This window comes from Pelobates fuscus, chromosome 2, assembly GCF_036172605.1.
Source record: "Pelobates fuscus isolate aPelFus1 chromosome 2, aPelFus1.pri, whole genome shotgun sequence".
Lineage (NCBI taxonomy): Eukaryota > Metazoa > Chordata > Amphibia > Anura > Pelobatidae > Pelobates > Pelobates fuscus.
In genome coordinates, this window is record NC_086318.1 from 10,942,015 (window position 1) to 11,086,193 (window position 144,179).

A 144,179-nucleotide genomic window follows, 5' to 3' on the forward strand; every position below is an offset into this window, starting at 1 on the left:
CATACCATACACTGTCTGCAATATACAGATACACATACCATACACTGTCTGCAATATACAGGTACCCATTCCATACACTGTCAGCAATATACAGGTAGACAAACCATACACTGTCTGCAATATACAGGTACACATACCATACACTGTCTGCAATATACAGGTACACATACCATACACTGTCTGCAATATACAGATACACATACCATACACTGTCTGCAATATACAGGTACACATACCATACACTGTCTGCAATATACAGGTACCCATTTCATACACTGTCTGCAATATACAGATACACCTACCATACACTGTCTGCAATATACAGATACACATACCATACACTGTCTGCAATATACAGGTACCCATTTCATACACTGTCTGCAATATAGAGATACACCTACCATACACTGTCTGCAATATACAGATACACATACCATACACTGTCTGCAATATACAGGTACCCATTTCATACACTGTCTGCAATATACAGGTACCCATTCCATACACTGTCTGCAATATAAAGATACACATACCATATACTGTCAGCAATATACAGGTACATATACCATACACTGTCTGCAATATACAGGTACACCAATCATATACTGTCTGCAATATACAGGTACACAAATCATATACTGTCAGCAATATACAGGTACACATACCATATACTGTCTGTAATATACAGGTACACATACCATATACTGTCTGTAATATACAGATACACATTCCATACACTGTCTGCAATATACAGGTACCCATTCCATACACTGTCTGCAATATACAGGTACACATACCATATACTGTCTGCAATATACAGGTACCCATTCCATACACTGTCTGCAATATACAGATACACATACCATACACTGTCTGCAATATACAGGTACCCATTCCATACACTGTCTGCAATATACAGGTACACATACCATATACTGTCAGCAATATACAGGTACACAAACCATATACTGTCAGCAATATACAGGTACACATACCATACACTGTCTGCAATATACAGGTACACATACCATACACTGTCTGCAATATACAGGTACACATACCATATACTGTCTGTAATATACATATATATGCCTGACACAGGACACTAGGAACAGATATTGATACCACTCTCTGCATGGCCCTGGGGCCAGTCTAATATTAGGCCCCCATGGGCCAGACACTCTCTGTCCGGTGTTTTATAATTCATCCACTTTAGAGATGGAATCCACACATTAATATCAATCCCACACCTGTCCTGAATAGTTAATCACAGCTGTACTCACATTGAGATCCATCCCCTCAGCCTGTAAAGAGAAGATAGCTGTAACCAGGAGAAGCCATTGCAGCATGGTAACTGGCCAGTCCATTACTGGAACCTCACAGCTCAGACAATCAATAACTAACCTGCAGCTCAGGCTGGCCTCCAACCAGGTGTGCTGAGATGCAAATTCACCCTCCAAACCTTCACCTCATCCTCATCACCAGCGAGAGTGCCTACCCTCTGATACATCTATTCAGACCCCTTCATTTATTTCATTATTTTTTATAATACAAATCAATCTACAATCAATACCCATGAAGGACAATGGGAAAAAAAATTGTTTTGAAAACTTTGCAAATTTATTTAAAAATATTTAAATACAAATTCTTCTTTCAAACCAAGAAGGGTGTGTGTTGTGTGTATTAGTCCGTCTAATTCTAGTTGTGACACTAGCTTCCTCTTGGCAATGTCTAAACATCGTGTAACTAGCTCTTTTGGTGTTAGGGTAGACCAAGGTCACCCATTCATAGCTTCCACTTCCAAATTGGTTTCATAGAGCCCATCTCATTGGGTTTACTGGTGTAGTAGCAATCAAACAGGTCTAGGTTCTCACTCATTGTTTTATTATTCACTTTGATCGATGTATTTCACAATATTCCACGTATTACTTTAGGATTGACTTAATCTGTGTGTATCAATATGCATCTTGTGTCATATGGTGTTAGCTTGACAAAGACCTTTGAGTATGTCGAAACATTGCTCTGTTGCATTTTATGATCTAATAATTATGCTCTTTTGAACTGTGCGAGTGCCTGAAGGACCCTTTTCTAGAATCTCACTCTGTGTCCAGGAATGGCTAGTTTCAGTAGCCCACTTGTTGTCAGATTGCCCTGGTAGATTCGGCCACAGACCTTTTTAATCCAGGCAGCGTCTGAGCCAACATGACTCACTTGGCTCGTGTTATTCTAATATTATTGAGATGGGCGGGGTATATATCATTAGGTATCTTGTCCAAGGACACTTACTGGTGACACTATCTGCTGGTGTGAGACCCTTCCCACAGGGTCTAGTACCAGCAGATAGTGGATTTGGCTCACAGGACTGAAATAAAACAATGAGGCACTAAACCGAGCAGCTCAGGAACAGGCACTCCACAACAAATCAATAGAAGCTGAGGTCGACCACACCAGGCAAGAACCAAGGTGCAGACTGTGCAAATAGGCCTCTGAGATGATCCAGCACACAAAGCAGGGTGCTAGATGTTAGCAGGGACAGCATACACTAAGAGGCACAACCAAGTTTATGGGATTGTGTACTGAAATATCTGCACAAAATATGGGCTGGACCTAAATCCAGATGGGAGATACCACAAAGGGTAGTTGATAATGACAGGGCTAAGATCCTGTGGGACTTCAAGATCCAGACAGACAAGCAAATAGTGGCCAGCCAACCCGACATTATGGTGGTAGACAAGGAACGGAAGACTGCAGTGGTGGTGGATGTGGCAATACTCAGTGAACATAACATCAGGTAGAAGGGGCATGAGAAGGGGAATAAATATCAAGGACTAGAAGCGGAGCTATAAAGGATGTGGAACGTAAAGGAAGTAGTAGTCCCAGGTGTGATAGGAGCAATAAGGGATGTGTCAGGATTACAGTATGATCCAGCACGTAGAACTGTGTAACACAGGAGACTAATAGGTAACGTATACCGGGCCTTAGAATGGCCTTAAAAAACTAACATACCAAAGAATAGTCAGGAATAGCCGAGGTCAGGGGACACAGAAAGGGACACGACGATGAAGGAAAGCCAGAGGTCAGGGGTACCAGAAAACAGGGAAGTCAATAACTAAGTTAAATAATCAGAATAACCAGAATAAGGAACGCACTCTCGGACAACCACTAGGGAAACCACGACAGGGCAATGAGGAAAGGTATTCTTAGGCTTAAATACCTGCTCTCCTATTCTGATTGGCTGAAATGTCTCTTTGACCCCAAAACGTGCTCGCGCGGCGTGTGCGTGATGTCACGTGCACGCCGACGTAGTCAATCACATGAGCGGACATGGGGGGTAAGTTTGCTGTGGATCCGCAGAGGCTGGTGTCCATTAACATGCCGTAAGTGTCAGTCATACGCACGGCCGCTGGGGGCAGAGACCGCAAGGTGAGGAAGACTGTGTTACTGGATGTGACCCAATTGTTATTGGCACCCTTGGTAAATATTATCAAAGGAGGCTGTGGAAAAATTTACTTATTGTTTTATTTTTCTCTCATGAATATCAAACAATTGCAAACCCAACACAGGTTTATAAAAAAAATAAAATATAAAAAAACTAGGAACAGGAAATTCAACCATGACTACCTGTTTCACAGGATTACAAATATGAGATAACACGTGGTCCAAATTCCCTTAGTTATTGATCACAATGGGTAAACACCCAGGAATAAAGCTGTGATGTGCGGCAAACGGGTGTGGACCTTCGCAAAATGGCAAGTGTCTATAAATAAATAGCAAGTGCATTGAAAATGCATATTTCCACCATCTGAGCAATAATTAAGATGTTCCAGTCAACTGGAAATATTATGAATCAAGCTGGAAAAGGACGTGTGTCCATATTGTTTCAGTGCGCTGTTAGTTGGATAGTTTGAGTGGACAAAAACATTTCCAAAGATCACGGCTGGAGAATTGCAGAAGTTAGTTGCACCTTACGGCAGTGGCGTACACACAACCCATGGGGCCCCGGTGCGAAAACTGATCCGTTGGCCCCCCCCCCCGCGCGTGCACTTACTCGCGACCCCTGCGACCGCGGTATGTATGCCAGTGCATGCATAAACACATACACTTAAAGGACCACTACAGACACCCAGATCACTTCAGCTCAATGAAGTGGTCTGGGTGCCAGGTCTCTCTAGTTTTAACTGCTATGTTTCACTGAGGGTTAATCCAACCTTTATTCACTTTCTCCCTGACAGTCACTAGAGGAGCTTCTGCGATTCTCACTGTGAAAATCACAGCGAGAAGACGCTGAACGTCGATAGAAAAGCATTGAGTAATGCTTTCCTATGGGCGGTTTGAATGCGCGCGTGGCTCTTGCCACGCATGCGCATTCGGAGCTGAGAGGCGGATCGGGGCGGAGAGATCCCCAGCGCCAAGGGAGTCCGGCGCTGGAGAAAGGTAAGTGCTTAAGACACACACACACAAACTCTCATGAATAGACGCACACATTTACTGACAGACACACACTCAGTGACAGACATACATACACACTCACTGACAGACAGACAGGCACACTCACTTACTTACAAAACACACACTCACTAACAGACGCACACAAACACACTCAGTAACACACTCACTGACACACTAACACACACACACACACACACTCTCTAACACTAACACTAACACACACACTCTCTAACACTAACACACACACTCTCTAACACTAACACACACTCACACACTCTCTAACACACACTCACACACACATTTTTTTTTTAAACAGTAGGACGATATATATTATAATTTATAGAAGTCTTAGTAGTCACTACATAAGCTTTGTTTTACAATTTAAAGAAAATTTACAAATTAATAGAGGTGAAATGTGAATGCTTTTTTGATGGAATACCTTTTCTAACGACACAGGACTAGGATTGCGTTTTCCTCAGGGCAAAAGGGACAGGTTCTCCGTATCTGGTGAAGATACACACTCACACTAATCGGGAAGTAACACACACTCACACACATTAACACACACACACTCACACACACACACACACACTAACACACACTTTAACACACACATTAACACACACACACTAACACACTCACACACTAGCACACACACACTAACACACTAACACACATTAACACACACTAGCACACACATTAACACACACTCACACACATTAACACACACACGCACACACACTAACACACTAGCACACACACACTAACACACACACACACACTAACACACACATTAACACACACTCACAGACATTAACACACACACACGCACACACACTAACACACACACTCACACACATTAACACACACACACACTAACACGTTTTTTTTTTTACATTTAATCCCCCCAGCCTCCTTACCTGTGGGAGAGCTGAGGGGATTCCCTGGGGTCCAGTGGTGTCACACGGCAGGCTGGCGGGCGCGCGAGGGAGTGCATCCTCTTCAGCTCCCTCACGCGCCGCGTACTGATACCGGAGCCGGAAGATGACGGGGGGGCCTGAGGTGGCCGGCTCTTGGGTTCCCCAGGAGAAGAGGCTGGCCTAGTGGGTACATACCTGGGTCGCAGGGCGGCCGGGCCCCCTAGTGGGCCGGGCCCGGTCGCAGCCATGACCCCTGCGTCCCCGGTATGTACGCCACTGCCTTACGGTCAGAAAGTCTCCAAAACTACAATCGGATGTCACCTACATTACCACGAGTTGTTTGGAAAGGTTTTAAGAAAAAAGCCTCTACTCTCGTCCAAAATAAAAACTCAAGCGTCTTCAGTTTGCCAGACACTACTGGACCTTAAAATGAGATCAGGTTTATGGTCAGATGAAACCAAAATAGAGCTTTCTGGAAAAAAACATCAGAGGTGGGTTTGATGCACACAGAGTGTTAGCTATATGGAAATGTACCTGTTGAACACCATATTGCAAAAGGGATCAATAAATATACCTTGTGCAGGGGCGGGCTAAAAAGGGGGGCAGGGAGGCAATTGCCCCCCAGGCCGCCCTAAACCCAGGGCCGCCCACACCCAGCAAAAAAAGGAAAATCTGAATCCCCTGCCTCTGGCTCCGGCCCTGCCTCTGGCTGAGGACTCAGATTTTTCAATTTACCTCACTCTTCCAGCAGTCTGCAGTCAGTGGAGTCGGCCGGCCTCTGCTGATGATGTCAGGAGGAGGGGGCGTGACTTCCACTGCTCTTCTCACAGGACCGCTGGGGAGTCTGGGAGAAGAGCAGAGGAAGCCACGCCTCCTCCTCCTGATATTGTCAGGAGAGGCCGGCCGACTCCACTGACTGCAGGCTCCAGACTTCACTGACTGTTGCTGTATGCTGGCTGCTGCCCACCCCTCCCTGGCCTAAGGTAAGACTCAGGGAGGGGGAAATACACTTTAGGTTTTTTTTTTATTCCCCTCCTCAGCCCTACCTCCCCCCTCCTCAGCCCTGCCCCCCCTTCCCCCCTCCTCAGCCCTACCTCCCCCCTCCTCAGCCCTGCCCCCCCTTCCCCCCTCCTCAGCCCTACCTCCCCCCTCCTCAGCCCTGCCCCCCCTTCCCCCCTCCTCAGCCCTACCTCCCCCCTCCTCAGCCCTGCCCCCCCTTCCCCCCTCCTCAGCCCTACCTCCCCCTCCTCAGCCCTGCCCCCCCTTCCCCCCTCCTCAGCCCTGCCTCCCCCCTCCTCAGCCCTGCCCCCCTTCCCCCCTCCTCAGCCCTACCTCCCCCCTCCTCAGCCCTGCCCCCCCTTCCCCCCTCCTCAGCCCTACCTCCCCCCTCCTCAGCCCTGCCCCCCCTTCCCCCCTCCTCAGCCCTACCTCCCCCCTCCTCAGCCCTGCCCCCCCTTCCCCCCTCCTCAGCCCTACCTCCCCCCTCCTCAGCCCTGCCCCCCCTTCCCCCCTCCTCAGCCCTACCTCCCCCTCCTCAGCCCTGCCCCCCCTTCCCCCCTCCTCAGCCCTACCTCCCCCCTCCTCAGCCCTGCCCCCCTTCCCCCCTCCTCAGCCCTACCTCCCCCCTCCTCAGCCCTGCCCCCCCTTCCCCCCTCCTCAGCCCTACCTCCCCCCTCCTCAGCCCTGCCCCCCCTTCCCCCCTCCTCAGCCCTACCTCCCCCCTCCTCAGCCCTGCCCCCCCTTCCCCCCTCCTCAGCCCTACCTCCCCCCTCCTCAGCCCTGCCCCCCCTTCCCCCCTCCTCAGCCCTACCTCCCCCCTCCTCAGCCCTGCCCCCCCTTCCCCCCTCCTCAGCCCTACCTCCCCCCTCCTCAGCCCTGCCCCCCCTTCCCCCCTCCTCAGCCCTACCTCCCCCCTCCTCAGCCCTGCCCCCCCTTCCCCCCTCCTCAGCCCTACCTCCCCCCTCCTCAGCCCTGCCCCCCCTTCCCCCCTCCTCAGCCCTACCTCCCCCCTCCTCAGCCCTGCCCCCCCTTCCCCCTCCTCAGCCCTACCTCCCCCCTCCTCAGCCCTGCCCCCCCTTCCCCCCTCCTCAGCCCTACCTCCCCCTCCTCAGCCCTGCCCCCCCTTCCCCCCTCCTCAGCCCTACCTCCCCCCTCCTCAGCCCTGCCCCCCCTTCCCCCCTCCTCAGCCCTACCTCCCCCTCCTCAGCCCTGCCCCCCCTTCCCCCCTCCTCAGCCCTACCTCCCCCCTCCTCAGCCCTGCCCCCCCTTCCCCCCTCCTCAGCCCTACCTCCCCCCTCCTCAGCCCCTGCCCCCTCCTCAGCCCTGCCCTCTCTCTTCCCCCCTCCTCAGCCCTGCCCCCCCTTCCCCCCTCCTCAGCCCTGCCCCCCCTTCCCCCCTCCTCAGCCCTACCTCCCCCTCCTCAGCCCCTGCCCCCTCCTCAGCCCTGCACCCCTCCTCAGCCCCTGCCCCCCCTCCTCAGCCCCTTCCCCCCCTCCTCAATCCCTGTCCCCCTCCTCAGCCCTGCCCCCCCTCCTCAGCCCCTTCCCCCCCTCCTCAATCCCTGTCCCCCTCCTCAGCCATCCCCTGTCCCTTAGTCAGGCTCTGGTCCCTTAGTAAGGCTCTGTCCCACCCTTTCCCTGCTCCTTTTCCCCCTATCAGCTCCTGCCCCCTTTCTCAGCCCCATGCCTCCCACTACAGCCCCATAACAACCCCACTACAGCTCCTCTTCCCCCAATTGCAACCCATATCACCCACACCACAACCCCTTTCCCAAATTGTAGCCATCAACCTACTTAAGCCCCTATCCCCCCTACATTTCCTAAACCCCCCAATTACAGTTTATACCCTCCACTACAGCCCCTGTCCCCCCACTACAGCCCTGTCCCTTTACTCAGCCACTGTCTACTTTTTTTTAAAAGTGTAAAGTTTGGGTGTATGTGTGTTTCAGTATGTCTGTGTGTGTGTGTGCGCCAGTATGTCTGTGTGTGCGTGCAAGTATGTCTCTGTGTGTGCCAGTTTGTGTGTGTGTGTGTATGTCAGCCAGTATGCCTGTGTGTGTGTGTGTGTGTCAGTATGCCTGTAACAGTGTGTCTTTCTGTGTGTGTCTGTGTGCCTGTCAGTGAGTGTGTGCGTGTGCCTGTCAGTGAGTTTGTGTTTTTTAGTGGGCGCCAAATCAGCAAGTGTGTGTGTGCTTGTCATTGAGTGTCTGTTTAGGTGACTACTCCCCCCGCCCCCCCTTTCAATCTCATGGGAAAGGTGTTTTTACTCTCCTCTTGGTGCAATGGGCCACTTGACTGGATTTGCCCCCCAGGCCAAAGGTTGCCAGCCCTCCCCTGCCTTGTGAAGTAACATAGAGTGAGTGTACATTAGAAATCAGTAAACACAGCTTGTGAAAGTACAGAATTGTTCAATAAATTACACTTGGCAAGATCTGAAAATCAGGTTTATCAAATTCACACTTCCCAGCTGTTGCTGGACTACAACTCCCATTATTTGATACAGTTATTTTGTACTATGACAGTCAAAGAAGTTTAATTTAATTCTCAACAGCTGGAGATCTAAGATTGGCACCACTGCTCTAAGGATTGCAGGATTCGAGAGATAATCCTTGTACGGATGAGTTTTCTTGGAGCCTTTGAAGGTGTAGAGGTTGGGGGAGAGTCTATTGGGGGGTTATATTTAAGCTGATTGGATGTCATCGTGGACTAATGATAAGCCGGGGTCACCGAAAGCTTGAAACCCCACTTATGTAACAGATTGTGCTGTAAGTACTGATGGTTGCCAGCATCTAACTATAAATAAATAATGTGCAACACATTTCTCACATTCCTGTGAGTGGGACCACACAGACAACTGGCTATTTCCCCAGGATGAGGCAATTAATGTTATTAAATTATAGACAAGGCATTTTACTTTCAAAAAAATTACTGTTTTTAGAGTAACCAGAGCAAAAAACAAAGAATATTTATAAGGTTTTTCACTCATCATCTATTTGATTACAGAAATACTTCTTCCTATCCTTCCAGGCTATTGTGGTATATCAGATAATGGGAAATATTCAAAAAGTATATTAAAAAAAAAAAAAAAAAATTCTACTCTGGGACTTAAAGGGCAGTTATCACTGTGGAAACCAATGGAATGTCTGATTGATTGCAACACTCTAGCTCCACCAGAAATACTCTTCTTTAACCTTTCTATTGTGTTTATTGTTTATTTTTCTACACTCTACACTGAACAGCCATTGTCATCAGGGAACACCATAGTCATGAATGTGGGTATGTGGTCTGCAACAATCTCTAGTTGGTGGACAGGGGTCATCATGGGCACTCTAACCAGTCTGTGGCTATGAAACCCCAAACACAGCAAACTGTGATGCACTGTGTGTTCTGACACCAGCATTAAGTTTTTCAGAGATTTCAGCTACAGTAGCTCTTCTGTGTGATTGGACCAGACTAGCTAGCCTTCGTTCCCTATGAGCATCAATTAGCCTTGGGCGCCCATAGCACTGACATCAGTTTACTGTTTGTCCTTCCTCGCACCACTTTTGGTATGTACTAACCACTGCATACCGGAAAGACCACACAAGACTTGTCACTCTGGAGATGCTCTGACCCAGTTGTTTAGCCATCCCTATTTGGCCCGCGTCACTCAGTCACTCAGATCTTTTCACTTGTCCATTTGTTTTCTGCTTCCAACACATGCAATTCACAAACTGACTGTTCACTTGCTGCCTAATATATCCCACCCCTTTACAGGTGTCAATGTAACAATATAATCCATGCTATTCACTTTACCTGTCAGTGATTATAATGTTCTGGTTGATCAGCTCTTCTTTATAATTAGATAATGGAATCATCGGAAGAGGAAAGTTCAATCTTTTACAACAACCGCAAAACCTGTAAACTGACTGTGACTGGAGAAAAAGCTTTCACAGAATTCAGAGTAAATCAGTGAATAAAAGAGTCAGGAAAAGACTCAATCAAATTGTAAAAAGAGGAGGGAGAAAGAAGGCTGGGATAGTGTAATACTCCGGTTATTCATAGAGATGTGGTGACCCTCGGGAAATAATCAAACAACGGGATGCTACTTGTATCAACCTGTCTGTAATTCTACCTGTGAGAGACGAGATAAGGGAGGAGAGGGGAAAAATTGAATGCAGAATGTGTAGGAATATACCATAGACCTTGTTCACTTTTTATCTTTTTTTTAGATGATTTTCCATTTATGTTGTTGTATGTTTCAATACCTTATCAAGCAGACAGTCCCAGGACAGAAATAATGCTGTGATATGCAGATCTTCCAAATAATCACATTTTTGCCTCATTTCTTCACAAAAGCATTGTGCGTGACATAATTGAACATTTATCAAACACACAAAACAAACAGACGGTGTCAGGGCTCTCAGACTATGTACCTTTCAAATAAAGTGGCGGTGCTCTCTGCATACAGCGGGCTAGTCATTTCCATTAAGCACACACGGCAAACTGTGCACACTTTAACCATTTAAATAAATAACCAAATCAGGCCGTTTGGCCTTTTCACATAAACAACAGGGATACTGAGAGGGGACGCCATGTGAGTATCTTATAATGACGCTCTGTTTACAGGAGAATTACTATAGAGTCTGATTCATACACACTGTATTAGTGATATCAGAGATACTGAGAGGGGACGCCATGTGAGTATCTTATAATGACGATCTGTTTACAGGAGAATTACTATAGAGTCTGATTCATACACACTGTATTAGTGATATCAGGGATACTGAGAGGGGACGCAATGTGAGTATCTTATAATGACGATCTGTTTACAGGAGAATTACTATAGAGTCTGATTCATACACACTGTATTAGTGATATCAGAGAGCCCAATAGGTAGATCCCCAGAGGTTGTACTACAACACCCATTATGCTTTGCATTCCTTTAGAATGCTTTAGAAAGACAAAGCGTCAAAGAAACTTTAGTTTTAATTTGGGCACCCCTGAGTTATAGCAACCAATTATTAATGAGCCTATCTTATTAACGGCCCGATCTTATAGCAACCAATTATTAATAACCCAATCTTTAGCAACCAATTATTAATGGCCCGATCTTATAGCAACCAATAATTAATGGCCCGATCTTATAGCAACCAATAATTAATGGCCTGATCTTATAGTAACCAATAATTAATAACCCAATCTTATAGCAACCAATTATTAATGGCCCAGTCTAATAGTAACCAATTATTAATGGCCCGATCTTATAATAAACAATTATTAATAACTCAATCTCTAGCAACCAATAATTAATGGCCTGATCTTATAGCAACCAATTATAAATAACCCAATCTTCTAGCAACCAATTATTAATGGACCTATCTAATAGTAACCAATTATTAATGGACCAATCTTATAGCAGTTAATTACCTAATCTAATAGTAACCAATTGTTAATGGACCTATATTATAGTAACCTATTATTAATAGCCTGATCTTATAGCAACAAGTATTAATGGCCCAATCTTATAGTAACCAATTGTTAATGACCCAATCTAATAAAAAAACTATTGTTAATGGGCCAATCTAATTGTAGCCAGTTATTAGTAGCCTAATCTCATATTGACCAATAATAATGGCTTAATCTCATAGTAAACAATTATTAATTACCTAATTTTATATCAAACATTTATTAATGACCCAATCTCCTATTAGCCCAGTTTTAATTACCTAATTTCCTATGAACTCATTCTGTGCAGATAAATTGCTGGTTTCTCATTGTAACTTTGTATCCACTATAGATTTTCATAGAAATTGACACTTTTACAAATGAACCTGCCTTGCAAACACCTCTCATTGAGCTGCATTGGGAAGTCTGTGATTGGACAGTCACAAAAAGTCTGGGCGGGGTTAGAAGAGGAGGGCTTGTAAAGGCTGCAGACAAGAGAACTGCGTCTTTTGCAAACTGCGTTTAGATACAACTCCAATGAAAAAAATGCAGGATTAAATGCAGACATGTTATCAATGGGGTATATCTACTTAATAGTGATTTATTTTGTATTTGGGAAGTGGAGTGCGATTTAATCTCCAAGCTAAACATAGCTGTTGTATTGCAAAGTAAAGCTATGTTTGCAGATTAATTAGCAATCTCTGTTACAGTAGCAGATTCCTTACAGCATTCCCTGTCTGTAACCTAATATTTACTCTCTAGTTAATGGCATTACCTGCTATTCATTAAAGGGACACTATAGTCACCTGAACAACTTTAGCTTAATGAAGCAGTTTTGGTGTATAGAACATGCCCCTGCAGCCTCACTGCTCAATCCTCTGCCAGTTAGGAGTTAAATCCCTTTGTTTATGAGCCCTAGTCACACCTCCCTGCATGTGACTTGCACAGCCTTCCATAAACACTTCCTGTAAAGAGAGCCCTATTTAGGCTTTCTTTATTGCAAGTTCTGTTTAATTAAGATTTTCTTATCCCCTGTTATGTTAATAGCTTGCTAGACCCTGCAAGAGCCTCCTGTATGTGATTAAAGTTCAATTTAGAGATTGAGATACAATTATTTAAGGTAAATTACATCTGTTTGAAAGTGAAACCAGTTTTCTTTTCATGCAGGCTCTGTCAATCATAGCCAGGGGAGGTGTGGCTAGGGCTGCATAAACAGAAACAAAGTGATTTAACTCCTAATGAAATGAAAGTGAATTGAGCAGTAAAATTGCAGGGGAATGATCTATACACTAAAACTGCTTTATTTAGCTAAAGTCATTTAGGTGACTATAGTGTTCCTTTAAGACAGTGGAACCCCAGCCTGAAATAGACTGAGTCTCTCTAAATCACTTGCTGTATGTCGGCCTCTTAAAGATCTTTGGCAATTCTAGTGTTATATCAACAGAAAGAATAGATATCGTTGCTTTAAGGCTCTAATGATAAATACATAGAAAGCATTAGTTACACAATAAACATTAATCTGCTTTACATTTTATAGATCTTTAAAAGATACTTGTAAACTATGGAGGAACTATTACTATCATTTATAACCTGCCGAGCCTTCTGTTTGCCTGATTTAACCTCTTCAATGCCCAAAATGTGTGTACTCATAGATTCGGGAAGGGAGATTCTGTCTGTTTGTTACCGATAGCTGAAGGACCATTTGTATCAGTGGATTCTAGGCCTTATTGTCTCTTTACCCATAAGACCCAAGAGAATAATGATATTAGTATAAATGGCTATTTTTGTCTCTTGTTTTTATTCATTCTGTGTGATTGCGTTCTCGACCTTGAAGAAGTCAACGTTTCCTTTTGATTTAAGACCCGGAAGTCTGTTTCAAACAGATTTGGCAACAGATGATTCAGTCTGGAAGTTGTGTGTTGTGAGATATCTGCAATTCGTGGCTATAAAACGAGGAAAGGAAATGTTTGTGGTTAGAAAAGTAGTTAATGTGCCTTTTATGTAGTAATTTATTATATCGTAATTGTGTTTACGACAGGAGAGATACAAATCATCATTCAGTTTTTACATATATGAATCGTATTGATGAGCGTTATGTAACATCCAAAGATGTATTTATTCTAGGGGACAATGGACAATGATCACCCCAAGCCAGCTGACCCCTAAGCTTTACTATAGTATGAGTACCGTCACCAGAGCTTCATTTACAGCAAAGCATTTACAGTAGATTTTGAACATTGAACATTATACGAAAAGCAACCCAATGACTTTCAATTGTCTCATTTCACCTTTTTTAACTCAATGTAACCCGTTCGGCTATTTCTATTTCAAATTTGCGCTTTCATTCGGTGGTGGTTCAAATATCTGCCTACCCCAAGTCACCGTAATATACTCAGGACTGTAAATATCTCTAGATATTTTCTGTATCTCTAGATATGCAGACCGGACACTTGCCTATACGCACATGTGACAAAAGGGCACTTGCCAATGACACAAGTTTTAGGAACACGAACGTAAATTCCTGACACTATTGTTCTAAAATCATCTCCGGTGAGAAAGATATTTTACTCACCATTATTACAGCACCGCGTGAGGCTCCTCGTATCTGGCCTCGTCTCTGATCTGCCTCCTTGGGTTATCAGAATTGATGATGTCAGCAAAGCAGGCTGAGATTGCCAATTCTGATGATCTGAGCCAAGGAGGCAGGGCGGCGATGCAACCAAACAGCACCCTGGCCAATTAGTATCTCCTCATAGAGATGCACTGAATGAATGCATGTCTATGGGGAATGATGCCAATGGAACAGCAGGGCTAAGGGGAATGGACCATTACATAGCTAGGAGACAGGCATAGCATATTAAAGAAGAAAGTTGGCAGGGTTTGTGTAATTAATATAAAAAACTGACATGTTGGGTGATAAGCCATTTTAATTAATTCTCACCTACCTGTTGCTGTCTTCAGGGTGGTGTGGATTTCTTTCTTTTGTTTTCCAGATGGAAACATCTCAGTCCAAGTGAGGCTCAGGAGATGAAGCGGAGGAGCCCTTCTGTGTATGGAGTGGTGGGCGCAGTGGTTGGCAGCGGAGAGCAGGTCTGGATTTCAGGAGACTGAGGTGTGCGGCCTGGACTTTGAGACGCTGCACCTTATGGCGGACAGCAGGAGGACATGGATTTCAGCAGTGTTAGGCCCACTTAATGCTGGGGGTGCTGCTGCGACTCTGGAACAGCAGCTGGAACAGGAACTTCTTTCCCAGGGGAGTCGGCCCCCAGGGTTTTTCAAAATTCATGCAGTGGTCAAGGTGATTTAAATGTTGGAGACCCCGTTTTGTTGCCAGGTGATCTTAGGGGTACTGCAGCCAGAAGAGGCTGAGACAACAGGGGTACTGCAGCCAGAAAAGGCTTGGGCCGCAGGAACAGAGTTGCACCCTTGGTATCATTAGGGGCTGGAAGAGAGGTGCTTCATGCAACCCTAGAAGAACTTCAGGTCCATTGGGGTTCCCCAGTGTCCTCTTCCAGGGCTTGGCAAAGCACAGGGCATGGAGACAAGATGAGAGGAAGCAGTGGCGTACACACAAACCATGGGGCCCCGGTGTGAAAATGATCCGTGGGCCCCCCCACTCCCTATTCCCCCCCGACAGACACACACAAACACACATACATAGAGACACACATGCACACATAGACACATACACACAGACACATACATACAAACAGACCGCACACATATATACATACAGACACACACACACAGACACATACATACAGACCGACACACAGACAGGCACACAGACACATACATACAAACAGACAGGCAAACATACATACAGACACACACACACACATACATACAGAGACACACATACAGACAGACACACACACACAAGACACATACATAAAAAAACAGGCACACATACACAGGGGCAGACACATACACACAGACAGACATACACACATACAGACAGACACACATACATACAAACAGACACACACACACACACAAGACGTACATACAAACAGACAAGCACACACACAGACATACATACATACATACACAGACAGGCACGCACACACACATACATACAAAGACATACATACAAACAGGCAGACACACATACATACAGACAGACAGGCACACATACATACAAACACACACACACAAAATATTTTAGTCACCCTTCTGTTTCCTACCTTTTAGGTGCAGGAGGGTGACTTTCCCTGGGGTCCAGTGGTGGCTCAGGTGGATGGGAGTTAGAGTTCCCACTCTGACTCCCTCTGCTTCCTCCTGCGCGGCTCTCAGTGTTAGCTGGGAGGAGTGATGTGCGGTCACTTTCTCCCAGCTCTGTGTGATGTCATCACAGGGGGGGCGGTCACGCTGTTAAAGCGCCCAGCGCTGACCGGGCCCCCTTACAATCCGGGGCCGCCGTCCAAGGGGTCCATCAGGTGGCCCATGCTGTCAGGGCCACCCAATGGATATGGATTGTGGCGGCGGATACCCGGTCACAGGGGTCCGTGGAGCAGCTGCGACCCCTGCGTCCCCTGCAACCGTGGCCTCTCCTCCAAGAGAGTATTGCTGTGAAGCTCTTACTAGAGCTAGTGATATAGCTGTATAGGAGGTTCCCTACAATCACGAGACCAGGCTACGTGTTGAGAGTTAAGCAGGAATGAATTTTTCATGGTGCCACACTGGCCTTTTATGACAATCCCCATGCAAGGGGTACGCCCACATAGACCTTGTTGATGACAGGGACACAAACTGACAAACCAATAAGAACAGTGATTAAATGCGTTTCAATATTGTAAAGCGCTACGGAATCTGTTGGCGCTATATAAATGGCAATAATAATAATAATAACTCTGTATGAGTTTTCATCAGAGAATACGGAGTTGAAACGTGTCTGCATGCACTACAGCTTGTGTGTCACCACTTAGGGACTTGCACAGCTTAATTTTGTCATTGGAGTTTATTTGATATTTTATCAAAATAAATTTGTTATTGTACATCATTACTGCTGCATCTCCTGATCCTTGTGGGAATTGGTACAACCACCCAGGATCTTCAACTTAGCCTGTTAAGCACCCTTGGGCGTTATATCTGTAATCTGTGAGTGTATCCATATATTTAATAATCATTAATTGGATACCACAGTATACACTATGTATTGTTTTTCTTTGTCATTTTGTCATTTATGTATATGGAATATTATCCACATATGCATAAGTATTTTTTCTGTTATATAACACTTGTGCTGTCTTTACACGGGTAGTGGTGGGTATACTTAGCACCTATTGTTATCTAGGTATTGATATTGGTTATCTTGTTTTAGGGTGTTGGGGAACACCTTTTTCACACCTATAACCGTGTTAATACTGTGAAAGCGCCATTCACTTATAGATTTTTCACATACAATACAATAAGCCTTCTCCTTTACTTAGGAGATAATTGAATCAAGTACTATACTAAACTCAATTATCTCCAAACACAATTTTTTTACAAAACCCCCAAAATACCTTAAAACACTTAAAATTTCCATTAAAAAATACATCCCCGGATAGCCCTGATCTGGGTGACCAACATATCCAAACATCATCCAGATCAGTTCAGGGTTTAAGAAATTTTATGGAAGTCATAGTTTTTATCGACTGGAGGCATGGTCCCATAGCCGGTAATAGTTCCATAGAATCACGGCTAAGTGCCGCTGGAGGACCGACCGGAAACCGCAAAGTTTTCATGCTGAAAATAGTTCCAGGGCATTCGCGGCTAAGTCCCCCTGAAGTCTATTCGCGGTTTTCATCCATGCAAACAAGATAGCCGCCACCTCGTGGTCATCCATAGGAATTGCGGCCACCCAGACGAACACTTAGACCACTGCGGTGGAAATTGCAACAATGTATCAATTAAGCTTAAAGGGACACTATAGTCACCTGAACAACTTTAGCTTAATGAAGCAGTTTTGGTGTATAGAACATGCCCCTGCAGCCTCACTGCTCAATCCTCTGCCATTTAGGAGTTATATCAATTTGTTTATGAACCCTAGTCACACCTCCCTGCATGTGACTTGCACAGCCTTCCATAAACACTTCCTGTATAGAGAGCCCTATTTAGGCTTTCTTTATTGCAAGTTCTGTTTAATTAAGATTTTCTTATCCCCTGCTATGTTTATAGCTTGCTAGACCCTGCAAGAGCCTCCTGTATGTGATTAAAGTTCAATTTAGAGATTGAGATACAATTATTTAAGTTAAATTACATCTGTTTGAAAGTGAAACCAGTTATTGTTTTCATGCAGGCTCTGTCAATCATAGCCAGGGGAGGTGTGGCTAGGGCTGCATAAACAGAAACAAAGTGATTTAACTCCTAAATGACAGTTAATTGAGCAGTGCAATTGCAGGGGAATGATCTATACACTAAAACTGCTTTATTTAGCTAAAGTAATTTAGGTGACTATAGTGTTCCTTTAACAAGCTCCAGAGTGGTCTCCGGTTTGTGCGGCTGTTTGGTAAACAAACCATATAGTCCCAATTGCATGAACAGAGCCTGTTATAAGTCCAAGAGGCACAATCAGAGTCTTTAACACAAAGTTCCTTACAGGGGCCATAGTCACAGGGCAAGAGGCTGGCAAGTATGCCCCTCCAAGAACCCGTGACAAGGTCCAGTTTGTCACACCAAGAAAGCTGGGTTTTCTGTGGACTGCCTACCCCTAGTGTCCTCTTTTTCCAGATCATGGATCAATCTACAATGGACTGGAGGAGGCCACGGGATGCAGGATCAAGAATAAGTAAGGCTTCGCTAGGGATCTCAGATGACGGAGCCCAGGGTTTTTGGCAGCAGAGAGTTCTGGTATGGGTTCCAGGGTCTGAAGAGATAGTTTCAGGTACACAGGGGATGCCAGTAGTGGAAGAGAATAGTGCAGGTGATGCGATGGAGGTAGTTAATGAAAGGGTTCTACTGTCAGGGGACATTCCTGATGCTGCACTGCAAAATTTCCACATTTCCTTTACGGGATCTTTGGGCTGTCACTTGAAGTCTGTGGTCAAGGAAAAGATCTGGAAAGTGGAGTTCCTTCAACTCTTTTCTCTTCTCCCATTGGAGGAGTATTTTGGCCTGAAAGATGAAGACAAAAAAGTTTTGAAGAAGGAAGAAAAGCAATGGTGTTATAGAAAGATTCTGAAAACTTTTGGTAACTGGCTGCGGGCATTTTGTATATTGGAGAGCGTGTTAGGGGAAATATCTTTTGACTGGTGTTTGCAATTGTTTTGTTACCTGGACGGGGTTTGGGAGTCATCGCACATATGGAGGACTAGAATGGTGGCTGTATGACGTACAGTTTAGCCAGTATTTATCAGCCAATCCCAATCCCAGCCAATCTCAGTAAGCAGCCCCCTAGCAGTTCGGGGCCAGGGTGGGTTTTTCTTCTGCCTCGTTCGCTGCCCATAAGAAGTGATATTGCTGGCTCTACAATGAGGGCCTATGTAAGTGGTGCTTGGCTTGCCTCTTCAACCATGAACATTCGAGTTATGGGGCAGCACATGGTTTAAATCGGTGTTTCAAGCGGGGAAAACCTGCTTCTTCTGGAAGTACGGTGACATCCTTGGAAAAATGTAGTATCTTTCTGGAGTGGGTAGGCAAGGTGGAGGCAGGTACCAAGTTTGCTGTCCACTACCTGGATGACTTCTTGTGTGTCAGGCCTTTTGGTTCTGGAATGGGTAGCTCATGTGTTTGGGGTACCTTTGGTGGGTGACAAGATGGTGGGACCTACAAATGTGGAAGTTTCATGGGTAGATATATGCTTGGGACAAACGAAGGGAAATCAATGATTGGTTGGGATATGTTATAAACCACCTAATGTAAATATTAATTAAGAAGAACAGCTGATAGAGCAAATTGGGAAAGCTGCAAATCGGGGTAACATGTTAATTATTGGAGATTTTAATTACCCGGAAATAAATTGGGATAGAGGGTCTAGTACTTCAGCAAGGGGAATCAGTTTTTGAATGTGTTAAATAACACGTTTATGTCACAACTGGTACAAGCACCAACTAAAAACGATGCTTGTCTGGATCTCGTTATAACAAACAATGTTAATCTTTTAACCAACATTCAAGTAGGGGAGCATTTGCGAAATAGTGATCACAATATGGTAATTTTTAAAATAAACTCAAAAAAGCAAAAGCACGTGGGGAACACTAAAACGTATAACTTTTAAAAAGCCAATTTCAATAAGATTAGGGCAGCTCTACAACATATCGACTGGCATAAACTCCTTAGTGAAAAAAACACTGAGGAAAAATGGAAACTATTCAAACAAATATTAGAAAGGTACATTTCTTAGTATGTACCATTGGGTAATAAATATAAAAGAAACAAATTAAAACCAATGTGGCTTAGTAGAGGAACAAAACAAGATATTAAAAATAAGAAAAGGGCATTTAAAGCATTTGAATCGGACAAATCAGAGGCATCCTATATAAGATATAGAGAGCCAATAATGCTTGCAAAAAAGCAATTAAAGTTACTAAACTAGAAAATTAGAAATTGATAGCAAAAGAATGCAAAACCAACCACCAAATTTTTTTTCAAGTACATCAATTCTAAAAAAACAAAAAATGAAAGTGTAGGTACACTGGAAACAGAGATGGGTCTGTTAGTTAATGAAGACCAGGAAAAGGCAGAAGAAATGTTAAATAACTATTTTTCTTCATTATATTTAGTGAGGATCCTGTGGCAAGAGATATGCAAATGATTGCTGCAAAAAATTTGCAGATAACATGTGATTGGATAACTCGAGATAAGGTGCTACAGCTGTTAAAGAAAATTGATGTAAATAAAGCTCCGGGGCCTGACGGTATACACCCACGAGTACTTAAGGAGCTAAGTGGGGAAATGAGTGAACCTCTGTATTTAATTATAGAAATTATAGACCTGTGAGCTTAACTTCCGTGACTAGGAAAATATTTAAAGGGTTATTAAGGGATAATATTCACAAATTCATTGGGAAGAACTTTGTTATTAGCAATAATTAGCATGCTTTTATGAAACATAGTCAAACTAACCTAATTGCATTCTACGAAGAAGCAAGTAGAAGTATAGATCAGGGTGTTGCAGTGGATGCGATCTACTTGGATTCTGCCAGGGCATTTGATACGGTTCCTCACAATAGGTTAGTCGTCAAACTAAAAATTGGTCTAGATGATTATTCTTGTTCTTGGGTAGAACATTGGCTTAAGCATATAGTACAACGAGTTGTCATTAATGGTAAATTTTCATTCTGGACAAAAGTGGTAAGTGGTGTCCCTCAGGGTTCTGTTTTGGGATCGCCATGTTTCAGTGTTTGCAGATGACACAAAACTTTGTAAAGTAATAAAATGTGAGCAGGATATTGCTTTGCTGCAGAGGGATTTGGATAGATTGGGGGACTGGACACTAAAATGACAGATGAAATTTAACGTAGAGAAATGCAAAGTTATGCACTTCGTGGTCAAGAATGCATAAGCAACTTACACCCTAAATGATAGTGAATTAGGGATAACCACACACGAGAAGAATTGGGGAATTGTTAAAGACAACCAATTAGGCTGCAACATGCAATGTCAAACTGCAGTTGCTAACGGCAGTAAGGTTTTGTCATGTATAAATAGGGGCATAAATTCTCAGGATTAAAATATAATTTTGCCTCTTAATAAAGCGCTGGTAAGACCACACCTTGAATATGCTGTGCAATTTTGCGCACCTGTTCTAAAGAAGGATATTATGGCACTAGAAAAAGTGCAGAGACGAGATACAAAACAAAAGGAATGGCGCATTTTAATTATGAAGAAAGGTTAAAAAATTTAAATCTCTTTAGTTTGGAAGAATGGCATCAAAGAACGGATATGATAACATTATACAAATATATTCGGGGCCATTATCATCATCAAACCATTATCTGAAAATCTATTCATAAACAGGGCTAAACATAGGACACGAGGTCATACATTTAGGCTGGAAAAAAGGAGATTTCATCTAAGGCAAAGAAAAGTTTTTTGTTTTTTTTACTGTGAGAGCAATAAGGAACCCTCTGCTTGAAGAGGTGGTTTTGTCAGTCTATACAGATGTTTAAACTGCAAATACTTGCAAAAACATAACATACAGGGATATAATTTCTAATTAGTGGGGTAATAGCTGCTTGATCCAAGGAGACATCTGACTGCTATTTTGGGGTCAAGAAGGATTTTTTTCCTAGTTTGTTGCATAATTGGAAGCGCTTCAGACTAGGTATTTTTTTTGCCTTCTTTTGGATCAACAGCAAAAACATATGTGAGGAAGGCTGAACTTGAGGGACGCAAGTCTCTTTTCAGCTATATAACTATGTAACTATGTGTCTTAGCTTTTTGGGACTTGAGATCAATACAGTGAATGGTGAGGCTGGTTGCCTCAGGGCAAGTTATCTTCTCTCCGTCAAGTCGTTGCTGATGTTCGCAAGTTGCGGAAGGTGACTTTGAGTGACTTTGCAGTTTTGACTTTGCAGTCCTTAATCGGTTGTTTGAATTTTGCTTGTCGGCTGATTCTGGTTGGGAGTATATTTAACAGCTTTCTAGCCAAAGCTACCTGTGGGGTAAGTTCTCCTCAGGACTTTATTAGGACTACAGCCCCCATGAAAGATGATTTGGACATGTGGAAGGTTTTCCTTTGGGATTATATTGTGCAGGTTTTCTTTTGGGAAATGGCGGTCTGTTAACTCTTAGTACACATTATATATGGTAAGATTCCTTTATTTATTTATTTTTGCAATTTCAAACTGGTTTCCCACTATTATTTTCAATTGGGTCTGCTGACTGCTTGGTATGTACTTCACTTTAAAGACCCATTATGGTTTATTCTCTGGGTCTCTCTAAGTTACACTTGCATTTTGGCTCCCCCCTACTGTATTTGATTACTTCCCTTCAAAACAGACTACTCGTCAATGCAAGTGTTTTATTTAATAACTTATTATCTGTTACTTTTGTCAGTACTTCGTTCTGACTTATTACATTGTCACACAATGTTCTCTGTAACCTCGCAGCTTTGCAGCATGTCCCTCTTCTCGTTCCGTACTCATTCCACGCTAGTACGGACGCGATACTAACCCGCCCACCGCTCACGATTGGTCTAAACCACCGGAGGCTCGATCTGTCAATCTCCGGACTTCCCGCAATCTCATTGGCGGGTTCCCAAAGAGGGGCAGGCTTAGTTCCCCTTTTTAAGCGGGCTAGTTTGTATTTGCCAATTGCTCTTGACAAAGGCGTTTTCAACACACCGAAACGCGCGTCGAGCTGTATTTAGCCGACGCTATGATTTTTCACTAACTTTACTCCGTTTATTATTTTTTACTTTCGTGCTTGGGCTGTTTGGACGCTATTCATGCGTCCTATTTCTTTAGTCTGGAGGGATTTGGACAGGCTGCCTTGAAGCAGCAGTTAGCTATGGCTTTATTTAGATAGTTTATGTAGGGTGATTCAGGTTCTGGCATCCATTTGACGCAGTGCTACCTTTTTTCACTCCTTTATTGGTTCCAGTTATTAATTACAAGGGATTTGGTTTCCTTCTTACTTTCAACTCCCTTTTGGAGTGAATGTTACACTATAGGCTAGCCTCTACTTTGCCTGCTTAGGTTGAAGTTTACCAACACCTAGCCCTGTGATTCATTGCCTTATTCACCTCTGAAACTATCACCACAGCCATCTATGTATATTTTTCCCTTCAGGTTCTATTTTTGAGACCTCATTTTTTTGGTCACCTATGTATATATTTGTATTATACACCTTAAGGGATGCCATTCAGTGACTACTTCTAATTATATTCTAATTATATTCTAAACGCTACTATCCTATGTGCTCCCACTGTATATAATATATTTAAGGTGACCTCGAGGCTCTGCCCAAGCTTTTTATTAGGTGTTAGTTTTCATCTGTTTTACACAATATTCTGGTGTTCAATTATATATATATATTTTTTCTAATAAAGGTTTTTTTACCCGAGTTTATGTGACAATATACCTAGGAGGTATTTGTCCAGTGGTAGTGATTTCCCACTAGCTATATGCTAGGGGATTTTCTCTTTCCACTTCTTCTTTCCTACCTGTGGGGTAAGTTCTCCTCAGGACTTTATTAGGACTACAGCCCCCATGATAGATGATTTGGACATGTGGAAGGTTTTCCTTTGGGATTATATTGGGCAGGTTTTCTTTTGGGAAATGGCGGTCTGTTAACGGACGCGTCATGGAGTGCTGGTTTTGGGGCATATTGTGAAGGTCAGTAGTGCACGGAACAGTGGCCAGAAACGTGTACATCAAGCTTGCTTATCTACAGATTAGATTTCTGGATTTGTTTCTACTAGTTGTAGCATTGTCATTGTGGGGGAGTTAATAATTTCTGGAGAAGAAGGTGGTATTCTTTACGGACTACAAGTCAGTAGTGGATGCTGCTATTTGTCCGTTTCTTCTGTTCCTGTAGTTCAGCTTCTTTGTTATTTTGTATTGTGTTGTATGTCATTTAATATTCTTTTTCAGGCGCATCATGTTCCTTTTTTTAACATAGCTGGTAATTCACTTTCTCATTTCCAGTGGGCGAGATTTTTTATAAAGCAGCTCTAGACGCCCTGTCCGGACAAAATGTGGAGGCTTGGGATATTATGCTTGGAGGACTGATCCAGAGTTCTTTGGCTCCAGGCACTTGGGCAGCTTATAGTTAAGTTTGGGATGATGGTCTGCTCCGGAGAAAGTACATTTGGTTCCTTTGTCAGTGGTTTGCCTCTGGAGCTTCTCCGTCTGTTGTAGAACATAACATTGTATAAAATAGGTTGATGGGTTTAATAAGATGTTAAATGTTTGACAATTACCTTTTTTAATTTCTGGTTTGTAATTTAAAAAAATAAAAAAAAATAAAAGCTAAGATATTTTAAATCAAAAATGTTTCTGTATCTTTGTTTTTATGGGGTTATGGGGTAGTATGGGAATATGCCATAATGACTACGATGCGCATGTCAAGTTCAGCGTCTTTGTGCAAAGCTTGGAGACGCTGTGCATTGGCCCAGGAAGCACCTCACGTGGCTGTCTGAGGAGTGGACACGAAAGGTGTTCCGAGACTGTAATGTAAACACTGCCTTTACTCTGAAAAATAATGCAGGGAATGATTATACTCACCATAACAACTACATTAAACTTTTTTTAATTAACTACATTAAGCATTTTCTTTTAATTTTGTAAATTGTTTGAGGCACTATCTGTATTCTATATAAAACATAAAGTTGGAACTTTTTTTCCCCGCATATTACCAACTCAGAAATGTTGCTATAACCATCAAAAACTGTTTATATTGTTACTTTGCTGTTCCTTTAACTATAGAACAAGCACAGAAGATCTTCAATATATTAAACGGGCACTGACACTGCATCCTTGTAGATTATTGTGTATATTTTTGCATAGCAGAAACGGACATCTTGCACTTTTTGGAAAGTTTTTAGCAAGAAGCCAAAGTAGGATGGTTACCTAGATAAAACCGCAAGTCCAAATATTCCCTCATTACACGTCTGAAGCAGATAAGGAGTTATTTCATGCTGGGCCTTCTCATTATCCACACAGTTTGGGGGATGTAACTCTTCAGAGAAAGACCATAAATTATTCCCGAGGAATCCCCAGTTCCTTCCAACAAACTTTATTTTAATGAGACTCAAGAAATATTTGTTGTTATTTTTTTTTAATACTCTAAGTCAGTTAAAATAAACGCAATGAGAGAAAGAAGAATCTTCACTCGTAACCGATCGACTGCTGAGAAGCAACATGGAATGTAGATGGACTGATGGAGAAGAACTTCAGGGATGGCCCAACGTTGAGTATCTACCAACCACTCCTACCAAGGACGGAGATGACAAACTGAATGAGGGGCGAAAGCACCAGACATCCAGCTGGAAGATAAAGAGACAGAAAGTGATCAAAAACCAGACTGTAAGTAAAACAAATCCAAGAATGATACACAGGATGGAGTCATGGACAGAGGGACAAATTAGAAGAAAGGGAGAAAGTCTAAATAGAATATATCTGCTTTTACAGATGGGGTAGTGGATTTATAAATTAAACTTTCTTCCGGCGTGATTGGCCAGTCAGACACGCCTTTTCTGAAACTTTAATTTGTCCATGGATGGAAGTGGAAGCAATGGTTACAAAAATAGGACTATTTTAATTACCATATACAATTTGTATACTTTTGATAATTGAGATGTGCACATTTTATCCCATAATAGCTGAATTGGTAAATTATCCAGATAGCACTTTTTCCAAAATTACATATACAGGTCATATCAGATTAATGAATAATCTTGTCTATGATACGTCATGAATGGGCGCGTTACCAAATCGGCATTCAAGGTTCCTTCTTTAAGGAGAATGCTATCAATTAACACTCGTTTGGTATTTCACTAAAGTGTGAATTTAAGTAGAAAAAGTAAGCTATGTTTTAATTTGGCTATTTAGCCCTAAAAATATAAAATTCACTTTGAATTCCCAAAGTGTCTATATATATACACTCACACATCTGCACATATTTAAAGGAATTCAGCAGAAGCCAGTTCCATCCCACACCCCACCTCTTTGCCAATCATTACATTGTATTCCTGTAGCCTTCAGGATCCGATTCAAACTGCTAACTAACCTATAAAGCTCCTCAATAACTCCACTCCTCACTGCTCGTTTCCTCTTTACTCAATAAATTCACCCCTTTTCATTCCCTTCACTCTGTAAACAACCTTCTCCTGATATCTGCTGGTTCCCGCATTGCTAACTCTAATCTGCAGTATTTTTTTTTACGGGGCTGCCCCATTCATTTGGAATTTGCTAACCCCGTGCAATAAGACTCTCCCCGGCCTCCAGTCCTTTAAGAATTGACTAAAAACACAGCTGTTTAGGAAATCCTTCTCCTTGGGTGACGTTTCTCTCATCAGATCCCTCGCCTCTAAAACCTACTCCCTCCACTGGCTGCTTGTTCTACACATCAGGTTAACTGGCACAGGATCTAACCCATCAATCCCTATCCCTCTGACATGCTGGCATTTGTCTTGTCTGTCTTTACCCTTCCTCATAGACTGTTAGATTGTTGGAGAAGAGCCTTCTTCACCTCTTGTGTCTGTTATATTCCATATATAAATTACTTGACAAAGATCCCCATTCTATAGTTGTAAAGCGCTGTGTAATATGTTGGCTCTATACGAATAATAATAATACAGATAACTTGCAGTCAGCCACAAAATACAAATTAAGGAAGAGCTCATCCACCCCCCTCATGGGATGCCTGTCTTTATGTCAAGATATATCCATTATTCAGACAGAGATGGAGCTGAGTCCAAATAATGTAATGTAATTTAAAGTAATTATGAATGGTGCTAAATGTGAAAAAATGTTTGAAACTCTGCAATCCATAGAAAACACAATTGCAAAATTGTAGATGAAGTGTGTGGTGACACTGTGTGGGGCTATGCTCATACTATAGATGAAGTATGTGTTGGTGGTAGTGTGAGGCCATGCTGATACTCTAGGTATAGTAGTTGGTGGTAGTGTGGGGCTATGCTCATACTATAGATTAAGTATGTGTTGGTGTAGTGTAGGGCTCCATGCTGGTACTCTAGGTATAGTATGTGGTTGTAGTGTGGGGCCATGCTCATACGTTAGTTGAAGTATGTGTTGGTGGTAGTGTAGGGGTCCATGCTGATACTCTAGGTATAGTATGTGGTAGTAGTGTGGGGCCATGCTCATACTATAGATGAAGTATGTGTTGGTGGTAGTGTGGGGCTATGCTTATACTATAGATGAAGTATGTGTTGGTGGTAGTGTAGGGGTCCATGCTGATACTCTAGGTATAGTATGTGGTGGTAGTGTGGGGCCATGCTCATACTATAGATGAAGTATGTGTTGGTGGTAGTGTGGGGCCATGCACTTACTATAGATGAAGTATGTGTTGGTGGTAGTGTGGGGCCATGCTGTTACTATAGGTATAGTATGTGGTGACAGTATGTGGGGCTATGCTCATACTATAGATGAAGTATGTGTTGGTGGTAGTGTAGGGGTCCATGCTGATACTCTAGGTATAGTATGTGGTGGTAGTGTGGGGCCATGCTCATACTATAGATGAAGTATGTGTTGGTGGTAGTGTGGGGCCATGCACTTACTATAGATGAAGTATGTGTTGGTGGTAGTGTGGGGCCATGCTGTTACTCTAGGTATAGTCTGTGGTGGTAGTGTGGGGCCATGCTGATACTATAGATGTAGTGTGTGTTGGTGGTAGTTTGAAGCCATGCTCATACTATAGATGAAGTATGTGTTGGTGGTAGTGTGGGGCCATGCACTTACTATAGATGAAGTATGTGTTGGTGGTAGTGTGGGTCCATGCTGATACTCTAGGTATAGTATGTGGTGGTAGTGTGGGGCCATGCTCATACTATAGATGAAGTATGTGTTGGTGGTAGTGTGGGGCCATGCTGATACTCTAGGTATAGTATGTGGTGGTAGTGTGGGGCCATGCTCATACTATAGATGAAGTATGTGTTGGTGGTAGTGTGGGGCCATGCTCATACTATAGATGAAGTATGTGTTGGTGGTAGTGTGGGGCCATGCTGATACTCTAGGTATAGTCTGTGGTGGTAGTGTGGGGCCATGCTGATACTATAGATGTAGTGTGTGTTGGTGGTAGTTTGAAGCCATGCTGAAACTCTAGATGAAGTATGTGTTGGTGGTAGTGTGGGTCCATGCTGATACTCTAGGTATAGTATGTGGTGGTAGTGTGGGGCCATGCTCATACTATAGATGAAGTATGTGTTGGTGGTAGTGTGGGGCCATGCTGATACTCTAGGTATAGTATGTGGTGGTAGTGTGGGGCCATGCTCATACTATAGATGAAGTATGTGTTGGTGGTAGTGTGGGGCCATGCTCATACTATAGATGAAGTATGTGTTGGTGGTAGTGTGGGGCCATGCTCATACTATAGATGAAGTATGTGTTGGTGGTAGTGTGGGGCCATGCTGTTACTCTAGGTATAGTATGTGGTGACAGTATGTGGGGTTATGCTCATACTATAGATGAAGTAGGTGTTGGTGGTAGTGTAGGGGTCCATGCTGTTACTCTAGGTATAGTATGTGGTGACAGTATGTGGGGTTATGCTCATACTATAGATGAAGTATGTGTTGGTGGTAGTGTAGGGGTCCATGCTGATACTCTAGGTATAGTATGTGGTGGTAGTGTGGGGCCATGATCATACTATAGATGAAGTATGTGTTGGTGGTAATGTGGGGCAATGCACTTACTATAGATGAAGTATGTGTTGGTGGTAGTGTGGGGCCATGCTGTTACTCTAGGTATAGTATGTGGTGACAGTATGTGGGGCTATGCTCATACTATAGATGAAGTATGTGTTGGTGGTAGTGTAGGGGTCCATGCTGATACTCTAGGTATAGTATGTGGTGGTAGTGTGGGGCTATGCTCATACTATTGATGAAGTATGTGTTGGTGGTAGTGTAGGGGTCCATGCTGATACTCTAGGTATAGTATGTGGTGGTAGTGTGGGGCTATGCTCATACTATTAATGAAGTATGTGTTGGTGGTAGTGTAGGGGTCCATGCTGATACTCTAGGTATAGTATGTGGTGGTGGTAGTGTGGGGCCATGCTGATACTATAGATGTAGTGTGTGTTGGTGGTAGTGTGAAGCCATGCTGATACTCTAGATGTAGTGTGTGTTGGTGGTAGTGTAGGGTTTCTTCCTGATACTCTAGATATAGTGTGATGTGGCAGTGTTTGGGGCCACGCTGATACTCTATATGTAATGTGTGGTGGTTAGTAGGTATAGTATGTGGTGGTAGTGTGGGGCCATGCTCATACTATAGATGAAGTATGCTGTGGTGGTAGTGTGGGGCCATGCTCATACTATAGATGAAGTATGTGTTGGTGGTAGTGTGGGGCCATGCTCATACTATAGATAAAGTATGTGTTGGTGGTAGTGTGGGGCCATGCTGTTACTCTAGGTATAGTATGTGGTGACAGTATGTGGGGTTATGCTCATACTATAGATGAAGTATGTGTTGGTGGTAGTGTGGGTCCATGCTGATACTCTAGGTATAGTATGTGGTGGTGGTAGTGTGGGGCCATGCTGATACTATAGATGTAGTGTGTGTTGGTGGTAGTGTGAAGCCATGCTGATACTCTAGATGTAGTGTGTGTTGGTGGTAGTGTAGGGTTTCTTCCTGATACTCTAGATATAGTGTGATGTGGCAGTGTTTGGGGCCATGCTGATACTCTATATGTAATGTGTGGTGGTTAGTAGGTATAGTATGTGGTGGTAGTGTGGGGCCATGCTCATACTATAGATGACGTATGTGTTGGTGGTAGTGTGGGGCCATGCTGATACTCTAGGTATAGTATGTGGTGGTAGTGTGGGGCCATGCTCATACTATAGATGAAGTATGTGTTGGTGGTAGTGTGGGGCCATGCTCATACTATAGATGAAGTATGTGTTGGTGGTAGTGTGGGGCCATGCTGTTACTCTAGGTATAGTATGTGGTGACAGTATGTGGGGTTATGCTCATACTATAGATGAAGTATGTGTTGGTGGTAGTGTAGGGGTCCATGCTGATACTCTAGGTATAGTATGTGGTGGTAGTGTGGGGCTATGCTCATACTATTGATGAAGTATGTGTTGGTGGTAGTGTAGGGGTCCATGCTGATACTCTAGGTATAGTATGTGGTGGTGGTAGTGTGGGGCCATGCTGATACTATAGATGTAGTGTGTGTTGGTGGTAGTGTGAAGCCATGCTGATACTCTAGATGTAGTGTGTGTTGGTGGTAGTGTAGGGTTTCTTCCTGATACTCTAGATATAGTGTGATGTGGCAGTGTTTGGGGCCATGCTGATACTCTATATGTAATGTGTGGTGGTTAGTAGGTATAGTATGTGGTGGTAGTGTGGGGCCATGCTCATACTATAGATGACGTATGTGTTGGTGGTAGTGTGGGGCCATGCTGATACTCTAGGTATAGTATGTGGTGGTAGTGTGGGGCCATGCTCATACTATAGATGAAGTATGCTGTGGTGGTAGTGTGGGGCCATGCTCATACTATAGATGAAGTATGTGTTGGTGGTAGTGTGGGTCCATGCTGATACTCTAGGTATAGTATGTGGTGGTGGTAGTGTGGGGCCATGCTGATACTATAGATGTAGTGTGTGTTGGTGGTAGTGTGAAGCCATGCTGATACTCTAGATGTAGTGTGTGTTGGTGGTAGTGTAGGGTTTCTTCCTGATACTCTAGATATAGTGTGATGTGGCAGTGTTTGGGGCCATGCATATACTCTATATGTAATGTGTGGTGGTTAGTAGGTATAGTATGTGGTGGTAGTGTGGGGTCATGCTCATATTATAGATGACGTATGTGTTGGTGGTAGTGTGGGGCCATGCTGATACTCTAGGTATAGTATGTGGTGGTAGTGTGGGGCCATGCTCATACTATAGATAAAGTATGTGTTGGTGGTAGTGTGGGGCCATGCTCATACTATAGATGAAGTATGTGTTGGTGGTAGTGTGGGGCCATGCTCATACTATAGATGAAGTATGTGTTGGTGGTAGTGTGGGGCCATGCTGTTACTCTAGGTATAGTATGTGGTGACAGTATGTGGGGTTATGCTCATACTATAGATGAAGTATGTGTTGGTGGTAGTGTAGGGGTCCATGCTGATACTCTATGTATAGTATGTGGTGGTAGTGTGGGGCTATGCTCATACTATTGATGAAGTATGTGTTGGTGGTAGTGTAGGGGTCCATGCTGATACTCTAGGTATAGTATGTGGTGATGGTAGTGTGGGGCCATGCTGATACTATAGATGTAGTGTGTGTTGGTGGTAGTGTGAAGCCATGCTGATACTCTAGATGTAGTGTGTGTTGGTGGTAGTGTAGGGTTTCTTCCTGATACTCTAGATATAGTGTGATGTGGCAGTGTTTGGGGCCATGCTGATACTCTATAAGTAATGTGTGGTGGTAATGTGGGGCAATGCTAATACTACAGATGTAGTGTGTGGTGGTGGTAGTGTTGGTCCATGCTGATACTATAGATGTAGTGTGTGGTGGTAGTGTTGGGCCATGCTGATACTGCAGATGTAGTTAGTGTTTGATAGTAGTGTGGGGGCAATGCTGATACTATAGATGTAGTCTGTGGTGGTAGTGTGGGGCCATGCTGATACTATAGATGTAGTCTGTGGTGGTAGTGTGGGGCCATGCTGATACTATAGATGTAGTGTGGGGCCATGCTGAACTACAGATGTATTGTGTGGTGGTGGTAGTGTTGGGACATGCTGATACAGCAGATGTAGTTAGTGTTTGATAGTAGTGTGGGGCCAGGCTAATGCTACATATGTAGTGGGTGGTGGTAGTGTGGGGCCATGCTGACACTACATATGTAGTGGGTGGTGGTGGTAGTGTTGGGCTATGCTGATACAGCAGATGTAGTTAGTTTTTGATAGTAGTGTGGGGCCAGTCTGATATTATAGATGTAGTGTGTGGTGGTAGTGTGGGGCCATGCTGATACTGCAGATGTAGGTAGTGTTTGATAGTGGTGTTGGGCCAGGCTGATACTATAGATGTAGTGTGTGGTGGTTGCAGTGTGTAAAGCTATGCTTATACTCCTGATGTAGTGTGTGGTGGTGGTAGTGTTGGGTCATGCTGATACAGCAGATGCAGTTAGTTTTTGATAGTAGTGTGGGGCCAGGCTGATACTATAGATGTAGTGTGTGGTGGTTGCAGTGTGTAAAGCTATGCTGTTACTCCAGATGTAGTGTGTGGTGGTAGAGTGTTTACTGTTTGTAAAATGAAAAAGAGGACATACTCTTCACACATGAAGCAAGCTAAACTGTTTTAGGTGTTTGGAGTGTTACTTTAAATAAGTAGAAGAACATCCCGAAGGTACATCAGTGATTATTTCATTTATTGTCCATAGGGATTCTTCAAAATGGCTGTAGCGTGTTTCCTACAATGCCCCATAGCTTACTAAACTATTTTGCTATTAATTCTTCGTAAACTATCTGGAAACCAATCAGGTCAATCTGTCTGTGTTTGTTTGCAGGTTTTATCTGGCTCTGAGGCCAACAAATTAAACCAAATGAAGCATTACCCCGAAAATGCAGCCAGAGAGAGAACCCGAGTCCGCACCCTTCGGCAGGCATTTCTGTCCCTCCAGGCCGCACTTCCATCTGTCCCACCTGACACCAAACTGTCTAAACTGGATGTGTTGATCTTGGCCACCAGTTATATTGCCCACCTCACACATACCTTGGACAAGGATGGAAACCTACCTGGCAGTTCAACCACTTACCCCCAGTTCCGCAGGGGCCCTGGATTTCTACACCCTATGAAGGTAAAGATGTGATATAGAAACCAGTTATCGATTTATACACATTGTCTGTTGGGATGGTGAAATTCTCCTCTTCCTTGCTGAAGTCAGAAGAAAAATTCAGCTTAATTTAGATTAAATAATACCCATATGCCCTCACTGCATATGCCCTCATTGCAAGTAATACCTGACACAACCTGTAAAAAGGATACCCCTCAATAAAATAATGATAGAAAACAACAGAGAAGGCAGGTCCACTTTTTGGCTTAACTGGATCACAGAAGATTTACTCCATGCTTCAAAGATATAGAAGCCCAATGCCAACGGCTGGGCTGTTTCAGCCATTGACATTATGTTTTCAGCCACCACATTGGTTTAAATACCCCATGTTACAAAAACTTGAAATCATGGTGTATTGTGATTCAACCAAACATTACATTAATGCAATGGGACTGATCCCCAAATATCATATGAGTGCAAGGTACGTATGGCATTGCCTGGGTGGAATCTAATATTGATTATCCCATGGCACTGTGTATCCCATTAAATCATATGTGGGATAATGTTTAGGTAAGTAGTAGGTGAACATAGGCAAGACCATAATTGTATTACTCTAATCCTCACTGCAGCTCGTACTGGTTGTGAGAGGCTAAGGCATGACAGCTGTAGCCTTGACTACCAGGCTGTATCTACCATAAATCAAACCACATGGCACAGACATAGTGGGTAGAAAAGGCTACAGCCATTTTATTTATTTATTTTAATTAGTATGCAACATTTGGTCATTGCCCCCATAACATTACATATACATTGAACCTTTAATAACCTAGGGAACCACCACATGGTTAACATAACCATGAATAACTTGCATACCATAATTAACATAATTAACATAACAATTTAACCTTTTCCAGCACCCAGCTTGCTCCCAGGGATCCCCCATGTTGGAACCGCTCAAACTGCAGGGACAGAACCGCCTGCCCGGCCCCCAATTAGGCTGCGAGCCCCTCTTCTGGCTCACCACCTCTCACTAAGCCACTAAGGCTATCACCAAATCCTCATTGTGAGGCCATCTACCATCCCCAGGAACAAGCTACCGCCAAGGCTGCGACAATTATTTCTTCTGGAACTGCCATCTTTGCGACCAGCTGCCTCTGGAAAAGAAAGAAAAAAGCGGCAGAACTCGGAAGTAGTATCCAAACATTAAATCACCAACTAGGGAGGGAGGGCGGGCAAAAGAGATGGAATGACAGATTTACCCATAAAATGGCTGCCGTGTAATGGTCCCCAGCCCCTACATACCCTTCATCCTCCTAATGCCCCACCCCCTCACCCTCTCTACCAATCCCTACTGCCTTGCTCAGTACAAGCGGTCAAGGCCCTCCTCCGCCTATGCCTCTACATGGGGCTACAATAATTGGTTTATAGAGGACTAACCTTTTAACCACTGCACATGGGTGAGGGGATAGAGCTCCAATGTAAAGTTCATTTCAGGTGAAGGTGTACTCTCATTTCACTCTCTATATTAATCCCATCACCCCTGCCACATGAATGAGGGTTTTGGGGTGCCAGATCACTCATACAGTCTGGTCCATAAATATTGGGATATCGACACAATTCTAATCTTGACACAATGGGTTTGAAATGAAACAAACAAGATGTGCTTTAACTGCAGACTTTCAGCTTTAATTTGAGGGTATTTACATCCAAATCAGGTGAACGGTGCAGACATTGCTTTGTTTTAGACTGAACTTAAGCAGGTGAGAACCCCGGAGGAGGGATCCCCGATAACAGTAATGCAGAGCACAACCTTCTTATTTCTGTGCCGATTGGCACAGAAATAAACTAATTGACAGGAGGGGAATAGGGCTGTTTTTAACGTTTGATTTTAGAGAAATATAAACATTTGCTAGCAATTCTGGTAGCAGATTGTATAGATTAAGTCTGATTCTCTCTATCATTTATGATTAATTTGTATTTGTCACAAAAGGTACCCTTTAAATGTTTACTCCAAGCACCATGACAACTTAATTGTTTTGATGTGGTCATGGTGCCTGCAGTCTGTATGTGCAGCAAACCACTATGAAACAATGCAATACAGAGATTGACCCCTATGATGCCGGAGGTGCACCTCCACCTCCGGCAGCGTCCTTGGGATTAATTCGCCAGAGAGAGTTCCTGGGTGGATAATGTAAATTCTGTGCAAAATTGCCAAATGAAGCCCAGACAGCAAATTGGGGCATCTCCTTTATGCTGTCCTCCCCTCAGCACTGCCACTCACTCTGTTTAAATATTTCTTTTTTTGTGGGCTTGGGGGAGGCAGGCCACCACAGAAAGGGTTACTCTAACCCAAACCAGTGTTTTATGAAAAGATTAGTTTTTGTTTGGACTATCCATTTAATACCCTCTATTTTTTATTTTTAGTGAATAATCACAAGAGAATTCAGGCAGCAGATACAAATAGCAAAAGTATCATATTCTGACCAAGTTTAATAATTCGGAATTAGAATTTGTACGACTGTTACCAAACCTTCCACATTAACTATGAATTATATTCCTTCAGAAGTGGCCAATGAGAGCTCGTCTGTATGGTGGTGCTTTGGAAGCCGAGGTGTCTGCCAGATGTGCCTCAGACAAGGACTAAGGTGGATGGAAATGTTAATATTGGAATTAGAGGGATGTTAGAGGCTCCAGCATCTTCTACTATCTTCTCCAGTCCGTCGGATGTATTGTTGAAGCTCTGTATGATTCTCCCACACCTAAGATGCCGTTTTATTCTTTCTACAATGGAAAAGACGCAGTCCCAAGCCTGTCCACCCATACCCCTACATATTTAGTAGAAGGACAGTTCCTCTAAGTCTCTACCATGAGTATAGATGACTCAAGTACCATCAACACATGCTGATGTTCTAGATAATGTCATTAACACAATAGAAGCTTTCCTTTTCATGATATCATGATGGTTGTGAGCTGAACTTGTTAATTGGGTCAAGGCCAGTCTGTGATTTCTAGTCCATCGATAGCTGGCAGAGAATTATGGGAAATGTAACTGTAACTAATTTGCAAGAGGAAACGCGTTGGGCCACTCTTGTTAGTCCTCTACAGCTGATTGACTCCAAGGAGCTGTGAGAATTAAAGAAGAATATATGGGAAATACAGCCAGTGTGAGATAAATATAAACTATATTAATACAAGTGCTGTATATATTTTGTTCCTAATATAAAATGTGTTGGAGGATTTAAATCCCCTCCCCAGTTCACGTGGACTTTATACTTTATTACATGCTAAAGTGTGGAATAGAAAAAGATCTGGGTCTATGGTGCTTTATCCTTATAATTTCCATTCTGGTTAAATTTTTTGTTAAGTTCATTCAATCAAGTTAAAATGGAAGAGAAAGGGGGCCAGTGTGAGAGTGCATCATGGGAAGGCTTGGATAATACTGGGAGACATTTATCAAAGTGTTCTGAAGAGTGGCAGTTAAATTACATTATTACTTTGTGTTTATTAAAGTGTAAGATTTCTGGTAGTTGTTGTTTTTTTAAGGATAAAGCTGGTAACTAAACATTCCCAGAAACACCTTTTCTAAACAGAACTGAGGCTGTGCAAGAAGAACTTCTGTTATTCAGCTCTCCCCACACAATGTGTAGATCAGTAAGCAGTTTGACAGATTTATAGGTGTATAGGCAGAGGTCTAGCTAGAAACCACCAGGCCCTGGTGCAAAAATGGCCGTGCCCCGCAAGTATCTCATTCTCCTGCCAGCTCCTCCAAGTGTCTTATCCTTATCCCCTAGCCCCCCATGTGTCTCATCCTCCCCAACAGATTTATAGGTGTATAGGCAGAGGTCTAGCTAGAGACCACTAGGCCCTGGTGCGAAAATTGCCCTTCCCTAGCAAGTGTCTCATTCACCCCCTCTAGCTCCTCCAAGTGTCTCATCCTTATCCCCTAGCTCCTCCCCAACAGATTTAAAGGTGTGTAGGCAGAAATCACCGGGGCCTGGTGCGAAAATAGCCCTGCCCCCCCCAAATGTCTCATTCCCCCCAGCCCTCACATCCGTCTCATTCTCTCCCCAGCCCCTTCATGTGTGTCATACTCTCCCCAGCCCCCCATGTGTCTCATCCTCCCCCAGCCCTCACTTGTGTCTGATTCTCTCCCCAGGCCCTTCGTGTGTGTCATTCCCCCCCTGCCCCTCCATGTGTCTCGTCCTCCATGCCCAGCCACCCCATGTGTCTCATTATGCTCCCCCAGCCGCCCCATGTGTCTCATCGTGCACCCCCAGTCCTCCTATGTGTTTATTTACTCCTCAGCCCCCCGTGTGTCTCATTATGCACCCCCAGCCCTTCCATGTGTCTCATCCTCCCCCCAGTCCTCACGTGTCTCATTCTTTCCACAGCCCCTCCATTTGTCTCATTCTCTCCCCAGCCCCTTCATGTGTTTCATTCCCCCTACCCCAGCCTCTCCATGTGTCTCGTTCTCTCCTCCCATGTGTCTTATTCTCCCAGCCCTTCCACATGTCTCACATGCACCAGCCCTGAAGAAGTTATGCTGGCACATCGGTTGCAGGGGTTGACAGGGCGGCTTGGCCCCCTGGAGTGATGGGCCCATTGGTATCGGATGGTGATTGTCACATTTTAAATCTCTGCAAGGAGAGTTAATAAATAAAAGTTCATACATTTCACTAGCCATTTTTTACTGTGTTTTAATGATGTGAGAAAGCTCCAAATTTAAAGTAAGAACTCTATTAGGGGCTTGATTTTCTAAGCAGATAACCATCCTTTATCTCAAAGTACACAGTGTTTTAGGGATCACATGCTTTTACCGGCATGTGATGCATTAAACAGAAATTAAGAGCTGGGAAAGTAGAGCTAGAATTACCGTAACAAGATATTGAAGCCAAATGTCTCAGATCAGAACGAGACGAACTAAATAAAGGGATTTATTTAACCCAAAGGGACATAAACCTTTTCATGTAGGATTAACCTGTGCATTGATCGTGGTCAGAGCAGAGACAGCTGAAGACCTAATATTCTGCTATTAACGTGACGAGAAGGGGAATCATTAAAGTAGAGCCAGGTTCAAGCAATTGCCGTCTGATTTCACTTACTAACGAGGACAAAAAAAAACAATAGACTATTTAATCCATCAAAGCATATATTAGTCATTTCCAACTGAGCACAAAATATTATATTTATAAATCCAAGCACACTGTGAACAGAGTGGATCTATATGTGGTTTAAAATGTGTGAGCTTTCCTGTCTATTGAGGAGTTTAAAAAAATAGACCAAACGAGCTGCAATTTTTGGAAATATTCTCCGAATCAAGACACAGCTTGGTTACTTTAGTATGAAATTAGTCATTTGATTTTCAGTTCAGTTTTAGTGTTTGACTTTTGTTTGGTCAGTACTTATTCTGCAGATACAAAGTATTGAGAGAGATCAGATACATCGAGAGAGAGAAGCAAGCACTGGCGTACATACCGGGGTCGCAGCTGCGACCGGGCCCGACCCATCAGGGGGCCCGGCCACCCTGCGACACGGGTATGTATGCCAGTCTGACAGCCTATTCTCCCCTGAGCGCTCTCTGCCCAGCTCCCTCACGCGCACTGCATTGATGCCGGAGTCGAAATATGCCGTCACTCCGGCTCCGGCATCAGTACAGGAGGATCAGTGCTCCCTCGCCGCCTGCAGTGACCGGCCGCCCAGCAGCCACACTGGACCCCAGGGAAATCTGGAATCCCCTCAGCACTCCCAAAGGCTGGGGGATTAAATTTAAAAAAAAAATGTGCGTGTGCCAGTGTGTGTGTGTGTGTGTCTGTTACTGAGTGTGTTAGTTTGTGCGTGTCTGTTATTGAGTGTGTGTCTGCTAGTGGTTGTCAGTGAGTGTGTTAGTTTTTGTGAGTGTGTTACTGTGTGTATGTGCCTGTTACTGTGTGTGTTAGTTGTGTGTTAGTTTGTGTGTGTGTTATTGAGTGTGTGTCTGCTAGTGTCAGTGTGTGTGTGTTAGTTTGTGTGTCAGTGAGTGTGTGTGTCAGTGAGTGTGCTACTATGTGCAGGGCCGGCCTTAGGGCGCCCTGTGCGAAAAATCTTCACAGCGCCCCTCCCCCTTCCCGCCTTCCCCCCTTCCCACACACCCTGTCACACACACACGCAGGCAGTCACACACAAACAGCCACACACACACACAGACATAGAAACATAGAATGTGACGGCAGATAAGAACCATTCGGCCCATCTAGTCTGCCCAGACAGTCACACATAGGCAGTCACACACACAGGCAGACAGCCACACACACACACACACACAAGCAGGCAGTCACACACACACACAAACACACAGGCAGACACACAGGCAGACAGCAGACACACAGGCAGACACACAGGCAGACAGCCACACACACAGGCAGACATAGAAACATAGAATGTGACGGCAGATAAGAACCATTCGGCCCATCTAGTCTCCCCAGACAGTCACATAGGCAGTCACACACACACACAGGCAGACAGTCACACACACACACACACAGATAGTCTCACACACAGGCAGACAGTCATACACACAGACACACACACAGGCAGACATTCAAACACACAGACAGTCTCACACACATACACATACACAGGCAGACAGTCACACACAAAAGGGCAGACAGTCTCACACACACACACACAAACGGGCAGTCACACACACAGGCAGACAACCACACACACACACACACGCAGACATAGAAACATAGAATGTGACGGCAGATAAGAACCCTTCGGCCCATCTAGTCTGCCCAGGCAATCTCACACACACAGACAGTCATACACACAGACACAGTCAGACACACACACAGGCAGACATTCAAACACACAGTCACACACACACACACACACACACACAAAAGAGCAGACAGTCACACACACAGGCAGACAACCACACACACACACACACGCAGACATAGAAACATAGAATGTGACGGCAGATAAGAACCATTCGGCCCATCTAGTCTGCCCAGGCAATCTCACACACACACACACACACACACAGACAGTCATACACACAGACACAGTCAGACACACACACAGGCAGACATTCAAACACACAGTCACACACACACACACACACACACACACAAAAGAGCAGACAGTCACACACACAGGCAGACAACCACACACACACACACACGCAGACATAGAAACATAGAATGTGACGGCAGATAAGAACCATTCGGCCCATCTAGTCTGCCCAGGCAATCTCACACACACACACACACACAGACAGTCATACACACAGACACAGTCAGACACACACACAGGCAGACATTCAAACACACAGTCACACACACACACACACACACACACACACAAAAGAGCAGACAGTCACACACACAGGCAGACAGCCACACACACACACACACAGGGCCGGCGCGTCCATAAGGCGGCACAGGCGGCCGCCTTAGGGCGCCAGAGGAGGGGGGCGCAAAAATCCGAATCTCCTGCCTCTGGCTGGAGACTCGGATTTGTAATCTCCCCTCTCTCCCTGCAGCCAGCACACAGCAGGAGCCTGGCAGTGAAGTCAGCCGTCCTCCTCTGATGATGTCAGAAGGGGGCGGGACTTCTACTGCTCCCAGACTCCCCAGCGGTCCTGACTGCAGCTCCAGCCTCCAGTGCAGCCCGTCCCAGCCGACCACCAGGGGTAAGGTTCTCCCTCCCTGGCCCAAGGTAAGCTTCTGGGAGGGGAAGGGGGTGGGGAAGAAGCATTTTTTTTTTTTTTTTTAAATCAAAACGTTTTTTTTTCAGCCCCTTTCTACAGCCCCTGCCCCCACTATACTCCCCCCTGCCCCCACTATACGGCCCCTACCCCCACCATACTCCCCCTGCCCCCACCATACTCCCCCTGCCCCCACTATACTCCCCCCTGCCCCCACTATACGGCCCCTACCCCCACCATACTCCCCCTGCCCCCACCATACGGCCCCTGCCCCCACCATACGGCCCCTGCCCCCACCATACGGCCCCTGCCCCCACCATACTCCCCCTGCCCCCACCATACTCCCCCTGCCCCCACCATACTCCCCCTGCCCCCACCATACGGCCCCTGCCCCCACCATACGGCCCCTGCCCCCACCATACGGCCCCTGCCCCCACCATACTCCCCCTGCCCCCACCATACTCCCCCTGCCCCCACCATACTCCCCCTGCCCCCACCATACTCCCCCTGCCCCCACCATACTATCCCTGCCCCCACTATACTATCCCTGCCCCCACTATACTATCCCTGCCCCACCATACAGCCCCTGCCCCCACCATACTCCCCTTGCCCCCACCATACTCCCCCTGCCCCCACCATACTCCCCCTGCCCCCCACTATACTCCCCCTGCCCCCACCATACTACCCCTGCCCCCACCATACTCCCCCTGCCCCACCATACTCCCCCTGCCCCCCACTATACTCCCCCTGCCCCCACCATACTACCCCTGCCACCTCTATAGCCCCTGCCCCCACCATACTGCCCCTGCCCCCTCTACAGCCCCTGCCCCTCCAAACTTCCCCACCTTACTACCCCTGCCCCCTTTACAGCCCCTCTTTAGCCCCTGCCCCACCATACTGCCCCCTTTACAGCCCCTCTATAGCCCCCACCCCTCTATGTCCCTCTATAGCCCCTGCCCCACCATACTGCCCCTGCCCCCGCCCCTCTACAGCCCCTCTATGCCCCTGCCCCACTATACTGCCCCTGCCCCCTCTATAGCCCCTGCCCCACCATACTACCCCTGCCCCCTCTATACCCCCTGCCCCACCATACTACCCCTGCCACCTCTATAGCCCCTGCCCCCACCATACTGCCCCTGTCCCCTCTACAGCCCCTGCTCCTCCAAACTTCCCCACCATACTACCCCTGCCCCCTTTACAGCCCCTCTTTAGCCCCTGCCCCACCATACTGCCCCCTTTACAGCCCCTCTATAGCCCCCACCCCTCTATGTCCCTCTATAGCCCCTGCCCCACCATCCTGCCCCCGCCCCCTCTACAGCCCCTCTATACTGCCCCTGCCCCCTCTATAGCTCCTGCCCCACCATACTACCCCTGACCCTTAACAGCCCCTCTATAGCCCCTGCCCCACCATACTACCCCTGCCCCTTAACAGCCCCTCTATAGCCTCTGTCCCCACTCTACTGCCCCATGTGCCCCTCTCCAGCACTTCTATTTCCCTCTATAGACCCTGCCCCACCATACTGCCCATGTCCCCTCTACGTCCCTCTATAGCCCCTGCCCCACCATACTGCCCCATGTGCCCCTCTACAGCACCTCTATAGCCCCTGCCCCCACCATACTGACCCTGTCCTCCTCTACTGCCCCCTGTGCCACTCTACAGCACCTCTATTTCCCTCCATAACCCCGGCCCCACCATACTGCCCCTCTACAGCTCCTCTATTTCCCTCTACAGCCCCTCTTTCCCTCTAAAGCCTCTGCCCCACCATACTGCCCATGTGCCCCCTATACAGCCCATGCCCTCCTCTACAGCCCCTGTCCCCACTATATTGCCCATGCCCCCCTCTATTGCTTTTGTGCCCCCTCTTTATCCCGTGTGCCTCCTCTATTTCCCTCTACAGCCCCTCCCTCTGCCCCCCTTTCACACGCCTCTACTGCCCCTGTCTCCCCCCTCTACTTCCTCTACCCGCCTCAACAGCCCCTGTCCCCCCCTCTACTTCCCATTTACCCCCTACCATACTGTCCCTGTGACACCACTTTATTGCCTCAGTGTCCCTCGTTACAGCCTGTGCCCACACCATACTGCCCGTGTCCCCCTCTACTGCCCCTGTTTCCCACCATACTGCCCGTTTCCAACCACATTGCCCCTTTGCTCCTTTGCTCCCACCACAGCCCCTATACTCCCTTCTACAGCCTCTAACTCCCTTACTTCACATCCCTTCCACTCCCTTTTACACCCCATAACTCCAGTACAGCCCCTATTCCCTTACTACAGTCCTTACCCCCACTACAGCCCCTCTCCCCCAATTGCTGCCCATATCCCCCACACTACAGCCCCTGTTCCCACTTGCAGCCATCAACCTACTTCAGTCCCTAACCCCCTACTACAGCCCCAATTCCCCACTACATTTCCTAAGCCCCCAATTACAGCCCCTGTCCCCCTACTACAGCCCCTAACTCCTCAATTAGAGCCCCTATTACCCCACTGAAACTCACTACCCCCCCAAGATTAGGTTCTGGATCTGCCCCTGCTCTGTATACCTGTCTGCATGTCTCTGTATGACTATGTCTGTCTGTGTCTGTATGTCTCTATGCCTGTGTCTGTATGTCTCTGTATGACCGTATCCATATGTCTCTGTATGCCTTGTTCTGTATATCTTTGTGTGACTGTCTGTGTATATATGTCCCTGCATGCCTGTGTAAGTATGTATCTGCATGCCTGTATGTATCTGTATGCCTTGTTCTGTATGTCTCTGTATGCCTGCATCTTCATGTCTCTGTATGTCTGTGTTTGTATAAATGTGTCTTTATTTATCTATATGCCAGTGTCTGCATGTCTCTGTGTGTGTCTGTATGACTGTATGTCTGTGTACCTGTATTGTCACGTTTAAACATTTGTTATGAAGGAACACAACTGCAGATTTCGTATAGTTGAATATTTATTAAAGAAAGTAAAAGGTAAAAACTTTAATTCCAAATTACAGGCACTGTAGCTTAAGTAGTAAATGATAACTGAAGTCCACAGTTACAGGCACTGTAGCTTTAAGGAGTAAACGATAGAAAATTGCAGACACTGAATCAATAAAGAGTCTCTTAATAGAGTTAACGGTTTAGGTGAGAAGTAATTACAATAGCTGTTCCATACTTTAACTTAAGCAAGCCAGATGCAGATAACTGATATGAAGTATGAGTTGAAGTTAGCTGTAACAGGATTGTTTTTACCGAAGGACTTTTGGAGACAGGTAATAACAGCTTTTAGATGCAACTCTTATCACATTGGTTTTACTTAGCTTCCTGCACATAGAACACTGGTTCCCGAGATATCCTCAGAGGCGTATGAAGAGTGTTTAATCTTTAGTCTTGGATGAGGAGAGGTGAAGGGAACTTTGCAGAGTCTTTCAGTCCGGTCTGGTAGCAGAGGCTTTCACAACGAAGTTGTAGCCTGGTTGTGAGTAAGGAACGTAGTTCAATAATCCAGCCCTGATCAGCTGGTGCAGTCAGATTAAATAGGCAGACCGTGTCATAAAGGGGTGTGGCTAGACTCCGTGGAACCAGGAAGTAAGAGGATACCGTAGTTAAGGCATTACAGTACCCCCTCTCTAATGAGCAACCTCAGGGTGCTATTGACTTGGCTTAGAAGGGTAACGCTTGTGAAATTTGGAAATTAATTTGTCAGCATGAACGACAGACGAGTTTTCCCATGTATCTTCATCAATTCCATATCCTTTCCATCTGATGAGGTATTGTAAGGAGCCACGATGGATCCTTGAATCCAGTATACTTTGAATTTCGTATTCTTCTTCACCCTGGACCAATATGGGATCAGGAGAAGTAGTGACATTTCTTTGGAAAGGATCAGGATGATGAGGCTTCAACAAGGACACATGAAAAACAGGATGTAGCTTTAAAGTTGGTGGAAGTTTCAATTTAACGACATTACGGTTGATAACCGATATTATTGGAAAAGGACCAAGGAAAAGAGAACTTAACTTCTTTGATGGACGATTTGTAGAGATGTTCTTTGAGGAAAGCCAGACAAGATCACCAATTTTATAAGAAGGTGAAGGTTGTCTTTTTGTATCAAAAAACTTCTTTTGATTGGAGGAGGCCAATTCTAGATTCTCATGCAATTTCTTGAATAAAGAGGACATATGAGAGATTTGATTCGAATCGGAGAGATTAGATGAAGAAACTGTCTGAGCAGGAAATGAGGAAGGATGGAATCCATAATTGGATAGAAATGGAGTCATTTTACTGCTGGTATGAAAAGAGTTATTGTATGCGAATTCTGCCATGGGTAACCATGTTATCCAATCGTCTTGTAAGTGAGAGCAATAACATCGTAGATATTGTTCTAGGCATTGGTTGACTCTTTCAGTTTGTCCATCTGTTTGAGGATGATATGCAGATGATAGTTTACGTTGGATATGAAGAGTGGCGCACAATGCATTCCAGAATTTGGAGGTAAATTGAGTTCCTCGGTCTGAAATGATTTCGTCTGGCAGTCCGTGAAGTTTAACTATGTTATCAAGAAATATTTTCGAAAGTTCAGAGGATGTGGGTAACTTCTTTAAAGGAATGAAATGAGACATTTTCGTGAAGCGGTCTACCACCACTAAAATGGTGGTATGATGATGAGAAGGAGGTAATTCTACCAGAAAGTCCATAGAAATGGATTGCCAAGGTCGTTCAGGAATTGGTAAATTCAATAATTGACCAAATGGTTGATGATGGGCATGTTTTGATCTTTGGCATACAGAACAAGATTTGACATAAGATTCAATAGTTTGGTCTTGACGAGGCCACCAATAGTATCTTTTAGACAATTCAAGGGTCTTTTTTATACCTGGATGACCTGCCAGAGGAGAATCATGAATAAATTCGAGTACTTTAATTCTGAAAGAGGGAGGTACGTAAATCCGGTCTTTGAAGTAGTAGAGACCGTTTTTCTTGGATAATTGAATTGATTTAGGAAGTTCGAGAGCATCTTCACTGAGATCTTTAATGTCATCAATAAGAGAAGATAAGATTCCAATGACTTTAGGCGAAGGAGGTTCAATTTGAGTGTCTTTATGGATCCTGGAAAGGGCATCAGCCTTTTTGTTTCTAGACCCAGGTCTAAAGACGATTTGGAAGTTGAACCGGGAAAAAAAGAGATTCCATCTCACTTGTCGAGCAGACAGTGTTTTATTGGAGTGAAGATATTCGAGATTTTTATGGTCAGTATATATGATTAAAGAGTTCTGAGCACCTTCAAGAAGGTGTCTCCAGGTTTCTAAAGCCGCTTTGATACTTAATAATTCTTTTTCTCCTGTAGGATAATTCTTTTCGGCAGGAGATAATGATCGTGAGAAGAAGGCAACAGGATGAAGAGGTTCTTGAGGAGTTTTGTGTTGAGAAAGGACAGCTCCAATTGCAAATTCCGAAGCATCCGTTTCAAGGACATAAAGACATGAAGGATTTGGAAGTTGAAGAATAGGAGCTGTTGTAAATTTTCTCTTTAATTCAGTGAAGGCAGTTTGAGCCTTCTCGTTCCAATTGAAGGGATGTTTTTTACTGTTAAGTTGATTGAGTGGGTGAGCTATTTCAGAGTAGTTTTTAATAAATTTTCTGTAGAAGTTGGCGAACCCTAGAAATCGCTGTAATTCTTTTACTGTAGAGGGAACAGGCCAGTTGATGATACAATCGACTTTTGAATTATCCATACCTATTGAATGAGGGGAGATGACATAACCTAAGAAGGTTATTTCTTTGACGTGAAAAACACATTTTTCGGGTTTAGCGAATAATTTGTGAGTTCTGAGTCTTGATAACACCCATCTGACATGTTTTCTATGTTCCTCAGGAGTGTTGGAGTATATGAGAATATCATCTAAATAAATGATGACACAGACGTCCAATAGGTCTCTAAAGATATCATTTATGAAATGTTGAAAAGTTGCAGGGGCGTTGCAGAGGCCAAAAGGCATCACCAGATATTCGAAGAGGCCATATCTTGTTCGGAAAGCAGTTTTCCATTCATCATTAGCCTTTATCCTGATGAGATTATATGCCCCGCGAAGGTCAAGCTTAGTGTAGATGGTAGCAGTTTTTAATCGTTCAACCAGTTCATTGATGAGGGGAAGAGGATAACGATTTTTAACTGTTATTTTGTTTAAGGCTCTGTAATCAATGATAGGACGTATAGTCTGGTCTTTGTTTCTTACGAAAAACATACTTGAGGCAGCAGGTGAACTAGAGGGTCTAATGAACCCTTTCCGTAGGTTTTCATCTAGATATTCTTTGAGAATTTGTAATTCAGCCTCAGAGAGAGGGTAGATGTGCCCAAAAGGTACTGGGGCACCAGGTATGAGGTCTATAGGACAATCGTAGGAACGATGAGGCGGGAGCGTTTCAGCTTCTTTTTTACTGAAGACATCTGAAAAGTCTGAATAACAAGAAGGTATGGTTGGTTCTTTGGAGATTTGAAAAATAGGAATTTGCTGTAAACATGTTTCTTTACAATAATGTGAGTTAAAGGTGATAGAGAAAGGAGACCATGAAATTTGAGGGTTGTGGTTCCTTAACCAATTGATCCCTATTATAACGGGATAGAGAGGTGATGGAATAACATCAAATACTAGAAATTCAGTATGAATATGATTGGTGGTTACCTTTAGAGGGATGGTTTCATGAAGAATCGGTCCCGAGGAGATAAAGGAGCCGTCAATCACTTTAACAGGAACAGAAATGGCTTTTTGAACACAAGGAATTTTATTCTTTGTTACAAAGGTTGAATCGATGAATACTCCATGTGCACCAGAATCGATGAGAGCTTCAGTCACAATTCTCACCTTATCCCACTGTATTACAAGGGATACAGGTGTGAACGGAGTGGTCGATGTTGAGGGGGGTGCACTGAAGATCGCAGAGGTATAGGCTTGTCTACCGGCCTTTGTCCGTTTTAGTAAGGGACAATCAGAGACCAGATGATCTTGAGAGGCACAATACATGCATAGGTTTAATTGACGTCTTCGGTTCTTTTCTGCAGGAGTGAGAGGACTTCTTATTACCCCTAATTCCATGGGTTCACTTGGTAAAGAAGTTTTTTCTGGAGCTTTTGAGGGAGTAAAAGATTTTCGGTCTTTAGAATGAAAAGGGGCTTTTTCTGCCTTTCTTTCTCTTAATCTTCTGTCAATGCTGATTGATAAGTGAATTAGAGCGTTCAAAGTAGTAGGGAGTTCTGTTCTGATTGTTCATCTTTTACAGCTTCAGATAAACCAATTCGAAACTGGTTGCGCAATGTGATGTCATTCCATTGCGTTTCAACAGCCCATCTTTTGAATTCAGCAATATAATCTTCAACGGGTCTATTTCTTTGCTGTAGTGTTCTGATTGTTAAATCAGCTGTAGCTTGTTTATTAGGATCTTCATAGAGAAGAGACATGGCTTCAAAAAATTCATCCAGTGAGCCTAAGATGGGGTCATCATTGTCCAAAAAGGTATGGGCCCAGAACATAGGTTCACCTCTTAGAAAGGAAATAACTGAAAAAACCTTAGATCTTTCTGTGGGATAAGCTCTAGGTTTTAAAGCAATCAATAGTTTGCAGGAATAAAAAAACTCCTTATATTTGGAACGATCACCATAGAATTTTTCAGGGTTACATACAGCAGGATCACTAGCCGAGAGCAGAGTAGTATGAGGAGTACGAGTTTGTAAATCTCTGACATAAGTGAGAAGTCTTTCGTTAGTGACTTGCAGGTCTTGCACATCTTGGGTTAGTGTATCAACTCTTTGATTCAGCGTAGTTATAGTAGAATCGAAATCTGCTGGATCCATTACAATGGCTGGATTATTCTGTCACGTTTAAACATTTGTTATGAAGGAACACAACTGCAGATTTCGTATAGTTGAATATTTATTAAAGAAAGTAAAAGGTAAAAACTTTAATTCCAAATTACAGGCACTGTAGCTTAAGTAGTAAATGATAACTGAAGTCCACAGTTACAGGCACTGTAGCTTTAAGGAGTAAACGATAGAAAATTGCAGACACTGAATCAATAAAGAGTCTCTTAATAGAGTTAACGGTTTAGGTGAGAAGTAATTACAATAGCTGTTCCATACTTTAACTTAAGCAAGCCAGATGCAGATAACTGATATGAAGTATGAGTTGAAGTTAGCTGTAACGGGATTGTTTTTACCGAAGGACTTTTGGAGACAGGTAATAACAGCTTTTAGATGCAACTCTTATCACATTGGTTTTACTTAGCTTCCGGCACATAGAACACTGGTTTCCCGAGATCTCCTCAGAGGCGTATGAAGAGTGTTTAAGCTTTAGTCGTGGATGAGGAGAGGTGAAGGGAACTTTGCAGAGTCTTTCAGTCCGGTCTGGTAGCAGAGGCTTTCACAACGAAGTTGTAGCCTGGTTGTGAGTAAGGAACGTAGTTCAATAATCCAGCCCTGATCAGCTGGTGCAGTCAGATTAAATAGGCAGACCGTGTCATAAAGGGGTGTGGCTAGACTCCGTGGAACCAGGAAGTAAGAGGATACCGTAGTTAAGGCATTACATGTATGTGTTGATTGTATGACTGTATGGCTGTGTTTGTTTGATTGTGTGCCTGCATATTTCTGTGACTATGTGCCTGTATGTGTGTGTAGCTATATATCTATGTCTATATGGCTTGGGAGGGAAAAGTTACACAAAAGGAGCCTGAGGGGAAGAGGGACACACAAAAAACAGGCTGAGGGGAGAGACCCACAGAAAAGGGCTGTGGGAAAGAAAGACACACAAAGGAGCTGGGGGGGAAAGGAGATACACATGGGGGTTGTAAGAGACATACAAGGGGGTGTAAGACACACTAAAGGGGGGTACTATACACTACATGGGGATTTCAAAAGGCTGGATATGAGACACCGCTAAAGATACATATTATTCGTGTGTGGGGGGGGGGCGGCAAAATTCATCTTCGCCTGTGTAGCCAAAAATCCTTGCACCGGCCCTGCACACACACACACAGGCAGACAGTCAAACACACAGATAGTCACACACACAGGCAGACACTCAAACACACATTCACACACAGGCAAACAGTCAAACACACAGACAGTCACAGACACACAGGCAGACAGTCACACACACACACACACACAGGCAGACCATCACACATAGTTACCTCTGTTCCTTGTGGAGGCAGACAGGCAGTGCAGCTCCTGAATTCTGGTTGTTGGGGGAAGCAGGGACTCGTTCCTGCTTCCCCTGCAGCAGTTACACGGCACTTTTAGCTCAACCCCCGCCGCACGGTAAGCCCTGCCCCTGCTGCGATTTATTTTTTTCATTTTTATTCTGGCCGGCCAAGTGTGAGCTGTGTTGGCTACAGGGCGCCCCCTGTGCAGCCGCACACCTTGCACACCCCTAAGGCTGGCCCAGACTGTGTGTGTCTGTTACTGAGTGTGTTCGTTTGTATATGTCTGTTAGTGTGTGTCTGTTAGTGAGTCTGTTTGGTGTCTGTTAGTGAGTGTGTGTTTGTCAGTGAGAGTGTATGTTTTGTAAGTGAATGTGTATGTGTGTCTGTCTGTCAGTGAGTGTGCGTCTGTCACTGAGTTTGTTTCGGTCAGTAAATGTGTATGCGTCTGTTCATGAGTGTGAGTTTAAAACCCCTTCAGCACTTACCTTTTCCAGCGCCTGGCTCTCTTGGCGCTGGGGATCTCTCCGCCCCAATCCGCCTCTACTACTCAATGCTTTCCTATGGACGACCAGCATCTTCTCACTGTGATTTTCGCAGTGAGAATCGCGGAAGCGCCTCTAGCGGCTGTCAGTTTCTCTGAAACTGCTATGTTTTCAGCTGCAGGGTTAAAGCTAGATGGACCTGGCACCCAGACCACTTCATTGAGCTGAAGTGATCGAAGTGCCTATAGTGGTCCTTTAAGTGTATGTGTATATGCATGCACTGGCGTACATACCAGGTATCTGCATGCACTGGCCCGCCGCCATGTGTTGTGGCCCCGGCCCGCGCAGAGTAAGCGTGCAGGGGGGGGGAAGGGGGCACGGATCAATTTTCGCACCGGGGCCCCATGGATCGTGTGTACGCCACTGAAAGCAAGCGATATGAAACTACCTGAGAAGAGAGAACATTCTATACACCAGACACGGATTGGGGTATAGTTCATGTTGTGTGTAGGACTGAGCCTAAAAATGAAGTCAAGAGGAAAATGGCTGTATTCCAGGAGGCCATATCGCAATTACGCACTTTAATAAACACACAGATAATTTGAGGTTTGTTAAGCTGTTCTTTATTGTATAATATAATGAGTTCAGGCACCTGGTAACTAAAATTATATATACATATTTGTTGACAGGAACAACAGCTGAAAAGGAAATATAATAACATAGATTATAAATCGAATAAAGGGGTCTATAGTTATGAGTTCAAGGTGACACCACAAATACCCAAAGGAAAGGTCGTCGTGGTGTGCCAAAACCAATGTGTGGGTGAGCCTGTAAAAAGAGTGTAGAAATATGTATTAATACCTAGACCCTATCTCACAATCGTCAAGACAATAACACCACCTCGAGATGGGCTCAGACCCCTTTAGATCCCAGAATGTATGAGACAGGATGGATCCATTCCCTTCGTTCAGGTACCTTGTTGTAAGTTTCTTGTTTCCCACCATGTTTCTTTCTTCCACGAGGAAGGTTCAAAGACAGGCCTGTCAGTCTCCCACACATGGATTTTGTACCATTCTATTTAGCTTTGGAATACTGGACCATTGACTGTGTCCAGGTTAAACCTTCTCCCCCCAATTCTGGTAGGCTTAGGGGGGGCGGAGCCTAGCTTCCAGGCTGAACAGACGTGCAGAAAACAAGCTCCTGACCAAAACTGCCATTTGGGCACAAAAAGAACCAAATCTCGAGCACGTCTTCGATCTGGAGGAAATCAAACATAGAGGGGACACCCGGGGGAACATTTTGACACCCGAATCAAGTTTGTCACTAACCGGGAACCCTGAAATCCTGCCGAGGCCTACCTGGGACCGAAACGGGGAGAGGCGGCCGCTCTCCTCGCTAGAGAACAGGCCTGCAAACTGCTCTCACCTCCCAACTCCTACCCCCCCCCTCTGGACCGGTGGGGGTCATCCCGGTCCAAACAGGGCGACTGGACCACAAGCTACTAAACTAGAGCCAAGAGGCCAGACCGGGAAAACCTGGTGAGCCACGCGGCACCTCAAGATGGCCGCCGTGACACAATCCCAGTGCATCCCTGCAAGCCAGACAGACCAGAGCTGGAAGGAGGCCTTTGAGGCTCGCTTCAACGCTATTTCCCAAGCCTTCTGGGACCGCATTGCCCAGTGTGAATCCCTGACTACACCGTCCGAGATGGAACCCACCTGCCAGGTAGCAGCGGACTCCTGTCCATTTTCTGGGCTGGGAGCCCAACTGGAGAAACCTCCAGGCCGCAGTCCAACCACCCGCGGGGCAGACCACGAGTCGGAAACCCCGGGGACCCACGATCCAACCTCACGTCGAAGGCGGATCCACGGACAGAGGGCGCTAGCTCCCATAACAGCCCGGAGCCGTAAGGACGGGGACCCGTTCCGGTACACACAGCATCTGTACTACGAGCAGGGCAACCCACACTCCAGCATACCGGAGAAAGGCATCGATATGGCCGACCGGGAACCAGATCCTCCACGGTGGCATGCACAGGGCATTGGCTGAGGACGGCTAATTATATACTTAATGGCCCATCTACTAAAGCCTAACACTGGTCTGGACTCTGACAAACCTAATGTGGACACTGTTAACCTATGTAAAGTATGGCTTACACACGCTCACCCACACAATAGGCGGCGAGGATAACCTCCCACCATAGCTTTAGCTTTGTTATTATTACTGTTTAAGCTGACGCCCAAACCAGCTTGCTCTTAAAGCCTGAGAACACTACCTTACCTTACCTTACATGACACTAAGCTGCATACAACGTGAATAATCTTATACACATTTAAATGTAAAAAATCGTGCTAACCCCTCAAATGATGCAAAGTAATATCTTTTTTTTTTTTCAAATTTCACTACTACTCCACATGTATCATTAAATGTACTGCAACCCTCGCATTCGCTGTTGTGGCGATGCGAGATCCACTGTAACTTTATGCACGAGCAAAAATAAAGAATTTAAAAAAAAAAATTCTGGTAGGCTTAATAATTTGTTGGGAAAAGAAAATTGAAGGGCATCAAGTTATAATGACAGTATACTCCCTCTTGATTACTATGTGGGTGAATGTCTCCCAATGACTGTTGTGAGGTCTGATGGTAAATAATGGGCCTAGTTCTAGATAACTTCCAATCGTTAATGCAAGCATTATAGACTATATAAGGTCTATAGCCCTTCTCCAAAAATATATTGACCAGCTCGAATGATTCCAGGTCAACATTGAATTTGGGGGGGAGGGAACAAAGACAGACAAAGGTATTTGTAACTAGGTTTAATATAATTTATAATGAGATCATCAATAGATATTGGCCTATACTTATTCCAGATCCCTGGTTAGAATGTTCAGAAAAAAGTCCAAGGGTCGCTTTTACTAAGGCCATCCATTTGAAAAATAATTCAGCCCCCAAAATGTAAAATATAAGAAATACATACAAGTAGCCATCGAATTGGATAATAGGTGTAACTCCACTTGATGCCTTACCTGTGCATAATGGTGAATGGTGAAAAAATAAACTTACCTCATTACGTCTCACTTCACTTGTAATACCTTGTCTGTAATTTATTTATTACATATGGCCTACACAGGCTTAACAAACTTAGGGGATGATTTAGGGAACATTGTCATTCAATAATTAACCCTAAACCCAATACTTATATAGCTAAACATTTTAGGCTTTACCGTAACTCTAAACCATCACATTTAAAGGGGAACTAAAGTGCCACTAGAGCTGGAGTTAACACTGTGATGTAATGATTGCAGTTTATTAAAACTGCAATAATTATCACTGCAGTGTTAAGGGACCTAGGACACTGCACCTAGACTGCTTTAATGACCTGAAGTGATCTGGGCGTCCATAGTGTCCCTTTAACTGAAAATTGTATATAAAGTGTCCCTTTACATTTATCCTGGGCAAACAATCCTTTTGAGAGAAGCAACTAAAAGGATTTACTTGATAAATACTCTACATTCAAAGGGGCTAAATGAAGAACTAGATGGTAAAGTGCTGGAGATTTTTTGTAAATAATATTATTTGCAGTTTCATTTTACTCTGTAGATTCATTATATGTACTTTGTTTAACATTGATGCGCTTCTCCTTACCTCTCGCCCCACCACTTGCCCGCTTGATCCTGTCCCATCTCACGTGATCAGATCTCTCTCCCCCTGTCTTGTGCCTTACTTAACACACATCTTCAACTGCTCTCTCTTCTGGCATTGTCCCTGCTGACCTTAAACATGCCACTGTAGTACCTATCCTGAAAAAAAAAACATCTCTCGACCCGTCCTCCCCTTCTAACTATCGTCCCATATCCCTGCTCCCTTTTTCCTCAAAGCTTGTATTTACCCGTATGTCTCACTTCCTCAATTCCAACTCTGTCCATGACCCTCTTCAATATGACTTCCACCCCCTCCACTCTACGGAGACGGCTCTTATCAAAGTTACTAACAACCTAATAGCAGCTAAATCCAAAGGCCACTACTCCATACTAATACTTCTTGACTTCTCTGCTGCCTTTGACACAGTTGATCATGCTCTCTGTCTCCAAACTCTTCAAACATAGAAACATAGAATGTGACGGCAGATAAGAACCATTCGGCCCATCTAGTCTGCCCAATTTTCTAAATACTTTCATTAGTCCCTGGCATTATCTTATAGTTAGGATAGCCTTATGCCTATCCCACGCATGCTTAAACTCCTTCACTGTGTTAACCTCTACCACTTCAGCTGGAAGGCTATTCCATGCATCCACTACCCTCTCAGTAAAGTAATACTTCCTGATATTATTTTTAAACCTTTGTCCCTCTAATTTAAGACTATGTCCTCTTGTTGTGGTAGTTTTTCTTCTTTTAAATATAGTCTCCTCATTTACTGTGTTGATTCCCTTTATGTATTTAAATGTTTCTATCATATGGCCCCTGTCTCGTCTTTCCTCCAAGCTATACATGTTAAGATCCTTTAACCTTTCCTTGTTTTTATCCTTAAGTTTTATCCTGTTTTTTATCCTATTTTCTAATTTACTTAAATGATTTGGCTTATTCCTCCTGGAACATCAACCCTGTTGCAAATTTTAGTTTCATCAGCTTTTTTAGTCCTCTCATGGTTTTCCTCCTATCTCTCCCAAGGCTCATTCAGTGTCTCTTTTTCTAATGATACCACCTCCCTTTGTCCTGTCTCGGTTGGAGTTGCCCAAGGCTCTGTCCTTGGTCCCCTTCTATTTTCTTTTTATACTGCCTCTCTTGGCAAACTTATTTAATTTGGATTCCACTACCACCTGTACACTGATGACACCCAGATATATCTTTCCTCCCCGGATCTTTCCCATGCCACGTGTCACTGCTTGCTTTTCTTCCATCTGTGACCGGATGTTCTCCCGCTTTCTGAAACTCAATCTCTCTAAAACTGGCCTGGTCTTTCCTCCTCTTTCGCTCTTGCTTCAAGTTAGTGGTATCCACATAAGTCCATCCTTGCAAGCGCACGATCTTGGTGTCATACTTGATTCTGGCCTCACCTTTGAGCCTCACATTCATTATGTTACCAAATCCTGTAGATTCCATCTTAAAAACATAGCCTGCATCCGCCCCTTTCTTACGCAAGATGCTAAGGAGCTGGTCCATGCTCTAATAATTTCTCGCATGGATTATTGTAACCCTCTCCTAATTTGTCTTCCCAGAAACCGTATTGTCCTGCTACAGTCTAATGAATGCTGCCGACAGACTGATTTTCCTCTCTAGTCGGTCCTCTCACACCTCACCCCTCTGTCAGTCCTTACATTGGCTTCCTGTATACTATAGGAGTCAATTCAAAGTACTAACCCATACCTACAAAGCATTGAATAATTCTCTTATATCTCTTCACAGATCCATAGGTATGCCCCTTCTCGTTCTCTCTGCTCTGCCCATGACCTTCTCCTGTCCGCTGCTCACACCCGTATGGCCAACTCACACTAGCAGGACTTCTTGCGGGTGGCTCCCTTCCTATGGAATAGCCTGCCCACCATCAGATTCTCCCCTAGTCAATCAAGCCATTGTTTAAGAAGTGCCTTAAAACACATCTCTTTAGGAAAGCTTATGGCCTCCCAGACTAACCTCTACTTCACATACCTGTTTCTTTTTCTCTTCTCCAGCTCTGCTTCACTCCCCCTTATTTGATTGCTATCTACTGTCCTATTTTATACCCCACCTCCTATAGATTGTAAGCTTTTTTTTTAGCAGGGTCCTCTTCAACCCATCATTCCTGTAAGTTTTCTTGTAAATGTCCTATTTATAGTTAAATCCCACCTCTCACAATACTGTAAAGGGCTACAGAATCTGTTGAGGCTATATAAATGGCAATAATAATGTTGTCCAGTAGACATACTTTATTTTAAATGTATAATTGATTGATCATCTCCTCCTAGCTTCTCCTGTTCTAAGCATCTTAGAACATGCCAGCCTAGGATATCTTGAGAAAGGTCATGTGAGGAACAAAACATGTTGATGTAATACTGGCCATGGCCAGCCAAGGCTTTGTCCCTCTCCCCCTACTATTCTTGGAAATTTCAGCTATCCACCTGTGAACATTATGCTAAGTGCCCACCTTTCCAACCCAGCTGACCTGCAACATCTCCGGCTCCACAACACCCGGAACCTCCTCTCTAGTTCGGACACTTACCACCTTACAGCTCTGTACACAATAATTGTGAAAAAAATTTTACCACCAGATACTTGGGTCTCTTTCCTTCTGGGAGTGCTCCACATATATATATAGGCTTAACATTGGCAAGCGTATGTGCACATTTAAATTTTTTTTTAAAATATAAGCAAGATCAACATAACAGGCTTAACAATGGTGAAGTGTTACTGCAATGTAGGTTAGCATGTGTGTGAATTAGGTTTCCTTGCTGTATACTACTGCAGTATTTTGAGTGCTGGAACAAACAAGTCTGCTTGAAAAACTAGGCTGGTGCTTCAATCATAAGGATCAGCAGACCTGAAGAGTATCAGTGAAGTAGATTAGGTAAATAAGGGAGTATGCTGGCTGTGCTATACAGTTAGAACGTCAGCGTGAAAAATAAAAGTAAATAAAACCATTAATGTTTAACAACGCTATTCTAGCTATACCCGTATTGTTATGCTGTCACAGGCTAAACATGCAGTTTCTATCATGCTAGTCAGGGATGTCTAGGTTGTGTGAACTTGTAGCAGGTTCATGAGTAGTTCTAAACAGAGGTATTAGAAGAATAACATAAAATAATAATTAGTATTGCATAACATGCCTGTTCTGGTGCATATGCTGTCACTGAGCGTTAAGAAAAGGCTTATACTAAACACACTATTCTAAGGACTCACTGCTGCATGTCGATCAATAGTTGTACGAGAAGTTGTAGGTCACCGTTTATGATATATCATATAGTAGTTGAACAGTTGTTAATCAAGATTAAGTAGCAGGAGCCTGGCTTGGCATCTGGGCAGTGCGGTTGAGCTACCAAGTGTCTTGTCAGACTTGTGTGCTTGCCGCAAGGCGAGTGTTTGCGCTATAGGGTGTTGCTAGCGGTAGCCCTGTCCCATGAGGTGCGTGAGGCAGCGGCTAGAGTCCAGCACTGTGTGCCTGTAGGGATTCCCCTTTCAGCCTATACCCACCGGTATGGTGGTGTCCCCCAGAGCGGCGCTGTGTGGGTCTTCCTGCCAAGGTGAGAGTTGGCCATTCGGTGGTAGGTTGAGGCCTATGGGTATACCGTTTAGGCCTGCGGGGTGTCGCGGTACATTATCCCGTGTGTTCTCTTGGCTCGTCGCTGCTGTTTGGGAGCGTGGAGCTGAGCTGCGTTGGGCTCGAGTGTGCGGGTCAGGTGGGTTGCTTGTTTGTGATATTGGCTTGGCGGGCGCTCTCTCATATGCGTGAGGGACAGTGTGTGTACCCGGGTGGCATGGGTCTCTGGGCCCCAGCCCTGTTATGCGGCATTACCTCCTGCGTGCCGCTGCGACTCTGGTGTGTCGCTTGGAGTCTTGCTGGTTCTGTGTTTTATGCCCGGCTGTCTTGCACGTCTGTGGATAAGAGCGGGTATGTGGACCCGGGTCATGTGGCTTTGTTGCTTGTATCGCCGACTTTCGGTGTCTGCGTGGTCGGGCGGCCGCCTGGAAAGCCCGGGATGGGAGATCGTAGTAGCGTCGGCGGGTTATAGGTCGAAGCCATGTGGCTACCAGTTGGGCCGCTTGCTGATAGGGTACCCCCTTGCCCCGCAGTGTCATGCAGAGGCTCAGGCACAGCCGGTCTAGGGCTTCCAGGGGGTGGGAGGGCATATAGCCGCCCACGTGCTTTGTCTTTCTCCCTTGCTGGGAGTCCATCTTTAAGTATGCCTCACGTGTCCCGTGTGCTTGCGGGTTGTGTAATCCAAGAAGCTGGTTTGTGGTTATGCTGTTCCTGTCAGGCAGGAGACCGGGATATCCCCCACCGGTCTGGAGGGGGGGGGGGGGAGATAGGAAGTCTGCAACATTTTCCGGGGGATCTGGTGCCGTAGAGAGCGGCCGTTTCTCCACGCTTCCCACTCCAGCAGGCCTCAGTCAGTGTTTACTTTGTGTACCTCCGACAGGCTCCTGACGGGTATCACCCAATACCGGAGTGCACCCTCGACGTGGGTAGTGCTCCCTGGGAGGTTTTTGAGCATTGTAATAATAATGCCTTATTTGTTGCTCGCCTAGCCAGAGCTCCTTTCCCCTGCGTCCGTGCAGCTTGGCGGTCAGACTCCGCCCCTAGAGCATATATAAATTTAAAACACTAAAAATAAAACAAATACAGCACTCACAAATTACTGATGCTTAGAAAACAGGTTTAATTTCCCAGCAGAAAAAATAAAAATCTATTAGATAAAAAAAAAAAAATAAAATATTACCCTTGCCAACAAACTATAGTCAATACATTTCAATCATGCAGATTAGAAAGGATTGGCTTAATCTCATGAAATGGCTTACAAAAAGTATGGAACATATGCAAGACCACATACTGTATACTCCGCAACAGGTGAAAGCATTAATTACTGGTTGTCCACTCCCATAAGGCCTCTTGTAATATGGAATAATATACTTATTCAATAAGTGGCAATAGGTATTTTATTACCAAATGGGTATATCCAAAAATACTCTTAAAAGGGCAAAAAAAGATAAAAAAAAAAAAGGAAAACGAAAATAAATACTAATAAGGTATATACACCCCCCCCCCAAAAAAATAAGTCCTAAACTATATACATACAGTGTTTATTGGGTGGATCTACCCATTGTACAGCGCTACGGAATCTGATGGCGCTATATGAATAATCTCGCCAGTGGCAGACGTACAAGTATACCGGAATCCAGTGCCTGTGAAAGTTCAAGGTGGTTGATACTTCACCGATTTTACTGCTCTTTTGTGGTTGTGTGGATGAATATATTCAATCTTGATCTGGTAGAGCGCGAAGACCTAATTCAGACAGGGCCACGTACGCTGAAACCCATCTTCCCTTCGATGCCCCTCTTTTTGGATATACATAAAATGGTAATGAAATGCCCAGTACTACTTTTATATTAATCAATATTACAAGAGGACTTCTGGGAGTGGACTTCCATTCAGTAAATTTAGGCTTTTCCACCTGTTGGAGTATATTTGATCTTACATGTGCTACATGTCCTTATGTTGCATACTTTTTGCAAGCTATGGTGATGAGGCAATCCTTTCTAAACTGGTGTATATTACATGATTGAAATTTATTGACGCTAGTTTGTCTGCAAGCGTGATTTTATTGCTTTACACTTTATATAAAAAAAAATATTTTTTCCCAATTGAGAAATGAAACCACATTTTGTCTAAGCATCTATTATTTGTGAGTGATGTATTATTGGTGTATATAATTTGGGGATTTTTTGGAGTGTGAGCCCCCAATACCAGCACCCCCATAGTTTTTATTTAGTTTATATAGAATTTAATAGCCATTGCTGTTACCTTGCTCTGCCACTGGATTTGGACCTTATTATAAAAGCATACACCATTTTACACCCTATTCAAATGATTTCATATGGTTTTAGATTACAGGTCCTTTGAAAACAAGTTTTAGAAATGTGTGTATTTATAAATGCACAACACGGCAATGCAGGGGCACTCCTGAAGATGTAGCACATCCATGGCTCAACTGGGACCAGTTACTAGAGTGTGAACTTCCTTTGAAGACTTCCCAACAGTCTCATGCCATCGAATATAGCAGTCATTTCTTCCCAAGTCCTTTTTTGTTTTACATAGACCAATATTCCGCATCTGCAGATATATAGGACTACTCCTAGAATCCGTATAAGACTATATATCGATCACCTCTTTCGACTCCTATCCCCTCTCACCCCGATTAGTCAGGTCTGCGGATATTGACAAGGAGTCTTTCAGTTCATTATTGTTGTACTCCTATCTCTTCACTATAAAATGTTGGCTCCTACATTTGCAACTGCCTTTTAATAGCTTTACCACGTGTTCAATACCCAGTAATATTTGTGAGCAAAGTCTTTTGTAACGTACTGAAACATATTCCTAAAAAAACCAAAAAACACAAAAGTTCAATACTGAACATCGATAGATCCATACAGAAAATTCAGTCAAGCCAACATTTGCATAATTTTAAATTTATTGCATTTGTTTTACATTTACAGAATGAAGGAATGGCAAAATATAAAAGGAGAATTTCACACCATTACACAAAAATGTAATTTTAATTTCCTGCACCCCCCCAAAAAAACAAAAACAAAAATACATTTGGCAAAACATTCAGTGCAATTAATCCCAGAAAGGACTCGTATTATTTCACTTTGGCTTGATTGGTACCTATCCTACAGCTACAAAGTACTGAGAGAATGCACAAGATGAGATGAGATACATCGAGAGAAAAGGACAAACCTTACACAAGAACAAAAAGCAAATAGTTTATACCAGGGATCCTTCTGGGGAGATTTCAACATGGACCAACTTCTTATAATACGAAGGACACATCCTTAGAATTATGGGCTTTCAATTAATATTTTTGGTTAAACTTTTCAAATTATCACAATCGATTAGAATTTTTTTTTTTTTTTTTTTTAAATGATTTATCTACAAAACTTCCCACAGGCGTTAATGCGGACATCTGTAGAAAAATAATTTGAAAGTTCTTCTGACAGATTGAATGATGATCTGAAAAGGATTATCCAAAGAATTAAATCGAGGCCGTAGTAGATTCGAAAATAGCTCCACTCAGTGGCATTTAAACACACAAAGTTTTATGGACAACTCAAGCAGAAGTATTAAAAAGTTCTTTGGATGTTGCGTTTTTACGTTTACAAGTAACCAGTACAATGAAATCGAGCATGGCTCAATTCAGAAATGACAAAACAAAGAATGACTTTGCACAACTGTAGCAGTCCTGCCAGTGATTTCATGTACACAGAACAGATAGAAAATGCAGTATTTTGTTAAAACGATTGCTTTCTTCACTGCCATGATTAGGACTATGAATATTTCAGAAGAAGAAAAAAAAGTTAATATAGAGATAGGCCTCCCAAAGTAGTCAACACCAGTGATAACGACAACATCTACAGATGTTCTAGCTGACCCAGATCTTTGATCAGATTGACATATTAACAGACATTGGGTTGAAGAACGTATATGGGTTTAGGTCTTATCGATCTGTAATCTGAAAGACACCAACCACCCAGATACAAAAAACAAACACTGTTTAGCAGTATCAGTAATGGGCATCTTGGCTGAACTGGGACTCAAATGAAAAGGCATAACCAGGTAATTGACTGCAAGCCAAGTTGTTTTCCCAGATTGTTTGGGGTATTCTAGAGGAGACAAGTCCTACTTTAATACGAAAATGGAGAACAAAAGCACACATTTTCACACACTATTCATAAACAAGTTATTTTTATTAATTCCATTTTACATAAGGGATGGATTGCTAGCTCCTGGGGTTCATGTGGCCAAGTATTAGTCTACAGAATGTAGAACAGGATTTGACAAACTCCTAACTGTCTTGCACAAGTCTTCTAATACTACCACCGTTATTTTGCTCAAACTCCCCCCCCCCCCCCCCCCCAAAAAAAAAACACACGATTTCAAAATCAGGTCATCGTTTATCTTCAAACGTGACGCCATTCAGATAATATTCAGACATTCAAATGGAAATGCCAGTCAAACCAGTCACGGTCACTTTATTTTAAACATGAGCTGAACGCATGGTTATAAAGTCTGATTGCAAAAACGTTGGTCTGAATAGGAACGGGTTCCATCCTCGCATGAAACATATTATATAAAAATACGTACTTGGACCAGGTTTCTGAAAGGAATCCAAAGTTCTAAATAACTGCCCTGTTCAGACTTTTACTGCAATAAAGAACTAGTCCTGAGCAAAGGCACATACATGGAACATGATTAAAGTCTGTATAGAACATCACGGTTTGGAGCCATTCCAATTAAAGATAACTACATCCCATGGATTTAAATGGAAACAAAAAAAGGACATAAGGTCTACTTTGGAGGTTTATATACAAATATTAAATGATGCAGTCTATTCATTTGCTGCACGCTAATAATTTATTCAGATCGAGACAACATTTTACAATAGAATCAGTCACAAAAATCACATAGAAAAGGGAGGTCCGGCCATAAAAAGATATTCAATAAATATTTAAACCAGTCAAAAACGTTCCTGTATCTGTCCACAATGCTGGAAATCCATTGTATCCAGCTAGGTGTGTGGGTTTAAAAGTATCTGTTAATGTAGTTAGTAAAGATGTACTATGAGGAGAGAGGGAAGAGATCTGGAGAAAAAGCAGGCGACAATTTGTTGTTTTTATGAGAATTACAATGGGACAGTTGGACGGGGCATTCTACGAGGAGCTGTTTATTAAGGAAAGCTGGAGGCCAGAGGGTTAACACCATATATACAGAATAAGCATAAATAAAAAATAAAAAGCGGATCTTTACTTTTCTGAATAGTTTTAAACCAGTTTTCCATGATAAATGGCTCTAACAATGTTAGCAAGAGACTTCTGTATTTTCAGAAAAATTCTATGGATAAAGTAAAAAAAAAAAAAAAAAAAAAATCAAATACAAACTCTGCAAAACTAGCAGAAAGTTATTGTGTAGCAGCTTGCAAGCATTATACCCGTAGGCGATCACGTGAATTCTCTGCTCCGTAATAAATAAAATATTGTATTTGGTCTCCTTTGTAGTGCTTGCACTTTACCCAGGCAGTAATTACTATATTACTGGTAAATAAATATATATCTACGCTATACAGTGGGGCAATCTACCGTGCGAGGACCTTGAAAAGGTGGACTGGCAGGACGTGATCCCTCAAACAGGCACGTTTTTCTTACAAAGCACAGTGACGGTCACAGCTGCTCCATTTAAAAACATATCCACAACTGAGAAACTGTCTGCAGCATGTTCTACTCATTCCCAATTATTACAGTGTAAAATAAAAAAACAAACAAAAAAAAAAAATGTTGCCTACAAGAATGATCTAAGAACGGCTATCATCTTCGATGACTGTGCTCTGGTTTCAGCGTCCATTGACATGGTGACCACATAGGCTGCTGATGGCACAGGCTGGGATAATCACATATATGAACATTAGAACAAACACTGCGATGCTCGACTTAGACAATGTAAATGTCTGTGGACTTAATTTCGTGCATCAGGACTGTGCATCATGGGAAATGTGGCTGAAATGTCTAAAAACCTATAAATTGTATGGCAGAAAAGAACAATCCAGCACTATACTTCGGGTGACAGACAGAATTAACAAGATATTATTTTTTCCAACTGGAGGAAGCCAAGACTGAAAAAAAAAAAAAAAAAAAAAAAAATAAGATTTAACTGTATGAAACAATTCTAGTATAAGCTAACAGATTAAACAAAAAAATAAAAAATCTGTTTCGAGGCTTTGATTGTTAAGTACACAAATAGTACACAGTACTTAAACCGAAAACAGCACGGGTGTTAACGGGGGCATGGTATACAATTACCAACTTTCCCCCACATTGTACCTGAATGATGAGAAGAACAGTGTTTGGTAACCCTTTAACAGTTTTTAAAAGAATGAATTTGAAAGAACCAGATGCGCCTCCATGGCAAATCAATGGAGAGAATCTATTTACGCAAGAAAGAAAAATCTGAATTTTTATAAAGGCATCTTTATGAGGCAGAGGTCAGGAACAGAATGGGGTATGATTTTTCTATATGGTCTCTGCAGAGTTCTGCACAAAAGATTCTTCTTCATTCAGAAGATCTTGAGCCCAGCTCAAGTCTAAACCTAATGTAGGTAATTTTACCATTCTGGTGAAATATTCTACAAAAAACAAAAACAAATTACAAGGAAGACTGTGGCTAGTCCAATTACGCGGAAGTTTCCCAACTTCTATCAACTGGTAGAAAGATTTCAAAGAGGCCGTTTGGCTGCTCAATGACAACATCCCCCGAGTAAGTGATGGAACACCAGAATCATTAGAGCACAAGACAATACCTGTAAATGGATATTAACATAATAGGTCACATTTTATCTTCTCACTGCAACATTAACATTTTCCACCAAACAAGTTCAGAAAACACTGCACAAATGGACATTCTGAAAGGTTATTTGATTGGTATCTGACTGTACTTGAATCTTCGGATCCACTTAGTGCTTGTGGTTCTTCTGTGAGCAGTTACTCACTCTTACTAGGTGGTCGACTAAGTACATCTTTTAATCTTGTGCGTTAGACAAACATACCACTGAATATAAAAAACAAAAACACAACAAAAATACCACTTTTAGGCCGCTGGAGGGCAGAGAGATTACTTTTACAGAACGTCAAGAGTTAGATGACCAAGTGTTGGAACTGTCAGCCAAACAACTTAAAGACCTAGCAGCGATATCTCAGTCCCTCATCTTCTCAGAATCAGTAGAAGGTCCATAAATTACATGTCATGGTGTTCGGGTGATATTGGCCATAACGTTTCTGAAAGTCTGAATTTTTTTTTTGTTCTCAAAATATCTAAAGGGAGGTCTCTTGAACAACGTAAGAGTGTCCACCCTCTGAACGAAAAAAGCCACCGTAGCTTTCGTCCATCTCCTCTTTTCCCAGGATTTGGGTGTCTCCATTTAAAAAACCATTGCAAGGTTTTTCTGCAATTGCCGCTTTTGGACAGTCCTGTAAAAAATAAAAATACAAGCTCAACTCAGAAGGTGAATTTTTCTTATAATCTGATCAAAATGTGTCTCAGTGGTCAATTGGGACCTCTACATCAATAAAGCTGGTGGACAAGTGAACCCTATTTAGGCTTTAATACTGCTAAACAGATTGACACATTACACACCACAAGCACATCCATCATATTAACTATGTACATTAACACAAGTGAAAGCAGTGGAATGAGTCAGGAGAGTTCAGCATCTTGCTTTGTACTACACTGCATTTAAATCCAAATGTATATTGTGTCATTCACGTTTCAAACATTCTAGCAGCTATTTAATAGATTAACTCCCATCTGTTGTAGACCATATTATGCCAGGCTGGTTACTTAAAGTACACCCAGTCCTTAACATTTTTTTAATTAAAAAGATCGACTATTCAGTCGATTAGGGAGAGCAGTAAGGGGGAATGGGAAGTTTTTTAACAGAGCATTATTTAATGACTGATGGATAATGCTTAGTAGCAAGATTTTGGATTTGAATTTTATTTTTAGTAAGAATAGGGTTGGGGACTATAGGAAGGTTTTAGATCAGGGTTAGGAATAAAGATTAGGGTTATATGCGGAGGGTAAGGATAATGTTTTGAGTTAAGTATTGAAGACATAGAATTATGGTTTTGAATTATAGCCCACGGCTAAGATTGCATTAGGCCAGGGCATGGCAAACAAAGGAGCTGAAGCGATCAGCTGTGAGATAAACCTGAATGAAGGGCACCTCTTTTGTTCTGGTTAGAGTAACCTTTTCTGGCATGGTTACCTCACCCCTCCTTGCTTTGCTGGCATGGTGGTGGAGGAGAAGAGAAAAGATGATAAACTAACCTTCAATCTAGTGTAGAGACCTATAAAACCAGCCATCTGATCCTCTTCTAGTGACATCATTGCCTTCACTGGAGGGGTAAGGATGTCCAGGAGGACTAGCCAAGTGTAAGACTTGGGCAGCACTGGTGGAAGGGAGGGGGGTTGATCACTGTCATTGGTAATCTGTCGCCAGCATGCTATAAAATACTAGTGCTGTGCCCTACAAATCTGCTACAGGTAGCTTCAGGACCCTCAGATATATATTTAGGAATGATACATAGCCAGAACGTGACCCAGTGTACCTGTAGAAGTCTGATGGAGCGATGTTCTCCTACCTCTGCAATGTGTGGCACCCCAAAACGGAGCTTCTCCTTGTATCTCTCCGGTAAGAAAAACAAAAGCTTTGGAAGAACGAGGTAGACCGTGCGTGGGTCAATGTCTGCTCCTTTCATTGGACCTAAGCCAAAAAAAAAAAAAAAACACGATATTGGAAAATTGGATTTATACTTTAGCACTGAAAATATTAATTTACTTTAATAAAACAAGGATATCTGTGTGCCCAAGAGCCATGGTCTTATTGGCAAACTAAATATTAATACTGTATACAGTCAGAATAATTATATAAAAAACAGATAGCCGCTGGATACCTGGACCGCCATCATCTTAAACGGTCACACCAAGAACCAGAATAACTTGGGATAATTGCCAAGGTAAAGGTGTAAAGACACTCGCATGTCCGATCTCCTATACATCCAGGGTGTGTGGGCAGCGTGCATGCATCGCGCACACCAAATTGCATACACACAGTCAGAGGCTCGGGAGAACACAAAGCTTCACAAACAAAAACAAACAGGGCTGTGTACAATTTTTAGCAGATGCTATGATTGATAGCGATTAGTAACTGCAGCTAGGAGTAAACCCTACTAGGCACAATATATGGGTTGAGAAAAAAAAATCCCTGTAAAGACCAGAATGATCCTTGCATTCAGTGAAAATCACGTGCATTGAAAAATCTATAGTTTGGGCAGTGTTAAAAAGTTCATATATTACCATCAGAGAAGATCTAAAACAAATATGCAAAAATAGAAAAAAAAAAAAAATTAAAAAAGTCACTACATTGAATTAGTATATGAGAGTTGTTCTGAAAGTAATGCCCATTTGAGATTTCCCCCGAAAAGGTGGTGAAACTGGTATTGAAGACAAAACACATAGTGGAAGGCCATCAACAGCCGTCCCAGATAAATACAAAAACATGGTGGGCGAATTGGGTTGGGCAGTTCAACAGTTCTGAACACACGTGGAAAGCCAACAAGAAAAAAAACGTTTGCACTTGCTCAGTCAAATAAAGGAAAGTATTCTAGGGCAGAGCTTTCATGATACAGGTGAAGTGAAGTACCCCATCAGATGCTGGTAACGAAGTGTCACAGAGACTTTTATTCAAAGTTTGGCTTGGACAAGTGGGTTCAGCAATGGCACAGATTTATCGCCACTAGATGAGAATAACTTGCATAGTACCATGTTGTAGATAAAGAGTTACTCTAGTTCCAAACGTCTTGTGTTGTTAATAAAGGAATTATGTCCTGACAGTCATTACTTTCAGTACAACCCTAGCACATTGGAAATCTAATCCAATTGAGAAAAAAAAAAAAATATATAAAAAGTAATCACCAGTATTTTACCTACAAAACCATTTCTCCTGGTACAGAACAGCAATAGTGCTACAGGTTTGTGGACAACACAGAGATTGGAAAAAGTTGTCCAGAAAGAAAACATATACTCAGTGCCACAGACAATCGATATCCCAGAGAAAACTTAACAAAAATAATGTTACTACAAACCAAACTCCTGCTCCTTACCTGTAAGCAGACTCACAAGGATTCCCACTATCACCACCGTGGTGGAGTTGTGAGCGCTGTACCACATGTAGGACAGAGAGTAGAACTTGGCCAGGCCGGTGACACTGTAACGAAGACAGGGATTGTAAACTCACAATAAAGACGAATAAAAAAAAAAAATAAAAAACCTGCACTAGTTTTCGCATAAATCAAGCCGTGCTAGTTTCAGGGGTCAAAGTCCAGCAACTTTAACCCCTTAACGACCAAACTTCTGGAATAAAAGGGAATCATGACATGTCACACATGTCATGTGTCCTTAAGGGGTTAAAGCCAAGTGCAGGAGAGTCCAGAATTTTATTTATTTTTTTTAAGAAGAACGGTCTGTGAATATCTACTGATCATGAGAACTTGTCCCTTGCCTTTAGAATCTTTATACTCTACAGAAAACACTATAAATGCAGAATTTTGACAATGTCACGCATTGCAGGCTCCGCACAGAGCCTGAAAACCCTCATTAATCTGCTTTATCTCACAGTAAATGCAGATTATTGAAAACATCCCCAAAAGATCTTGAGTTACCTCTTTTGAGCAGTGTTAGTGGTCAACAGGGTTGTCATCACGGCTGTGGTGAGATTGCCAGCCTCAGGTATACTGGTGACATTTAGTATAGGCGAAGAGACCATGGACATTCTCGATACAAAGCTTCCAATTCCAATCCAAAAGGCCATTGCGAGTCCCGCCACTAAACCACTAATCGCACCCTAAATGTAGAACGGGAAGTCAGTGAACTCTGAACCACTAACAGACTTGCATGGGACCGCTAGATTAATAAATGGCTATATCATTTAACGTGCTTACACCCCTTTTCACGTGTGTCATCCATCACAAAAACTACTGAATAGTTCTTAAAGCAGCACGGTCATGCCGAACTTATTTTTCCCCAATCGCTTCCTCTTCTCTCCCCCTCAGGATCTGTTCTCCGTTTCTTTCCATCTAAACTAATTTTCTTTAAAACATAAGACAAAGTAGTCCTTACTTTGTCTTATGTATTTTTCTTATGCTTGACCCGCTCTGACCCACTTCCTGTAGGTCAGAAATTTTTCTTCCACAATACTCACCCTTTCCTCCGTGATCTCACGAGGCCTGCTTTCATTATTCACGAACGTCCTGTCATTTAGGCAGGACGTTGGCGAAACTACTGAATTTCGTCCAAACAGAATGAGAACAGCTTATCCATTCGTGTTCGGACGACATTCAGTACTTTTTTCGGTCGGCACGAAATTCCGATCTGATCCGTGCTGCGGCTGCATCTTACAGCCGCTTAGTAGATGGCTCCTTAATTCCCATGGTATCAGGGAGCCATCTACTAAAAGGCTTACAGTAGAAGGTTGGTCTTTCAGCCAACTTTACCAATACAAAGTAAAAATTGCCAAGTATTCGTAATCTGCCCCTACTTGCTATACCGCGAGTAGGTGCATGTATACTAAACAGTGAGCAGCCTGTGGCTGCTCGCGGTTGAAAAAAAATAAAAAAAAATAGATAAAGCACCCTGCCCTCCTTCCCAATAAATGTCCCCATGGTGGCATCTATTAAACTAGCGGGGGGGGGGGGGGGGGAGTGAGAGACATAGTCCGAGCCTCCACTATTGCCCCGCGAGAAGGGGTTATTCATAGGGGAGTCCCCATTTGCCCCCACCCATGGGCCACAGGTGGAGGCCTTAAATGGCAATGGAGGGACCTATTGTCCTCCACTCATGGGCCACGGGTGGCAGTGACAATGGGGCGGGGGAGGTGGGAGACCTATTGTCCTCCCCCCACCTATGGGCGACGGGTGGGATCTAAATGTAAAAATACCCCCCCCTCCCCCCCAGTGACTAGGGGTCCAATGCTTCTCTATATCAGATTGCCACAACATAAGCGGTGTTTCCTCAGTGGTACTCTATGAGAAGCACCTTATTGGACAAATAAATCAGACTTTATGACAGCACAGGAATAGGAGGAGATTTGGACAGAAGTGAACTGAGTTTTTATGGCGTATTTTGAAGATTTTCAAAACCATACAAAGGGATCCAGTATTTTAAAAAGAATATAAAACATTTAATAAACCATAATAAATGTGAGTTTCTTTAAATATCCCACTACATTGTAGTGTCATACAATGTATACACACAGATACAGAATATCCCCCCCCCCCCCCCCCATGAAATAAAATATACACACACACACACAGATACAGAATATCCCCCACCATGAAATAAAATATACACACCGATACAGAATATCAATTCATGGGTTACAGACTCACAATGGAATTGGTGAAAGGGAAGAATATTCCAAGGCAGAAGAGACCGAGGAGGGGTCCTCCAATCATTCCAAAAATACTAAGAGCAGCCTGTGAAGGTAGATTGGGAAGAAAACATTGATGAAATCATACGATTACTGAAAGGTTCTGAAATTCTGCAGACAGTGTTTACATTGAATGAACCCAGAGAGACACCCAAGATCAGCAAGAGTTGCTCTCTGTCCATGTTCTACCATATGATCCGGGGCAAAGCAACCGCATGGTGATAGAATAGCCAGAATGAAGATAATCTGATCCATGGATTCAATCACTCAGCAGTGTCAGAGTTTGAACATGTGGGCCAGGTATTCCCATGAACACCATGTTAAATGTCTTACATGGTTTAGGAAGCATGAATTATGTGCTAAATTGGAGCGGAAAGGAGTTAAAAGGGGTCGGCCAACTCCCCCCTTCCACAATGAGCATTTCATAAAGACAAACCTCATGAAACACTCACAATGACCGTGCTGGAATTTCAATGAACTATATACTGAGACATGGTAGAAAACCGTTTGTCTCAGTATTTTTCTTACGCTTGACAAAACGAGGAGCCACCACGGTCAATGTTTGTCATTTCCCTTAGCCATCCCTAATGGGCCTCGCGGGACCCTCCATAGACCTCAAGGTTCTACTCTCCTGCATTGTGAGAGCACGGCGACATGGACTCCTGGCAGATCAAGTACCAGGAGCTGGAGAGGGGCAAAATGCTGCACATACAGACACCGGGCACCAGAACCATTGGTCATGTACAAAAGGTAACATTTTAGGAAGATTTCATTAGCAGGCATCAAAACTTGTGTCCCAATAATTGGAAGTGGCAAAAAAAAAAATAAAAAAAAAAATAGATTAGTTTTGATGCAGCTACATATGAAGGGGTACTTTCTCTTTCCTAGATTTATGAGTTTTTTCTATCCCCAATATTTAACAAATGTTAAAATCCACACCACTGGATTTACCCCTATTCCTGGAACCGAGTCAGTCTACTTTACCTGCCAGTCAATCATTGTCATAAGCGCTGTCCTTTATACCTGCAGCATAACAGACAGACGCAGCCCTATAATCACAGGTTTAGTTCTACTGCAATACTGGAGATACACAGAGCCTTTCCAGTTAGTTTAATAGTAAATAGGTCTCACCTGCAGCACTGAGCCCATCAGAGAGGAAATATAGGCCATGCCAAGGCACAGGAGACCATATCCCAGAGCTGAAATAGACAAAATGATATCAAACCAAGTGCCACTGTTGCCATTACAACCAGAAAATAATAAAAATGAAAAAAAAAGTGTGCCTCCTCAGAAGTTGTAAGACATTCTTTGCTTGCTTTTAGAATGGTTATTTTTATATAACTCTAAATGTTATAGCTCGACATCGGGGGGAGCTACATTTTACCCCCTCCCAGGACTAGATTGACCATCTAGTAAGGATATAGATCATCATTACCAGACGATCCCGGGACATTGTAGTAACCTCTAGCAAAATGCCCCGGGGATTGTCTGGCAATGATAGAGGTTACTACAATGCCCCGAGGATAATCTGGTAACGATACAGATTACTAAAATGCCCCCAAGGGATTGATCAACTGGTAGTTTTAGTAACAATACCCACCAAGAACCTTTGACAGCATAGTAGCCCGTGACTCCGACAGATGTGGGAAGTGCGGTTTAATGAAATCCTCCATAGTTACCGTTGCTAAGGAATTAAATGCAGAGGAGATGGTACTGGGAATATAATAGGTAAAGAATTACTCGTGCAGTTAGATATTATAATACCAATTCATATAATTTATAGTTATATATAGTTACACACCACTGTAACAGAAGATTACCTGAGCGCTCCACTGAAAAGACAAGCAACGAACAGCCCAGGCAGACCAGGGAGATCCTTCAGAATGTCCATCACAAAGTAAAGGACCATCTAGAGCAGGACGAAGAGCGAGTATGAGAACGACTGAAACGGGAATTCTTAAGGAAGGATACAGAGTGAGCACACGAAAATGACAAACCCAACAGAGAAAGAATGGTGATCACATGGGTAAATAATGCAGATGGTTTGAATCTCACAGCTCCTCACCTGATCCGGCGTGGAGATAATTTCTGGGTTGAGGATTTCATTTTTTTGGTAATAGGCGAACATGACGAGCCCCGTAATACAGCCGAAGCAGAGCACCAGCTGCTGGCACGGAAACACGGCATAGCAGGACCTGGTAAAGGAGAATAAACAGATTGCATGGCCAAGGACGAACGAGTATCTCCTTTACATGGAACCAGGGATGGAAAGCCCACACCATATTGGTTTATGTTCCCATATTTGCTATAGAGTCTCAGGTTTTGGAGCTTGGTGGGGAATTCTGCCCTGAACAGAAAATGACTCCGTCTGCTTGCTAACTTAGCCCTGCTGAGAGATCGAGCGCTATGGACACCCGATTTTGGGAATATTAGATTAAGTCTGTTTTATGTATGTAGAAAGCCTGAACTAAACCTCTCACAGATCCAGGTATTGTGATCACGTATAGCAGGGATTTTATAGTAACGCAGGTCGGGAGTAAAGGATGACATCGTGGGCTTATGGAGCAAAACAAATGCATTTATGAATATTCATTTTTGGCTAAGAATAAAAATGCCACTGTAGTAATTATGGTGCTCAGAATGGCCCTTTAAAGGAACGTCCTCCCCCAATTTTGTAAAATAACTATTTAGTAGATATGCCCCAATGAAAACATGCATTTCATTCTGTATTTATACGAAGGTGAGTAGGGGGGGGGGGGGGATCTAAAAAGCTCACGAAGGCTGCATATCTCGCATTCCTCCATTCTATCCCCAGCACAGACCTTCAGTGCACCAAATATAGGTGGGAGTCGGAGATGTCCTTTCAGGAATATTAACTCACCCTGTCTAACAGTAACCCAACCTGGGGTGTGTCTTTACTCCACCAATGACTGGTCTGTACGAGGTGGCAAATTACAGCATATAATGCGATGACTCAGTAGAGAGCAGTCTGCTGGTCTGCTTTAACCCCTTAAGGACATATGACATGTGTGACATGTCATGATTCCCTTTTATTCCAGAAGTTTGGTCCTTAAGGGGTTAAACCACCAATTAACAATCAATGGTTTATTGATTAATGATAGCCTGGGAGAAAGGAGGGGACAACAATCCAGGATGGAGAGGCTGAAGGTGTTCAACTGGGCCAGTCATTCACTACATATGGATGGAAAGCTTGGCAAATTTATAGAAGGTCACGTCATTCAGCGCTCTCAGTATTGGGCTTCCCGACTAAAAACTCATACTGGAAAGTAAGTCCTCACACCATAACTACTTCAATCCGATTAAGTTGTTATTGTGCCTGGAATAGTCCTTTAAGACTGTTCCTTTAAACTAAAAATGTTAACTGGAATAAACATCCCCTGCAAATAAGACCCTAGAAAATATTTTTTGTGGGTTTCTAAGTAAGATTTTTTTTGATGGGGGACAGGATATGATTAAGTTGAGAATTTCCAGGTGTACAGTCGATAGAAGTCATTGTAATCATCCATCACTCACAATTTGGCCTCCCTCTCTGTGCGGGAGCTGAGGTATCGCTGCACCTGGGCCTGATTCACCCCGTACAGAGACAGCATCATGAAGATTCCTCCAATACCGAGAGACCAAATAGAATGGCGTGTAAATGGGTCCGGGTTCCAGCTACAAAACAAACAGTGGAGGGAGACAATGAAATACATGCCAATAGCAGTCCCCTAAACCACAGTTTACCAGTGAGCTTGTTTGTGGGGTTCAGAAAAACCTAAAATATATTATTTCTTTCCTTCAAAAACACAATAAAGCATACTCTATTTTAAAGTTGCTCGTGCCTTTCGGGGGTCTTTGCATGGTGCAGTGGAAGGTAGGTTTACTTACCTGAAGCTGTCCATCATGGCCCCTGCCATCTTTTTCCTGAAAGCCTTGTTCAGTTCCCTGTGCTGTACTCTCGCGCATGAGGTACACTTGCAAGAGTACAGCACTGAGGTCTATGAAGGATCCCGCAAGACCTTCCATAGAGAACATCTCGCGATGAGAGACTATGCCTATATCCCACGGCTGCTCCGATTGGACAACATTTGACAGACACTCTGGCTTTTGTCAAACGCAGACTTTACAATAGGACAAAGTGGTCCCAGCTTTGTTGTATAAATCTTTGGATTTTTGCTGGAATTTCAATTAAATCCCAATGCCCCGATTATATTGATGTATATTAAAGCCGCTGCCTCTCTGTCTGCGTGCGCAGTGTTACACAACTCAAGCTTACATAGAGTCTGCAAGGTTCACTGGTGAGCTTGACAGTCACAGGTTGCTACTGGGACTGTGACCCTGCTCAAATGCCCTCTTTTATTCACCAAAACATTAAATTGACAGTTGGAGAAACTTGAGAAAAAAAAAATTATAATTATATATATCTATCTCTCTCTCTCTCAACAACCCATCAATGAAATGTTCTTTCAACCATTAAGTACATTTAACTCCAAGGAACACAAGCATGTATATTTTTCCTGCAGGTCATTGGTGGTGGAGGCCAATCAGAGGCCTTTCGCTAAGTTGTCGTACAGGGAAGGCAGGTGCCCAGCGTGCCAGTCACACCACAGAGCTGCCTGAGCGACGGTCAGTGTCGGAGTGACTGCTGGTGTCTCAGACAGCCAGAAAGGGGTTTCTTGCCCAGTTATAAAAGAGTGCTTATTTCTATTGAAATCTGCACTTTTATAAACGGTCACGAGTAGGACAAACCCCAGACACAAAGCACTTCAACAAGCTACAACAGAGGTAGAGGACATTTGGTATGATTACAGAATGTTTCACATCAACAGATTTTCTGAATGTTTGTTAACATAACATAGCAGAGGTGGAAAACATATTTAAAAAGGGACAATAAAGAAAAAAAAATAAAAAAAATAAAATAAACTAAAATTGAATTCAGTAAAAGTTCCAGAGATAACGTATTGTCCCGGCAAGCAGCCCAGGACAGCTTACGGAGACTTGAATTAGCAAGGCAAGTAAATTCACAGCGGATTGCCAACACTCACTTTATGCCAGAGATCTTGCCATTTTCAGTGGCGATTTGCCACACTTCGCTGATGCTGCCCACTTTCATGGTACCAACTATAATCACAGCGAGCTGTCCGGCAAACATCACCATGGTCTGGATAACATCTGTCCAGATGACGGCTTTCAGACCCCCCTGGTGGGAGAAGAGAGGATCGTCAGATTACTGCCAGCCAGACCAACTGGTTCTGCAGAAACAGGTCTGAAAACTAGATATACCAGGAACACAGACTGTCCATTCCATGGTTAGTGTTCAGACAGAATGTGCACCAAGATCCTTGTTTTTTGTATTTTTTAACATATTAGAACAAAGTCCAAGTTTCCACACTTCATCCTATAATGAATGCGCTCATTCGTAAAAAATCCAGTAAGTACCTGAGTAGCACACTCACTGCAGCTCCCCACACCTCCTATAACCCACACTACCTGAGCAGCATGCTCACTGCAGCTCCCCACACCTCCTATAACCCACACTACCTGAGCAGCATGCTCACTGCAGCTCCCCACACCTCCTATAACACACACTACCTGAGCAGCATGCTCACTGCAGCTCCCCACACCTCCTATAACCCACACTACCTGAGCAGCATGCTCACTGCAGCTCCCCACACCTCCTATAACACACACTACCTGAGCAGCATGCTCACTGCAGCTCCCCACACCTCCTATAACACACACTACCTGAGCAGCACACTCACTGCAGCTCCCCACACCTCCTATAACCCACAGTACCTGAGCAGCACGCTAACTGCAGCTCCTCACACCTCCTATAACCCACACTACCTGAGCAACACACTCACTGCAGCTCCAAAACACCTCCTATAACACACACTACCTGAGCAACACGCGTACTGCAGCTCCCCACACCTCCTATAACCCACACTACCTGAGCAGCACACTCACAGCAGCTCCCCACACCTCCTATAACACACACTCCCTGAGCAGCACATTCACTGCAGCTCCCCATATCTCCTATAACACACATTACCTGAGCAGCACACTCACTGCAGCTCCCCACACCTCCTATAACACACACTGCCTGAGCAGCACACTCACTGCAGCTCCCCACACCTCCTATAACTCACACTACCTGAGCAGCACGCTAACTGCAGCTCCCCTCACCACCTATAACCCACACTACCAGAGCAGCACACTCACTGCAGCTCCCCACACCTCCTATAACACACACTACCAGAGCAGCACTGACTGCAGCTTCCCACACCTCCTATAACCCACACTACCCGAGCAGCACACTCACTGCAGCTCCTCACACCTCCTATAACCCACACTACAGCTCCCCACACCTCCTATAACCCACACTACATGAACAGCACACTCCCTTCAGCTCCCCACACCTCCTATAACACACACTACCTGAGCAGCACGCCCACTGCAGCTCCCCACACCTCCTATAACGCACACTACCTGAGCAGCACGCTCACTGTAGCCCCCCACACCTCCTATAACCCACACTACAGCTCCCCACACCTCCTATGACCCACACTACATGAACAACACGCTCCCTTCAGCTCCCCACACCTCCTATAACGCACACTACCTGAGCAGCACGCTCACTGCAGCTCCCCACACCTCCTATAACACACACTACCTGAGCAGCACGCCCACTGCAGCTCCCCACACCTCCTATAACACACACTACCTGAGCAGCACGCCCACTGCAGCTCCCCACACCTCCTATAACACACACTACCTGAGCAGCACACTCACTGCAGTTCCTTGGATCTTCTTTAACGGACAGTTAAAAATGCTTATTTCAGGCCCCCAGAAAGTTTCCATGAGCATGAGTCAATTACACAAAATGAATAAAAGCTCACCAATGTAGTGTATAGTGTACAGACCAATCCCATTGTTAACACTGTCCCCCAGAGGCTAAATCCAGTAACTGCAAAAAACATAAGGGGAATCATTGTATCAATGTAACAAATAGTCAAACACTATATTTAATTCATTACAATAACACAGTTAAATAGATACAATCAATGGCATGATAAAGGCGACCCCCACAATGGCAGATCCACATCCATAGAAACAGCTTAACGAAACATGAGGATAATAATGTAACCTGTATCATTAAATTTGTCGCCTCTCAATTGCAATAAATGAGTGAATTCTCCTGTAACTATACAATTTGCTTTTCACAAAATTCCAAGGTTATCCAATCAACTGAAATTAAGAGGAAATTTCCAAAAATCGAATTTAGTTTTAAGAGACACTATGGACAGCTACACAGCTCGGCTGCATTTGATTTCATTTTGGCCTTTGTAGAGATTTCATACTGTAATTGTGAGCTGAGCTGCGAGGAGGCAGCGTTCAGAAGGGGACAGCCAGGTAGCGGGCAGTGGAGGGTCCCTTTAAGTCAGCCCCAGAGAACATTTAAACCATTAGGTAGGTTCCAGCTCACATGTTAACAAAGAGTGCAGAGTTTGGCTTTTGGGGCTGACAATCAATGCATTTAGTATTCACTCATAGCTTCCTTTCCCTGGTGCATTTAATAGAAGAGCTTCCTGCCATAGTTACCTTGTTCCCTTTCAAGAGGAAACCTGGGTGCAATCCAACCCCTGCTCTCTGTATTACACTGGTTTGTCACCCAGTGCTACGTGCTTGGTGTGGAGTGTGAATAGGCTACACAAAGGGACAGTCTCCTGCACAGAAATACCCTTGCGATATAATCCTAACGCAGTCCCCCACTCCCCCCCAATTACCAGATTAGTAAAAAAAACTAATTGAGGGGCTGTTCGCCTGTAAATTATATTATCCTTGTACCTATATAATGATCCCAGCAGTATTGTGTGTAATAACCAGATCTCCGCTATACGGGGGGCTGCCACACCTTCTGATTAAAATCCCCCTGTCCTGTAGGATGTAATGCTATAGCCATTACCAACTACAATAGCGATGTGAGTACCTGCATTGAAAGCCAGTGCCGGCGCATACAGGACCACACCCATGTAAATCACCTGCAGGAAACAGAAAGGGGGTTAACAAAGGGTTCACAATGTGCGCTTAATATTTAACCCCATCGTGACTGATGGCACAGCCATGCAAGCAAGCACGGAGATAACAGAATGAACGCCGAACAAATATCTAAAACATCCGCTGTGAATGGATGGACACAGGGAACAGAAAAATAAATGAAGGAAATTTTTTTTTTTACTTTTTAAAGAGAGTTATTCTGCTTTCAGTTTGTAAAGATCCTAAAGGAACGCTCCCATGAGGGTTTCATTCAGTTCCCCTATGTTACTCTGAAGAAAGCTACATTGAAGCCACAGCGAGAACATTGGGAGGTTTTATTTCTCCCATTGCTTTTGATGAGAGACCAATTAATACATGTTCCCTGATCATAGCAGGCAGACCATCATAAGGCAGTAAGTGGGAATAATGACGTGTGCAGGTAAAATGGTATCAATCAGCACCTGCCATTTACATTCACCTCGTCTGTTATATTCCATATACCAACTACAAGTCAATTATTCCCATTTTAGAAGCTCTACGGAACATGTTCTAATAAGAACACGTGACTGCTCTTCATTACCCCCTCCCCCGGTATATCATGGGGGGGGGGGGGGGGGGGGGGGGGAGGACAGATCTAATTTTCCATACTAGCTTGTCCTGCTCTTCCTGTTGGACAAGGAGTGAAAGTGAAGACACAAGGGATCTCTGCAGTCCCACGTATAAATATAAAAATCAGATTATCATGCTAAAGCACGGATTTTCACCCTCCGTGTGACCCAAGCGTTTAAAGCACAGTTAAAATGAAGGTGAAAATTGTAAATGGTAGCACAATCAGCCATCACGCTGTTCTACGCTTTTAACCGTAATAAAAACAGATGTTTGCCATCAGCTCATTTTAAAAACAGGTTTAGCTCTGCTAGATGGCTTGAATCCTATCCCAGGTTTAAAGGAACATTATTAGAATACATTATTTAACCAGGAAGGTGCCATCTCCGCTGTCCAAATACGTCCAGCGGCTGATTAAATAACGTTCGCAGCAAGGCAAAGGTTTCATTGTCTGTCCCCATCACAGCGAGATTGTAGAGTAATAGGGAAAACATCAATGTAGCAGTAAAACAAAGTTATCAAAAAGGAATGATTGTAGGGTCCCTTATTTACCGAGCAGTACATTAACGTAAGAAGATTAAAATCTAGCGACACTGCAACATTTATACATCTAGATTGAGGAAATTCAAGTAATGGGTAATTGCTTTATACAAATTTATTTTATATATCTTCATATCCTCCAATCCATAACTCACCATCTGGAATATAAAGGTCGCTGTTCCACAGATCCGCACGGCTTTACCGAATCTCAGTTGGAGGTACTGCAAGACAGAGGGGTGCAGGAGGATTTGTTTGTGGTAGTTGTAGTTAAACAATTGGAAAAATAAAATCAGAATTCATCCTAAGTTAGTAAATCGCATCGCTTTCAAGAAACATGAAAAGAAAGCCTAGGGTGATATGTACTAAGGTCTGATAAGCTAGACTGCTTTTGGTTAATGTAAGGGAGCGTGGGGGGGGATGGGGTGGTGCTGGGTGTAGGAGAATAAACAAACAGACATGGGAAAAGATGGCTGCAGGCAACGCGGCAGAATCTGGACCAATGGCGAGGTCGGATTGTGACACTAAATATAATCACCATCATCCACCACACTGAAACACTTGCTGAAGAAAGAAGAAAAAAAAATAAAAAAAATTGAGGAGCGATTGTTGGTGTTGGGCATTAAGAAAGGAGAGAGAAAAAAAAAGCAATTCAAACATTTTCAGTGTATTAATGTTTATATTAAAGGGACACTCCTGACACCATAACAACTGCTGCAGTCTAAGGCTTGAATAACGAAGCAGTAATTCCCCATTCACAGACCAGAGTGAGGTAAATGTGCGTTTCTCACTGAATTTTGTGAATGGGGAGCTACGGATAGGAGTCAGTGGATACGCTCGTCGGCTCCCAGTCTGAGGCTTCCTGATTCAAGCCTCGCTCTACAACCGGTGCTCCTGGGAAGAGCTAATGAGCAGTTAACGGTAAGCTGGCGCCTCAAAAGGTTGGGGCAATGAAGTTGTTACGGTGCTTATAGTGGACCTTCAATATTTTCTACATTTTTAAACACTTAATAGAATGGATGCTCCTTATTTAAAACTAATAAACTATGACATCGTTTATGGAGTATTCAAATAATGCACACAATTCTAAGCCAGCTTTACTGTAGCAATATGAGAGTTCGATCTGGTACAGGACCCAAAGCTGGGTTCCCATGCCAGCTGCAATGGCTCCCATTTGGTTGGAACAGACATCAGATCTATTGATTACTGGAGCAGCTTCGCTTCCCCCAACACAAGGAGACCCCCTGATGCTCAGAAGATACAGTGCAATGGGACGCTTTGCAGAATTTATTTCAGTAAATGTTAGAACACAAATTAAAATATATGGCACTGAACAAATTATACAACTGAAAGATGGGCAGCAAATCTACAATCATGTACACAGATCAAAAGAAAAGAAAAAAAAAAAAACTTAAGTCAATAAAATGACAATTAAAAAAAACACAGCCAGATAGAAAAAGCATACCATATGAATTTATACGGGAACCTGTGGGTAGGTTAATATTGCACACCTGATGATTTTAGCTGCAGTGGCACATTTAATCTGCCCTGATTTACTCAGAACTGCTTTGAGACAATGTACAGTGAAACCAGCCAGTTTGTGCTACCTACCTCTTTCACAAACGGTTAGAACGAAAGCATGCATAGAGGCCAAGTAGAAGACCGGCTCCTTACCTCGTAGGTGCTGGTTAACCGTAGACGGTAGAAGATCGGTATGAAGATGTGAGCAGGGATCAAAAGACCGATGATGTAGGAACAACCTAGGAACCAGTACTCTGTACCAAATCGGTACATCTCTGAAGGTACTCCCAGGATTGCCACTGCTGACTGGAACGTGGCCAAGAGAGAAAGGGCTACTGGAAGGAAGCCCATGCTGCGATTGGCCAGCAGAAACTCCTGTGTGGTGCGCTGCTTCCCACCGCTCAGGGCATAATAAAGTCCGATGCCCGAGGAAAGGACCAGAAGCAGAGCAAAGATGATGTAATCTACGGTAGAGAACCTCATGATTACAGGTTGTGTACCAGGCAGATACAAACTGTTCAGTCCACTCTGACTCCTAGTGTTGGTTTACCAACTGTGGTCGTAGTCCAGACTGGAGCGGGACCAGTCTGCTGATCATCCTTTATGGCTGTATGCGGAGCATAATGAGCAGTTACAGCGCAAATTGCTCTATTAAGCTGCTTAGCAGATGTCACTTTCATTACAGTAGACGTCTATTTCAAATTGCCTCAGTTCCAAGCATAGTATGGTTCTTTTATGGTTCCTGGATCTCTGAAACCCTTTGCCCCATTGTTCTGTTTTAGTGAGGACAGAAAGGATCTGCAAGGCTCCCGGAAGGCAGAAGATTGGAGCTGTGGGGCTGCACGCTTCCTTCAATGTGACGAGTCCTGGATTGTAGATTAATCACTTCTGTCAATAGAAAGAGGAGTCAGAGTTCTCTTACTGATTATACTGTAATTTAGTGTTAGAAATTAGGTAGTTAATATCTTACTACCAGCAAGAGGTTACAGATTAAAGTACAATGGAAGGAGCAGCTTCTATTCTCTCCCAGATTAAGGAATAGTGAACTATGCATGGAATAATTCTACAGGATACAGAGACTGAAACATGTGATCAAACAGCACATCACGGGACTCCCAGGAGATGATCCAATTATTTGATTAAAAAATAAAAACATTTAATGAAATGCAGGGAGGGGACTCACAAGGATTTGACATGTCCTGACCAGAATGCTAGAACGCCAATCATTTGGGGTTTGTGTTGAAAAGTAGCAAAGCACTGCGTTCTGCAGTTAAAGCGATAAAGGAAAAAAAAAACTTTTTAAATTGTTTTTAGAACTAAACATGCAGTTAACTCCGACTAACAAAAACCACGAGATTTAAAGGTTTGCATAAACGTAGTGATTGGGTTAATGGTTAGTGTTCGTGCAATGAAGGGGATATTGCTTAGCATTGGTGTTAAGTCAGTTTAAGAGTTAAGGCAGAACTGGGATATGTACATGCCCCAGTGCTGCCTTAGATTACTGGAGGTTGAAGTCCCTCAGTGGCACCATCATTAAAAAATAAAAATGTTTAACCCCTTAAGGACACATGACATGTGTGACATGTCATGATTCCCTTTTATTCCAGAAGTTTGGTCCTTAAGGGGTTAAAGCCAATTTGTAAAAGGGTAGCCTGCACAACTGGCCCAGAATTAGACATGTGTCCGGGATCAAAATTCTAAATGTTTAAAGCAGTAAGGGACTTTTTTTGCGTGGGTCTATTGGAACCAGAATTAGTGGGTTCTATAATAGAATACATCAGGGTTATTCACAGCAATTAAATAAATAGTGTCTCCACAGAAAGTGATGGAAATTCCTAGATACATACATCACTACTATAAAAAAAAAAAAAATACATTATATATATTTTCTGACTTGTATATCTAATATGGTTTGAGTACCACGGACTGACAAACATGACAATCCAGACATCATAAAAGGTACACATACATAAAAAATAAATTTAAACACAAATACAACCCCCCCACCCCAGCCCTCTTACATTTTCTTTAAATATGTCCAGAACATCCTGTGACTTTGTGGGTATGACTGCATAACCCATACCATTTGTATAGCCTCAGACAGATTTAAGGCATGTTTAGCGTTGATAAATGTGGGCTGTTCATCTACATAGAACTCATTTCACCATAACCACTTTCCAATAAGACGGACATGGATGGACCGCAGGACATGGCTGGGTAGGATCTCTAATGGCCAGTGACACAAAGAATAGTTGATATAGAATATATATATATATATATATATATATATATATATATATATATATATATATATATATATATACACACACACACACACACACAGCCATATGATCGTGCCAGAACACAATTAGTATTTTTTATGACGGACCATCAAATAAGAGTATTTTCCAAATTTCTCATTAGCTCGGTAAACCCACTGTCCCGTGCTGGTTCACTTCAAATCCTGAGCCCAAAGTAATGAGGCAGAGTCGCAGGAATGTTAAAGAACATTGAAAGCTGCGGATTATCCATACAAAGAACTCCCCAACCTCAGGATATATATTCACAGCATGTAATAAACGGGTATTAACCATTCACACTTCAAAAGACAAAGTAAAAACGCTGATAAAGGTTTTACTGCAACCATAACCTTGTGAACTGTGATCACCTCAACACCCTCTCACCTACCTACAGGATTGCCCTATGAAAACAATGAAAAAGCTGAATCTGCTTCTCTATGGGGGAATTTAATGTACAGATCTGGATCACAACGTGCAGAGTACGGACCAATACCATGCCCAGCAATTCTGGGAAAAGGTGGCCAATTCATTCAATGCAGTATAGGTTCATTGAATACATAGCCCAACTGGCTAAGGATGGGAGATGGAGGGGGGAGAGGAGTGAATGGAACTACTTGGCAAGTGAAAGGAACACCAACATTAAAAATAAATATATAGAGGACAATAGTAGGAGAACCAGGATCAGGGATTCCCTGACACATATCGAACCCTGGAAAATGGAACCCCAAAACCTCCACTTCAGGTAAGGGATTAGTCAATAACTCATTGGGGTACGTATATGGGTACGCAGTGAACACCAGCCAGTAGATTCAAAAACGCATTTGACCAATGATTTAAAATAGTGTTTTAATGTTTGGATATATGGACCCCAATTCTGGCAGTCCTCACGATTATGTGGAACATGTTAGGGGGTGCATGCCTTCAAAAGCCTGTGAACTGTAACTTCAACCCGTTTCAGACAGGTTTCCCAAACATCGGTTTATATGAGCAAACAGGTATCTCTGGTTTAATGCATTCAATCTAGGATGTGCTCAGGTAAATCCAGTTCACATAATGTTTAAAGGAGGTAGCAGAGTTCACGGGTCTCATACAGTAACTTATAAACCATCTGGGTATGGGATTATGGTTATATTGGAGTCAATATATAGCTGGCACAGTTATTCAGAAATAAATGGCAAATCCCTGATAATTATTAACACAGGCGGTATTAAAAGTCCCTGCAAGGTGACAGTTTTACGGATGTGGTTAACGCTTGCAACGCCGCAGTGCTGCACAGACAGCCCTGGCAATCAAACGGTTAAGTACTGCAGAGAGAAAGCGGTCAAATCCATCAGCTTCTTGTCAAATGCTCCACAGGTGGCTGGCACGGCTTGGGGTGTAATACACTGTGTGCGCCAGCAACTGATGGCAAGTCTTACGAGTGACTGCATTCCATTAGAGGAAAATGATAGCATTAGGAATACAAACATGTATTCCCTCTCACCGTTTAGATCCAGGTTTTACCAGCCCTTTTTCCAGTACTGCAGCTCACTCCATCTACCCATTTCCATTTTCTCGTCCAATATAGCTCATGAAGCATTTGGGACAAGAAATGCAATCATCCAATCAAACGCTTCTCATGGAGACCAATGCTGTCCTATGACCAGCATTTCATGATGTTAAACGTTGAATGTCACATGACAGTCAAACTTGGTCATTGCAGTGAAAGCTCCCGCTAGTGGTTGTTTGGAAAACGTACCAATAGACATATCTACTAAACAGCAATGTTACATTGCAGGACGAATGCTACCAGGCCACTGCACCCAGACCGCTTTATTGAAATGAAGGGACGTGGGTGGCTTTAGTGGTCACTGCGTAAGGATGGGCACATGCTTGAGGCAGTTTAAAAAAATAAAAAAATTGATTAACATCACAACAGACCATTCAGGAAATATAAATTATCCAGGCAGGCAGTCACAGCAGAATAGACTTTTGAAAACACAGAGCAGCTGGAAATTCACAGATAGGATAGCATGGGAAGGAGACATCCCCAGTAACATGCTTCAAATAAATATACAGACTGCCTCCCATTTCCTCAGCAGTCATACTGAAGGGTATAATTGAGCATAGAGAACGTGCGTACCAGTGACGTGCGTGGGCAAAACACAGACGCTGCAGAAATCAGGATTTAACCCTTCACACAATCAAAACTGCGGATTTTCAGCAATGCTACCTGGTCTCCTGAAACTAAAAAAAACCATTAACGTATCACAGGCCAGGGATTAAACGTGACAGAAAATGGAGTGTGCACTGATAATTAATGGGTAATAATGCACAGATTGCTTCCATACAGTCAGGCTGAACCGGGATATACATATAGAACAGTCTGCCCAAGATTAGTGGGAGTTAGACACAATCAGATTAATGGCTGGTAAAGACTATATGTTAACATCTCTTTAATTCAAGATCTTCTAAAATGTGATCTAAGAGGAAAAAAAACCAAACAAAATGAAACCAAGGTAAATACACATTAATGTGTCAGACCCAAACGTGAAAAGACGACTATAGAGCACTCCCTGATCAGTCAGACTCCCTAAAAACCTCCGTGAAATGCAGAGAACGAGTAGCTACAATGTAACCGGTTACCTGCACACATTGTAACAAAGTATGGTACGTCAGGGAGTAAGCCTGCATACAAATTAATAGAACAGGAAACAAAGTGAGCTGCTAGCCTCAATCAGTTGGGGTACTACACTGCCTCGCACATGTTTCAGGCCAGGGATAGGCAACCTGCAGCACACTAAATTACGGACTACATGTTCTATAATGCTTTTACAGTCAAAATGCTGGCAAAGCATCATGGGAGATGCAGTTCCAAAAGGTGTGAGCGAGAGACGACGGCTTCTACTGAGCAATTAACTAGTAGGCCTCCATGACATGCAAAAGGTTTACGAGCTGGACGGGGCCTGACTGCCGAGCGGACGCCTATTGATACAGCGCCTGCTCTTCCCTGCAAATATTGTGGAAAAACAGAAAAAAAATGCTACCTATGCACTACACATAAGGGCTACCAAACTACAGGTGACACCAAGGTGCATATACGGGTACCAAGTAAGCAGCCTTTCAAGCGGGATTCGCCTGAGCACTGAATGTGGCCTGCAAGCCTGGCGGCCACTCCTCCGATGCCACACACAGCTGAAATCTTGATTTTGGGCCCTCTTTCCCCCTCTGGACCAGTTGGGGTTATCCCGGTCCCAGGAGAACGTTCCTATGCTCCGCGGCAGCACAATCAACTTACCGCACCAAAAATGGCGGAGGTCACAGAAGGACCCTCTCAAGTGACGGAGCCTCGTTCAACTCTCCAACGGCTGGATGAGATTTTTTCGCAGCCTTCTGGCTCCGCATTGCAGATCCCACAATATGCCTCGCCTACTGTGAAGAGTGAAGGAGACTTTGCCGGGCTGACGCGCCAAGCAGCCAGGACCTCAAGCCTCAGATTCCGGCTATCAAGCACGGCACCCCACCTACTGGGCCGAAGATCGCTATAGAGGACTACCAAACTGGAGATTAGACACGTGATCTATACTCATTTCTCTGTCCTGCCTGGCACGGCAAGTTCCTGCAGCCGACAGAAACCCAGCGTGAAACCATAGAACCTGCATTACTGGACACTGTACTGATTCAAACCTCAACGATCTTGCGTATCCAGTTCCAGCGGTTGGCAGATCTGGCATCAGCTGATCCCAAGGTCCTATGTCATGGGGATGGCTCCTTTACTTCCACAGCGTAACGGTTTGCTATAAGCAAATTCTAATCCAACCCCGCTCGTTCGGGAGAGGGAGAACATTACGAGTGTCCAAATCAACAGTTTGGTACACTCTAAGGCAGGGTTTCCCCAATTAATTTTTTCCCGTGGAACCCTTTGACATGGTATAGCAACACTTTGGAACCCCAAATTTTTAAAAACAAAAAATTGGCACTGCAGTGCAAACCATGATGTTCTCTTCTGCTGGCAAATTCCTTTCATATCTGGTTTAAATTGTTGACAATTGTATTCACATGTCTGCATTTGTGTCGTCGATTTTGATACTTTGTTTTTTGTTTTGTTTTTTGCAACAAAAACCCCACACACCACACGAGAATCCAGTTTCACATAAGTACATGCTGGTGAATGGCAACAGAACTTTGATTGCCCACCTGCACAGTTCTGGTAATTCTTTGCGTAAATCACCCCAAAAAGCAATAAGAGAAACTGCTTGGCTTAGTTGACTGTCAGAAGTTATAGCGATCAGAAAAATTGTCTGGCTCGTCTTTTCTGAATGGATTTCAAACCCAGTCATTGTTTTCATTTAAGAACGGAAAATACTGATTAATAGATGTGATTAAATGGCAAAAATGATCTACAATTTCATTGCGAATGTCATCTTCAAGAAAATCCTTGAGTGTTGGCGAAGAATTCAAATTATTTTGCTCAACAGATGAGGTCCGAAACTGCAGCTTACGAGACAGTGAAAATATTTTATCTGTTGCATTAAAAATATTAGTGGTTTTCCTTGGAGTGATACACATACGTCATTTAATTTTGTGAATAGGTCTGCAAGATATGCCAATTTGGATAACCACAGAGCTGGTTTAAAAAAATACAAAATAAATAATAAGCGATCAGATCCAAATTTATGATCCTGGAAATATGCAAACAACTCTTGACGCAATTCAAACTTCTAACAAGGGCTTTACCTCCTGATAGCCAACTGACTTCTGAATGCAAAAGCAGAGCAGAGCGGGGACTACCCATATATTCACATATTATTTCATATAGTTGTGACTGTAATGGTCGACTTTTTTATAAAATGAATAATCTGGACTGATTCGTCCAGCACAGTTTTAAGGGAGATTGAAATATTTTTAGCTACCAGTGCATGTCTGAAGAACACGGTGAGAACTGGTGCTGTTTTTTGCTACCTTTCCTATTCGTGTTACAGCGCCTGCCACTTTCCCAACCATTGCTTTGGCACCGTCACATCTGTCCCAATGTATACACGGTGTGTGTTCATGAACGTCTGGATACAGTTAAAGATGTACTCACCACTGGTATGAGGTTTTAAAATTTCACACAGAAGCAAGTCTGTTTGTCAAAATTATATCTAACAAAACCCAAGAAAACTGAAAGCCCTGCCACATCTGTGGACCCGTCTAATTGCAGCGAGTACCCATCACATTGATGCAGTCGAGAAATTCGTTCAGGATGGATGCCATCAGCAAGATCATGAATACGGCGCAAAACTGTGTTGTTGGAAAGTGGCACAGCTTCAATTTTTTTTATGCAACTTCTCACTTAAAATACATGACACGATTTATTTTGCACATGGTTTTATTAGGGATTCCCCAATTGTGTGTGCTTCTCCTGCAAGTGCTATGCGGTAACTCACTCTGTATTAGCATTTTGACATATTGTACTCATAAATTGTTTACCCTTTTGATACTCCTTTGGCCTTCGCAAAAAAAAAAAATAAAAAAATAAAGTAAATGTCTTTATCTTTGTACTCTGCGTGGTTTTGCTCAAAGTGACGACGTCATTTAGCAGGTGATAATGAACGGTTTGGATACGTTTTATTGCAAAGTACGCATTGTGCTTCAGGACAATCTTTATTTCTGGCACTTGTGAATCCAAATGACAAGTAGCTATCATCAGATTTTCTATTCTTTGTTGAAGATTGGCTAGCATTGTGTGCTTTTCTTTGAGTTGTCACTTATCTCCGCTGGTTGAGGAACAGTAGGTACAAACCATCTCAGGCATGTTTTCTGGATTTTTAGTTGTATCTCCTTTCTCAGTTTCTATAAGGGCCGAACAGGTAGAAGCAGTAATTTTTCTCTGAAGAGTTCCCTGCTTTAACCAGCTTTCCAAATTCATGGAGTTTTATTGGTTTTAAAAAACAAAACAAAAAAAAACAAAAAAAACGACACTTTGAAAAATACAGATCTCACAACCTACAGAATACAGTACACGATATGCGGTATATAACTGCTATAAACCACCGAAGTGGGAACCCCTTATACCACTCTAAATAATACAAAACAAGTACATACAATAGGTGGAACACATCTGTTTCTGCAAAAGAAAGCAGAATAAAGGGCAATATTGCAAAAATAAATGGAGTAAATATCTATGGATCTTAGATACTCACAAACATGGAGCCAAATAGATTCATATGGCTCTCATGATCTCATGAGTAGCGCTGAGGGACTCTTACAAGGATGTCCCCAGTCCTTCTTCTCAGAGGTTGATAGTGGTAAATCAAAATAAAAAAGAAAGAAATCAGAAGAACCTTCTTAGGTATAGAAATACTATAATTCTCTCTTTATTTGGTCAATAAGCACATTTAACTATGTGCATAAAAAAAAAAAAAAAAGTGTAATATAAGTCCAGTATAAAAAGTTATCAATATGGACAGTCCAATATGGCACCTTGATGATGAATAAGTTGATCCGATACGAGTTTCGCCCCAGCAGGGGCTTCCTCAGTCGATGTCACAACCTGACTGAAAAAGAATGCTGATCGGTCAGCCACTTAAGCAGGATTTCTGAGCAAAAAGATTTTAACACTTTGAAAAATACAGTTAACAGTTTTTTGCCTCTCACAGAGTCTTTCAATGCCCCTGACAGATCCTTTTAATGTCCCTCACAGTGACTTAATTATGGATGCACCGAAATTTTCGCTGCCAAAAATAGGCCTAACCTGTTTCAGCCAAAAACAGGTCGAATAAAAAAAATATTTTTTTTTTTTTTTTTTTTATAAACATGTTGTAGTGCATAGTTTAACAGACATGCTTGCATTAACAATTCAGATGATTATATATCCCAATGAAAGATAATGATAACATGAAAAGTCAAGAATACTGCACTTGGGACATAGGAGGGGAGTAAAGAACACTATGGGACGGGGGGGGCAAGAACACTAATAAAGCGGGAGGGGAAAGGAGCATTAAGCGGGGGCACCACTAAAAGAGAATGGAAGTTTTTTTTCCCATTAGATTAAATTCATTAAAAAGTGTATTAATAAAAAATATAGGAAATTTATTTTTCAGTTTTCGGCCAAGGTCATCCTGATTTTTCGGCCCAGAATTTTCATTTCGCTAATGTGCATGTCCCTACCCAACAGCAGCTTCCCATGTCCCTACCCAACAGCAGCTTTAACCATCAGGTCCACTCAATCACGACTGATAGAAAATGGCTGAGGGCAGGGCGGGCTTAAGATAGAAACATAGAATGTGACGGCAGATAAGAACCAGTCGGCCCATCTATTCTGCCCAATCTCGCTCCTGTGATCTCTTATGATATTGCGAGATCTCTGCTGTTTCCAACCTTCCGGGAATAGCAGTAGCGGCAGCCATCTTGGATGTGGGGAAATTATGCGGAACCCCGTGCTGCTCTAAGGGAATACCAAAAACAAAAAAAGCCACGCTGGTGAGCTCTGCAACACAGAAAGGCCCAGACATCCACAAAAGACAACATCGTAGGATCATTTCCATGGTTAAGAAAAAGCCCTCTCCAGGAGGTAGGCAGGTCATTGTCCAAGGCTACTTAACGAGAGCAAATACAGAGGTTTCACCTCAAGATGCAAACCAACCATTCACAAGCATCAAGAATATAGAGGCCAGATTAGACTGGCAACAATTAAAAGAGCCAGCCCAGATCTGGAGCAGCATTCTTTAGACAGTAGAAACTTAGATCAGCCTGTACTAAAATGATGAAAAAAAAATAAAATAAAAAAAAGAGAAGGCTTGGAACAGCTCATGATCCAAAACATACCGCAAGATTTCAGCTCCATCACCACTTCAGCCTCCCAGCCTTTGGCGTATCTACCTCTACCTTTGGTACGCCTTGGGCAGGGCTTGACAAATGTGCTTGGAATCTAGAAGCCAGGTTTTTCTTTTAAAGCTTAGTTTTAAAAGACAACATTACAATTCTTAAAAGAGACATTATAGTCACCAGAATACAGCTTAATGTATCTGTTCTGATGAATATAGTAAGTCCCTGCAGGCATTTTAATGTAAAAAATAAATAAAAAAACAACACACCACACACCACAATGCTGCCTAGCAACAACTCCAGTGATTGTCACTTAGACGACCACTAGAGGTGCTTCCTGGTCAGCACCTACATTCACGGTCTCCACACCCTGAATGGAAGCACTAAACGTTCCACAGAGAGGCTTTTGGGGAGCTGGAGTGGATAGCTTCCCTTGGGGTCCAGTGGGGGATCCTGTCCCTGAGGTTCAGTTGGGCCCCCAGTCATCTTAAAGCTCTATGTGTGGTTTAGGGATGTCGGGGCCGGAGTGACATCATATCCCAGCATCTCTGCAGGGCGTGAGATGGAGCAGTGAAAGGGAGATTACTGCTCCCTTGCCGCCTCCACTCTACCCAAGCCAGACATCCGCCTCAGAGGGAACAGACTGACAAAACCCAGTCACCAGGACACAATGTATAGTCACTTTGGCGACCTGCGATTTGTCAAGCACTGCCTTGGGGGGTACGCATCCCACTGTTTGAGAAACAAGGGCGCAGAGTAGCGAGATGCACCGGGGTTTAGGTTAGTAACTACAGTCAGTGCTCTGCTGTGGGCATTGGGTGAAATCACTACTGGATCAGTGAATTTTTAGCTCTGAATGAGGTCTTCAGGGACGGGAGCAGTGATTACAGCCAGTGAGGTTCAGCTACTTCCACCATGGTTAAACAGGGCCCAGTGGAGCAAACACAAAGGCAATATGTCAGCGTATAGCTACTATATAGGTAGCGAGTTCGTCCTCTAGCACAATGCTCGTACAGTAAACATTCGTAAAGAGAAGCAAATATTTCATAGCTGGAAGCCAATTCCCAGGCTTACATCTGCTTGCCTAGACTTGCTGTTGCTTATAATCTCATTTAAAATAAATAAAAGCAGGAATAGACCGTTATGTAGCGGAGATTAAAACGCAGGAGGTCAATATACTCGTGGGTCAGCAATATTAATCCTTCGACTTTTAAACACTGAATAAATAAGTGGTACTTCTAAAATGATATCATGTTTCACCAATCACATTCTCCAGTACGATACTGTGCCAAGTACGGAGTACATGATCGGACTAACCCTGGTCCAGACAAGGCAAACAAAACTGCCATATTTAACATGTTAGATCAGGTCTTTAATCTGCAAGCCATGTTAAGCCTGTCTTATTGTAGTGCACGCTGTAATACAAGCGATAATATATTATTACCCAATGAAAGCATGCAGGGGGCAGATGTGTCACATGACAATTTCTAATTTGCTCTGAAACACATGCAAAAGCATTCTGGGGTCCGGCAGATTATCATATCTAATACTGGATCCACCTAGATCATCAGAGTGGGAGGAGTAATAATTACAAGCTGTCTATTGGAGGCCCAGTTAAGGCACACCAGGTAAACACAAACACCTATCTCAGATAAGCTGCTTTACACCTCTGACATAGGTGAGAACAGCACACCTGTTACCTGTCCAGAGATTGCTCTAGGCATGTCAGTCAGCAGTACCATAGAAACACACAGAGAGCAGATACAAATAGCTTGGACTATCTCACCTGCCAGGTGAATGTGTTTAGACATTGTAATAAAAACAAACAGATACGGTAAGCCGAGAGACAGTTTTATAGATTGGGAGACGCGAGGATAAGAGAGTTCTTTGTGGAGGAGACATTCTGCTCTGCCATTAGCGCACATTTAAAGGGTTAGCGATTCCTTGCTAATCTGTTCTATAATGACGCTAACATTGTGTAGAAGCAGTAACATGGTGGTTGGCAGGTTTAGTCCAGTGCTACAATCCAGGAAAATGCTCTCTTTGGGTGTCATGTGATTTCTCCGTAATGCAAAGATCACCAATAATCTATACAGCTCAATGTCAATCTGCAGCTGTAAAGGGCTGTGAGGGGGTTAGGAAATGATATGTGATAAAATGTTTAATATGTGAAAATTTGAAGTTTATGGAATTAAGCGGTCTCTCTCTAGGCACATGTCCCAATGTGTCGATTGGGCTAATTTTTTTATTTCTACCTAATGTAAAATTAATTAACATGGCATGTCTGGACAGCCAAACAACGTTAAAATAGACTTCGATAACTTTTAGTTATCTATTGGGTTGTGCAACAGTTCTGCTTCAAACCTCTTTGCTAGTTGGACAGAAACCGTATAAATATCTTTAGAGTTTATGATTTGCTACCAATGAACTGGCTGAAGAGAATGGGAGTTGGAGACATCTGATGTTTCCTGCCACGGTTAACAGCAATGAGACATCTACCCTCTACCCTTAAGAAGTCTTAAGAAATCTCCCTGGAGCCGGGCCAGTGATATCTGGCAGATGTACCACAACAACATTCATTCCTCACCTTCCCAATAAATCGACGAGAACAGGAGGCGGAAACATCTGTGACAAAGTTCAGGGCTGTAATTGTAGATTAACTCGAGAATACAGCAGGATATCCAAATTATAGCCAGCTGTGAATCCCACAATGCTCAGCCAGCCACAGATGTTTAAAAAAATAAATCAATCTTCCCTGCAGTCACTTTTCCTTAGCATTTTATGCACTCCCATGTGTATGGCAGTGTGAATGCACTCGATTTCAAAGCTTTCCATTGGAATTAACTCAGGCAAACTCAGTGGATGGCAACGCAGCTGTTCCCTTCGGTTCCCCAGCAATCCATATACTGCTGGAAATGGACGTCAGATTCTAGTCTACATGTTACCCGCAGCGTTAAAAAAAACAAAACCACACACACACACACACACACCTTAAAGGGACACCAAGCACCATAACGGCTTCATCTCATTGAATGTGAATCTGGTTAGCTATAGCATCCACACTTCGCAGCAAGAATATGCATCCTAGAAGGGAGAATGGCATAAAGCATTAGAATTATAATTATTGGCCAATTAACAGAGGCTACGTCTAATCTAGTAGGCCGATTTCCTGCACGTCACAATCTGACGGTCTGTGTACAGACAGGGTGGGCCTGTAGAAGAAACAGAATGACCTGGTACGGCGTCTAGTCCAGACATACACACTGTCTCCCATGACACATTGCAATGCATGCTACAGTACCATGGGGCATGCTAAGCTTTTTTCACATTTGCACTTAAATAACTTTGTTTACAGGGTTGTGAAATAGCGTCTGAGATGACAGTTTCTAATAGTATTAAAACCCCAGTATAGCCATCTCTCCTGCCAAGTTACTTTTAAAGTACATGTAAACAAGACACTCTAAATGGCTCATATAGCATTATAAAAAAATAAATAAAAAAGTCCATCCATAGAGAGACTGACAGCGTAAATAAACACAGAAGGAACAAGAGCCATTTAAAGGGACACTTACAGGCACCAATTAAACAGGAGCTTCCGGCAGCAGGGGACGTGTACGCCTAGGTAAGGTGTCAAACCTCTTCAATGGTGTGACTACTTACAGGAGGAGGCCAGGATAGTTCTGGCACCAGAGCCACTACAGTGGCCCGAAGAGGTCATGCTACATTGAGTGTTCCTTTGAAAAGTCGCATAGAGGCAGAGAAAGGAGCTTGGTAATGAGAATACGGTGCGTTCAATTCCTACACTATTCATAGTTTTAAAGGGACACTATAGTCACCAAAACATCTTTAGCTTAATGAAGCACTTTTGATGCATAGATCAGGCCCCTACAGTCTCACTGCTCAATTATCTGCCATTTAAGAGTTAAATCATTTTGTTTATACATCCCTAGTCACACCTCCCTGCATGTGACTTACACAGCCTTCCTAAACACTTCCTGCTAATCCAATCAGAGTGCTCTGTGCCATTTTACACAGCATGGGAGCACTCTGGTTAGTTGGATTTCAAGCCAATCAGAGTGCAGTGACAGGTAAATGTAGACTTGCTTATCAAACCAACCAATTAGAGCGCTCTGAGCCTAATTGCAAGGTGTGGGGAGGCTTTATAAGCCTTTCCCCGCAGAGCGCAGTGCCCTCGCTGGGTGAAGTTGGATTATTTTTTTAGTCTTTGATTATTATCAAAGACATCAAATGGCAATTTTTTATTTTTAAAAAACAGGAAATTTAGTTTTTTCGTTCCCCCTCACTATTTTTAAGGTGAGATGGGTAGGTCTTTATTACTTTTTTTGGGGGGGGAGGAGGGGTACAATAGGTCCTTATTGTAATTTAGGGCCCCAACAAGCCAGTCAGTTGTGGGGGCCGGACAAAAGGGCCCCCTCCTTATTATAATGTAGGACCCCCACCCACCTCCTAATGGGTGGGGGTCGGGAAGACAATAGGTCCCCCTTATTATAATTTAGGGCCCACACCCGCCGCTCATGTGTGAGGACAATAGCGCCCCCCCCCCCCCCCCCTTATTGTAATTGAGCACCGGATGGGGGCCCAAGGGGGACTCTATATCCCCTGTTTACTTGAATAGCCCCCCACTCGCGGGGCACAGTTAGGGGCGACACTACATTGCTAGTTGCTAGTTAAGAGATGGCCCACCATTTTTTAAAGGGGGGAGGGAGGTATTATTTTATTTACTGCTCACTGTTTACTAGACAGATTAATTACCAATACAAAGTAATTTGTACTTGGTATTAGTAAAGTTGTCTCAAAGACCAATTTAGGTCTTTCAGCCGTTTGGTACATAGCTCCCTAATACCATGGGAATTAGGGAACCATCTACTAAGTGGCTGCAACTGGATTGGAATTTCATTCAGTCGAATTAAATTTAGAACCGAACAAAGTACCAAGTTTCGTCCTAACACGACTGGACAAACTGCTCTCATTCTGTTAGGACGCAATTCAGTAGTTTTGCCGGCATTTGGGAATACGGAAAGGAGGCATCGCGAGAACATGGAGGAAAGGTAAGAATTGTGGTAAAATTTCTCTGACCACATGAAACACAGCACACGTTGCTCCTCCGCTGGTCATAGGGTAGGAAACCTCCATAAGAGAAATAGTTCCTACTTTGTCTTACGATTTAAAGAAAACTAGAGCGGACAGGAAGAAATGAAGAACAGATCCTGAAGGAGGGAGAGAAGAGGAATCGATCAAAGAAAGGTAAGTTGAGCATGACATTGCCGCTTTAAGTTAAAGTTGTTTTGGTGGCTATAGTGTCCCTTTAACTCTCTAGCTACCAAAAAGAAAATAAAACAATCCTACTTGGTTCAGGAGGTTTAGCACTATCCTAAGTGCAGAAGTAAAAATGGAAGAAAAAGCAAATGCAAACCAAAAGCCACATTCTTGGAAATTAATGTCCCCTCAAATTGAATGCTATAAGCTGGATTATAACTCCCATCACGCTCAGTGAGATTCTAGCTAAGGTTGATGGGAATAAAAAGACAAGTCTGATGTAATGTGGCGGTGAAGCGAGAACATGCTAAACATAGTGTGTGGGACATACATACACCAGCAGTCCTAAATACTCACTAATAAATGTCAGCTGCCACCCCTCTCTCCAACATAAAAAAAATAAAATAGAAGGGAAGGGAGATACAAAATGAAAGATATAAAATATACTGAGTTACCACTCACCCCTGGAAGACCTCTGATAAATAATAAACAGGAGAGTCTGCAATAAGATGAAAGAACATGTCAATTCCAAAATGTCAAATACGTTAAAACACTCAGTCCAATAAATCCCAACATAATCCCAAAGCATCAAAAAGCGGGCCACGAGGTGCTGGTACCTGAGGTCTGTGATAGAGACCACGTAACCAGAAGGCAATCTGTAGTGTTGCTTGAGGAAAGTGCTGCAATGTACCAGCTGCCACAGATCAAAACTGCGTGGTGACAATTAGAATGTGCGTTACCAGATCCAGCCTCCGACGGACAGAAGCAAACAAAATAGGATATATCACGACGGCTTTGATTACTCCATGCTATCCTATTGCCCAGTTGGTTAGAATGTAAACAAACTGCACAGGTCCCAGTAAAGTGCAGGATTCAAATCCGCCTAGCGACCTCATCCAGTGGGTGCCTTAGTTTGATAAGGATTTTAATTCACATTTATATAGCAAGCCATCATTTTAAAGGGAGACCAAAATGTTCAGCACCAAATCCACTTCCCTGTAATATATACCGTATTTTTCGCTCCATAAGACACACCTCACCGTAAGACGCACCTAGTTTTTAGAGGAAGAAACCCAGAAAAAAAAATATTCTGAACAAACTGCCCCATAGTGTTTCTTACTATGGGACAGTTTGTTCAGAATATTTGTTTTCTCCCCTGTCCCATAGTGTCCCCCCCTCCCCATAGTCTTCTCCTCTCCCATAGACTTCTTCATCCCCCCCCCCTCCCCATAGACTTCTTCATCCCCCCCCCCTCCCCATAGACTTCTTCATCCCCCCCCCCTCCCCATAGACTTCTTCATCCCCCCCCCCTCCCCATAGACTTCTTCATCCCCCCCCCCTCCCCATAGACTTCTTCATCCCCCCCCCTCCCCATAGACTTCTTCATCCCCCCCCCTCCCCATAGACTTCTTCATCCCCCCCCTCCCCATAGACTTCTTCATCCCCCCCCTCCCCATAGACTTCTTCATCCCCCCCCTCCCCATAGACTTCTTCATCCCCCCCCCTCCCCATAGACTTCTTCATCCCCCCCCTCCCCATAGACTTCTTCATCCCCCCCCCTCCCCATAGACTTCTTCATCCCCCCCCTCCCCATAGACTTCTTCATCCCCCCCCTCCCCATAGACTTCTTCATCCCCCCCCTCCCCATAGACTTCTTCATCCCCCCCCTCCCCATAGACTTCTTCATCCCCCCCCTCCCCATAGACTTCTTCATCCCCCCCCTCCCCATAGACTTCTTCATCCCCCCCCTCCCCATAGACTTCTTCATCCCCCCCCTCCCCATAGACTTCTTCATCCCCCCCCCTCCCCATAGACTTCTTCATCCCCCCCCTCCCCATAGACTTCTTCATCCCCCCCCTCCCCATAGACTTCTTCATCCCCCCCCCTCCCCATAGACTTCTTCATCCCCCCCCCTCCCCATAGACTTCTTCATCCCCCCCCCTCCCCATAGACTTCTTCATCCCCCCCCCCTCCCCATAGACTTCTTCATCCCCCCCCTCCCCATAGACTTCTTCATCCCCCCCCCCCTCCCCATAGACTTCTTCATCCCCCCCCCCCCCCATAGACTTCTTCATCCCCCCCCCCTCCCCATAGACTTCTTCATCCCCCCCCCCTCCCCATAGACTTCTCTTCTATCCCATACTGTCTCCCTCCCCTTGTCCCATAATTACTTACCTGTCTTGTAGCGTTGGCCGGCAGCACAGGGCGCACCGCGGTACTGGAACTTGAATTTCAGGTTCCGGTTTCCGGCGGGACTGAAAGGAAGTGTGCACAAGCTGAGTGCGCACTTCCTTTCAGTCCCGCCGGAAACCGGAACCTGAAATTCAAGTTCCAGTACCGCGGTGCGCCCTGTGCTGCCGGCCAACGCTACAAGACAGGTAAGTAAAGCTTCATAGTCGCTCCATAAGACGCACAGACATTTCCCCTCACTTTTGAGGAGAAAAAAAGTGCGTCTTATGGAGCGAAAAATACGGTATATATTTCAGACCATGTAAAATATTGTCATTTCTGAGAAACAAGAATTTACATTTGGACAAAAACACATCTTTAGTGGCTGATGGACGGACCTAAAACCCCTCCGAAACTAAATAAGGTTTTCACGTTTAAGGACATTAGAACGTCAAAGGGACAGTTTGTTGTGGTGCCTATAGCATGTCCTTGCAGACTTTTCAATGTAAACGCTGCCTTTTTAGAGAAAAAGACAGCCACTAGAGATGCTTACTGGGTCAGTTCTGCAACGTTCAGCGTCTCCACCCTCTGCATGGAGGCGCTGAACGTTCCCCATAGAGATGCACTGATTCAAGACGTGCACAATAGCCTCCCATTTCTTTCCTATGGGAGCACTTCGGATTGGCTGAGATCATCCAGAATGATGATCTCATCCACGGAGGTGGGGCCAGCCACAGCGATGCAACATGGCAGTGCCAAAAAAAAAAAAAAAAAAAAAGGAGAAAATTGACTTCTATTGTAGCGGGCCACTAGCCCAAGCAGCCACACCAGCACTACAGTATCTTGAATACAGGTTTGTATCCGTGACACGATTGGATTCAATGCTTTTCCGCGCAATGCCCCCAGTGCCTCTCTAAGCAGTAAATTGTTATAATTATGGAGGCCAACCGCATGCTCCGAGGAGATTGACTTGGCACCAGTTCTAAAAGAGGTTTTTTTTTGCGCTATTTAGTATATAAATATTAATTCACCGCCAACACTACAATAGACTAAGCTTGTTTGAGCAGGGCCCTCTTCAACCTATCGTTCCTGTAATTGTCCTATTCGTTAAATCCCCGCTCTTATAATATTGTAAAGCGCTACGGAATCTGTTATATAAATGGTGATGGTAATAATAATAATAATAATAATAATAATAATAATAATGTCTTGAAGCAGATTGCCCTTGTTGTAGAAGGCAGTTTAGGAATACCGTACGTAGTAACAAGATACAGACCCAAAGGTCTTCAAAAAAAAAAAAAAAAATAAGTCAAGAAAGTTGTCAGCTGTGAATAGAGGGAAGGTCACTCATTCCTTTAACAGGTCACGAAGGTTAATGACTGGTCCTATTCCGTTCTATGTAGACAATAAAGAGTTACATGTTAATCTATTACATTATTGGTCTGCCTTATTACAGCCAACAGGGACACGTTTAAATGACAAGTCACACAATACTAGGGGCTTTCTAAATCTACATCTGGTTTTACATACAGCTTATTAAATCATAAAAATATACCGTTAGATATCTGCAAACTGCACTGGAGTATTGCATGTCATTATGTAAATGTGCATAAAAAAATAAAATAAAAAAGTGGTGTAAGAATATAAAAAATTTCAGGTGACAATTGTCTTAAGGTACCATGCGCTGCGTGACTGCGAATATCCTTTATATAATGATATAAGGTTAAATAGTTCCCAACTGGCCTGGGATTAATAAAGCAGTCCCTAGTATTGTATAACTGTCACTGTGTTCCCATGGATGTGTTTCTGTGCAGTGTACACACACACACACACACGATTTGCTCCTCCCAGCATGCCCACACCTGTCAGTAACCCACATGCTCCATTCCAGTCATCGTGCCAGTCAGTATATCACAACACCGTGCAAGTGTGCCAGGATCTCATGCAAGTCATTATGTCACGATACAATGCCAGTCAGTCAGTGTGCCCTACAGTTACGTTACCATATTAATGTGCCAGGTTACTTTGTGAGTGTGCCAAGTTACTCTGCAAGTGTGCCAGGTTACCCAGTGAGTGTGCCAGGTTATGCCAAGTTACCTAGTGAGTGTGCCAGGATACCCAGTAAATGTGTGCCATGTTAATGAGAGGTTACTCAGTGAGTGTGCCAGGCTAATACCAGGTTACCCAGAGAGGGTGCCAGGTTTTACCAGGATACAATGTTATTTCCAGCTTACCCAATGAGTGTGCCAGGTTACTCAGTGCGGGTGCCAGGTTAGAATGTGTGCCAGGCTAATGTCAGGTTACCCAGTGAGGGTGCCAGGTTAATGTCAGGTTACAAAGGTAATGCCAGGTTACTAAGTGAGTGTGCCAGGCTAATGCCAGGTTACCCAGTGAGGGTGCCAGGTTAGAATGTGTGCCAGGCTAATGTCAGGTTACCCAGTGAGGGTGCCAGGTTACAATGTTATTTCCAGGTTACGAAGTGAGTGTGGCAGGTTACTCAGTGAGGGTGCCAGGTTACCCAGTGAGGGTGCCAGGCTAATGCCATGCTAATGTCAGGTTACCCAGTGAGGGTGCCAGGTTACAAAGTTAATGCCTGGTTACAGAGTGTGCCAGGCTAATGCCAAGTTACCCAGTGAGGGTGCCAGGTTTTACCAGGATACAATGTTATTTCCAGGTTACCCAGTGAGTTTACTCATTTACTCAGTTTATTCATTGAGGATGCCAGTCTAATGCCAGGTTACTCAGCGAGTGTGCCAGGTTAGAATGTGTGCACCAGGCTACTCAGTAAGTGTGCCAGGTTAATGCCAGGTCTTACAGGATACAATGTTAATACCAGGTTACCCAGTTAGTGTGCCAGGCTAATGCCAGAATACAATCTAATTGCCAGGTTACCCAGCGAGGGTGCCAGGTTTTACCAGGATACAATGTTAATGCCAGGTTAGAATGTCTCCATGCCAGGTTACCCAGTGAGTGTGCCAGGTTACAATGTGTGTGCCAGTCCCATGCCAGGTTACCCTGTCAGTGTGCCAGTCTCATGCCAGGTTACCTCTCTCCATGCCAGGTTACCCTGTCAGTGTGCCAGTCTCATGCCAGGTTACCTCTCTCCATGCCAGGTTACCCTGTGAGTGTGCCAGTCCCATGCCAGGTTATAATGTGTGTGCCAGGTTACCCTCTCCCCATGCCAGTCTCATTTCAGGTTACCCTGTGAGTGTGCCAGTCCCATGCCAGGTTATAATGTGTGTGCCAGGTTACCCTCTCCCCATGCCAGTCTCATTTCAGGTTACCCTGTGAGTGTGCCAGTCTCATGCTAGGTTATAGTGTGTGCCAGATTACCCTCTCTCCATGCCAGGTTATAATGTGTGCCAGGTTACCCGGTCTCCGTACCAGGCACGCTGCCCTTCCCCGGGTGCCGGTCCGATGAATCTTCTCCGGCCGCCACTCGCCGTGTGACCAAGGACAGAGCCTGCTGCATGCTTATAGCGCTGGGAAGGAACACGTCAGGGAATCAGCCAATCAGCGCGCTCCATCCGTAACGTTCTATATCCGCCCACAATCTGACTGCGCATGCGCTCCGCTCCCGGCTGATAGCCGCCATGTTTGTTACTGGAAAGGATTGCTCCCCAGTGTGAGTGATACACAGCCAGGTTATCCTGCCAGGAGGGAGGGATTACATTGACAAACCACCTGGTGCCCCAGAGAGGGGAAATCCTGCCCATTCTCAGTGTGACAGCCAGCTTACTGACTGGCCCCTAGTGGACAGCCCCTGTACACAATGCCCAGCTAACTCCCATACTGTGAATGGACCACTGGCCCCTACTGGAGAGCCCCTGTACACAATGACCAGCTAACTCCCACACTGTGAATGGATCACTGGCCCCTAGTGGACAGCCCCTGCACACCAGTGGTGTATCCTGGTTTTGTGCTGCCCTAGGCAGAACAAAACTCAGGCGCCCCCCGCGCGCCAGCCCCCCCCCCCCCGCGCGCCAGCCCCACCCCCCCGCGCGCCACCCCCACCCAACCTTTACCCCGCATTCTAAATACACACACACACATTCACTGACAGATACGCATACACTAGCTAACAGAAACACACACTCGCTAACAGAAACACACTCAGTAACAAACACACTCACTGACAGACACTCACTAACAGACACACACTAACAGACACACACTAACAGACACACACTGACTCACTAGCAGACACAAACTAGCAGACACACACACTCACTAACATACACACACTCACAGGCAAACACACTAACAAACACACTAACAGACACACACACTAACAGACACACACACTAACAGACACACACACTAACAGACACAGACACCCACACTAACAGACACACACACACTAACAGACACACACACACACTCACACTCACTAACAGACACACACTCACTCACTAACAGACATACACACTCACACTCACTAACAGACACACACACTCACTGACACACACACACTCACTAACACACACACACACACACTCACACTCACTAACAGACACTCACACTCACTCACATTAACACTTTTTTTTTTATTTTTTACTTTAACCCCCCCCAGCCTCCTTACCTTTGGGAATGCTGGGGGGGTCATCTTTTTTCCCTGGTGGTCCAGTGGCTGCTGGGCGGTCGGGGGGCGCTGCTAGGCTGTCTGCTGGGCGGGCAGCGAGGGATCACTTCCTCTGAGCTGTCTGCTCAGCTCCTTCGCGCGCCACACAGTGAGGCTGGGAGGCGGAGCCGGAATATGACGTCATATTCCGGCTCCCAGCCTCACTCTGCGGCGCGCGAGGGAGCTGAGCAGACAGCTCAGAGGAAGTGCTCCCTCGCCGCCTGCCCAGCAGCGCCGCCCGACTGCACAGCAGCAGCCCAGTATGTCTTGTTAGCCGCAAGGCTAACAAGACATTTGCCCTGGGCGTTTGGGGGCGGCTTTTTTTGCCGCCCCCTGGAAAATGCCGCCCAAGGCAAATGCCTTGTTTGCCTCGCGGCTAATACGCCCCTGCTGCACACAATGCCCAGCTAACTCCCATACTGTGAATGGACCACTGGCCCCTAGTGGACAGCCCCTGTACACAATGACCAGCTAACTCCCACACTGTGAATGGATCACTGGCCCCTAGTGGACAGCCCCTGTACACAATGACCAGCTAACTCCCACACTGTGAATGGATCACTGGCCCCTAGTGGACAGCCCCTGCACACAATGCCCAGCTAACTCCCATACTGTGAATGGATCACTGGCCCCTAGTGGACAGCCCCTGTACACAATGACCAGCTAACTCCCACACTGTGAATGGACCACTGGCCCCTAGTGGACAGCCCCTGTACACAATAACCAGCTAACTCCCATACTGTGAATGGCCCACTGGCCCCTAGTGGACAGCCCCTGCACACAATGACCAGCTAACTCCCATACTGTGAATGGACCACTGGCCCCTAGTGGACAGCCCCTGTACACAATGACCAGCTAACTCCCACACTGTGAATGGACTACTGGCCCCTAGTGGACAGGCCCTGTACACAATACCCAGCTAACTCCCATACTGTGAATGGACCACTGGCCCCTAGTGCACAGCCCCTGTACACAATGACCAGCTAACTCCCATACTGTGAATGGACTACTGGCCCCTAGTGGACAGCCCCTGCGCACAATGACCAGCTAACTCCCACAATGTGAATGGACCACTGGCCCCTAGTGGGCAGCCTCTGTACACAATGCCCAGCTAACTCCCACACTGTGAATGGACCACTGGCCCCTTGTGGACATCCCCTGTACACTATGACCAGCTAACTCCATTACTGTGAATGGACTACTGGCCCCTAGTGGACAGCCCCTGCGCACAATGACCAGCTAACTCCCACAATGTGAATGGACCACTGGCCCCTAGTGGGCAGCCTCTGTACACAATGCCCAGCTAACTCCCACACTGTGAATGGACCACTGGCCCCTAGTGGACATCCCCTGTACACAATGCCCAGCTAACTCCCATACTGTGAATGGATCACTGGCACCTAGTGGACAGCCCCTGTACACAATGACCAGCTAACTCCCAGACTGTGAATGGACCACTGGCCCCTAGTGGACAGCCTCTGTACACAATGCCCAGCTAACTCCCACACTGTGAATGGACCACTGGTCCCTAGTGGTCAGCCTCTGTACACAATGACCAGCAAACTCCCACACTGTGAATGGACCACTGGCCCCTAGTGGACAGCCCCTGTACACAATGACCAGCTAACTCCCATACTGTGAATGGACCACTGTCCCCTACTGGACAGCCCCTGTACACAATGCCCAGCTAACTCCCACACTGTGAATGGACCACTGGCCCCTAGTGGACAGCCCCTGTACACAATACCCAGCTATCTCCCACACTGTGAATGGACCACTGGCCCCTAGTGGACAGCCCCTGTACACAATGACTAGCTAACTCCCACACTGTGAATGGATCACTGGCCCCTAGTGGACATCCTCTGTACACGATGACCAGCTAACTCACATACTGTGAATGGATCACTGGCCCCTAGTGGACAGCCCCTGCACACAATGACCAGCTAACTCCCATACTGTGAATGGATCACTGGCCCCTAGTGGACAGCCCCTGCACACAATGACCAGCTAACTCCCATACTGTGAATGTATCACTGGCCCCTAGTGGACAGCCCCTGCACACAATAACCAGCTAACTCCCACACTGTGAATGGACCACTGGCCCCTAGTGGACAGCCCCTGTACACAATGACCAGCTAACTCCCACACTGTGAATGGACCACTGGCCCCTAGTGGACAGCCCCTGCACACAATGACCAGCTAACTCTCATACTGTGAATGGAACACTGGCCCCTAGTGGACAGCCCCTGTACACAATACCCAGCTAACTCCCATACTGTGAAATGACCACTGGCCGCTAGTGGACAGCCCCTGTACACAATGACCAGCTAACTTCCATACTGTGAATGGATCACTGGCCCCTAGTGGACAGACCCTGTACACAATATCCAGCTAACTCCCATACTGTGAATGGACCACTGGCCCCTACTGGAGAGCCCCTGTAAACAATAACCAGCTAACTCCCATACTGTGAATGGATCACTGGCCCCTAGTGGACAGCCCCTGCACACAATGACCAGCTAACTCCCATACTGTGAATGGATCACTGGCCCCTAGTGGACAGCCCCTGCACACAATGACCAGCTAACTCCCATACTGTGAATGGATCACTGGCCCCTAGTGGACAGCCCCTGTACACAATGACCAGCTAACTCCCATACTGTGAATGGCCCACTGGCCCCTAGTGGACAGCCCCTGCACACAATGACCAGCTAACTCCCACACTGTGAATGGACCACTGGTCCCTACTGGATAGCCCCTGTACACAATACCCAGCTAACTCACACACTGTGAATGGACCACTGGCCCCTACAGGATAGCCCCTGTACACAATACCCAGCTAACTCCCATACTGTGAATGGACCACTGGCCCCTAGTGGAAAGCCCCTGTACACAATGACTAGCTAACTCCCACACTGTGAATGGATCACTGGCCCCTAGTGGACAGCCCCTGTACACAATGACCAGCTAACTCACATACTGTGAATGGATCACTGGCCCCTAGTGGACAGCCCCTGCACACAATGACCAGCTAACTCCCATACTGTGAATGGATCACTGGCCCCTAGTGGACAGCCCCTGCACACAATGACCAGCTAACTCCCATACTGTGAATGGACCACTGGCCCCTAGTGGACAGCCCCTGTACACAATACCCAGCTAACTCCCATACTGTGAATGGACCACTGGCCCCTACTGGACAGCCCCTGTACACAATGACCAGCTAACTCCCACACTGTGAATGGACCACTGGCCCCTAGTGGACAGGCCCTGTACACAATACCCAGCTAACTCCCATACTGTGAATGGACCACTGGCCCCTAGTGCACAGCCCCTGTACACAATGACCAGCTAACTCCCATACTGTGAATGGACTACTGGCCCCTAGTGGACAGCCCCTGCGCACAATGACCAGCTAACTCCCACAATGTGAATGGACCACTGGCCCCTAGTGGGCAGCCTCTGTACACAATGCCCAGCTAACTCCCACACTGTGAATGGATCACTGGCACCTAGTGGACAGCCCCTGTACACAATGACCAGCTAACTCCCAGACTGTTAATGGAACACTGGCCCCTAGTATACAGCCTCTGTACACAATGCCCAGCTAACTCCCACACTGTGAATGGACCACTGGTCCCTAGTGGACAGCCTCTGTACCCAATGACCAGCTAACTCCCACACTGTGAATGGACCACTGGCCCCTAGTGGACAGCCCCTGTACACAATGCCCAGCTAACTCCCACACTGTGAATGGACCACTGGACCCTAGTGGACAGCCCCTGTACACAATACCCAGCTATCTCCCACACTGTGAATGGACCACTGGCCCCTAGTGGACAGCCCCTGTACACAATGACTAGCTAACTCCCACACTGTGAATGGATCACTGGCCCCTAGTGGACATCCCCTGTACACAATGCCCAGCTAACTCCCATACTGTGAATGGATCACTGGCCCCTAGTGGACAGCCCCTGTACACAATGACCAGCTAACTCCAACACTGTGAATGGACCACTGGCCCCTAGTGGACAGCCCCTGTACACAATGACCAGCTAACTCCCATACTGTAAATGGACCACTGGCCCCTACTGGACAGCCCCTGTACCCAATGACCAGCTAACTCACATACTGTTAATGGATCACTGGCCCCTAGTGGACAGCCCCTGCACACAATGATCAGCTAACTCCCATACTGTGAATGGATCACTGGCCCCTAGTGGACAGCCCCTGCACACAATAACCAGCTAACTCCCACACTGTGAGTGGACCACTGGCCCCTAGTGGACAGCCCCTGTACACAATGACCAGCTAACTCCCACACTGTGAATGGACCACTGGCCCCTAGTGGACAGCCCCTGCACACAATGACCAGCTAACTCTCATACTGTGAATGGAACACTGGCCCCTAGTGGACAGCCCCTGTACACAATACCCAGCTAACTCCCATACTGTGAAATGACCACTGGCCGCTAGTGGACAGCCCCTGTACACAATGACCAGCTAACTTCCATACTGTGAATGGACCACTGGCCCCTACTGGAGAGCCCCTGTACACAATAACCAGCTAACTCCCATACTGTGAATGGATCACTGGCCCCTAGTGGACAGCCCCTGCACACAATGACCAGCTAACTCCCATACTGTGAATGGATCACTGGCCCCTAGTGGACAGCCCCTGCACACAATGACCAGCTAACTCCCATACTGTGAATGGATCACTGGCCCCTAGTGGACAGCCCCTGCACACAATGACCAGCTAACTCCCATACTGTGAATGGACCACTGGCCCCTAGTGGACAGCCACTGCACACAATGACCAGCTAACTCCCATACTTTGAATGGATCACTGGCCCCTAGTGGACAGCCCCTGTACACAATAACCAGCTAACTCCCATACTGTGAATGGCCCACTGGCCCCTAGTGGACAGCCCCTGCACACAATGACAAGCTAACTCCCACACTGTGAATGGACCACTGGCCCCTACTGGATTGCCCCTGTACACAATACCCAGCTAACTCCCACACTGTGAATGGACCACTGGCCCCTACTGGATAGCCACTGTACACAATACCCAGCTAACACCCATACTGTGAATGGACCACTGGCCCCTAGTGGACAGCCCCTGTACACAATGACCAGCTAACTCACATACTGTGAATGGATCACTGGCCCCTAGTGGACAGCCCCTGCACAAAATGACCAGCTAACTCCCATACTGTGAATGGATCACTGGCCCCTAGTGGACAGCCCCTGCCCACAATGACCAGCTAACTCCCATACTGTGAATGGACCACTGGCCCCTAGTGGACAGCCACTGCACACAATGACCATCTAACTCCCATACTTTGAATGGATCACAGGCCCCTAGTGGACAGCCCCTGTACACAATGACCAGCTAACTCCCACATTGTGAATGGACCACTGGCCCCTAGTGGACAGCCCCTGTACACAATGACCAGCTAACTCCCATACTGTAAATGGACCACTGGCCCCTACTGGACAGCCCCTGTACACAATGACCAGCTAACTCACATACTGTTAATGGATCACTGGCCCCTAGTGGACAGCCCCTGCACACAATGACCAGCTAACTCCCATACTGTGAATGGACCACTGGCCCCTAGTGGACAGCCCCTGCACACAATGCCCAGCTAACTCCCACACTGTGAATGGACCACTGGCCCCTAGTGGACAGCCCCTGTACACAATGACCAGCTAACTCCCACACTGTGAATGGACCACTGGCCCCTAGTGGACAGCCCCTGTACACAATGACCAGCTAACTCTCATACTGTGAATGGACCACTGGCCCCTACTGGACAGCCCCTGTACACAATGCCCAGCTAACTCCCACACTGTGAATGGACCACTGGCCCCTAGTGGACAGCCCCTGTACACAATACCCAGCTATCTCCCACACTGTGAATGGACCACTGGCCCCTAGTGGACAGCCCCTGTACACAATGACTAGCTAACTCCCACACTGTGAATGGATCACTGGCCCCTAGTGGACAGCCCCTGTACACAATGACCAGCTAACTCCCACACTGTGAATGGACCACTGGCCCCTAGTGGACAGGCCCTGTACACAATACCCAGCTAACTCCCATACTGTGAATGGACCACTGGCCCCTACTGGACAGCCCCTGTACACAATGACCAGCTAACTCCCACACTGTGAATGGACCACTGGCCCCTAGTGGACAGCCCCTGTACACAATGACCAGCTAACTCCCATACTGTAAATGGACCACTGGCCCCTACTGGACAGCCCCTGTACACAATGACCAGCTAACTCACATACTGTGAATGGATCACTGGCCCCTAGTGGACAGCCCCTGCACACAATGACCAGCTAACTCCCATCCTGTGAATGGATCACTGGCCCCTAGTGGACAGCCCCTGCACACAATGACCAGCTAACTCCCATACTGTGAATGGATCACTGGCCCCTAGTGGACAGCCCCTGTACACAATGACCAGCTAACTCCCACACTGTGAATGGACCACTGGCCCCTAGTGGACAGCCCCTGCACACAATGACCAGCTATCTCTCATACTGTGAATGGAACACTGGCCCCTAGTGGACAGCCCCTGTACACAATACCCAGCTAACTCCCATACTGTGAAATGACCACTGGCCGCTAGTGGACAGCCCCTGTACACAATGACCAGCTAACTTCCATACTGTGAATGGATCACTGGCCCCTAGTGGACAGCCCCTGCACACAATGACCAGCTAACTCCCATACTGTGAATGGATCACTGGCCCCTAGTGGACAGCCCCTGCACACAATGACCAGCTAACTCCCATACTGTGAATGGATCACTGGCCCTTAGTGGACAGCCCCTGCACACAATGACCAGCTAACTCCCATACTGTGAATGGACCACTGGCCCCTAGTGGACAGCCACTGCACACAATGACCAGCTAACTCCCATACTTTGAATGGATCACTGGCCCCTAGTGGACAGCCCCTGTACACAATAACCAGCTAACTCCCATACTGTGAATGGCCCACTGGCCCCTAGTGGACAGCCCCTGCACACAATGACAAGCTAACTCCCACACTGTGAATGGACCACTGGCCCCTACTGGATTGCCCCTGTACACAATACCCAGCTAACTCCCACACTGTGAATGGACCACTGGCCCCTACTGGATAGCCCCTGTACACAATACCCAGCTAACACCCATACTGTGAATGGACCACTGGCCCCTAGTGGACAGCCCCTGTACACAATGACCAGCTAACTCACATACTGTGAATGGATCACTGGCCCCTAGTGGTCAGCCCCTGCCCACAATGACCAGCTAACTCCCATACTGTGAATGGACCACTGGCCCCTAGTGGACAGCCACTGCACACAATGACCATCTAACTCCCATACTTTGAATGGATCACAGGCCCCTAGTGGACAGCCCCTGTACACAATGACCAGCTAACTCCCACATTGTGAATGGACCACTGACCCCTAGTGGACAGCCCCTGTACACAATGACCAGCTAACTCCCATACTGTAAATGGACCACTGGCCCCTACTGGACAGCCCCTGTACACAATGACCAGCTAACTCACATACTGTTAATGGATCACTGGCCCCTAGTGGACAGCCCCTGCACACAATGACCAGCTAACTCCCATACTGTGAATGGACCACTGGCCCCTAGTGGACAGCCCCTGCACACAATGCCCAGCTAACTCCCACACTGTGAATGGACCACTGGCCCCTAGTGGACAGCCCCTGTACACAATGACCAGCTAACTCCCACACTGTGAATGGACCACTGGCCCCTAGTGGACAGCCCCTGTACACAATGACCAGCTAACTCTCATACTGTGAATGGACCACTGGCCCCTACTGGACAGCCCCTGTACACAATGCCCAGCTAACTCCCACACTGTGAATGGACCACTGGCCCCTAGTGGACAGCCCCTGTACACAATACCCAGCTATCTCCCACACTGTGAATGGACCACTGGCCCCTAGTGGACAGCCCCTGTACACAATGACTAGCTAACTCCCACACTGTGAATGGATCACTGGCCCCTAGTGGACAGCCCCTGTACACAATGACCAGCTAACTCCCACACTGTGAATGGACCACTGGCCCCTAGTGGACAGGCCCTGTACACAATACCCAGCTAACTCCCATACTGTGAAGGGACCACTGGCCCCTACTGGACAGCCCCTGTACACAATGACCAGCTAACTCCCACACTGTGAATGGACCACTGGCCCCTAGTGGACAGCCCCTGTACACAATGACCAGCTAACTCCCATACTGTAAATGGACCACTGGCCCCTAGTGGACAGCCCCTGCACACAATGACCAGCTAACTCCCATCCTGTGAATGGATCACTGGCCCCTAGTGGACAGCCCCTGCACACAATGACCAGCTAACTCCCATACTGTGAATGGATCACTGGCCCCTAGTGGACAGCCCCTGTACACAATGACCAGCTAACTCCCACACTGTGAATGGACCACTGGCCCCTAGTGGACAGCCCCTGCACACAATGACCAGCTATCTCTCATACTGTGAATGGAACACTGGCCCCTAGTGGACAGCCCCTGTACACAATACCCAGCTAACTCCCATACTGTGAAATGACCACTGGCCGCTAGTGGACAGCCCCTGTACACAATGACCAGCTAACTTCCATACTGTGAATGGATCACTGGCCCCTAGTGGACAGCCCCTGTACACAATAACCAGCTAACTCCCATACTGTGAATGGACCACTGGCCCCTACTGGAGAGCCCCTGTACACAATAACCAGCTAACTCCCATACTGTGAATGGATCACTGGCCCCTAGTGGACAGTCCCTGCACACAATGACCAGCTAACTCCCATACTGTGAATGGATCACTGGCCCCTAGTGGACAGCCCCTGCACACAATGACCAGCTAACTCCCATACTGTGAATGGATAACTGGCCCCTAGTGGACAGCCCCTGCACACAATGACCAGCTAACTCTCATACTGTGAATGGAACACTGGCCCCTAGTGGACAGCCCCTGTACACAATACCCAGCTAACTCCCATACTGTGAAATGACCACTGGCCGCTAGTGGACAGCCCCTGTACACAATGACCAGCTAACTTCCATACTGTGAATGGATCAATGGCCCCTAGTGGACAGCCCCTGTACACAATAACCAGCTAACTCCCATACTGTGAATGGACCACTGGCCCCTACTGGAGAGCCCCTGTACACAATAACCAGCTAACTCCCATACTGTGAATGGATCACTGACCCCTAGTGGACAGCCCCTGCACACAATGACCAGCTAACTCCCATACTGTGAATGGATCACTGGCCCCTAGTGGACAGCCCCTGCACACAATGACCAGCTAACTCCCATACTGTGAATGGACCACTGGCCCCTAGTGGACAGCCACTGCACACAATACCCAGCTAACTCCCATACTGTGAATGGACCACTGGCCCCTACTGGACAGCCCCTGTACACAATGACCAGCTAACTCCCACACTGTGAATGGACCACTGGCCCCTAGTGGACAGCCCCTGTACACAATGACCAGCTAACTCCCATACTGTAAATGGACCACTGGCCCCTACTGGACAGCCCCTGTACACAATGACCAGCTAACTCACATACTGTGAATGGATCACTGGCCCCTAGTGGACAGCCCCTGCACACAATGACCAGCTAACTCCCATCCTGTGAATGGATCACTGGCCCCTAGTGGACAGCCCCTGCACACAATGACCAGCTAACTCCCATACTGTGAATGGATCACTGGCCCCTAGTGGACAGCCCCTGTACACAATGACCAGCTAACTCCCACACTGTGAATGGACCACTGGCCCCTAGTGGACAGCCCCTGCACACAATGACCAGCTATCTCTCATACTGTGAATGGAACACTGGCCCCTAGTGGACAGCCCCTGTACACAATACCCAGCTAACTCCCATACTGTGAAATGACCACTGGCCGCTAGTGGACAGCCCCTGTACACAATGACCAGCTAACTTCCATACTGTGAATGGATCACTGGCCCCTAGTGGACAGCCCCTGTACACAATAACCAGCTAACTCCCATACTGTGAATGGACCACTGGCCCCTACTGGAGAGCCCCTGTACACAATAACCAGCTAACTCCCATACTGTGAATGGATCACTGGCCCCTAGTGGACAGTCCCTGCACACAATGACCAGCTAACTCCCATACTGTGAATGGATCACTGGCCCCTAGTGGACAGCCCCTGCACACAATGACCAGCTAACTCCCATACTGTGAATGGATAACTGGCCCCTAGTGGACAGCCCCTGCACACAATGACCAGCTAACTCTCATACTGTGAATGGAACACTGGCCCCTAGTGGACAGCCCCTGTACACAATACCCAGCTAACTCCCATACTGTGAAATGACCACTGGCCGCTAGTGGACAGCCCCTGTACACAATGACCAGCTAACTTCCATACTGTGAATGGATCAATGGCCCCTAGTGGACAGCCCCTGTACACAATAACCAGCTAACTCCCATACTGTGAATGGACCACTGGCCCCTACTGGAGAGCCCCTGTACACAATAACCAGCTAACTCCCATACTGTGAATGGATCACTGACCCCTAGTGGACAGCCCCTGCACACAATGACCAGCTAACTCCCATACTGTGAATGGATCACTGGCCCCTAGTGGACAGCCCCTGCACACAATGACCAGCTAACTCCCATACTGTGAATGGACCACTGGCCCCTAGTGGACAGCCACTGCACACAATGACCAGCTAACTCCCATACTTTGAATGTATCACTGGCCCCTAGTGGACAGCCCCTGTACACAATAACCAGCTAACTCCCATACTGTGAATGGACCACTGGCCCCTAGTGGACAGCCCCTGTACACAATACCCAGCTAACTCCCATACTGTGAATGGCCCACTGGCCCCTAGTGGACAGCCCCTGCACACAATGACCAGCTAACTCCCACACTGTGAATGGACCACTGGCCCCTACTGGATAGCCCCTGTACACAATACCCAGCTAACTCCCACACTGTGAATGGACCACTGGCCCCTACTGGATAGCCCCTGTACACAATACCCAGCTAACACCCATACTGTGAATGGACCACTGGCCCCTAGTGGACAGCCCCTGTACACAATGACTAGCTAACTCCCACACTGTGAATGGATCACTGGCCCCTAGTGGACAGCCCCTGTACACAATGACCAGCTAACTCACATACTGTGAATGGATCACTGGCCCCTAGTGGACAGCCCCTGCACACAATAACCAGCTAACTCCCATACTGTGAATGGCCCACTGGCCCCTAGTGGACAGCCCCTGCACACAATGACAAGCTAACTCCCACACTGTGAATGGACCACTGGCCCCTACTGGATTGCCCCTGTACACAATACCCAGCTAACTCCCACACTGTGAATGGACCACTGGCTCCTACTGGATAGCCCCTGTACACAATACCCAGCTAACACCCATACTGTGAATGGACCACTGGCCCCTAGTGGACAGCCCCTGTACACAATGACCAGCTAACTCACATACTGTGAATGGATCACTGGCCCCTAGTGGACAGCCCCTGCCCACAATGACCAGCTAACTCCCATACTGTGAATGGACCACTGGCCCCTAGTGGACAGCCACTGCACACAATGACCATCTAACTCCCATACTTTGAATGGATCACAGGCCCCTAGTGGACAGCCCCTGTACACAATGACCAGCTAACTCCCACATTGTGAATGGACCACTGGCCCCTAGTGGACAGCCCCTGTACACAATGACCAGCTAACTCCCATACTGTAAATGGACCACTGGCCCCTACTGGACAGCCCCTGTACACAATGACCAGCTAACTCACATACTGTTAATGGATCACTGGCCCCTAGTGGACAGCCCCTGCACACAATGACCAGCTAACTCCCATACTGTGAATGGACCACTGGCCCCTAGTGGACAGCCCCTGCACACAATGCCCAGCTAACTCCCACACTGTGAATGGACCACTGGCCCCTAGTGGACAGCCCCTGTACACAATGACCAGCTAACTCCCACACTGTGAATGGACCACTGGCCCCTAGTGGACAGCCCCTGTACACAATGACCAGCTAACTCTCATACTGTGAATGGACCACTGGCCCCTACTGGACAGCCCCTGTACACAATGCCCAGCTAACTCCCACACTGTGAATGGACCACTGGCCCCTAGTGGACAGCCCCTGTACACAATACCCAGCTATCTCCCACACTGTGAATGGACCACTGGCCCCTAGTGGACAGCCCCTGTACACAATGACCAGCTAACTCCCACACTGTGAATGGACCACTGGCCCCTAGTGGACAGGCCCTGTACACAATACCCAGCTAACTCCCATACTGTGAATGGACCACTGGCCCCTACTGGACAGCCCCTGTACACAATGACCAGCTAACTCCCACACTGTGAATGGACCACTGGCCCCTAGTGGACAGCCCCTGTACACAATGACCAGCTAACTCCCATACTGTAAATGGACCACTGGCCCCTACTGGACAGCCCCTGTACACAATGACCAGCTAACTCACATACTGTGAATGGATCACTGGCCCCTAGTGGACAGCCCCTGCACACAATGACCAGCTAACTCCCATCCTGTGAATGGATCACTGGCCCCTAGTGGACAGCCCCTGCACACAATGACCAGCTAACTCCCATACTGTGAATGGATCACTGGCCCCTAGTGGACAGCCCCTGTACACAATGACCAGCTAACTCCCACACTGTGAATGGACCACTGGCCCCTAGTGGACAGCCCCTGCACACAATGACCAGCTATCTCTCATACTGTTAATGGATCACTGGCCCCTAGTGGACAGCCCCTGCACACAATGACCAGCTAACTCCCATACTGTGAATGGACCACTGGCCCCTAGTGGACAGCCCCTGCACACAATGCCCAGCTAACTCCCACACTGTGAATGGACCACTGGCCCCTAGTGGACAGCCCCTGTACACAATGACCAGCTAACTCCCACACTGTGAATGGACCACTGGCCCCTAGTGGACAGCCCCTGTACACAATGACCAGCTAACTCTCATACTGTGAATGGACCACTGGCCCCTACTGGACAGCCCCTGTACACAATGCCCAGCTAACTCCCACACTGTGAATGGACCACTGGCCCCTAGTGGACAGCCCCTGTACACAATACCCAGCTATCTCCCACACTGTGAATGGACCACTGGCCCCTAGTGGACAGCCCCTGTACACAATGACTAGCTAACTCCCACACTGTGAATGGATCACTGGCCCCTAGTGGACAGCCCCTGTACACAATGACCAGCTAACTCCCACACTGTGAATGGACCACTGGCCCCTAGTGGACAGGCCCTGTACACAATACCCAGCTAACTCCCATACTGTGAATGGACCACTGGCCCCTACTGGACAGCCCCTGTACACAATGACCAGCTAACTCCCACACTGTGAATGGACCACTGGCCCCTAGTGGACAGCCCCTGTACACAATGACCAGCTAACTCCCATACTGTAAATGGACCACTGGCCCCTACTGGACAGCCCCTGTACACAATGACCAGCTAACTCACATACTGTGAATGGATCACTGGCCCCTAGTGGACAGCCCCTGCACACAATGACCAGCTAACTCCCATCCTGTGAATGGATCACTGGCCCCTAGTGGACAGCCCCTGCACACAATGACCAGCTAACTCCCATACTGTGAATGGATCACTGGCCCCTAGTGGACAGCCCCTGTACACAATGACCAGCTAACTCCCACACTGTGAATGGACCACTGGCCCCTAGTGGACAGCCCCTGCACACAATGACCAGCTATCTCTCATACTGTGAATGGAACACTGGCCCCTAGTGGACAGCCCCTGTACACAATACCCAGCTAACTCCCATACTGTGAAATGACCACTGGCCGCTAGTGGACAGCCCCTGTACACAATGACCAGCTAACTTCCATACTGTGAATGGATCACTGGCCCCTAGTGGACAGCCCCTGTACACAATAACCAGCTAACTCCCATACTGTGAATGGACCACTGGCCCCTACTGGAGAGCCCCTGTACACAATAACCAGCTAACTCCCATACTGTGAATGGATCACTGGCCCCTAGTGGACAGTCCCTGCACACAATGACCAGCTAACTCCCATACTGTGAATGGATCACTGGCCCCTAGTGGACAGCCCCTGCACACAATGACCAGCTAACTCCCATACTGTGAATGGATAACTGGCCCCTAGTGGACAGCCCCTGCACACAATGACCAGCTAACTCTCATACTGTGAATGGAACACTGGCCCCTAGTGGACAGCCCCTGTACACAATACCCAGCTAACTCCCATACTGTGAAATGACCACTGGCCGCTAGTGGACAGCCCCTGTACACAATGACCAGCTAACTTCCATACTGTGAATGGATCAATGGCCCCTAGTGGACAGCCCCTGTACACAATAACCAGCTAACTCCCATACTGTGAATGGACCACTGGCCCCTACTGGAGAGCCCCTGTACACAATAACCAGCTAACTCCCATACTGTGAATGGATCACTGGCCCCTAGTGGACAGCCCCTGCACACAATGACCAGCTAACTCCCATACTGTGAATGGATCACTGGCCCCTAGTGGACAGCCCCTGCACACAATGACCAGCTAACTCCCATACTGTGAATGGACCACTGGCCCCTAGTGGACAGCCACTGCACACAATGACCAGCTAACTCCCATACTTTGAATGTATCACTGGCCCCTAGTGGACAGCCCCTGTACACAATAACCAGCTAACTCCCATACTGTGAATGGACCACTGGCCCCTAGTGGACAGCCCCTGTACACAATACCCAGCTAACTCCCATACTGTGAATGGCCCACTGGCCCCTAGTGGACAGCCCCTGCACACAATGACCAGCTAACTCCCACACTGTGAATGGACCACTGGCCCCTACTGGATAGCCCCTGTACACAATACCCAGCTAACTCCCACACTGTGAATGGACCACTGGCCCCTACTGGATAGCCCCTGTACACAATACCCAGCTAACACCCATACTGTGAATGGGCCACTGGCCCCTAGTGGACAGCCCCTGTACACAATGACTAGCTAACTCCCACACTGTGAATGGATCACTGGCCCCTAGTGGACAGCCCCTGTACACAATGACCAGCTAACTCACATACTGTGAATGGATCACTGGCCCCTAGTGGACAGCCCCTGCACACAATGACCTGCTAACTCACATACTGTGAATGGATCACTGGCCCCTAGTGGACAGCCCCTGCACACAATGACCAGCTAACTCCCATACTGTGAATGGATCACTGGCCCCTAGTGGACAGCCCCTGTACACAATAACCAGCTAACTCCCATACTGTGAATGGCCCACTGGCCCCTAGTGGACAGCCCCTGCACACAATGACCAGCTAACTCCCATACTGTGAATGGACCAATGGCCCCTAGTGGACAGCCCCTGTACACAATGACCAGCTAACTCCCACACTGTGAATGGACCACTGGCCCCTAGTGGACAGGCCCTGTACACAATACCCAGCTAACTCCCATACTGTGAATGGACCACTGGCCCCTACTGGACAGCCCCTGTACACAATGACCAGCTAACTCCCACACTGTGAATGGACCACTGGCCCCTACTGGACAGCCCCTGTACACAATGCCCAGCTAACTCCCATACTGTGAATGGATCACTGGCACCTAGTGGACAGCCCCTGTACACAATGACCAGCTAACTCCCAGACTGTGAATGGACCACTGGCCCTTAGTGGACAGCCTCTGTACACAATGCCCAGCTAACTCCCACACTGTGAATGGACCACTGGTCCCTAGTGGACAGCCTCTGTACACAATGACCAGCTAACTCCCACACTGTGAATGGACCACTGGCCCCTAGTGGACAGCCCCTGTACACAATGATCAGCTAACTCCCATACTGTGAATGGATCACTGGCCCCTAGTGGACAGCCCCTGCACACAATAACCAGCTAACTCCCACACTGTGAGTGGACCACTGGCCCCTAGTGGACAGCCCCGGTACACAATGACCAGCTAACTCCCACACTGTGAATGGACCACTGGCCCCTAGTGGACAGCCCCTGCACACAATGACCAGCTAACTCTCATACTGTGAATGGAACACTGGCCCCTAGTGGACAGCCCCTGTACACAATACCCAGCTAACTCCCATACTGTGAAATGACCACTGGCCGCTAGTGGACAGCCCCTGTACACAATGACCAGCTAACTTCCATACTGTGAATGGATCACTGGCCCCTAGTGGACAGCCCCTGTACACAATAACCAGCTAACTCCCATACTGTGAATGGACCACTGGCCCCTACTGGAGAGCCCCTGTACACAATAACCAGCTAACTCACATACTGTGAATGGATCACTGGCCCCTAGTGGACAGCCCCTGCACACAATGACCAGCTAACTCCCATACTGTGAATGGATCACTGGCCCCTAGTGGACAGCCCCTGCACACAATGACCAGCTAACTCCCATACTGTGAATGGATCACTGGCCCCTAGTGGACAGCCCCTGCACACAATGACCAGCTAACTCCCATACTGTGAATGGACCACTGGCCCCTAGTGGACAGCCACTGCACACAATGACCAGCTAACTCCCATACTTTGAATGGATCTCTGGCCCCTAGTGGACAGCCCCTGTACACAATAACCAGCTAACTCCCATACTGTGAATGGCCCACTGGCCCCTAGTGGACAGCCCCTGCACACAATGACAAGCTAACTCCCACACTGTGAATGGACCACTGGCCCCTACTGGATTGCCCCTGTACACAATACCCAGCTAACTCCCACACTGTGAATGGACCACTGGCCCCTACTGGACAGCCCCTGTACACAATGACCAGCTAACTCACATACTGTGAATGGATCACTGGCCCCTAGTGGACAGCCCCTGCATACAATGACCAGCTAACTCCCATCCTGTGAATGGATCACTGGCCCCTAGTGGACAGCCCCTGCACACAATGACCAGCTAACTCCCATACTGTGAATGGATCACTGGCCCCTAGTGGACAGCCCCTGTACACAATGACCAGCTAACTCCCACACTGTGAATGGACCACTGGCCCCTAGTGGACAGCCCCTGCACACAATGACCAGCTAACTCTCATACTGTGAATGGAACACTGGCCCCTAGTGGACAGCCCCTGTACACAATACCCAGCTAACTCCCATACTGTGAAATGACCACTGGCCGCTAGTGGACAGCCGCTGTACACAATGACCAGCTAACTTCCATACTGTGAATGGATCACTGGCCCCTAGTGGACAGCCCCTGTACACAATAACCAGCTAACTCCCATACTGTGAATGGACCACTGGCCCCTACTGGAGAGCCCCTGTACACAATAACCAGCTAACTCCCATACTGTGAATGGATCACTGGCCCCTAGTGGACAGTCCCTGCACACAATGACCAGCTAACTCCCATACTGTAAATGGATCACTGGCCCCTAGTGGACAGCCCCTGCACACAATGACCAGCTAACTCCCATACTGTGAATGGATAACTGGCCCCTAGTGGACAGCCCCTGCACACAATGACCAGCTAACTCCCATACTTTGAATGGATCACTGGCCCCTAGTGGACAGCCCCTGTACACAATAACCAGCTAACTCCCATACTGTGAATGGCCCACTGGCCCCTAGTGGACAGCCCCTGCACTCAATGACCATCTAACTCCCACAGTGTGAATGGACCACTGGCCCCTACTGGATAGCCCCTGTACACAATACCCAGCTAACTCCCACACTGTGAATGGACCACTGGCCCCTACTGGATAGCCCCTGTACACAATACCCAGCTAACACCCATACTGTGAATGGACCACTGGCCCCTAGTGGACAGCCCCTGTACACAATGACTAGCTAACTCCCACACTGTGAATGGATCACTGGCCCCTAGTGGACAGCCCCTGTACACAATGACCAGCTAACTCACATACTGTGAATGGATCACTGGCCCCTAGTGGACAGCCCCTGCACACAATGACCAGCTAACTCACATACTGTGAATGGATCACTGGCCCCTAGTGGACAGCCCCTGCACACAATGACCAGCTAACTCCCATACTGTGAATGGATCACTGGCCCCTAGTGGACAGCCCCTGTACACAATAACCAGCTAACTCCCATACTGTGAATGGCCCACTGGCCCCTAGTGGACAGCCCCTGCACACAATGACCAGCTAACTCCCATACTGTGAATGGACCACTGGCCCCTAGTGGACAGCCCCTGTACACAATGACCAGCTAACTCCCACACTGTGAATGGACCACTGGCCCCTAGTGGACAGGCCCTGTACACAATACCCAGCTAACTCCCATACTGTGAATGGACCACTGGCCCATACTGGACAGCCCCTGTACACAATGACCAGCTAACTCCCACACTGTGAATGGACCACTGGCCCCTAGTGGACAGGCCCTGTACACAATACCCAGCTAACTCCCATACTGTGAATGGACCACTGGCCCCTAGTGCACAGCCCCTGTACACTATGACCAGCTAACTCCATTACTGTGAATGGACTACTGGCCCCTAGTGGACAGCCCCTGCGCACAATGACCAGCTAACTCCCACAATGTGAATGGACCACTGGCCCCTAGTGGGCAGCCTCTGTACACAATGCCCAGCTAACTCCCACACTGTGAATGGACCACTGGCCCCTAGTGGACATCCCCTGTACACAATGCCCAGCTAACTCCCATACTGTGAATGGATCACTGGCACCTAGTGGACAGCCCCTGTACACAATGACCAGCTAACTCCCAGACTGTGAATGGACCACTGGCCCCTAGTGGACAGCCTCTGTACACAATGCCCAGCTAACTCCCACACTGTGAATGGACCACTGGTCCCTAGTGGACAGCCTCTGTACACAATGACCAGCTAACTCCCACACTGTGAATGGACCACTGTCCCCTACTGGACAGCCCCTGTACACAATGCCCAGCTAACTCCCACACTGTGAATGGACCACTGGCCCCTAGTGGACAGCCCCTGTACACAATACCCAGCTATCTCCCACACTGTGAATGGACCACTGGACCCTAGTGGACAGCCCCTGTACACAATGACTAGCTAACTCCCACACTGTGAATGGATCACTGGCCCCTAGTGGACATCCCCTGTACACGATGACCAGCTAACTCCCATACTGTGAATGGACCACTGTCCCCTACTGGACAGCCCCTGTACACAATGCCCAGCTAACTCCCACACTGTGAATGGACCACTGGCCCCTAGTGGACAGCCCCTGTACACAATACCCAGCTATCTCCCACACTGTGAATGGACCACTGGCCCCTAGTGGACAGCCCCTGTACACAATGACTAGCTAACTCCCACACTGTGAATGGATCACTGGCCCCTAGTGGACATCCCCTGTACACGATGACCAGCTAACTCACATACTGTGAATGGATCACTGGCCCCTAGTGGACAGCCCCTGCACACAATGACCAGCTAACTCCCATACTGTGAATGGATCACTGGCCCCTAGTGGACAGCCCCTGCACACAATGACCAGCTAACTCCCATACTGTGAATGGACCACTGGCCCCTAGTGGACAGCCACTGCACACAATGACCAGCTAACTCCCATACTTTGAATGGATCACTGGCCCCTAGTGGACAGCCCCTGTACACAATAACCAGCTAACTCCCATACTGTGAATGGCCCACTGGCCCCTAGTGGACAGCCCCTGCACACAATGACCAGCTAACTCCCACACTGTGAATGGACCACTGGCCCCTAGTGGACAGCCCCTGTACACAATACCCAGCTAACTCCCATACTGTGAATGGACCACTGGCCCCTAGTGGACAGCCCCTGTACACAATACCCAGCTAACTCCCATACTGTGAATGGACCACTGGCCCCTAGTGGACAGCCCCTGTACACAATGACTAGCTAACTCCCACACTGTGAATGGATCACTGGCCCCTAGTGGACAGCCCCTGTACACAATGACCAGCTAACTCACATACTGTGAATGGATCACTGGCCCCTAGTGGACAGCCCCTGCACACAATGACCAGCTAACTCCCATACTGTGAATGGATCACTGGCCCCTAGTGGACAGCCCCTGCACACAATGACCAGCTAACTCCCATACTGTGAATGGACCACTGGCCCCTAGTGGACAGCCCCTGTACACAATACCCAGCTAACTCCCATACTGTGAATGGACCACTGGCCCCTACTGGACAGCCCCTGTACACAATGACCAGCTAACTCCCACACTGTGAATGGACCACTGGCCCCTAGTGGACAGGCCCTGTACACAATACCCAGCTAACTCCCATACTGTGAATGGACCACTGGCACCTAGTGCACAGCCCCTGTACACAATGACCAGCTAACTCCCATACTGTGAATGGCACACTGGCACGATTAATTTTGAGCACCCCCAAAATCAAAATTTCTCCCCCCCAATTCGTGTCAAGTCCATTTTTTTGACTGACAGACACATGACCTCATTGATACATGCACTGATCTACACTCACTGACAGATACACAGTCATTGGTACACACATACAGTCATTGGCACACACTTTCACTGACAGACACACACTGACACACCCACTCACAGGCACACACTCTCAAATACACATAAAATGACATACACACACTGACACACACTCACAGGCACATCCATTCTCACTCACAGATACACACTGACAGCTACACTCACTCACTCACCGTAAGGTGGACAGCCCCAGAACACAAGGCTAACAAGGCATTTGTCTGGGAGCTTGGGTGGCATTTTTTGGCGCCCCCCCCTGCATGTGCCGCCCTAGGCAAATGCCTTGTGGTAAATACATCCCTGGTGTATAATTAATTGTGTGTGTCAGTGACATTGCGTGTATACTTAACAGTGTGTGTGTTAGTGAGAGTGTCACATTGTGTGTGTATACTTAATAATAGTGTGTTAGTGAGAGTGTGTGACATTGTGTATATACTTCAGCAAGAGTGTGTGTTAGTGAGAGTGTGTAAGTGACATTGTCTGCTTACTGAAGAGTGTGTGACCATGCGACCAATTATATTCATAGTTATTTTTTTAATTTGATGAATTTTATTATGTCGATATTAGTGGGTGTAACGGCTACCCAGGTAGTGAGAGGGTACCAGCCGTTGGAGACGTCCTTTTTCCCTGCAAGTTGCTGTATAGTAATGGAGTTGGTTATTCCCATCCACAAGATCCAAGAGGAGAGTCAGGTTCAGCTGTTAAAAAGTAAAGTAATAATGCAGTAAAAATCCCCTTCCAAGAACGAGACGAGGCTACGTTTTGAAGGGTCAAGAAGAACTACATTTTAATGACAGGGATTCTCCTTTTATGCGATTCTGCCCATGAAAGGGAGACACCTACATAATTAGGACAGTAACCAATTACAAACATGTTACATCCCACACATTTCCTCCCCTCAGATAAACAGTTAACATAATTATCACACACACATTTTTACCCGAGTTTTGGATGTACTCCAAATACTTGGGGTACATTCACAATTCCAGTATCCCCAGATAGCCCCAATCTGGGGGAACAACATACTTAAAAATCATCCCATTCGGTTAAGGGGTTCGGGAGTTATGGGACTTTAAAGTTTTGACCGACTGCACAGGCACACTAGCCAAAAATAGTTCCATAAGTTTTGGCCTTGCGGTCGGTCCTCGTTCGTGTGGTGAAAAGGCACGAAAACCTGCCATCCGTGAGTTTCCTGATGGTCGCTAAGATCCCTGTATGTGGTATAGTCTCTCTACTGAACGGCAGCACGGTCGGTAGTTCCAGCACGAATTTACGGTGTTATGGAGGTTTCAGCGGTGTTCGCCTACTCGAGTGTCCGATTTTGGTTCCAGACACTCGACGGCAAATCACGCTGTTCGTGAACTAAGATGGCCGCGAACACGTGTAAAAGTCCCGAAATGGCGGCCACCTAGCAACTGGAACAAAGAGTTAGTGTGTTTCATACGCATGGTAAGTGCCGACCTGGGAGGTAAAATACCGCATAATTGAATAGCAGGGTGGTCCGGTGTTCGGTAGTTTGTGTTCATTCTTATACATGCTGAATCTCTACCGTACGGATTGCATAAAGTAAACAGTATACTTATGCAGGTGGAGCGCAAATCAAATCTAAACTCCCAAAAGGATCTTGGGATTACTTCAACTCATATGTATATGGAAATAAAAACATATGATAGTGAAGCACAGTAACACTTCAATACATTTATTATACACACTAGACATAAAACACTCCTATCCACATTCAAGGGTTGGAGTCCTAGATAAAACAATAAGAGTAAAAATAGCCTCTTACAAGGTTCAAAAAGTGAGCATATGCAGACCCAGCTGCTACTCACACACGCTTTGTGTTGCCCCTGCCTGGGCTTGATCAATACATCAGCCGGTTTTCACACACCCTCCACGGATAGGTACTTTAGCTGTGTCTTCAATCTTCCGTAACTCAGAGCGTCGGCTTGGGATTTCCCGGGTGCCTAAGTTGCTCCGCCCACTTTTGCGTCACTCCGTAACCTACGTGGTTACGTCACTGCGTCGTCTACGCGTTTCGCCATAAAGCTTCCTCAGGACGTCAATCAGTGATGTTCTAATCTCTTGTAAGTCCACTTTATAAAGCAATCCTCTTGCACTCTATTGGATGAGTGCAAATAACCTTATTGACATCAATACCACTCCACATAAAAGTCCAATGAGTGGTCATTATCTAAATGTTCAATATGCAGTTCTAAATACAAATTACGTTAACACACTAAAAAATATCCTTAATTAAAATACTATTGCACTCATAGTAAAAGATGCACATAATCTTAAAGGTATATATACCAACACATAAACACATCCTATTAATACAGAGGAAAGAGAAAGAAAACATTGTTAATATTTCATTTACATATTTATATAAATAAGTTATTGATAGTGCTCCTACCTAGGTAGCACCTTCCTAATAATACAGTGTATTCCCCTAAAGTGCATATTAGAGTAAGAGTGCTCCAGTTTAAAGTGCAAAAGGGAAACATCCACTATAAAGTGCACAATATTGTTTAAGACCTACACAGTCAAAATACTCATGTATTCCAGAAAATATGTTGTGATATCCGCTATTAATAGTGTACCTTGATCAAACAACTCTTCTATTCCAACAGAACTTACTAAAAACCTACTAAGTGAAGTGATTAATAAAATTAATAAAATTAATTCAAATTTTTTTTATAAAAAGGGGTAAAAAAAGAGTAATTTACAAAAAGTGGCATAATTCAAAATCATTGTTAAGGCCAAATGGAATGAGGGTGTTGAGTTCATAAATCCATTTAATTTCCATTTGGCCTAATTTCCTAGTACGATCTTCACCTCTCCAATTATAAAGTGCTTTTTGAATACCTAAAAATATTAAACCAGAGGGATCGCTATTGTGATGTTCTTTAAAGTGTAGGGAAACCTGATGATTTATAAAACCTCTACGAATGTTGTACACATGCTCCCCTATCCTGGTGTGTAATTTGCGAGTAGTGCGCCCTATATACCTAAGTCCACAGGGGCATAAGAGCATATAAATCACACTACTCGTATGGCACGTTATACACTCCTTTATCTTATAAGATTTAATATGTGTGGTAAAATGATCGCTAAATGACTTCCGAGACCCCGTGGTTCTGCACGCATTGCATGTCCCACATTTATAAAAAGCATTTTTTAACCCCATAAACTTATCTATGGAACCTAATTCTTTATTGTCTCCCTTACTTGGTTTAAACGTTAAAATGCTTTTCATATTCGGGACCCCCCTATGTATAATTTTGGGTTGGGTGGGCAGAATCCCATGTAGCACAGGATCTTTCAACAGGAGGTGGCAATTTTTATTAATAATATTTCTTATTTTCCCATTATGGCAACCCGCATATTGAAAAATAAACAGGACATCTTCTTGTTTCTCCTAATTAGTCGATGTGGCCTTATACTCCAATAGAGACCTCCTATCTAGCCGTTGTACTTATTAGGAAGGTGGTACCGAGGTAGGAGCACTATCAATAACTAATTTATATTATTAGGAAGGTGCTACCTAGGTAGGAGCACTATCAATAACTTATTTATATAAATATATATATGAAATATTAACAATGTTTTATTTCTCTTTCCTCTGTATTAATAGGATGTGTTTATGTGTTGGTATATATACCTTTAAGATTATGTGCATCTTTTACTATGAGTGCAATAGTATTTTAATTAAGGATATTTTTTAGTGTGTTAACGTAATTTGTATTTAGAACTGCATATTGAACATTTAGATAATGACCACTCATTGGACTTTTATGTGGAGTGGTATTGATGTCAATAAGGTTATTTGCACTCATCCAATAGAGTGCAAGAGGATTGCTTTATAAAGTGGACTTACAAGAGATTAGAACATCACTGATTGACGTCCTGAGGAAGCTTTACGGCGAAACGCGTAGACGACGCAGTGACGTAACCACGTAGGTTACGGAGTGACGCAAAAGTGGGCGGAGCAACTTAGGCACCCGGGAAATCCCAAGCCGACGCTCTGAGTTACGGAAGATTGAAGACACAGCTAAAGTACCTATCCGTGGAGGGTGTGTGGAAACCGGCTGTCATGCCTTAATTACGGTATTCCCTTACTTCCTGGTTCCACGGAGCCTAGCCACACCTCTTTATGACACGGTCTGCCTATTTAATCTGACCACACCAGCTGATCGACGCTGGATTATTAAACTACGTTCCGTACCTACCAACCGGTACAACTTCGTTGTGAAAGCCTCTGCTACCAGACCGGACTGAAAGACTCTGCAAAGTTCCCTTCACCTCTCCTCATCCACGACTAAAGCTTAAACACTCTTCATCCGCCTCTGAGGAGATCTCGGGAACCAGTGTTCTATGTGCCGGAAGCTAAGTAAAACCAATGTGATAAGCGTTGCATCTAAAAGCTGTTATTACCTGTCTCCAAAGTCCTTCGGTAAAACCAACCCCGTTACAGCTAACTTCAACTCATACTGCATATCAGTTATCTGCATCAGTCTTGCTTCAGTTAAAGTTATGGAACAGCTATTGTAACTACTTATCACCTAAACCGTTAATTCTACTAAGAGACTTTATTTGATTCAGTATCCGCAATTTACTATCGTTTACTCCTTAAAGCTACAGTGCCTATAATTGTGGACTTCAGTTATCGTTTACTCCTTAAAGCTACAGTGCCTATAATTGTTGACTTCAGTTATCGTTTACTCCTTAAAGCTACAGTGCCTATAATTGTGGACTTCAGTTATCGTTTATTCCTTAGAGCTACAGTGCCTATAATTGTGGACTTCAGTTATCGTTTACTCCTTAAAGCTACAGTGCCTATAATTGTTGACTTCAGTTATCGTTTACTCCTTAAAGCTACAGTGCCTATAATTGTGGACTTCAGTTATCGTTTATTCCTTAGAGCTACATTGCCTATAATTGTGGACTTCAGTTATCGTTTATTCCTTAAGGCTACAGTGTCTGTAATTGTGGACTTCAGTTATCGTTTTCTAATTAAAGCTACAGTACCTGTGAATTGGACTAACGTCCCACTATCTTTTACCTTTTATAATAAAAACTTCAAACTATACGAAATCTACAGTTGTGTTCCTTCATATCAAATGTTTTGACGTGACACCGGCTGATGTATTGATCAAGCCCAGGCAGGGGCACCACAAAGCGTGTGTGAGTAGCAGCTGGGTCTGCATATGCTCACTTTTTGAACCTTGTAAGAGGCTATTTTTACTCTTATTGTTTTATCTAGGACTCCAACCCTTGAATGTGGATAGGAGTGTTTTATGTCTAGTGTGTATAATAAATGTATTGAAGTGTTACTGTGCTTCACTATCACATGTTTTTATTTCCATATACATATGAGTTGAAGTAATCCCAAGATCCTTCTGGGAGTTTGGATTTGATTTGCGCTCCACCTGCATAAGTATACTGTTTATTTTATTTGTGTGTGGTTTGGGTACACACAGGTGTGTAGCAGCTAATAATTATTAGAACTCTAAATACTAGAGATATTTTTACATTTGGGTGGTGAGGGATTGTTTCACACATTTTTGTCTCTCCCACCCTGCACTTGTATTGTATATTGATCTATTTTTGATTTAGAAAATTTCTTTAGCGCTTTTATACTATTGATAGGATTGCATAAAATAGACAAAAGTGGTTAAATGTCCCGAACTGTGTTAAAAGTAATCCACATGAACCAGGTAAGCACATTCCATTGTGGTTATAGTCTCTGTTAATGTGCATGTGCCTGGTTAGTGGTTAAAGGGCCGGTTTAGCAATAAATGTTCCCAGGCAAAGGTAAGGTTCTGTTAAAGTGGGGTGGTACAGAAAAGAAAGGGGAGGTGGTTCAGAATAGCTTAATTCACTTGTATGTAGCACAGAACGTAAAACAGGGGTGGAGAGGGGGGGGGGGGATGCATCACACTGTCACTAGTCACCCCCCTGTGTCACTGTGGTGTAATCTCGGTAAAAATAAATTTAGTAGGCCGAGATTACCACGTGGCATGTGTACGTGCATATGCTGACGTATCGATCAGTTGGTTGCACGAGGCAAGATACGATCAGTAGTGTACGGAGCATGTGCAAGAATACAGGAAGTAGTAATCCCCTCCTCCATTGTGCTGGACAAGCCATGCGGTCAAGCAGGAAGTTAATTCTTATTTGTATTGATTGGTCAAGAGAATGTGCGGGTGGAGCTTAATATGGGAGGAGTTATGTGCCTATATAAGGAGCCTGCACTATTGTCCGGGGCTCAGAACTTGCTGTATTTTGGTGACATTAGTCCCTCTGAGTCCCGATCGGTGAACCGAATAAAGAATCTCTTCCTTCCTGAAGAAACCTGTGTCCATCTCTCTGTGCTTGGCTTCCGTCAGTTTCTCCGGTATCATTTGGTGCATTGACCGGGAAGCTCATCGTTCAACGGTATCTGAGAAGCAGAGGCGTGAGACGGTCTATCTTTGCCCACGTTCTCTACGGCTGCACCCCTGAACTTCTGCGTGGACTTCCCTTCGTCTCGGCGCCACTGGTCTGTTGTCCAGGAGATCATCGGCCTCTACGTAAGAAGTGCTGGGGTGTCCCCATCGATGAGTGTGAACTCATGTTCAGGAACGAGGAGGTAAGACGACCGCTGTTTTAGACGGCGGACCCACTAGGGGTATAACGATTGTGCGGTAGGCCCATAAGGGGTTTAAATCTGTGTATGGAATCTGCCCCCTCTGTCGGAGGGAAGGAGCGAAGGCGCACCGCTCAATCGAACGCTCTTTAGTAAGACCGTTTGATTTGGTTTGGAGTCAGGCGGGGTTCTGTGTAAATAGCCCTAGCCGGACACCGGTGTCTTGTCTAGACTAGCGTTCTAGGGTGTACAATTTGTTCGCTAGGTCGGAGGGACCGGGAGACTAAGCAGACTCTGATGTACATTATCGTTTGCTAGATCTCAACCTATCTTGGCTAAGTGGGAAGGCGTGTAAATTTGGAACCCACTAGACTATTGATAGAGTAGAAAGACTAAAAGGGTTCTGTTGTAAATTCCGCCCTCTAGTTCGCTATATGTGGTGCTTGGGCAGTGTGGCTAACCAAAACGGATGTAGATAGTTTTAGGTAGTCCATCAAGGTACTGGCCAATAGTTTAGTTGGGATTGTATATGTGTTAAAGATTGTTAGTAAAGTGTATATCTTGTTAGATAGCGCGAGCTCAGCCGTCTAGCGAGAGTGTTAATAGTGTGTTGCTGTATTATAGTGCACGGTACCATAACCCTGTATATTTACTGACACTGTATATAAGTACTAATCATTGTCGTCTATTGCATGTTTAACACCATAACCACTAATAATTGTATTGTGACCTTAAATTGTACTTTGACCTGTGCTAACCGTACTGTAACTACTATTTGTAAAATACGATGTTACTGGGGTATGTTATAGATGGGTAATTCATATATAGAGAATTATAACGTGGGTGACTGTATAGTTTTGCCAAAGGGCATAATATTGACTAACTGTACCACGTGGTGCTGTTGCCGGAAGAAACGGGTGTGACTGTTGAATAGAACGTGTGCATAGTATTCGTTGTCAACGACGCTCCATTGATAAGTATGGGCGCGTCGGAGTCGACGATTTTGGATCCCTTAGGTTGTATGGTAAAGAATTTTAAAAAGGGATTTACAACATGTGATTTTGGGGTTAAAATGTCTCCTGTACGTTTGGTCACTTTGTGCACTAGGGAGTGGCCTACTTTGGTCGCGGCATGGCCGCCACGTGGCAGTTTGGATCCAACTCTGGTACAGCGTGTACACGTGGCTGTATCAGGTAGGCCTGAACTTTACGGACAGTTTCCATATATTGATTGTTGGAGACAGGCCGTAAACGACTCGCCAAGATGGATTCGGATATGCCACGAGGAGCAATGTCGCCTCATGGTGGCCAGAACTTGTTTGTGCACTAGGACTACGGTTAGGCCCATTTTGGACACGTCCCCTGAGTCCGAGATCCCTATGCCGCCCCCTTACTTCCCTGTAGAAGGAAGTGATACAAGTACAGGAAGTTCCACCCCCACTCACCCATTGTCCCCATCCACTTCCGCTTCCTCCTCCAGTTCAGCATCCACCCCCCGCCATACTAAACCTCCCCTTCTGGAACCAACCCCCGTTAAACCCATCTATCCTGATTTAGCGCCAACTCAAGCTTCCGGTCAGGCTTCCTCTAGCCCGGCTCGGAATATTTTATTCACCGGCCTTCCCCACAATAAAGCCTCTACATCCCCACGACTTACTACCCCCCGACCGGAACCTCTAACCGACGTCCCTCCACGTAGCCCTATACTAACCCGACAACTGACCGGTACCCAACAACCCAAACATTATCAGATGCCTCTTCGTTTGAATCCTGGGTCAGCCTATCTCGATGCCGCAGGTCAAATGGTATATGCTGACCCAGTCTTCGTATATGTCCCGTTCACGACTACCGATCTCTTGAATTGGAAGACCCACAATTCCTCGTACACTGAGAAACCACAAGCTATGACTGATCTGTTCACCTCGATAGTTCAGACACATAATCCGACATGGGCTGATTGCCAGCAGTTATTAATGACATTGTTCAATAATGAGGAGAGGACTAGGATTAACCAAGCGGCCATTAAAGCGCTAGAGGAAGAAGCCCGTACTTTAAATCAAGCCAATCCAGCAGCATGGGCCGCAACGCATTATCCTAATACCGATCCCGAATGGAACGTTAATGGCGCAGATATGCGTCGCCTAAAAGCCTATAGAGATGCTATAACTGCTGGCATGAAAGCCGGAGGGAAGAAAGCCATTAATATGTCGAAGACAGTTGAGGTGATTCAAAAAAGTGTTGAAGCGCCCAGTGTCTTTTATGACCGATTATTGGAGGCATACCGCTTGTATACCCCCTTTAATCCGGAAGATGCTGATAATTCCCGAATGGTAAACTCTGCCTTTGTCAGCCAAGCTTACGGAGATATTAAGCGCAAGCTACAGAAGTTAGAAGGGTTTGCAGGAATGTCCATCACCCAATTAATGGAGGTAGCAAATAAGGTGTATATGAATAGGGAGTCAGAAAGTAAGAAAGAGGAAGAGCGCAAGATGCGTAAAAAGGCTGATATGCTAGCGGTAGCGATCGCAGGCGTAGATAGACGGGGCCCAGATAGAGGCGATAATAGGTGGAATAGGGAGCCCCTGAGTAGGAATCAGTGCGCGTATTGCAGGGAAGAAGGGCATTGGAGAAGCGAGTGTCCGCAAAGAGAGCAGTACGAGAGAGACCCACCCAGGGCAGGTTATGGAAACTTTAGAGGCAGAGCGAGAGGTAGAGGAGGCCCCGGAGGGAGTAATGGTAATAGAGGAAGTAATGGAAATAGAGGAAGTGTAAGAGAGGATAGGTATAGTAGCGGCGCAAAGGTCCCGCGATAGAGAAGGTAGGGACTTCGTGGGATTGGCTGACACGGTCATGGAGGACTATTGATACCGACCGGGCTCCATCCCCCTTGGTCGAGCGGAGCCTATGGTCGATGTATCAATAGGGGGAAAAAGGAGTGCATTCATGATCGACACTGGTGCTGAACATTCGGTGGTGACTAACCTAGTTGCTCCTCCATCTGGAAGAACTATTACCGTGATAGGAGCAACTGGAAGAAGTGCTGCAAAACCGGTTCTTAAAAGTCGACTCTGTACATTGGGAGGCCACGTAGTAAAACATCAATTCCTTTACATGCCTGAATGTCCAGTTCAATTGTTGGGACGTGATTTGCTTTCCAAATTACAAGCGCAGATTACGTTCCTACCAAACGGAACAACATCCTTAAAGTTTAATGGACCTTCAGGTATTATGACATTATCCGTACCAAAGGAAGAAGAGTGGCGACTTTATACAGCGTTGACTAGCCAAAACCCTAGGAGTGATGAATCCTTATTCAACATACCAGGAGTTTGGGCAGAGAACAACCCACCAGGACTGGCCCGCAATATTCCACCTATTAAAATTGAACTAAAACTTGGGGTTCATCCAGTAAGCCTACGACAATATCACATCCCGCAGAAGGCTAAGAAGAACATTCAATCTTATCTGGATAAGTTCATACGGTATGGTATCCTAAAATTCTGTACTTCCCCCTGGAACACCCCATTGCTGCCTGTTCAAAAGCCCGGTACAGATGAGTATCGCCCTGTGCAGGACTTGAGAGCAGTCAATGATGCGGTTGTTAGTATACATCCAGTTGTGCCCAATCCGTATAACCTGCTTGCTTTAATTCCGGGCGGGGCTACTTATTTTACAGTCTTAGACCTCAAAGATGCCTTCTTTTGCCTCCGAATTGCCGCAGAAAGCCAATGTATCTTCGCTTTCCAATGGGAAAATGCTCGAAACGCCAGATGACTTGGACAAGACTGCCTCAAGGGTTTAAAAATTCACCTACCCTGTTCGGTTCAGCTCTAAGTCAAGATCTACTGGATTTCGAGTCTATCCCAGGAGAGTGTGTATTGTTACAATATGTAGATGACTTGTTGATAGCAGCAGTTACAAAGGAAATATGTCAGCAAGCAACACACGATCTACTCCACATTCTCTGGAAGGCAGGATACAAGGTGTCTAGAAAGAAGGCAACTGTCTTCAGTTTGTCAACTGTCAAATATCTGGGATTCCATATCTCTGAAGGTCAAAGAATTATGGGGCCAGAGAGAAAAGAAGCTGTGTGCCAAATACCGACACCCAAGAATAGAAGACAAGTGCGAGAATTCTTGGGGGCAGCAGGCTTCTGTAGGATATGGATTCCCAGCTACGCGATATTGGCAAAACCTCTGTATGCAGCTATTAAAGGTACAGAGCACGACCCCTTCCTATGGACTCAAGAACAGCAAACGGCATTTGAAGATGTGAAGAAGGCTTTGATGAGTGCCCCAGCATTAGGTCTGCCTGATCACACACGACCATTCTACCTGTATGTACACGAGAAAAGAAGAATGGCTGTGGGAGTATTGACACAGTACTTGGGATCATGGCAAAGACCTGTTGCCTATATGTCTAAGCACTTGGATGCAGTGGCCAGCGGACTTCCACCTTGTCTAAGAGCCGTAGCTGCAGCCGCCCTGCTGGTAGCAGAAGCCGATAAACTCACTCTGGGTCAAGAACTTTATGTACGAGTTCCACATGCAGTACAGACGTTGTTGGATTACAAAGGAAATCATTGGTTTAGTAACAGCCGTATGACCAAGTATCAAGCAATGTTGTGTGAAAACCCAAGAGTGCATTTAGAGACTGTTAATACCTTAAATCCAGCTACCCTTTTGCCACAGCCTACTGAAAGTCAACATGATTGTTTGGAAGTGATGGATGAAGTATTTTCAAGTAGACCAGATCTTCGCGATTTTCCCATCCAGAACCCCGACGTTCAATATTACACCGACGGCAGTAGTTATGTGAAAGAAGGGATCCGCTATGCAGGATATGCAGTAACAACAATAGACAAGGTGATAGAAGCTCGGCCACTGGCAAAAGGAACATCAGCACAAAAAGCAGAATTGATAGCACTAACACGAGCGTTACAACTGGCTGAAGGTTTAAGAGTGAACATCTACACGGACTCCAAGTATGCATTTTTAACCACTCATGCCCACGGAGCTTTGTATAAAGAAAGAGGACTATTGAATTCAGAAGGCAAAGAAATCAAGTACGCAGCTGAAATCCTACAACTATTGGAAGCAGTGTGGGAGCCGAAAGAAGTCGGTATTATACATTGTCGAGCGCATCTGAGAGGAGATGGTGATGTAACCAAAGGAAATCGGATGGCAGATAATGCAGCTAAGCGTGCCGCTGAATCAGAAAGACAGGAATATGTGGAGCATATTGCTCTTATACCAACTCCACTGTCTCAATGGACTCCAGTTTATACAGCTCAAGAAGAGGAGTGGTTAAAGACTGAACCTGGAAAGTATTTGGAGAACAAATGGTATCAGTTAGAAGATGGGAGAATAGTTATTCCAGCATCACTAGCGGTAGAAATTGTCCAAAACTATCACAACGGGACACATTCTGGGAGAGACAGTACGGAAGAATCTCTCAGAAAACATTTCTACATACCAAGATTGTCTAACTTAACTCAAGCCATTGTACGAAGATGTGTAACGTGTGCTAAAAATAATGCAAGGCAAGGACCAGTAAAGCCACCAGGAGTCCAGTTTATGGGGGGACTCCCCATGTCCGATCTACAAATTGACTATACAGTAATGCCTAAATCTGGTGGACATCGCTACCTACTAGTAGTTGTGTGCACCTATTCAGGCTGGGTAGAAGCATGTCCTACTCGTACAGAGAAAGCAGGAGAAGTTGTGAGATTCCTGTTACGAGAAATAATACCCCGATATGGACTACCCTGCTCTATAGGTGTCAGGGTACCTGCGGTCTCTGTCTCTGAGAGAGACAGAGACTTAGACGTTTTTCCCTGCAGACAGCATGTTCCTCTCGTTCCTCGCGGTCCCTCCGCTTGTTTACATGCCGGCCGCGAGGGGAGGACGCCGTTTTGTGACGTGACGTTCAATAGTCGACGTCATGACGCAAATCCAGTCCGACATGTCAATCAAACTCCGGAGACGAATCAGCACTTGGCGGAGGCGTGATTACTCACCTAAACAGGGTATTTAATGGAGCTTTCAGTATTTGCTCATTGCCCTGTCGTGGTTCTAGCTAGTCTAGTCGCACAGTGCTTTTGTATTCTGATTATCTTTTGGTTCTGACCCGGCTTGTTGTTACTACTCTGTCTCTCTGTGTTCCTTTGACCCGGCTTGTCTCTCGCTTACCTGTCCTCTCGTTCCCTCGACCTCGGCTTGTCTCTGACCATTCTAATCATAGTTCTTACGTTAGTCCGGCCATTCTAAGGTCCGGTATACGTATCTATCTACTCTTTGTACTCTGCGTGTTGGATCCCTGTCCCGATCCTGACATTACCACAGGGCCAATGGATCCTGCAGGTACAAACAGTCAGATTGGTTCTTCTGATTCTAGGTTTGACGCCATGGATCACAGAATGGATCAGATGGCGCTAGCACTACAGGCGTTATTATCCCGTCCTAATAATCCACCAGAGGAGATGCGTAATCCTTCTATTCCTTCGGTGACTTCTGGTCTTGAGGTAGCTACTGTAGGTGCTTCTTCCCGAATTACTCCACCTGTACGCTATGCTGGTTCTCCTGAAAGGTGTCGTGGTTTTTTAAACCAAATCAGTATCCATTTCGAGTTACAGCCTCGTTCCTATCCTACTGATAGGGCAAAGGTGGGATTTATTATCACCCTACTCGTTGAGAAAGCTCTGAGATGGGCTAATCCGCTCTGGGAGAATGATAACCCGTTAGTATATAATTATAATGCCTTTGTAGCTGCTTTTAGAAGAACTTTTGACCCTCCTGGCAGGAAGGTCAATGCAGCTAGATTACTGCTGCGCCTTAGACAAGATAACTGAACACTTGTGGATTACGCACTAGAGTTCAGGTCTTTGGCGGCAGAGGTTAAGTGGAATGAACAGGCTTATATAGATGTATTTCTAAACGGATTATCCGATGTAATACTTGACGAGGTAGCGACTAGAGAGCTTCCGGAGAATTTAGAGGATTTAATTTCTTTTATCTCTCGCATTGACGAACGTCTAAGAGAAAGGCAGAACACTAGAGATAGAACTTGTAGATCTCCCTTTAGACTAGCTCCATCATTCCAAAGTCCTGAGACCAAAACTCCACTGTTTCCGGAACCTATGCAGATAGGCCATGCTCGCCTCTCAGAGCAGGAGAAGCAGTACAGGAGAAGGGAGGGACTCCCTGTATGTACTGTGGAGTCAGAGGTCATTTACTGTTGAATTGTCCCAATCGCCCGGGAAACGCTCGCACCTAAGTTTCTCTAGAGGACAGGCCTTGGGTGTTTCTATTTTGTCCTCTATTCATAATTACAAAGATCACAGGCTTCTATTACCCGTTTCTTTAACTTGGGAGAAGGGAACTCTAGAGACTATGGCATTGATAGACTCCGGGGCTGCTGAGAGTTTTATCGACCAGGTTTTTGTCACTAAACACGCTATCCCATCCCAGTTAAGGAAGACACCCCTGGCCGTTGAGGCCATAGATGGTAGACCTTTAATTGAGCCTGTGATTTTTCGTGAAACCACACCTCTCAACTTAACTACTGGTATCCTACATGAGGAGGAGATAACTCTACTACTCATTTCGTCTCCCTCTGTTCCCATAGTCCTGGGATACTCGTGACTGAGGAGACACAACCCTAGTTTTGATTGGGAGTTAGGGGAGATAATCTCGTGGGGTCAGAATTGTCAGGAGAGGTGTTTAAAGAGAGTGTCATCGCTTGGTCTAGTTAACACACTTACTAACTCTACCGATCCTACTCAGGTACAGATACCGCCTGTGTACCTGGATCTAAAGGCAGTGTTTGACAAAAGAAAGGCCGACTCTTTACCTCCACACAGGTCCTTTGATTGTAAAATTAATTTACTTCCTGGTACTATGCCCCCCAGGGGTCATGTTTACCCTTTGTCTGTGAATGAGAACTTAGTCTTAGAGGAGTATATTCGTGAAAACCTAGACAAGGGTTTCATTAGGAGATCCTCCTCCCCTGCTGGGGCTGGATTTTTTTTTGTTAAAAAGAAGGATGGTTCTTTAAGACCTTGCATTGACTACCGAGGTTTGAACAAGATAACCATTAGGAATGCCTATCCGATTCCATTGATCACCAAGCTCTTTGATCGATTAAAGGGTTCCAAGATCTTCACTAAGTTAGATCTCAGAGGGGCATATAACTTGGTCAGAATTCAGCAGGGACACGAGTGGATGACTGCGTTCAATACTCGTTATGGGCACTATGCGTATACTGTGATGCCCTTTGGTCTCTGTAATGCTCCGGCAGTGTTTCAGGACCTAATTAATTAAGTTCTCAGGGAGTTTCAACAGGACTGTGTTATTGTATACCTCGATGATATACTTATACATTCTAGAGAGATTGAGACTCACCACGGACAAGTCAGAAGGGTTTTGCACAAACTCCTTCAACACGGCTTGTACTGCAAATTGGAGAAATGTAGCTTTGACCAATCCCAGACAAACTTTCTTGGTTACGTAATTTCTGGGGAGGGGTTTAAGATGGATCCGGAGAAACTCCAGTCCATTTTAGATTGGCCGTTACCTAAGGGTCTCAAGGCCATTCAGAGGTTTATTGGTTTCTCCAACTACTATAGACGTTTCATTAAGGGATACTCTTCTATTATTGCTCCTATCACCAATATGACCAGACAGGGGGCTGACACTAAGAATTGGTCTACTGAAGCACTTCTTGCTTTCAAGACTCTCAAGGAATTGTTTGCTTCCGCACCAATTTTAGTTCACCCTGATACTACTCTGCCCTTCCTACTCGAAGTTGACGCATCTGAGACGGGGATAGGTGCTGTCCTGTCCCAAAGGTTAGGTGTGGATAAACCATTACATCCATGTGGGTATTTTTCCAAAAAATTGTCCGGTACTGAGAGCAGATATGACATTGGTGACAGGGAACTTCTAGCGGTTATCATGGCCTTGAAGGAGTGGAGACATTTATTGGAAGGGACCTTGCATCCTGTTACTATCTTAACGGATCATAAGAACTTGTCCTATATTGGGGAGGCTAAGCGATTATCCTCAAGGCAGGCTCGTTGGTCTATATTTCTTACTCACTTCAATTACATACTCACATATAGACCTGGTTCTAAGAATTCTAAAGCCGATGCATTGTCTCGCCAATATGAACCAGCTGCTGTATCGGAGCCGGTTTTGTCTTCTATAGTACCCAAGTGTAATATTATCGCTAACACAACTCTCAAAATCCATTCTCCGCTGCTTGCCAAAATCATGAAGTTGCAGCATCTGGCACCTAGACTGACTCCTGCGTCAAGACACTTCGTTCCTCCTGAACTCCAACTTGAGCTCTTACAGTGTCTTCACGAGAGTAAGGTAGCTGGTCATCCGGGCATTCGCAAAACATATTCCTTGGTCTCTAAGGATTTCTGGTGGCCTTCTTTACGGAGGGATGTTAAGGATTTCATCAGAGCTTGTGAGGTCTGTACTAAGACCAAACTACCTCATTCGCTTCCATATGGCCTTTTACATCCCTTGGATATTCCAGAGAAACCTTGGACCTGTTTGGCTATGGACTTTATTGTGGATTTGCCTGCTTCTAAGAGACAGACTGTTATCCTCACTGTGGTTGATAGGTTTACCAAGATGGCACATTTCGTGCCTTTACCTAAAACTTCCGACTTCTCCTGAATTGGCGGAAATATTTGCTAGAGAAATTTTTCGCTTACATGGGATACCTTCTGAAATTACTTCTGATAGAGGCTCCCAATTTGTTTCACGTTTCTGGAGATCATTCTGTTCTCAATTAGGCATCAAATTGAATTTTTCTTCTGCCTATCATCCTCAGTCTAACGGAGCTGCGGAACGTACCAATCAAAAAATTGAGCAGTATCTGCGTTGTTTTGTGTCTGAACATCAGGACGATTGGGTCGGTCTGATTCCTTGGGCAGAGTTCGCACACAATAATCTCGTTTGCGATTCAACTCACTCTAGCCCCTTTTTCATGAATTATGGCTTTCATCCTTCCATTCTTCCTTCGGTTCCCTCTTCCCAAGGGTTACCGTCGGTTGATGTTCATGTTGCCAATCTGAGGAAGTTGTGGGATCAGACTCGACAAATTCTTCTACATAATTCCGTACTGTACAAAAAACACGCTGATAAACGCAGAAGGGCGGCTCCAAGTTTTGTGCCTGGGGATAGGGTATGGTTGAGCACTAGAAACATTCGTTTGAAGGTACCTTCTATGAAATTCGCTCCTCGCTACATTGGGCCCTACAGGATCCTGACTCGAATTAATCCTGTGGCGTATCGCTTAGCGCTTCCTCCTGCTTTGCATATCCCTAATTCTTTTCATGTTTCATTGTTGAAACCGTTAATCTGTAACAGATTCTCCTCCAAGGTCTCATCTCCTCGCTCTGTTCAGGTTGAGGGCCAGGAGGAGTACGAGGTCAACTCCATCGTCGATTCTCGTATCTCTCGCGGGAGGGTTCAATACCTGGTGGACTGGAAAGGTTATGGTCCTGAGGAGAGGACTTGGGTACCTCAGGAGGATGTTCATGCTCCTCGTCTTCGCAGGGCTTTTCACTCCCGCTTTCCATCTCGTCCCGGTTGCTTCCGCCCGGTGGGCGTTTCTGAGAGGGGGGGTACTGTCAGGGTACCTGCGGTCTCTGTCTCTGAGAGAGACAGAGACTTAGACGTTTTTCCCTGCAGACAGCATGTTCCTCTCGTTCCTCGCGGTCCCTCCGCTTGTTTACACGCCGGCCGCGAGGGGAGGACGCCGTTTTGTGACGTGACGTTCAATAGTCGACGTCATGACGCAAATCCAGTCCGACATGTCAATCAAACTCCGGAGACGAATCAGCACTCGGCGGAGGCGTGATTACTCACCTAAACAGGGTATTTAATGGAGCTTTCAGTATTTGCTCATTGCCCTGTCGTGGTTCTAGCTAGTCTAGTCGCACAGTGCTTTTGTATTCTGATTATCTTTTGGTTCTGACCCGGCTTGTTGTTACTACTCTGTCTCTCTGTGTTCCTTTGACCCGGCTTGTCTCTCGCTTACCTGTCCTCTCGTTCCCTCGACCTCGGCTTGTCTCTGACCATTCTAATCGTAGTTCTTACGTTAGTCCGGCCATTCTAAGGTCCGGTATACGTATCTATCTACTCTTTGTACTCTGCGTGTTGGATCCCTGTCCCGATCCTGACAATAGGATCGGACAATGGTCCAGCTTTTGTTCATCAATGCCTATAGCAACTGACTCATATGCTTGGTATAAAGTGGAGGCTTCATACGGCATATAGACCTCAGAGTTCTGGTAAGGTAGAGAGCATGAATAGAACTATTAAGAACCAGTTGGCTAAAATGTGTCAGGAAACCCAACTTAAGTGGAACGTTCTTTTGCCCATAGCTCTATTGCGAATCCGCAGTACACCTACCAGAAGTATGGGCCTCTCTCCTTTTGAAATCATGTATGGGCGACCACCTCCCGTACTTGGTAACTTGGTAGAGTTGGGTAAGACTATGGAGGAGGTACAGAAATGGGTACAAGATAGATTACCTGTGAATATTTATCCCCCAGTTCATAGTTACCACCCAGGAGACCAAGTGTGGATTAAAGAGTGGAATAATGTACCGTTAGGGCCCAAGTGGAGAGGTCCTTATATTGTTCTTTTGTCTACCCCTACAGCGATAAAAGTAGCCGAAGTGACTCCGTGGATACATCACTCTAGGGTTAAACCAGCAGCGGTCGATTCTTGGCAAGCTACAGTAGATCCAGAGAATCCCTGCAAGATCCGGTTAAAGCGCACGACTCAGTCGGAGTGACGAGGAACTTTGTGGATTACAAATTTTATTGTTTCAGAGATTGGTAAGTGAGTGAGAAGGCCATAATAAAGCCTGTCCGCTCACCGACGTGTAGTATAAAAGCCAGGAAAGTCTCGAAGGGACCCCTGTGAAGACGAGCAGAACTCCATTCCCTGCAGCCCTTACATCCTGGAAGCTGAGGTGCCATCGCACGGACGAAGACTGAGGATGACGACGAAAGATGTGTTTCTGATAATGTTTTTATATGTGTATTTTTATATTCAGGAAGGTAGAGGTACCGACACTCCTAGCTGTGAGGTATGCATTAAGACTACAAGAACAGGTAACCATATTTCCCAAACCCTAATTTGGCATTCGCAATACGAGTGTAAATGAGATGTATCAAGATGTAGATACTTAAATATAGAATATAGTGTGTGCCATTTAGGAGTAGGAGAACCTAAGTGCTTCAGTCCAGAGTATCAACCTCGTACAATTTGGTTGACTCTCAGGAATGGAGATCCTCAGGGGACCCTAATTAATAAAACAGTATTAGAATCCGTACATTCTTCGGGTGTTCTGCTATTTGATGCATGTAAGGAGATATCAAGTGGTAGAAAGCCGTGGAATGTATGTGGGGATCTTAGATGGGAGAGAACATATGGGTCTAATGATAAATATATTTGTCCCAGCAGTAAAAATAAGTATGTGAGTCCTAGATGCCCAAATAGAGAATATAACTTTTGCCCATATTGGTCTTGTGTGGGGTGGGCAACTTGGGGACAAACAGCAGACAAGGACATGATTGTGACTAAGTTGCCTACCAATCCATACTGTAAGTCTATGGAATGCAATCCGGTCCATATTCTTATAAATAACCCCGATAAGTTCTTAGATAAATATGGTAATTTATTTGGGTTTCAAATATATGGGACGGGTTTAGACCCTGGGACAATATTATTTATAGGGATAGAGACTGATACGGTAACCTCCCAGACTCATCAGGTATACCATTCCTTCTATGAAGAAATGAGTATAGATAATAAGATCCCCCATAACGCTAAAAACCTGTTCATTGATTTAGCTGAAAGTATTGCCGGTAGTCTTAATGTTACCAACTGCTATGTGTGTGGAGGTACTAACATGGGAGACCAATGGCCTTGGGAAGCAAAGGAGGTAATGTCCGGTTCTGAGGCAGTTGACCAATTAATATCTTCACAAGCCGATTATCAGATGAGTGTTAGAGGTAAATCTGAGTGGAGATTAAAGACCTCCATCATAGGTTATGTTTGCATAGCAAGGAAAGGAATGATGTATAATACTTCTGTAGGAGAGTTAACTTGTCTAGGGCAAAAAGCTTATGATGATAATACAAAGAATACAACTTGGTGGTCGGCTTCAAATGTCTCAGAACCATCTAACCCGTTTGCAAGATATGCCAATTTACAGGACGTGTGGTTTGATTTATCCATCACATCTAGTTGGAGAGCCCCGGCAAATTTGTACTGGATCTGTGGTAAGAAGGCCTATTCGGAGTTGCCACAGGACTGGGAAGGGGCATGTGTGTTGGGTATGCTCAAACCATCCTTCTTCTTGTTACCTATTGAAACAGGTGAGACTTTAGGTGTTAAAGTGTATGATGTGAATCATAGGAAGAAAAGGGGACCCATAGAGATAGGCGCTTGGGAAGATGACGAATGGCCTCCTCAGCGTATTATAGATTATTATGGGCCAGCCACGTGGGCAGAGGATGGTACCTTTGGATATAGAACCCCAATTTATATGCTCAACCGTATTATAAGATTACAGGCAGTGGTTGAGATTATTACTAACGAGACCTCACAAGCGCTCAATCTTCTAGCAAAGCATAATACCAGGATGAGGACAGCAGTATACCAAAATAGATTAGCCTTGGATTACCTATTGGCAGTAGAGGGAGGTGTATGTGGGAAGTTTAACCTGAGCAATTGCTGTCTTCAAATAGATGACGAAGGGCAAGCAATAGCTGAGCTTACTAGCCATATGGTTAAACTAGCGCATGTGCCTACTCAGGTATGGAAAGGGTACAATCCA

The 144,179-nt window shown here is 45.2% G+C and overlaps 2 protein-coding genes across 2 annotated transcripts; one reads left to right on the forward strand and one right to left on the reverse strand.

Annotated features, from left to right (window-relative positions):
- The first annotated feature begins 25,571 nt into the window (after positions 1-25,571).
- Positions 25,572-36,596, forward strand: TCF23 (transcription factor 23). Its single transcript, XM_063440772.1, has 3 exons — positions 25,572-25,748; positions 32,890-33,180; positions 35,720-36,596. Exons 1-3 carry the CDS (start codon positions 25,584-25,586, stop codon positions 35,798-35,800), a joined length of 537 nt encoding a protein of 178 aa, XP_063296842.1. The 5' UTR covers positions 25,572-25,583; the 3' UTR covers positions 35,801-36,596.
- Positions 36,597-63,977: 27,381 nt separating this feature from the next.
- On the reverse strand, positions 63,978-96,780 carry SLC5A6 (solute carrier family 5 member 6). The gene is made up of 16 exons (XM_063440773.1): positions 96,743-96,780; positions 81,069-81,803; positions 79,553-79,618; positions 78,205-78,256; positions 77,114-77,181; positions 75,260-75,414; positions 73,749-73,889; positions 72,280-72,409; positions 72,035-72,123; positions 71,815-71,927; positions 71,346-71,413; positions 70,174-70,260; positions 68,449-68,630; positions 67,891-67,994; positions 66,370-66,491; positions 63,978-65,196 (listed from the first exon to the last, which is right to left on the reverse strand). Exons 2-16 carry the CDS (start codon positions 81,396-81,398, stop codon positions 65,041-65,043), a joined length of 1,863 nt encoding a protein of 620 aa, XP_063296843.1. The 5' UTR covers positions 81,399-81,803; positions 96,743-96,780; the 3' UTR covers positions 63,978-65,040.
- Between the last annotated feature and the right edge of the window lie 47,399 nt (positions 96,781-144,179).

Coding starts and splice junctions, on each gene's coding strand:
- SLC5A6 (XM_063440773.1), bottom strand. CDS start 81,398: ATGAGGTTCTCTACCGTAGATTACATCATCTTTGCTCTGCTTCTGGTC. Junction 77,182..78,204: donor GGCACTGGCTTTCAATGCAG/GTACTCACATCG, acceptor TGTTTTTTGCAG/TTACTGGATTTAGCCTCTGG. Junction 67,995..68,448: donor ACTAACACTGCTCAAAAGAG/GTAACTCAAGAT, acceptor TCTTCGTTACAG/TGTCACCGGCCTGGCCAAGT.
- TCF23 (XM_063440772.1), top strand. CDS start 25,584: ATGGAATGTAGATGGACTGATGGAGAAGAACTTCAGGGATGGCCCAAC. Junction 25,749..32,889: donor AAGTGATCAAAAACCAGACT/GTAAGTAAAACA, acceptor GTTTGTTTGCAG/GTTTTATCTGGCTCTGAGGC. Junction 33,181..35,719: donor GATTTCTACACCCTATGAAG/GTAAAGATGTGA, acceptor ATATTCCTTCAG/AAGTGGCCAATGAGAGCTCG.